General features: G+C 42.8%; 1 protein-coding gene, 1 non-coding gene and 1 pseudogene across 2 annotated transcripts; 2 read left to right on the forward strand and 1 right to left on the reverse strand.

Annotated features, from left to right (window-relative positions):
• The first annotated feature begins 46,966 nt into the window (after positions 1-46,966).
• LOC124622567 (myrosinase 1-like) lies at positions 46,967-99,356 on the forward strand. The gene is made up of 11 exons (XM_047148313.1): positions 46,967-47,163; positions 53,083-53,216; positions 63,437-63,571; positions 72,124-72,246; positions 72,326-72,509; positions 75,926-76,020; positions 80,333-80,480; positions 85,344-85,459; positions 90,431-90,565; positions 90,653-90,759; positions 99,103-99,356. Exons 1-11 carry the CDS (start codon positions 47,028-47,030, stop codon positions 99,239-99,241), a joined length of 1,452 nt encoding a protein of 483 aa, XP_047004269.1. The 5' UTR covers positions 46,967-47,027; the 3' UTR covers positions 99,242-99,356.
• On the forward strand, positions 55,347-55,420 carry Trnas-cga. The gene has a single exon. It is a non-coding gene; the product is annotated as a tRNA-Ser (tRNA).
• LOC124623438 lies at positions 88,755-88,871 on the reverse strand (annotated as a pseudogene).
• Positions 99,357-144,179: the final 44,823 nt, after the last annotated feature.

Consider the following 144,179-nt stretch of genomic DNA (forward strand, 5'->3'; position numbering starts at 1 on the left):
AACCATAGTGAATAGCGACACCACATCAAAACTAACTGATATGTCCTGCTGTTCGACTACGGCATTTACTTTAGAAATAAAATGCGCCGGGTTCTTGATACACGAATCCAATTGGCCCACATACTGTCGTAATAATGCTGTCAAGATCTTGGCAATCGAATAGATGGGCGAACCGGTAGCGCTCACTTCTTATAGGAATATGTTACTTTTTGCACCTTCGGCAATCCATGGAGTCTTGGTTCTAGCGCAACTGAACTGAGCAGACTTTTCTGAACACTCTGTCCGGTAGAAGACTTCCATATCAACCGCAAACAGTTCTAAAAACTTTATCAGTGGGTTCTTTACTTACTTCCCTATATGTTTGCAAATCTAATAAGTCGGTAATCTTATTATAATAGTCGGTCACATTCAAAACAACGGTTGCATTTCCCTTGTCAGAGGGGAGAATTATAATACTATTGTCCTCATTCAGGCGTTTTATAGCATTCCTCTCACCCTCAGTTACATTATGTTTTGCTTGCTTTGTGCGAGACAATATTGTTACAGTTTCTATACGGTTTTTTTAGCTGTAACCGTGTCCACGCTAGGAATGCCTGCTTCTACACTCGATATTATTTCTTCCGTGGGCATCCCGGTGGCTAATTTCCACCCGTGGTAGTCACAGATCACTCATCGGCAGACAACGATCCGTCTGTTTCCTCTGCACAGGTGGTGATCTCAGAGAAAACCGATTACTGTACAGTTAGCAATAAGGTAAGCACCCGGAAACTGTATGCACTCACTGCAAGGATGTGACATTTCAGACATGAAGTGTAGACAGCTGAACCATCAAGATGTCTGCTGGATAGACTACGTGTGATGTTGGCCTGTTGTCCGTCCTGCAGCTCTTGTGGAACTGTACTGTTCACTAGCATTCAGCGAATTTTGCTGTAACATAACGGTGTACTGCGTAATTTGTTGCACTCTTGCTGTAACATAAGGCACTTTGTTAATATTTCACGGTAACAGGCGAATTATTTTCGACAACTGTCATTGCGGAAACATTAACAAGCCTTTACATCAGTTCAAGAGTCTCGGAATGTGTTTTGGAGTAAATGGTGTATTCGTTGTATGGAGCCATGAAGTAATCATACATTACTTCATCCGCAGCGAGAGCCTTGTCTACAATGTTTTCAATGATGTTTCACGAATGTAGGTCCGCACCATGTCAGTGTACATAAATAATGGTACCACAGCATGTCTAGTGATCCCCCGAAAGTTTTGGGCGCTGAAGCTCGACAATCTCACCCGTTCAAATGGTTCAAATGGCTCTGAGCAGTATGGGACTGAACTTCTGAGCTCATCAGTCCCCTAGAACTTAGAACTACTTAAACCTAACTAACCTAAGGACATCACAAACATCCATGCCCGAGGCAGGATTCGAACCTGCGACCGTAGCGGTCGCGTGGTTCCAGACTGTAGCGCCTACAACCGCTCGGCCAACCCGAATCTCACCCGTCAGTGCGCTGACGTGGACCATGTAGACGATACATTCGCCTGGCTGGCAATGTGCTCTCGTGTCATCTCACATTACTCAGCTGCTACTACGGTCTCATGGCTACATCTAACATCCACTAGATAGTTTTGTAATATTCTGATGATGATGGGAAGGTTACTTCGTCTCGAAAGATGGTGCAAAAATACGGTATTCTCATCTTCACGTACAATTTTGCTGCTTTTTCCGTAGCAATATCTCTACCACTTTTGGTGATTGCAATTCACTTGCACACTTCGTATAAACTCGTTTAGCTCTCAAACATTGTTGATAAATGTCTAGTGCCTATAAATTGTCGTGTTTTAGGATATCTGTGGGGAGTTGCCTATGATCAAAGTAGATTACTACTTATTGGTGTCACCCATTCCACACGTCAATTTTTGTGGTGAATTTTATATACTTTTTTTCTTCCTGAGCCATTGGCCCACTGTCTTCCAAAGAACAAGTGTGCTTTAATTGTCGAATTTCCCTGTAGAAGTCTGTGTGGGCTATTAAACATTTTCTACTCAGGACAATTTCGTATTAAACACTATTCTACAATCCGGATTAAAGCTTAAGTGTGCTGCTTGCATTTTCAAACTTTCTCCTCATTTTAAGTTACGTCTGTGAGATGTGACTCAGAACTTTCACAAATAACATACTAATGGCGGAAATCTTGAGCACTATCCTGCACTTCGAATCACGTGATGTAGTTAGCAGCACATGTCCAGTGTCCTTCACTGATGTGATGAAGCAGTTGATGGAGAGGCAGCTGCCGGCAGCTGGCCCTTCCCTGTCTGGCCAATGGCTCTGTGCATCTGAGGTGGCTGGAGACCCTGCTGCAGACAACTCCACTTGTGAATACATCACTGGAGAGTATCTTGCACACATACCACTGAAGGGACTCTCCACACTTCTTTGCCTTAAATGAAGCTGTCTCCAGTCTATCGTAAATGTTTAAACGTTAAATATGAGTATATCACAAGTGGCTTAAAACTTAGGGAAAATTATCTTTCAGGTCCCAAACGTAGGGTGGTAACCTGTTATATCAGAAAGGTGTAGGATATTGTTTAAATATGATAGTTACATGTTTTTAAGTTACATCGAATTTCCTGACATTTCATAGTTTAGATTGGATTCTAAACTTCTAACACATTAAATCTGACAACCATGCAGTGTATGTCCGTATCCGACTAGTAAATCATCTTAAATTCTGCCATCATAGGTCTGGGTAATGTCTGGCAACAAAACAGCTTTTCCAGTATCCTCACGTCCACCACTGTGCATTTTGACGACATGTGGCTGGAAAAAACCCTATTGGTCAAGTAGTGGCTTAAATAGGCAATCTTGCATTAAATATTTAGTATAATGGACTCAGATCAACCATCTTGGATTTTTTAAAATTTACAGCCAGTTTATACATACAGGGCAACGTACTTGCCACAGTAGATACACCGGTTCCCGTCAGATCACCGAAGTTAAGCGCTGTCGGGCGTGGCCGCCATGATCTGTCGCCATTTTTCGGGGTGTACTCAATCTCGTGATGCCAACTGAAGAGTTACTCGACCGAATAGTAGTGGCTCCGGTCAAATAAAACCATCGTAACGAATTAGAGAGTGGTGTGCTGACCACACGCCCCTCCTATCCGCATCCTCACCTCAGGAAGACACGGCGGTCGGATGGTTCCGATGGGCCACTTGTGGCCTGAAGGCGGAGTGCTTATACATAAAGCAGTCCATTTATGTCAGACGATTAAAGAGGGTGGGCGGCCTACTCTGGCAACCATACATAATGGCGCCGTTGAAGGTGCCATAGGAAACCTGTCAACAATGCAGGCTGTCCCAGACATTTCGTATCCCCACTATTCTTTTAATTTCCCGCCATTCCATTCTTAGCGCAACTTGGGACACGTCTGCTGTGACCCCTGATGATGTGGCGGGTGCTGATCATTAAGAAGACTGTACCGTTGCCCTTACGACACAGTTGTCGTTAACTTGTAGTGAAGCTTGATTACCAACCTTGTCTCTGTGCCTGTGCTACTATTAATGTCCCCGAAAATTGTATACTTTTGATCATGCAGCATATAGTCACCAATAAACCAACACCAGTTGAAATGATTCATTGTTTTCCAATGATTGTTTGTAGCAGTTTTACAAAAAAAAGGTAAAACTGCTCCGAAGTTTCAACAATCACTTTTCTTCAGTAATATGTTTATTTACATGTTCAGATCCATATTGAGCAGAGTGTCAAGTGGATTAACTTAAAACTTCCGGGCTGACAGGTTGCGGTCGATGCATAAAACCACGGCCTATCAGCTCGGAAATTTTAATTGAAGATAATACCGGCCGTGAAAGCCTACATTTTATAATCAAGTGGATTTAGTTTGGCTGGGATCCAATAAACGAGCACAAAAAGCTTTTTGCCATAAATTACAGTTTTTTAACCGTTGCAACATAACAGCACGTCTTTTCAGAATAATGAGTATTTATTGGATACAGTTCCCCAGTTCTTAAGATCACTGATGGTTATTTAGCTGACGAAACGTTTGAGTGTTTCAGTGGCACACAAGCCGAAAATATGTGCGTACTCACATTTTATAAAACTGTACACAGGCAAGGGAAATTCATGAAACCAACAGTGAAGGAAGATTATGGCTTAACGCCTCGCCGACAAAATCGTTACAATCTGTCAAATGAACAAGGATATGTGAGGGAAAGGTTCTGCTTTTTAAGAAACATTTTACCGATTTCCATCTTGTTCAGTATGCATAGGTGACGTTGTTGTAGGTGACCGCCAATAAGTATGTATCACAATTGTCCCATCGTCAGTTAAAATACAGTGATGGACTCTAGTTCATTGTAATCCATCACTCTTCCCAAAGACAAAAGGTTACCCACTACAATGAAAACATCAATTAAATCCATATTCCCTACCGACACGGTTCTTCTGTCGATGTGAAAGCACTGCAGTGAACATAATCCTTTTCACAGACGTTCCCTTTTTCCAGTATCGCTCGTTGGAAGGAGGAATAACGTGGCAGATCAGAATCATTCGCCTCTTCCAGCTTGTTGTATCCCTTCGATCACTTTCCCTCCCACTCAAATGAGACTTTGGCAATCAGCAGACAGTTAAATATTCACCGTTTGGCATTACATTCTTTAACAGTGTAACTGGTCCAAAATCTCGTAAACGGAGAGCAAATGACTGCAACAATGTTGCTTCGTAAACAGAAATACTGTACTGTAAAAGGAATAAGGGCAGAATTTAACGTTATGTTGACACAAGAATAAAAAGAGGCTATCAGTCTCAAGCGATTTATGATAAGAAATGAACACCAAAATACATTAACTGGACGAGAGCCAGAAGTCTGCTTCTCCAGTGGCATAGAGATGTTATATGCGACCAGCCATGTTGCTAATCGAACCGTTTCAGAGAATTACTGCTGTCGATAATTTTTAGCCTCTCTCTTGAGCTGTGCATACCGTTGCTACAAGGGTTTTCCGTCCTTCTTTTGCTGATAACATGGGCCATTGATCGTAATCTGTGCCTACGAGAAACAGGTGTTTTTGAATAGTCTTTCAAGTATCTGATTTTCCCAGTGATTATCAGTGATAGTAAAGTTTGTTTGCTCATCGCCGAGTACTGTGAAGAGGTGCTCTACAGCCTATGTCTATATACATACACACACAAAAGTTGCAAAGGCTACGAGTCATTACTGACCTTCCGAAATGCTGCAAGTATCACTTTTAACCGAGCGAGGTGGCGCAGTGGTTAGACACTGGACTCGCATTCGGGAGGACGACGGTTCAATCCCGCGTCCGGCCATCCTGATTTAGATTTTCCGTGATTTCCCTAAATCGCTCCAGGCAAATGCCGGGATGGTTCCTTTCAAAGGGCACGGCCGACTTCCTTCCCCGTCCTTCCCTAATCCGATGAGACCGATGACCTCGCTGTCTGGTCTCCTTTCCCCCCCCCCCCCCAAAAAAAAGAAAGAAAAGAAGAAGTATCACTTTTGGCAGCACTATTCGCTGTTGCTACGGTACAGACAGCAGTCAACCACTTCGCGGAAGGTTTCCTTCTAGGGACCGCCACCGTGTCTTCCCGGTTCGAAGGGGCGTGGAATGAGGATGGTGTTCTAAATAAATTTCTCGAGGTTCATCTTTATTCGAGGACAGAAACTAGTCTGGAAGAAAAATTTGTAAATTCACTTCATTATAATTGTGCTCAGTTCCTATTCTCATTTCATCTACAAGGACTGCTCACGCTGAATGGATCTTATTTAACAGTGTCTCCGAACACACGCGTATTATCTGGACTGTCATCCAAATGTTGGGTTCAATACAAATTAACAACTGCTAAAATTAATGCAGATTTGATGAAAGCCGATAGCAGACTCCGTTCACTAGGAGCGTTCGCATCTTCTTAAGGGGGGCATTGATGAAAATCACACACTATTTCAAAAATGCACCAAATCCAAAGTTTTGGAGATATGGCAATGAAATTTTGTACCAAGCTTTACATGAAAGTAACACATTTACATATAAAATCCTTTGATTATATATATTCAACTAATTTTTGAATGAAATTTGAAGTTTTATTTTCAAAAAATAATCTATGTTCCAGTTTCTCAGAAAGTATTCAAAAGATTTCTACAAAAATTTCTCTGTTTCATCTCTTTATATGTTGTAAGCTTCTCTCATGAGGTTTTTGGAATAGGTCAAATAGTAGAATTTTCAAAATTTTTTAATTTTAATTACACAAGTACAATTCATGCAAAATTACAAGCACTTTGCCCCATATCTCAGCTTGCAATCAGAATTTATCGTCCCTACATTTCCATCATTAAATATAATAACTCCATCATAAGGTGCAATTTTGACAACTTTAGATGATGCAAATGTGTTTTTAGGGTATCGTTTCCATACGAGTGAATGTAGAGACTCATTTGGATTTGGGTTTTGCCATGAATACACTTTTTGGAGAAGTGCAAGGTCGACCAAAGATGATCTATAAAACCAAAGAGTATGTATCACGGCCTTCTAGATGCATCCCGCACGCGTTTTGTTGAAGGTAATACACAGAATCGTTGTTCACTGAACTGGTATTGAAGTGCTGCTTCAAAACATGGGCGTGGCAGGAAAGCCGCGTCAAACGTTTAGTTAATTTTCAGGCACCTCGGATGCAATTTCAGCATTGAAACTTTGGGAACTTATTGTCCATGAGCTGTACTAACAAATAAAAAATAAATCAAAAATTGACACTGTTCTAACTTTGTTCCTCCTATTTGGCACTCAATCCGTTTGTATTTCTTTCCCACTGACATTACTTTCGTTTTGGAGATGCTAATCTTCATACCATAGTCCTTACATTTCTGATCTAGCTGTGAAATATTACTTTGCAAACTTTCAGTCGATTCTGCCATCACAACTAAGTCATCTGCATATGCAAGACTGCTTATTTTGTGTTCACATATCTTAATCTCACCCAGCCAGTCTATTGTTTTCAACATATGATCCATAAATAATATGAACAACAGTGGAGACAGGTTGCAGCCTTGTCTTACACCTGAAACTACTCTGAACCATGAACTCAATTTACCGTCAACTCTAACTGCTGCCTGACTATCCATGTAAAGACCTTTAATTGCTTGCAAAAGTTTGCCTCCTATTCCATAATCTCGTAGAACAGACAATAACTTCCTCCTAGGAACCCGGTCATATGCCTTTTCTAGGTCTATAAAGCATAGATACAATTCCCTGTTCCACTCATAACACATCTCCATTATTTGCCATAAGCTAAAGATCTGGCCCTGACAACCTCTAAGGGGCCTAAACCCACACTGATTTTTATCCAATTGGTCCTCAACTAGTACTCGCACTTTCCGTTCAACAATACCTGAGAAGATTTTACCCACAACGCTGATTAAAGAGATACCTCTGTAGTTGTTACAAACTTTTCTGTTTCCATGTTTAAAGATTGGTGTGATTATTGCTTTTGTCCAGTCTGATGGAACCTGTCCCGACTCCCAGGCCGTTTCAATTATCCTGTGTAGCCATTTAAGACCTGACATTCCACTGTATTTGATGAGTTCCGACTTAATTTCATCCACCCCAGCTGCTTTATTGCACTGCAATCTATTGACCATTTTCTCCACTTCCTTAAATGTGATCCTATTTCCATCATCATTCCTATCCCATTCTACCTCGAAATCTGAAACATTGCTGATCGTATTTTCACCTACATTGAGCAACTCTTCAAAATATTCCCTCCATCCGCCCAAGTCATCAGCTGTTTAGGAAAGCTGATCCAGTTGCTGTAGAGACATTTGTAAACCTCATCAAGGAACAAGAGTGGCAAGATGTTTATAGCGCTCATACAGTAGACAATAAATATAATGCTTTTCTCAAGACTTTTCTCACGCTCTTTCAAAGTTGCTTTCCGTTAGAACGTTCAAAACAGGGTACTAGCACAAACAGGCAGCCTGGGTGGCTGACTAGAGGGATAAGAATATCTTGTAGAACAAAGTGGCAATTATATCAAAACGTTAGAAACCGTCAAAATCTAAATGCAGCAGCCCATTACAAACAGTATTGTAAGGTGCTTAAAAATGTTATTAGGAAGGCAAAAAGTATGTGGTATGCAGACAGAACAGCTAAGTCTCAGGATAAAATTAAAACCATATGGTCAGTCGTAAAGGAAGTTGCTGGTCTGCAGAGACAGGTCGAGGATATAGAATCAGTGCGTAGTGGGAATGTCCATGTTACTGATAAGTCGCATATATGTACAGTATTTAATAATCATTTTCTGATTATAGCAGGTGAACTAAATAGAAACCTTGTCCCAACAGGGAATCATACAGCGCTCTTAGAAAAAAGTGTCCCGAGACTGTTACCTGAAATGCTCCTCCATGATACTGACAAGAGGGAGATTGAGTTAATAATGAAATCACTAAAGACCAAGAACTCTCATGGATATGACGGGGTATCTAGCAGAATACTGAATTATTGTTCTATGTATGTTAGCCCAGTACTTAGCCATATCTGTAACTTTTCCTTTAGGAGTGGTCGGTTTCCTGACCGATTAAAGTACTCGGTAGTGAAGCCACTTTATAAAAAGGGAGGCAGGGACAATGTTGACAATTTTAGACCTATTTCTATGCCATCGGTGTTTGCTAAAGTTATCGAGAAGGTTGTATATACAAGGTTACTGGAGCATTTAAATTCACATAATTTACTGTCAAATGTACAGTTTGGTTTTAGAAATGGTTTAACAACTGAAAATGCTATATTCTCTTTTCTCTGTGAGGTTTTGGACGGATTAAATAAGACGTTGCGAACGCTAGGTGTTTTCTTTGATTTAACGAAGGCTTTTGACTGTGTTGACCACAAAATATTACTGCAGAAGTTGGACCATTATGGAGTAAGGGGAGTAGCTTAAAATTGGTTCGCCTCTTACTTTAAGAACAGAAAGTAGAAGGTAGTTCTCCGCAGTATTGAGAGTGGTAGTGATATTCAGTCCCAATGGGGCACTGTTAAGTGGGGCATTCCCCAAGGGTCGGTGCTGGGGCCACTGCTGTTTCTTATTTATATAAATGATATGCCTTCTAGTATTACAGGTGATTAAAAATATTTCTGTTTGCTGATGACACCAGCTTGATAGTGAAGGATCATGAGTGTAATATTCAAACAGTATCAAATAATGTAGTTCATGAAATAAGTTCGTGGCTTGTGGAAAAGAATTTGATGCTACATCACAGTAAGACTAGTTTTTACAGTTTCTAACTCACAATTCAACAAGAACCGATATTTTGATCAGACAAAATGGGCATATTATAAGCGAGACGGAACAGTTAAAGTTCCTAGGCGTTCGGATAGATAGTAAACTGTTGTGGAAAGCCCATGTCCAGGATCTTGTTCAGAAACTAAATGCTGCTTTATTTACCATTAGAACAGTATCTGAAATAAATGACAGTTCAACGCGAAAAGTAGTCTACTTCACATATTTTCATACGCTTATGTCGTATCGTATTATTTTTTGGGGTAATTCTTCTGATTCAAAAAGGGTATTTTTGGCTCAAAAACGGGCTGTTCGAGCTATATGTGGTGTAAGTTCGAGAACCTCTTGTCGACCCCTATTCAAAAATCTGGGAATTCTGACATTGCCCTCACAGTATATATTTTATTTAATGTAGTTTGTTGTTAGCAATATTAGCCTATTCCCAAGAGTTAGCAGCTTTCACTCAGTTAATACTAGGCAGAAATCCAATCTACATGTGGAATGCACTTCCTTGACTCTTGTGCAGAAAGGAGTGCAGTATTCTGCTGCATCCATTTTCAATAAGCTACCACAAGAACTCAAAAATCTTAGCAGCAGCCCAAACTCTTTTAAGTCCAAACTGAAGAGTTTCCTCATGGCTCACTCCTTCTATTCTGTCGAGGAGCTCCTGGAAGAGCTAAAAAATTAAGCAAATTCCAGTATTACATTGTTGATTTTCTTTATTTAAACATACGACTTGTCACCTGAATATGTTTTTTGTATTTCATTTTATCTGTTTCTGACATCGTGTTATAATTTCATGTATTGACTCGTTCCATGACCATGGAGACTTCTCCTTAATTTGGTTCCACGGAACAATAAATAAATAAATAAATAAAAATAAAGGCATCCACAGGATTCACCAGCAGTTTTCCTCACCTGTCCAAAATACTTGTCATTTCCTTCTTACCTCCCTTTCGAAGACTGCTAATTACACTCCAGAATGGTTTTCCAGCAGCTTGACCCATAGTCTCCAACCTGTTTCCAAAGTCTTCCCAGGATTTCTTCTTGGATTCTGCAATTATCTGTCTGGCTTTGTTTCTTTCTTCAACATAACTTTCTCTGTCTACCTGAGTTCTGGCATGTAGCCATTTTTGACACGCCTTCTTTTTCCTTTTACAGGCTGCCTTGACTGTGTCATTCCACCAAGCTGTTTGCTTCATCCTACTTTTACACACTACTGTTCCAAGACATTATTTAGCTACTTCTAGTACTGTGTACCTGTACCTTGTCCATTCCTTTTCCAATGACTGTAATTGACTACATTCAACTAACTGGTACCTTTCTGAGATCTCTGTTATGTACTTGTGCCTGATTTCCTTATCCTGAAGTTTCTCCACTCTTATCTTCCTACATATGGACCTGACCTCCTGCACTTTCCGCCTCACAATCCCAGTTTCACTGCAGATTAAATAATGATCAGTGTCATCAAAGAATCCCCTGAATACACGTGTGTCCCTCACAGCCTTCCTGAATTCCTGATCTGTTATTATATAGACAATGACAGATTTAGTTCCCCTGCCTTCCTAAGTATACCGGTGAATGTTCTAATGTTTAAATGAGTTTGTGATTACTAAGCCCATACTGGCACAGAAATCCAAGAGTTGTTTCCCGTTCCTGTTGGCCTCTATATCCTCTCCAAATTTACCCATAACCTTTTCATACCCTTCTGTTCGATTTCCAATCCTGGCATTAAAATCACCCATGAGCAGAACGCTGTCCTTGTCCTTTATTCTAACAACTACATCACTGAGTGCCTCATAAAAACCATCTTATTTTGATCTGTCCCTTCACAATGCGAATATACTGACACAATCCTAATTTTCTTGCTAGACACTGTCAAATCTATCCACATCAGTCGTTCGTTTACATACCTTACTCCAACTACACTGGGTTCCATATCTTTTCTGATGTAAAGCCCTACACCCCATTGTGCTATTCCTGCTTTGACTCCTGACAGGTAGACCTTGTATTTTCCCACTTCCTCTTCTTTCTCACCCCTTACCCGAATGTCACTAACAGCTAAAACGTCCAGCCCCATCTTACTTGCAGCCTCTGCCAGCTCTACCTGCTTCCCAGAGTAGCCCCCATTGATATTAATAGCTCCCCATCTCATTACAATTTGTTTGCCAAGTCGTATCTTAGGAGTCCCTGGTTTCAGTTAGAGGTGGGACTCCGTCACCTCCAAAGGTCCGAGGCATTTTGCTCTGATTGTTGCCAGCATCATATTTAACGTACCAGGGAAGCAGGTTGCTAGCCTTACTTGCCCCGAGTCCCATTGAGTTTTACCCCTAACGGTTGAGGGACTAACCGATGGATTTGGTAGTCTGTGCCGTATGAGCACAAAGGTGACCACGACTCAGAATATGTCCGAGATGCCCAGCCTTATTCCAAAGTAACTGGTATCTACTTACTTGGCCACTCATACGTTGCCCGTGGTTCATGAACTAGGACATGACTACAGGAACCTACACCATGAACCATCATGTAATATTATCTACTAACAGAAGATTTCAGCGAAGTAGGTTCATTCAGTAAACAAGTTTTTATTCAGAACACTTAAACCACTAACTGTAACACTTTGTGGTGTATTTCCCACTTTTCTCTCTAAATTATAAAGTATATATTAGGAATGTTCAGATTAAAACGTGATGTAAATTTTGACGTGATGTCAAAGCTTTTGTGAGGACATTGTAGCACTTTGTGGAGGTAAAAAGAGAAGAAAAATGGCTACAGTATATGAATGTAAAAATTTACAGCAATTTGGATTATTAAATTTCTGAGATAAGAGGCAATAAAAAGAGTTTACAGTAATTATGAGCACCTTTTCAGAAAGTTTAGCGCATTTACTTCTGACAAACACATTTGATTTTGGTACACCATTTTTTAAATGTGAGTTCCTGTGTATTCATTCCTGTTCTGACAACATTTTATCAGTACTGGAAGCTTTTAAATATACCTTACAAGATATAGCTTACTCTGGCACTTCTATGCATATTCAGCGCTCTTTCTTAAGATGGAAAGGCCTGTGACAGCAAGAGTACATTTCCTGTCATACAAGGTTTTCAAGCAGGTGCTAGTCTCTCTGGTATTTCTGTTGTTGGCCCAGTCTACTCGCAGTACACAACACTTTCATGGCCACTGACAGTGCGATCGTTCCTCGTCATGCCTTGAAGTCATGGAAGCTATCTTACAGTCTGTATTTTGATGATCAGTCGTCGCCTGCAGTCATCTGGACCTATAGTGACCTCTTCATAATCCCATGCACACCACCACTCATTTATGAAATCGAAGTGCAGTGCAAATCGTTCAGCTGCCAAGATGACTCGAATAGTTTTCAGTTTGGTACATTAGCAGAACAGGACTGTTTCTGAGACAAACATGCTGTGACAAGTGAGTCCTAGGGCCTGAAATTCAGCAAAGCAAATATAATGTAGTTATAAAAAATTGTTATGTAGTGTATTTTCAGTGCCTCATTTTGCGCAAGCTAAGCGTGGGGCACATAATAGAATGGGGACTGTACTTGTGTAGCTGGGAAATAATAATAGTAATAATTCCGTGTTTCTGAATAGCCTGGTGCAAGTCTTTCAATTGGACGCGATTTCTGATTTTTGCCTGTCGATAATCTACCCGTTATCAAACCGGGGGAAGGAGACCTACAGTTCAACGAGGAACCGGAACGACATGTTTTTGTCTTTTCCGCACATCGACGAGAATTGAAGGCGACTTTAAAACGGTTTCCATGCGCGATCTGTACTGCTAGCAGCACCAGACCCGAGACTGCAACTTCATAATGAGGTGCTGTCAGTGGGCTCTCTAACACAAGAGTTCCTGCTACGAGAAGAACTGGAAACCCACAACGTCGGTCGTGATGATACCAAATCCACTGCTAACAACGCTCCTGAGCTGACAGCGATCGTGTCAGGAGAGAATACAAAGAGTGGGGTGCTCTGACGTGCACTTGTTCCTCACTCGCCCCAAGAACACTGTATGTGCTCCAACCTGAGTCTGGAGAATACTACATTAGCACGCATTAGCTCATGGAGAGCTGCATCAAACCAGTCTCAGCACTGAAGATCACAACAACAACAACACGCACAGTTTCGGCTCACTTTCATAGGAGGGCGATGGAACGATATGGCCACATTTAAAATACTGATAGCTCCGCTTGTTCACAACAAGCCCTAATAGCGGTGAAAAGCTGTATCCCATGCGTCAGATTGTTCTTACTCCTCGCGCTCTCCACATTAAGCAAACAAGAGACCCGCTGCCTAAAATTCTGTCTTTCATTGTCATAACTTTGGATCGTTCTCCATCAATAGTAACTGCCCCTATTTACACCACTGGCCATTAAAACTGCTACATCACTAAGATGACGTGCTACAGACGCGAAATTTAACCGACAGGAAGAAGATACTATGATTAGCTTTTCAGAGCATTCACACAAGGTTGGCGACGGTGGCGACACCTACAACGTGCTGACATGACGAAAGTTTCCAACCGATTGCTCATACACAAACAGCAGTTGACCAGCGTTGCCTAGTGAAACGTTGTTGTGATGCCTCGTATAAGGAGGAGAAATGCGTACCATCACGTTGCCGACTTAGATAAAGGTCGAATTATAGTCTATCGCGATTGCGGTGTATCGTATCGCGACATTGCTGCTCGCTTTCTGTCGAAATCCAATGACTGTTAGCAGAATATGGAATCGGTGGGTTCAGAAGGGTTATACGGAACGCCATGCTCGATCCCAACGGCCTAGTATCACTAGCAGTCGAGATGACAGCCATCTTATCCGCATGGCTGTAACGGATCGTGCAGCCACGTCTCGATCAAAATGGTTCAAATGGCTCTGAGCACTATGGGACTTAACTTCTCAGGTCATCAGTCCCCTAGGACTTAGAACTACTTAAACCTAACTAACCTAAGGACATCACACACATCCATGCCCGAGGCAGCACTCGAACCTGCGACTGTAGCGGTCACGCGGCTCCAGACTGTAGCGCCTAGAACCGCTCGGTCACTCCGGCCGGCACGTCTCGATCCCTGAGTCAACAGACAACAACCATCTGCACGAACAGTTCGATGACGTTTGCAGCAACATGAACTATCAGTTCGGATATCATGGCTGCGGTTACCCTTGACGCTGCATCACAGACAGGAGCGCCTGCGATGGTGCACTCAACGACTAATCTGGGTGCATGAATGGCAAAACGTCATTTTTTCGGATGAATCCAGGTTCTGTTTACAGCATGATGATGGTCGCATCCGTGTTTGGCGACATCGGGTGAACGCACATTGGAAGCGTGTATTTGTCATCGCCATACTAACGTCCCACCAGGCGTGGTGGTATGGGGTGCGATTGGTTACACGTCTCGGTCACCTCTTGTTCGCATTAACGGCACTTTGAACAGTGTACGTTACATTTCAGATGTGTTACGAACCGTGGCTCTACCCTTCATTCGATCCCTGCGAAACCCTACATTTCAGCAGGATAATGCACCACCACATGTTGCAGATCCTGTACGGGCCTTTCTGGATACAGAAAATGTTCGACTGCTGCTTTGGCTAGCACATTCTCCAGATCTCTCACCAATTGAAAACGTCTGGTCAATGGTGGCCGAGCAACTGGCTCGTCACAATACGCCAGTCACTACTCTTGATGAACTGTGGTATCGTGTTGAAGCTGCATGGGCAGGTGTACCTATACACGCCATCCAAGCTCTGTTTGACTCTATGCCCAGGCGTATCAAGGCCGTTATTACGGCCAGAGGTGGTTGTTCTGGGTACTGATTTCTCAGGATCTATGCACCCAAATTGCGTGAAAATGTAATCACATGTCAGTTCTAGTATAATATATTTGTCCAATGAATGCCCGTTTATCATCTGTATTTCTTCTTGGTGTAGCAATTTTGATGGCCAGTAGTGTATATATGAGGCTGTTGCCTCCCACTTTCTGTACCTGTCACTGTTCGGTCCCCTTGATGTGGCTGATTTGTTTAGAAACTTCCACAAAATCCACTGGCCTCAGCCTGTTATTTTACATCTACTTTCCAGCTGTGTCGAGTTCATTTCCGGAAGGACAGTGTAGGTAGAGAACTTCGTCGTCCAACGGGTCTTCTGTCATTTCATGCAAAAATGCAACACTTCTTGCCATGACACACCGCTGTGTATGCACGCAAGGGCGAGAACATCTGGGCCCACATTCTGCACGAACACCCAGTGTGCGGCACGAATGGCGACAACGGCGACGTGGCCTGCGACTCGTACCACAAGTATCAGGAAGACGTGCAGATGCCGAAGGCGCTCAACGTGAGTACTCGCTGGCGTTACGCAGGTGTGGTACTCGGTGAATCTACCGTGTTATGACGTAACTCACATGTAGCACAGATTTTGCTGTCTCACATCAATGAAGTACACCGTTTCTCAGAAAAAGTGCAACATCAGAACAAGGCATGGAACAAACCTCAAATTTGCGTGAAGTGTACTACGGGTTGGGCACAATAAAACGCCAGGAACACTTATCATGCGCCTAAGGATAAGCAAAGCAGTTAACATTATTTGTCGCCAGGTGCGTTTTGATTAAGATGGATTATCTGCCTTATGGTGCATGAAGTATCTTCCCGGCCAGTTTCACTTTGCCCACCCTGTACATTTTTGGATATTCAAATGATTAGAATTTAAAAGCAACTACACAAAACAGGTAAAAGTAACACCATCTACATTCTGTATATAACTAAGAAATACACAGGACGTCTCTCATTTGAAAGTTACTTGCTTGTGAGGAAATTATGATGTTTGGTTTTGTAGGGGGGCTCAACTGCGCAATCATCAATGCCCATACAAAGTCCCAGTTTTAACACAGTCCAATTTTTACACAACCCAATCCAGCCACTGTCACGAATGATGATGATCATGATGATGAAATGACGAGGACAACGCAAACACCCAGACCCTGTCGAGAGAAAATGCCCAGTCCGCCAGGGAATCGAACCCGAGACCCCGTGATCCTGAGGTAGCAATGCTAGCCACTAGATCACGGGCTGCGGACTTCGTGAGTAAATGATCTCGTGCGTCGTTCAAGGACGGATGTCTACCGTTTCCTGACTGTGACACGAACATGGCTGTTTAGACTGTGGAGTGTGGTTTGTAGTCTGCAATATCCCTGCTTTCATCGACGGAATCCTTCGATTGCCAAGGGAATGGGGAATCTACGAGTTCAGGTGCACCGTCGCAACTGGAGTCCCAGAGGAGAGAGATACAGTTTACGAGGGCGCACTGGATCGTACAGCCATTTAGCATATCTTGATTCAGGAAATGGGACCGTTTCTAGCAGGACAAATATCCACGACGGCAGTGTGACGATGTCGGGAATACCGTAGAGTGATGGTACGGCGACCATATTGTGGCTTCCCATGACTCTAAAGCGAAGAGAAGTGCCCCAATAGCAGTGCGAGCAACGACAAGACTAGGTACATGACGAGCGTCAGTTCGTCTTTTCAAACAAATCCAAGCTATGTATATAAAATCACGATGGACGCATCCCTGTGTGGAGTCCCTGACTAGAATGAACGTTTCTAGACTGCATTCATAATCGTTTTATCAACCCAGCACCTAGTATGACGGTATGAGGTATTGGTACACAACACGATCACTTCTGGTTTGCATAGGTGCTATGGATAGTAGCCTTTACATGCCGACGTGTTAGGACATTACTTTTGGGCTGTTTTTGAGGACCATGTGACATATTTCAACTAGATAATACAGGACTGCATGTTCCTCAAACTATCATTACTTACCTCCTGTTGCAGCAACTACCCTCTAGACAGCTTTGAAAGCCATGATCAGGTTGGAATTCTACCTGCTAATCTAAATTCGCTGGAAACCACAGTGGCGAGCATAATTACCTCAGGCTGTGGTCTGATGTCGCATTGCTGTGACCTCTACGTACTAAAACAGGTGGGGATTGACCATAATAAATTTGGGAAAACCTACCACAAACCCTCGCAGCCCACACCTAGCAGTATGTTGCCTTCGACTGCTACCAACTCCAGGACATACTCTGTACCAGCTGATAGATCACCCAGCATCGTCTACATATACTCACTGTCTCTGCAACCTGCTGGTTTATGGGCTGCAGCTAGATGTGGTACTGTGGGGCTTGCACTAGTACCATCAAGCCGAGGTCACCTAACGAGTGACACCAGCTGGCCTCTGTGTGTCGTCATGGATCTTGGGTGTGGGTCCATTGCACAAAACATGTGATTTCCCACAGAAGGGTCCGGCTGTGCTGCGCCAGTGCCTGCGGTTTGGCAGGTGCCTGATGTCAGTCAAGACACAGCAAGGCTTCTTGCTACTGTTCTTCACTGAGGTAGCGCACAGGCATGCCGTCTTCATCTGCAGCATACCAGTCACGTGGTATCGTAGTTTTCTGAGGTTACCTTGGCCACCTGGGCTTCAACACATGAGTTCGTTACCATCAGCTGCCATTGTGCAAGAGTCACAGTGAATAATGACTTTAATTCCTAATGGAGTATTTCCGAGAAACGTAGTACGTACCTTACATCTTGCATGGTATCCAACATCCTCCAAAAAACAGCGTCCACAACACTGACACAACAACAGTGCTTCCAGAAATAGCCAGTTACTGCCAGCAACATGCGCGTCAGCATTCAGCATCATCGTCTCAGTGGACTGAATGAAAGCAAACTGATTTTCTTTGCACCAGTGATTGACAATGGAGAAGCAGTTACATGGGAGAGTTGTCTTGAAGGAGCAATTCGTGAAATTTTGCTCAGCGTTGATTTGAATGGGTGGATAATACTAGATGAATGTTTAATGGTATGTGCCTAGATAAGTGTGGAAATGCAATTTGCTGGAGCATAATGCCCTATGCACTCAACCTCCACCAGTGTCCTGTTTTAAATGTAAAGGCCTGGCCAGTTTGCTGCAGAATGCAGAGAGTGTGCATGATTAACACACACATGTAAGGATTAAGAAACATTAGTAGGAAAAATTATGATATGATATTAGTTTAAGTCTTTTTCGGTGTTTTTCTTTTTATTTTGTCCAGGCCACCACGCCTGGTGTGTCGCCAGTATGGCGATGACGAATACACGTACATTCAGGCTTTGCAGTGAGTAAACCTGGGGAACGACACGTTACACTACAGACGCGGTTCAGTCTTTACTTTTGCAGTGGCTCACATGAGGAAAGATAACGCGGACAGCATAAGCAGTTAGAGCAATTACGAGAAACCAGAGCCTTGTCCCAATTATCAGGATCCATCCCAGAAACTAATGAACCTACGTTAGTTTTTTGTGTAACCCAGGAGAGGCCGTGTTGACATTTGTGGACAACATTTTGACAGCTCTGAAGCTGAGTTGTTGATCAGAGGTACAGTTGTTACGTACGGCTAAATTACGTTACAAAGGAGATGCAAAAACGTACGTGATGTATCATGCACAATGAAGGAATGTTCATACATCTGACAGCCTGGAGAGAGTCTTATTGCAGCGTTATAGGAGAAAGAATAGCGGTGGATAATCGTATTATTGGGCGAATTTAAACAGTGTGTGAGAAAGATAGGGTGAGTCCATCCGCATCTGCATGGAGAGAAATAGGAAACTTAATGTCAATACATATTACTTGTGTTAAGAAAGGTATGGTCAAAATCTCCGAAAGACTTAACAGGAGTTACATGAAGGTCATTACTATCAGAAGAGTTGCCTGCAGTTACCCAATTCCGTGAAAGAAAGCCTTTCTTTTTTTCCGTCGACGTCAGATGTTAGTGATGTAGCTGATCGGGCCACATATAGAGGTATTGTTGTAAGATGGCCACCTATTGTTGAACGTTAGTCCCTCCAAAATTCCGAGGCAGAATTTTGCTTAACTGGTTTCGTAGGTGGAGGAAAACACCAGTTTCTTTGGATACAAGAGTGCACTTGTTTTTCGTAAGTTTAACGACAGTATTATGGAAACGATAGATTGCTATTCACCATATAGAGAAGAAGTTGACTCGCAGACAGGGGCGAGAAGCAAGTACTAAACACGTGAGCTCGCAATCAAAAGGTCTAACACAGAAACACACACATACACGAAAGCACAGCTCACACTCACATAACAACTGTATCTCGCCTCTGACGGCGTTTTAACCTGGAGAAAACTGTTGTGAGTGGTATGTTTCCACAAGGTTCATCCTTGGTGCAAGGGGGAGCAACTGAACTGTATTTAAAACCATTGAGAATTAATTTGCCTGATAAAGCACTGAAAGCTATGGGAAAACTGCTGTGGTTGTGTGTAGGAGCTCATCTGTTGGCAAACAGGTTAAGTGTGATTGATCCACTGAGAGAAAAATGGTGAATTAGGTAAACCATGAAGTTTTGTACAGAGGAATATTTTATATGTGCAGCAGGTGGAGGATGAACAGGTGGTGCCCTTCAGAATAGATAACTTGGGGTCTGAAGACATTAACTTGTCTACGGATTTGTTGTTCACCAGTTAGGAGATTCTGGAGAGAGATTTTCTTGATAAGATGAGCTCGGACCCTACATATAAACAAGCCACCAGTATATAATTATAGGAGAAGATAAAACATTCAGAATGAACGAAAAAATTATCTAAGGAGGAATTGTTGTTGGAGTTTGAAGACCAGTTTAATCTTTCTTGGGATTTCCTAGTACACCCTGTAGCACAACAGAGATTCCGAATTGGGAATGGGCCAATGTGTATCAGGGTAATGTCTGGACTTCATAATGTGCAGCTGGTGACTGAGTTCGTTAAACAACATTTATGGAACAGCATTATTGAGGAAAGTAGCAGTCTTTAGTGAACACCAACAAAAAAGGTATTGATCGAACCAAAGCTTATCGTTTTTGCTGTCACTACAGATATCTTACCAGTCATCTGATTACAGTACCAAACATAAGTGAAAGTTTGCACAATTTGGGGACAGTGCTGATACTTTTCGCGCATGAATCTAGTGAGTTGGAAGTAGCAGTGGAGGAATGACGTAAAACGGCATTTATACATCTTTGAGCACCACCAAAACCATCATATGCTGTTTGGTTTGGAAAATGCGTCAGTCACATTTCAACGGTCAGATGAAGTTTCGCAAGAGTTAAGACCAAGGCATTATACTGGATGGAATAGCGGTCTTTGCAAAGGATATAGAGGAGCATGTGCAATGACTAAAATCGATGTCCCGGAGGTTGGATGCAGCACACTTAACACTAAAGTAATCTTGCTTCACACTACAAGAGGTATAGTATTTGGGTCACATTTTTAGTTGCAATGGAGTCTGGACAGATCCTACATTAATGAAGACCATATGAGATTTTCGTACATTTCGTAGAGAGAAAATTTTACAGTCATGTTTGGGTTTAGCGATTTACTATACAAAGCTTATCCCAAAATTTGCAGAAATAGCATGACCTCTCACTTACTTATTCAAAAATGGTGTACGAAAAAATTCCATTGGAAATCAGAGTATGAAGACATGTTCAAAGAATTAAAAGAACTGTTGACAGCCAGTCAGGTGTAAATTATTACAAACTGTGGAAGAAATCGATAATGTTTTGTGATGCAAATAACTGCATGGTTGCTATTTATTAAGTCAAGAAGCAAACGTGGAATGGAAATCGATATCCTGTGCCACACGCTAGCTACATAGAATGGAAAAGAAGAATTCGGCCATGAAGAAGCCAACTGTTAAGCCCCATTTGTGGAGTACCGAATTTCTGATGATTTCTATATCGTAGAAAATTTATTATAGTAACGCATCATGTCACACAAAAGTGGCTACTGCGGTTGCAAGATCCATCAGGTAAAAGTACATAGAGCACTGAAGCATAGCGAATACGAGTTTTGAGGTAATCTATCGACCTGGAAAGAGCCACAGGAATGCAAAATAGTATCAGTAGGAAGGATTATTTATTATAAAGAATGGGTCACACCAGTACAGAACGTCTGGCGGAGAAAACAGCTGACGAAGACCGTAAACTATCTACAATGCAACGACAATTTCACAGTGTGTTAAGTGAGAAGACAAAACTTAAGCCACATGTTATGGTTCCAGCAATGATGGATGGGGAAGCGTTGAGTGAGGCACGTGATCAAGGCTTATCAAGGCATGGGAGTCGGAGAACCATGGAAATGGAGGTAGCCATACAGTACTGGTACTGTACTTGTTAACAGGATGTGGCAAAGTGTGCGAGGACCTGTGTGTACATTGAGCTGAGTTGAGCTACCAACTATTCCTCTTAAGAGGTTAATGGAGGCAAATAACAATTTTGAAATTATTGGCAGGGAAATGCTATGTGCTGACTATAGCGGAACATTTTTCATGCAATGTGCAACTGGTGGCTATTCCAAAACAGCAAGGTGACACTGAAGCTCATACCACGGTAAATAATTTCTTGTTCAAGTTTGGCGTTCCTGAAACGTTATTTTTTGACGAGGGCACTAATTTTATGGCAGAACTGATGAAACACTTTTGCCATTTATTGTGTATTCGTTATTTAAGTACCACACCCAGTTTGATGAATAGTGGTGTGAGCGTAGTACAGGTCTTGTTAGACCTGTTAAATACTTGTTTGTCCCTGGCGAGGCTGTTCTGCACTTTTCCCGTCCGTGTAGGGGATACATTCATAGAAGTAGCTGATTTACAGACCATGGACAGCTAACTTCTACCCTGTTACCACCGAATCATTTTCTGGGTGGTCTGCAATAAGCGTCGGAGGAGCTGTCAACTAGAGTGGAAATGATTATACCTCTGGAGGTAAATATCTAGTCAAGATACAACCAGATATGCCAGATATGAGTGTCCTGCAATCCCATAAAACGGAGTAATTTTGGAAAGCTTGTGAAGGTTAGGATGAAGAAATTTCGGTAAGAGCATCAGATGGGAAGAAACATTTAGTAATGTGAAGAGACAATGTGCAGCGGTTCCAAAGAGAGGAAATTACGTCGTGCCAATCCACAGCAGTCCAAACTGTCAAAGAGACAAATGAGTCACTTCTAGAAGAACAGTTGCATAACGATGCCCACGATATATACCTGCAACACGACCTTATTTTCAGAAGGATGGACGCGACTTGGTGTATTCTGTATATGGTACAGTTATAATAAAGTGTTTTGAACAAGAGCAATCAAAGGAAACAGAATGTGTAAATCTGTGATGCAACGGATTACTACCAAGTGGTACGCAAAGTGCTATCTCAGTAACTACTTCTCGGCTTCTGGCAACAACAACCAGGGTCATAGCTCCAAACCGAATATATCCACTACTTTACATGTTTGACAATCCTTTGGAAGTATTACTAGAAACCTTACCTTCCTTAATGCTACCTTAAATAATACCTTACTCAGCTCTCGGCATGGGCTCATAGCCATTCAAGCAGGGAGCATTATCACAGAACGAATGTTCCAACATCTTCAGCAATATCACAGTACATACCAACGCCAAGCCATAGGATCCGTGTCTTCAGGCACCATCGTAATCGTTGTCCTCACATAGAACCATCAGTCATTTTATACCAACTGCGTTGTGGGGGAGGGGGAGGGGGGAGGTACACTCCCCTAGCATTTATGTAGACTCGAGTGTACATGTGCCCATAGAATATTAGCTTTATTGGACTAAGAGGAAGGTTATTTGCTATGAAAGCGTCAATAAGTACTTGAAAAAATGTAGATAGTATACATTTTTCAAATAGATCCACAGGTTTAGCAACTAATTTGGTATTTGATGGATCAGATCTTCTAAAGGAGGGAGGAGTGTTGCGCGAACACGCCTGACATACTTCAAAACTCGTGGCCACATGGGTCAGCTACCTGCCTGAGTAATTTCGCTGCCATGGCTGGAAAATTGCTGAGGCGCCATGGTACAATTTCAGGCCACACGTGAGGTAACACTGCCTCGGTCCCTTTGTACCAGAAGAGGGATGTAGTCATAGTAGAACTGGACAAACTCACCTTATATACTCCAGCCCAGTCCTAGCAGTATGTTGTCGCCGACCGCTGTCGACATTGAGACATACTTCACACCAGCTGAAAAGTCACCCAGCCTCATCTACATCTAGCCACTCGCTCCTCTAGTTGCTGGTTTACATGCCGCTGCGTGATACCGTGCTACCAGCGCTTCAACTAATGCCTCCCGGGTGATTCCAGCTGGTCCATGGGCCTCTATAAGCAGTCATTAGTTCGAGACCAGCGCACCATGTGCCTGACTGTCCAAGTATCAACTGGTTGTTCCATACCTGAGCATGTGGCTTATCTGGCACCTGATGTGACTTCGCTCGTGATTCAGCAAGGTTTCTTACCACTGTTCTTCACTGAGTCCTCGCCCAGCACAAGCCGAGCATACTACTTGCTGAGATAGACACAGCCGCCTGGGGATCAATGCATGAATTCGAGTCACTACCAGTAGCCGTTACACAAGAGCTTCTGACCATAGCTCTGACACTATTACATTCCATACAGACGTTGTTCAATTTTGCCCTGGCCAGCACATTCCTAACATCTCTCACTCGCTGAAAACACCTGACCTTGGGTTACTGAGAAACTCTCGAACCACTATGATTGATGAAATGGAGCATAAGGTTGGGACATTATGGAATGACGTCATCCAAACTCTTTTCAGCTGGATGCCCAACCAGGCTAGAAGCAATGTTGCTGGCTGAATGTCAGCTTAGCGAACAAATTTTCACATCCTGTGGTCCTCCAGTTCACCTGCGTAATACCATTTCGCTTAATATTACTGCAGAATTTTGAAAAATTCTTTTCATTTTTGGAAAAAAATAGCTGTTTCGTGAAATTTCGACAAGTTTACTACTCGAATTCAAACTACGCCCATTCACTAAAAAGCTCTACACGACAGTTTCACATACATACAATGTTTATCTGTTAGTCTCATTACAGTATTTATTGTACTTTTCACTTATTATGGTTTGTTCTGAAAATAGTAAATCATTGTAGAAGAACTCTTCAAGAAGACTTACAATGAAGCTAACACACCGTTCCCGTACGCTTATAATTCAGTATTCAAGAAGAGAGATACTGGTTTCACAATGTTGCTTACATGATTCTCCTTGTTTTCGAACAACGGGCATGTACCGTTTCTCCATCTCTCGGGCGCATCCTGCCCTCTGGATATCTTGACGTCATCAACCAGCCAGGCATCGACTACTACAACAACCTCGTCGACGAGCTGTTCGCAAGCGGAATCCAGCCCATGGAAGAGGGACACACATGATGTGTAGGTCTGAGCGAATAAAACGTTATCGATGCGTGAGTACGAATTGATAAATGGAGCAGAATGTTTCTTTCTTCATGCAGAGGCATGAGTCACCTTGCACTGAAAATAAAAGACGGTTACTTCAGTTTCGTAAGCAACTAGTCTCAGCAACTCTTACATGAAGTGTCGAGGGAAGTCATGCAAACAAAGTAATAAATAAGTTAACTTATATTTGGTTTTTTTATTTGCTGGTCATTCGTGACACGTCGGGATATCTATAAGCACTAAAGTCATTCCACAAAACCTAGTCCTAAAAGTAATAAAATACCCTCACGCTGTAGAAACAGTTGGGCATTTTAGTAATAGTTCGACAGTAAAAAAATTTCGATGCCATTTTTTTCTTAATAAACTAGCACCGATCGAAGGATGTAATAATATGATTAATTACAAAGATGTACTTAGAGAGACGTTTGTTAGTGTTCACTGCAGATGATTTTAGTTCATAATCGCGCTAATAACAATGGCTTTTATTTACGTTATATAATGGTAATACAGAGATTTCTAAACCAGATTTTAAAATATAAAACAGTCTCAGCGGCACGTGACGATTCCGATCATAAATGTTGCAGATTTAATTTGGAAAACTACAAAGTTAAACTTGGACGAATTGAAAGATACGGTTTGTTTCTAGTTTCAAAGGGAGCACTGCGCAACGATCAGTTTAACTAGGGGAAATAAATATAATATAAAACTAATTGGTAGCTCTGAGCAATGATATTCTGCCTGAAGGTGAGAACCAAAAAGAGAAAAATGACCCAGTATAACGCACGAAGTGTTGAATTTCATTGGGAAAAGGTGAGATATAAAAATGCAATCTCTGAAGTCGACAGATGGGAGAGTGCAAGAAATATGATCGACAGTTGAAAAGGACAAATTGGGAATAGAAAGAGGAAAATGCAAGGCAGAAGCATGCATGACCATAGAGAAGATAGGTGCGCCTGAAGAAAAATCAAAGAAATCCTTGAAGGAAAGGTAAAGCTGCATCAGTATCAAGAGCTCGGATGGCACTCGAGTAGAAAGGGAAGAAGGGAAAACAGGAAGGTGGCATAAATATACACAAAGGCTACACAGAGGAAACGAGATGCAAGGCAATACTGTGGAAAAGGAAATGGCAGGAAATGATGATGATGTAGGTGATATGATATTGCGAGAAAAAAAGTGACCGAACACTGAAATACGTAAGTCGAAACAAGGCACTTTAAGGTAACGGCATTCGCTCAGAATTACTGAGGTCCTTGAGAAAACACACTTCAAGACTGTTTCATTTGTGATGCAAAATATATGAGACGGATGAGATCCCCTCGGACTTACAGACGTATGTAATAATAGCACTTCCAGAGAAAGCAGGTGGCGACGTGTTTGAGTATTACAGATTAATCGGTTCAGTAAAGTAAAGCAGCAAAATTTGACAATTATTTACTAAAGCATAAGAAACATTGTTGAAGCTGACGAAGGGGAAGGTCGGTTTGGGTTCGGGAGAAATATATGAACACGCAGCGTTAAATTTACTGTACAGTTCATCTTAGACGGTGGAATGAAGTAAAGCGAACCTACGATTATAGTCCTTGTAAATTTGGAGAAAATTGAACAATGTTGACTGGAATACACGATTTTAATTGATGTACGAGCGGTCTAAGGCGCTGCAGTCATGGATTGTGCGGCTGTTCCCGGCGGAGGTTCGAGTCCTCCCTCGGGCATGGGTGTGCGTGTTTGTCCTTAGGATAGTTTAGGTTAAGTAGTGTGTAAGCTTAGGGACTGATGACCTTAGCAGTTAAGTCCTATAATATTTTACACACATTTGAACAATTAATGTAGAGTCCTGGAATAATATACCGAGGATGGAACCTATAAGAACCGAATGACGTAAAAGAAAGACATTAGTTGAGAATAGTGTCAGACAGGATTTTACCATATCCGCGTTGTTCAGTGTGTACATTGAGCAAGCATTAAAGGAAGTCAAGCAGAAATTTGGGAATGGAATGAAACTACGGGAAGAGGAAGTGAATAATTTGGCTTGTGCCGATAACCTTGTAATTGTGTTAGAGACGGCGTAGTACTTGCAAGAGCAGTCGAACATGGTGAATAGTGATTTGGAAACATGTTATAAGAAGCCTCCGACAAAAGTGAAGAAGGGTAATGTGATGCAGTCGAATGGAATCAGGCGACGCTGTGGGAATTAAATTAGAAAATCTGATACAAAAATTAGTAGACAAGTATTGCTGTATTGGCCGCAAAACATATGACGATAGCCGAAGTAGAGAGGATATGAAACGCAGACCGGCATCAGTGAGAAAAGCCTTTCTGAAAAACATAGATACAAATATAAGTGATAGTAAGGTTTTTCTGATTGTATTAGTCTGAACTGTAACCTCGTACTGAAGTGGAAAGTTGTTAATACTTCCTACAACAGGAACAGAAGCATTTGAAACGAGGTGCCAGAGAAGGATGCTGAAGAATACATTTGTAGAGTTAATAATTAATGAAGAGGTACTAAGCTGGCTTTGGGAGATGAGTAACGTACGGCGTAACTTGATTGAAAGCTCAGTTGGTAGAACACATCCTGACACGTGAAGGAATAGTCATTTTGGTAATGGGAGAGTCGGACAAAGTGTCGAGAGGGAAAAATTATTGAGTCACACCAAGGCTTGACTACTGCAAGCAGGTTCAAATGGATGTAGATTGCGGTAGTTGAGTGAACAAACAGGTTTGCACAGCATAGACTAACGCTGGAAGCTGTACCAAAACACACTTCGAACTGAAGAACAAAACAACAAAGCAACGATAAAGCTATTTTTCTCCACAGATGAATGTGTACGTCAGAGAAGTTATGAGTGACATAAGAGAAATCTTCGGAGGTAGATTCAAATTGTGGGTGAATGGAGGCCAATGGTAGGATTCATCGATAACGTTGCCACCCGTAGCGAATCGGCGGATAAATCAGGACCTTTTGCAAGGAATGAACAGGCAACTGATCACAGATATTGATTGTGTGTAAGTCAAAGAAAGCCAAAAGTTTTAAGAAGCTACAGAATTGAGATAAGTAACTAAATTATCATCAGAACTAGAGACTATTTCACAGGCGATATGAAGGTGAAATACCTTGGAAACAAAGCTACGTATGATGGACGGAGAAAGAGGCGGGTTACCGTAGGCAAAGGCAGTACTCAGTCCTTAAGCAAGGCTACTGTAGAGAAGCACAGCCATTACTTGACAAAGAAATTTCTGAGAATGCCGGTCTGTGAGTGAAACATGGGTTGCGAAGAAACTGGAAAAGAATAGAATCAACGAGTGTTGAAATGTCACGTTGGAAAAGGCCGTTGATAATTAAGTGTGGTGATAATCAATGTGAATGATTGCTGTAGAATCGGCGACAAAGAAGAATACGTAGAACAGTAACTAGGAGGAGAGACAGGAGAAGTGTTACGACATTTGTTAGTAACTCCAGTGGCACTAGAAGGATTTATAAACCGAAAAATTGCAGGGTAAAGCAAAAGACAACACAACATATATTTGATGTTATGTGCTACTGATAGGAGGAGATTGGCACGAGAGAGGAATCCATCACGTGCCTCATCAGACCAGCCAGGAGCTTGGGTAAGCGTCAGATACAGACAAATGAAAAAGATCGCATGCATGCAGTATCTAGTAAATGAACAGTCACAAATGCAAGTAGATTTCCAATTCATAAGGTAAGCACATAGTGGGTTAGCAATAAAACACGTCGATAATAAATCTAGTCTGTAGCACAAGTTACTCTCAATAATCGTAAAACACATTGTAGAAAAGGCACTGAATTATACAGCGTGAAGTCGAGGACCACTGCAATCCAGCATTAAGGCCCATATCCGAGTCTCTGAACTGGCTATGCGACCACATCGTGTGGCATTGCCCTCATTACACAATGCTAACTTCGTATCTTTTTTGCTGGGAAATCGAAATTTCTGTCATGCCATGACACAATAGCAATAGTAGCATGATCAGCCAGCCTGTCTTGAGACACGATCATTCCGTTACATTCCATGGACTGTATAATTCCCGTTGTAAGACATTTGTATAGAATGCATGATTTTAGTTTTAACAGAGAATCGTCGAAACTATGACTGGGAAAACATAATCAAAATATGATACGGTATGAGACTGAGAATATGGGGACCCACCTCAAGCACTGCAGTACATCGGCAGATGGCCCAACCCAATCCTCGCAGACTATCTCGTGGAGTACGTTATGGTGTTGTTTGAGAACTTTGGTGTCAGTGAGTACAGATGCCTCCACTATTTCTCACATGGGTCTCTGCCTGTTGTGACACACCTCTGTCAGCCGTGGTCTTTCAAGTGAAGTGATGGATCACTTTCAACGAGCCAGCAGCCTCTTCTGGTGGTCGGGCGCCCTCGCAGAATGCGTCAGGCATCGGAGACTACCTGGCCTCCCACACCGTGATCAGGGCCTATGGACTCGTCTATTGCTTGTACGACGAACAGTACAGGACCACGCAAAATGGTATGCTTTTAAACATCGCTACACATTATCTGATACATTCAATTAGGTTAGATGAACATTTTGTTTCAATACATCCATACCGAGGGGATCCTTCAGCATGCAGAACATGTCAGAAAACAATATTACGCAATAAATATTTTCGAAGAACAACAGATATGTTAATTCACCTAAAAAACATCGCAAGTTAAACAGTCCTCATGGATGTGGAATAGGTCAAAAATCATCATTATCATGGTACGCTCCACTGTATAGTGAAAGTTTTACTCTATAAAGGGGAGCGTCTTTACCAAAAAAATCGGTAGACCCTCACTGAGGGAAATGGCGACCCCACATTCATCAGTGTCTTTAAAAATTCCAGTCTCCCACAGTCATGTTTGATACATGAGATGAAGATGAGATTTACACCAGCTTCCAACTCAGAATCCGTTCACAGACATGTGGACCGGTAAAGTGGTTTCTATGTAGAGGAAAATATGCGTGGTTACAGTGCAGTCGAATAGTAGTAGGAATCCTTGACAGGTTCAAGTGTGTGCCCGCAAGTAATGGGCTTGAAGAAATTTGAGGTTCTAATGCTGCATAACATCCACCTTAAGTTTATTCGAACATATTCCATCCCCAGTTGGTCATTTTCAACTGTCGATCACATTTCTTGGACACTCCCCTCTGTCGACTTCCGCGCTTGCAGTTTTATATCTCGGCTTTTCCCAATGAAATTCAGTGCTTCGTGCGCTATGTAGGGATTTCCACAGGGCCATTTTTCTCTTTTTCGCTCTCACCTGCCGGCAGAACATCATTGCTCAGAGCCACCAATTAGTTTTATATTGTATTTCTTTCCCCTGGTTAAACTGATCGTTGCACAATGCTCCCTTTGAAACTAGGAACAGACTGTATCTTTCAATTTGTCCAAGTTTTATTTTCTACTTTTACAAATTAAATCTGCAACATTTATGATCGGAATCGATACGTGCCCCTGAGACTGCTTTATATTTTAAAATTGGTTTAGAAATCTCTGTATCACTATTATATAACGTCAGTGAAACCCAGTGTTATTAGCGCGATTATAATCTAAAGTCATCTGCAATGAAAACTAACAAACGTGTCTTTAGGTATATCTTCCATGGCTTCTGACATCACAAGCCATCAAGTAGTTCGTATACGGCAATTTCAAATCGAAGGCAGTTCCTATATCACAATTTCAAATCGAAGACACTTCCTACAGATACAACTGAACATATTCCATCAACACTGTAAGTGAGGGTTGGTGGTGAAGGTCTCTGGGAGTCGAACTGCATTAACGTCTTTTAAAAAGGGAGTTGAAGATCCACACCTGAGTGCTTGCCACTGTCTCTGCCGTAAGAAGAGAAGCGTGTATTGGTAGTTTGAAGGCTTTATTGATTTGTATCTGAGGGCCTACAAAAGCACATTCAGTATACTCCTAATAGGTAATTTGAATCCAAATCTATATATTTATATTTAAACAGGCCACTGAGCGTCGATGAGAAGGTTAAATCTGCAATTTATATTTATAGTTTCTGATCTTTTCGCTTTAAAATAATAGTCTGGGATCTGGAAGCTGAGTGGGTAGAGGTCACATTGGACTAAAGGCAAACGTAGATAACATCTTAAGGATGCAAGATAGGAGGCAATAGCTGCTGGAGGCAGTCCGTGATTGGTAAATGCAGCCAACACTTTTACAAACAGGACTATACATGAAATCCATGCCGTGGATAGAAAAAAAAAATCTGTGTTCTTCCACCTTGGACCATATGTCGACGTGTTCTGCACAAGTCCAAGCTTTACTCCGAGCACCGGATAGTGGATTCGTCTACTGAGCTCGTAGAGCAAATTGCGTTTCTAGCCAGTGGGACACAAAATATGCCGTTGCCTTCCTCCGATCCTTGAACTGACAAACCCAATCAGTTGTGGGGAGACCTATATTTTATTGTGGAATCCAGCCACCACACAGCTGGGCATTTTTCAGTTTAACAAATACTGAGAGATGAGAAAGAAGTGAAAAGGTAAGGATAAAAAATCCTGGTATTAACCCGAGATCGAAGCCGACTCTTTCTGCATAGTTCATTTAAGTGATGATCTGTTTGAGGCAGCGTAGGAATCACGCTGAGTATGCCGGGAAGTGAACCACATCAAATTCGACAGAAGATTTGGCAGGTGCTGACTGACAGCTACAGTTTACTGTAAGTGCGGTAACTACAGCAGCTTATTGCTAACTTTTATCCTCTACCAGTCAAATTCTAACTATGGACTACCATATCATACATCTACACCTTACTTCGCAAGCCACCTTGGGATGTGTACGTTGTTTACTACTATCGCTGACCACTCTCCCCCTTCACCACCTTTCATCAAGTTGCGAATGTTTCATCGAAGGAACGATTATTGAAAAGACTTCGTCTGAGCTTGAATCTCTTTTATTTTACGTTCATGGTCTTTTCGCGACATACACGTGGGAGGATCGATATATTGGTTAACTCTTCTAGGAATAGCATACCTGAAAACATTCCGAAGTACCAAGCAAAGATATCCAGGAGTCTCGAATCAGAAGAACCTGTTGGCCGCCGTCTTGCTGAGCCTCTACCTATCCATCTGCAGGTGAATCTTTTATTTAGGTACTCGCTTACAGTGAGAGCAAAATGAGGGGTTGCTGCATCCTATTGGAACACAACCATGTTAGCAATGCTTTCTAGCTGAAACTGTGGTTCCAGGAGTTGTTACAGCGTATCAAGATAAATGAATCCCGCAACTGTCTCCTGTGCAAAAATGAAGGCTTTGTAAATTCAAACCACGCGTTCACTTTCTTTGTGACACTTTGCCGTTTACTGGTAATGTGAGGTGGCTCGTTACACATTAGCTTCAGTTATATTTGTTACCTGTTCCGGAGATGTGGAATGTGGCATAATTAGTAAACGAACTTTGAACCATGAGACGGTCATTGTGTGCAGTTTCTATCATATTACATCTCACAGCTTTGTGGGCTGCATAATCTTCACAATCTAATTTGTGAAGCACTTGAATGTTGTACGCATTTTTCTTTGGGTGTAAAACTTCCGAATTCCTTGAATATGACGTGTTTAACTAGTTGCTTAAACGGGGTTCGGTGCTTCAGTATATCGGAGTCTGAGTCATTGGGAAAGTTTTCATTTCTTTGGAATTTACTGACAAGTAACCGGATGTTTGCTCTTGTTTTTGTGTCTTTAAACCTCCAGCTAAGATAAACTGCACAATCAAAAATGTTACAGTCATGCACTAAAAACAGCCACACGTCGTTCAATCGTAAGTAGTCTCCTTGATTAGGCTGTAAAAAACAACAGAACTCTTCGTGTTATCGTCAGTTAAATTTCGTTATCATCATATCGCAGATGAATTTTTGTTCTCTGGAAACGAACAAGGAGAAAGAACGCAATAGCATTACAAGATCAGCAGTGAACGTCTTGAGTGCGTTGCACTACGTAAGAATTTCTGAGCAATACAATGAAATGATATGATTTTGGACCAACGCGTAAAAGCAATATTACGAAATGTGAAAAGAACAGTTAAATTTATTGAAAGGATCTTACGAAAATGTAGTTCATCTGTAAATGAATTCGTCAGTGAGAGCAGTCCTACAGTTTGGAACGAACGTTTGGACTCGTTATCAAGCAGGTAAGGACTACAGACATCGAGCGAACTCAGAGACGCGCTGTTAGAATCGTAACAAATCTGTACAGGTCATATGAAAACGTAACAGACATGCTCAGGGAACTTCAAGGTAACTTTGATGCAAAGTTGACTTACTTCTCATGAAGGCCTCTTGGGTAACTGTAGAGACCAGGTACTGTAGGAAGCCTGTATGAGCAGTGCTGACAATATGGTAAATCTCGCGTAGGGACGATGATAATAAGATAGAGAGCTTCAGTACTGCACAGAGGCGTGTAGGCAAACACGTTCCTCTTGCCCAATACACGAGTGGAATAGGAAAGAAAATCACTAATAGTGATTCAAAATAGGCTCCAACATGCGACGTGTAGCGGCTTGCGGAGCGTAGGCACAAGTATAAACATATATATAGAGAAACCAGTGTCGGGGCTATACTATCAAGATTCTCCTCACCTCTATCATTTCCTGCTTCTTTTTATCCCCTGTCGAGAGCCCGCATCTCGTGGTCGTGCGGTAGCGTTCTCGCTTCCCACGCCCGGGTTCCCGGGTTCGATTCTCGGCGGGGTCAGGGATTTTCTCTGCCTCGTGATGGCTGGGTGTTGTGTGCTGTCCTTAGGTTAGTTAGGTTTAAGTAGTTCTATGTTCTAGGGGACTGATGACCATAGATGTTAAGTCCCATAGTGCTCAGAGCCATATCCCCTGTCGAGACTCCATTTCCTCTCTTTGTCTCTTCAACTACCGATTCTCTGTTATTTATCACATTTTCTCTTACTGGTTAACAAGTTTGTGGCAACTGACATTTTAGAAACTGTATGAGGATTCATTTGAACAGTTCACATTTCTTCTTTCACTGTTACTTATATTTCAGCTGATTTTGTTCGTATTTTTGACGACGCGCCCTGGCTTTATTGTATTAAGACATGTTTTAAACAGAACTGAAAATGGTCACCACCCACTGAAATACATAGTCTAAGGACAAAAAAATTCTGACCATCTACTGGAATGAACGAAACAAATTCTTCACCTCCCGGATCTCTGTTTTTATCGGCGAATATGTCACAGCTTGTGCTTACTAATTTTATCTCTTTCCAGAGTAAAATTCGGGCTGTACGAGGTGGATTTCGACAGCCCGAACAGAACGAGGACGCCGAATGCCTCTGCAGGTGTCATATCGCAGATCTACGAGAACAGGGAGGTGCCTCAGGAGTACTTCCGCTACAGTCTTGTCTGAACTTGTTACTAGCACTTTACGTGACTGTCTGTAATGTGAGATAAATGACTCTGCCTAACTCTGTCAATCATTTAAATACTTACTTTGAATACTAATAAACTATTAGCATAATTCACAGACGTCTTTCATTCAGATCTTCACGTTCTTTTGTAACATTTGCATCACCCGTATTACAAGTTATAACAAAAGCAAGTGAGATGGTTACTCATGAAGGTATCTTGATACTTAAACAAGTGATTCTTCATATATAACTTAGAGGCTGTCTACTTTTTTATTCATTTACATCTACACATACATCTCCATCCACATCGACATACAGTATTTACTCTGCAATTCTCAATTACGTGCCTAGCAGAGGATTCATCGGGCCACCTTTAAGCTACATCTCTACCGTTCCATTGTCCAACAGTGCGCGGACAAAGCGTACACTGAAGTCTTTGCGTGCGAGCCCTGACTTCTCTTATTTTATTATCATGATCGTTTCTTCGTATGTAGGTGGGCGTCAACAAAATGTTTTCACAGTCTGAGGAGAAAGAGGTGATTCAATTTTCATGGGAAGATACTGCCGCAGCACAAAATACCTTTGTTCTAATGACTACCAATCCAATTTGTATATCATATCCGTGGCACCCTCTCCGATTTTGCTATCATACAAAACGATCTGCTCTTCTCTGAACTTCTTCAGTGTCTTCCGTCAACCCTACTAGATGCGGTTCGCATATTCCACAGCAGTACTCCAAAAAAGGGTAGACAAGCATAATACAAGCAGTCTCTTTACTAAACCTGTTACATTTTCTAAGTGCTGTTCTAATAAATAGCAGTCTTCGGTTTGCCTTCCACACAACATTATCTACGTAATCGTTCCAATTTCAGTTACTCGCTGCTGTAAACCTTAAGAATTTAGTTGAGTTTATAGGCTTTATATTTTTCTAGTTTATCATGTTATTGAAACCTCGCCGATTCATTTTAGTGTTCATGCAGACGACTCCACACTTTCATGATTTAAATTCAGTTTCCACTTTTTGCACCATACAGATATCTTCTATAAATCATTTTTCAATTGCTCTGACGACGTGACATGACGGAAAATGACAGCATCATCTGCAGACAATCTGAGACTGCTTAGATTGTCTTCTAAGTCGTTTATGCAGATCAGGAACAACAGAGGGCCTATAACACTTCCTTGGAGAGCGCCAGACATTACTTCTGCTTTATCCAATGGCTTTCCGTCAGTTATTAGCAGCTGTGATCATTCTGACAAGAAATCACGAATCCAATCACACAACTAATTGTGAGACGACTATCCATACACGTGCAATTTAATCATAAGACCGTTTTATTCGAGCTGATTCCTAATGTTCGAGCACAGTATATGTTGCGAAATCCTACTGCATATCGACGTTAGTGATAATTGTAATTCAGCGGATTTCTCCTGTTTCCTTTCTTGGGTACTGGTGTGAAACTTTATAGTCTCTGTTTTCGGTTCTTTCTACGAGCGAGCGACTGTATATGATTGCTAATTACGGTGCTATTGTATCAGTATATTCTGAAAGGAGCCTCTTCTCCGTCCGAACAGGCCTCGGAAGGCCCAACGTAACTGACCGACCGCCGTGTCATCCTCTGCCCACAGACATCACTGGCTGCGGATATGGAGAGACATGTGGTCAGCACACCGCACTCCCAGCCGTTGTCAGTTTTCGTGACCGGAGCCGATACTTCTCGATCTGGTAGCTCCTCAATTTGATTCACAAGGGTTGTGTGCACCCCGCTTTCCAACAGCGCTCGGCAGACCCAGACGGTGACCCATCCAAGTGCTAGCCGATCCCGACAGCGCTTAATTTCGGTGATCTGACGGGATCCGGTTTTACCATTGCGACAAGTATGTCCTTTAAGGTGCTTCGCTACACGGAGGTCATCTGCTCCTTATTTACTCATGTCGGCAGTTGTTGTTGATTCTAATTTTGGAATATTTACTTCGTCTTCCTTTGTCAAGGAATTTCGGAATACATCGTTCAGTAAACTCTGCTTTGGTTGCGCTGTCATCAATAACATCATGCTTGTTATCACACAGTGAAGGTAGTGATTGCATCTTACCACTGCCGTACATTACATATGACCAGAACCTTTTTGGATTTTCTACCATATTTCGGGGCAAGTTTTATTTTGGAAACTATTTAAAGCACCTCGAATTGAATTTCACGCTCAATTTCGAGCTTTCGCAAAACTTCGGCATTCTTCGGGATCTTGCACTCTTTTAAATTTGGCATGTTTATCCGTTGCTTCTGCAATAGTGTTTTGACCTCTGGGGTCACCACCCGTTATTAATTTATTTAATATGTATCTCTGAAATGCCGCCGATATTATTTCTTCGAATCCAAACGACATCTCGTCTGCTCTTACATAGTCATATTGGAAGGAGGGGAGACTGTGTATTAGAAAGGCATCAAGCTCCTTTTTATCTGCTTTTACTAAATACATGTATTTTACGATTATTTTTTATGGGTTTGGATATTACGATATTCAGTCTCGCTAGAACAACCTTTTGATTACTTATCCCTGAACCTGTCGTTCAATGGTTCAAATGGCTCTGAGCACTATGGGACTTAACTGCTGTGGTCATCAGTCCCCTAGAACTACGTAAACCTAACCTAAGGACATCACACACATACATGCCCGAAGCAGGATTCGAACCTGTGACCGTGTACCTATAGTGATGCTGCATTGTCTGGTGATGATTATTTGTTGCTAAGAGATCAAGCATGTTTTTGGAACCATTTACACTTCGAGTGGGTCCCCGTTGTTGTTCAAAATACTACTTTTCGAATGTCCACTTCGTTGGACTTAAGATGCGGCTCATTTTATTAGACATAGAACAAATTTATATTCTTCTGAAGCCGAAATTCAGAGGCAGTGGTCCTCCCACGTGTAATTATCTGCCCAACAGACATTAAATTTCGAAGATCTCCAGGCTGTTTTAGTTTATACGTAGAAAGGAAACGGGCGAGTAGAGGACAATGAAACAAGCAAATAATCATTATAAAAACAGACCCGCAAAGGAAATCATTTCCTAGATACGACATATTACAATATAGTGGAGGTATGTCATTTCTGGGACAAAACATCCACTCTGATATTAGCAAACAGTTAAATGACCCTAATGTAAATGAACCTATCATCTGGGCTCTTCGTTTTGTTTTTAGGCTGTAATTAATAGCTCGTAAATGTCAGTAATTACCATTATTTATGATTCAAAGATCTCGGTCTTCACTCCCCCACTCGTATAGTGAATTCCTATTGGTTCCTCATCAACAGTCCTCCCACCACCACCACTCTTCTCATACGCAGTTGAATCAGCTGATCATTAGCAGCAGCAGAAGCAGCAAATTCAGTTGGTATACGCAATTCCGCTTTTCTGATTTTCGCAGTTTTCATTAGGGTACCACACCCATTATTATATTTGGCATGCACGTCAACGTATGAAATTGTTTTTGGTTTTGAGGCTCCTTGCTACGGTTCTCCTAATTTCCTCCCAGTCTTTAAGAAGACATCATTTCCAAAGTGTGATATTTTAACATATACTCAAATGGATGTCTGCAATTTATTATTTAACAACAAATTTACTCCTGTTATCTAACTTCTCCAAGCACAGCACCTACCTCTATTGCTGTTTACAATGTCAGGGTACTTCATAAAAATTTTGTTGATTTTATCACAGTATTACAAACACATATGATACTTGTAACGTCAGTCAGTTTCCACAGTGCAATATTTAAACAGATTACATGAATATTCCGCATTAAAAAATTTCTGCAATGCACTATTTAACAACAAATACGCTCTTGCTACGCACAAAGTCCATGTTTCACTGTAAGGAGTGGCCCCCGCATTATTAATGTGTTATAAAACAATGACATCACTAACATATTACCGACGAGGAGCCTAAAACTATTACATTGTACTGAACTTCTAAATAAGTGAGGAAGATTACATCAGAAAGCTATATACATCGCTAAATTACACTAATATCCCACGCTTGTGGCGCTATACTGGGATAGGATGTGGGAGACAATCACACCTTTACGCAAAAAAACAGACAGAAATGTTTCTCATCCCAGTACTGCCCTTAACTGCTCTTTATCCATAGGACTTGGTGCAGCAGTCCCTGTGGTCACGATGCCTATCACTCCGCATCTACAGAGGTGACACAACCTCAGCTGATGCCCACCAGCAACAGTCAAGTCTAAAATAAAAAGATTAAAAACTTTCCCTCCACTGGACAGATGTGTGTGCGCTGCTGGAACAATGATCATCTATGCTCTATGAACGCCTCCCAAACTCATTCTCCCACCAACCAACCCAGCCATGGGCTTCTTCATGAGCGCTGGCGATCTACAGCGGGGAGGAGATAACACTGTCATTCATCCTCGTTCCGACCACTAGTGTCATTACAAAATACACACCAGAAAATTGGCTTCCATTTCACAGATTTCCAATCTGGTCCAAAAGTCCAGACACTAGTAGTGGACATTAATATGAGTTGTGCTTACCCCTCGAATTTCATGCCACATTTATACCGAAAACCGTGACAGACATGTTTGAAAAGTGCACAGGGATTTGCGATAGGGTCTAAGTGCCCTATTTTTCGAGGTATTGTAATACCCTCTAGGAATCAAGAGTACGATTTCGACATAGGTTAGCGTGTTTTGTCAACTAAATGCATGGAAACGGAGAGAAAATAAAGTCATCAGAGCAGCGTTTACATCCGGTGAGAGGGTGAGGGAACAGTGTATTTTATTCCCACAACACTTTGATACAGCAAAATCCATAAAAGAAAAGAGTTTGCCTTACTCCACGCTTGTGCAGCCGTCTTCTTGACTATACCTGCATGGTACAGTATCATCACCAAATAGGACTGACAGATGACATCAAACAAAATATTCAAAGAACAGTCAATTATTTTTGTATTATCGCAGAATGGATAAGATATTTCCAGGGATGACGATCTTTCCACACCAGTAACAACAATTTGCTTAGTTAGTGTGATTCGCTTTACTGAATAGAGCATATGAGCTTCGGACCAGATTCGCAAATGGCTTTAGTAACCTCCTAGTACATGCAACTCCAACATGCGTACGAAATTGACACATGCATTAGTAAAGCTGTCTCATCAAGAGAATTCATGTTGTGGATACTATGTATATGGCTTATAACATACAATTTGAAATGTGTACCTCAGTGACTGTAGTTCGAACGAAGCATTTCTTAACGATGAGAAAATAGCAAAAGCCGGATTAATAGTTCCCACTGAGCAATGGCCAAGTAAATTTTGCTTTACATCAGCATCGTAATCGAATAGTAAATGGATTTCTCCATCTATTTACACGCAATGAGTTACATTTATTTAGAGTCAGAGGTAACTCCCAGTCCCTACACTATTTTATGGCAGTTAATGTTTCTGATGGTGGTGTACAAGAAAATCACTGTCAAGTGCATGGCGGAGAGTACAGGACCACAGTCTTATTGCTTTCCTTCGCTGTCCCACTGTAACATATAAAATGAGAAAAAACACTATATATCTTTGTGTGTACCCTAACATTGTTTATCATTGTTTTACAATTATTTATTATCATCGCTTCGTCAGATATACGATGTTGGTGTTCTCAAATTTGTTCCTACAGCAAAAGCAGAATATCATAGTCCTACTTCAGTGTTGTTCACAGATGAGACCATGTTTACAAGATAGTGCATATAGAACAGTACATCTACAGAACAATGAAACCCCATACGAACCCAATATATACATTACAATTTTCTTGTGATTACGCAGTGTAAATGGGTGCAGTGGTAGCTATTTTTCCAAACAAAGCAGTTCTTTGCAAACATGGAAGCAAATTGTAGTTTAGAATCTCTAAGTGGCCTGTGTATGGTGTGACACAGGTCTATTATCGACATGTGAAATCTGCATTCATGGTCTTAGCTTTTTTAAACTTACCCAGCTGTGCAGGCTATTCTACTCTTTTAAACAAAAAAATTTCATGCTTCTATGCTGGCCAATGCAATCATAGCCCTCATATTAACAGAGGACTTCCAAGTATGGTTGATGTAGGAAAAAAACTGACTATATTTTAACGGTATTGCTTTATTTTCCACAACGTACAAAAATATTTCTTACAATAGCGCTTCTTTCGTCAAAAACGATATTACTGCAGCGGAAATAGGTCTACAACGCACATCACACAAGCAAAGATGAGGGCCACATTTAACGCAAGTAGCAATATGTCTGTATAGAAGAAATAGCACTCCCATTTCTTTCCAAAAGCAGATTTTGCACAGTAACACTGTGTTCCGATGCTGCTTTCAGGATAACACTTTGTCATCTTTCAGAAGATTTGATGGAAATTTAATGTTAGATGTATACTGTGTGGGATAACTGCATCTTTGTTCTGACAAATAGCATCCACAAAGAAAGGCTTTTGAAATCACACAACGCATTCAGTCAATAGTGTTCATTTGAAGGGCTTATTTCAATAGACGTACAAATCCATTTTTGTTCATTCTGAGATACAGAGTACTAAAGTTAAATGAGCGCTGAAAAATCTGCAGTTGAGATACCAGAAATATTCAAGTATATGGCTTGTTGCTATATATGAACCTTTCTTTCTATTTGTCGGGATCATTAATTTCAGCAGCACTATAGGCATAAAGCTGGAGGTAATGGAGATGTACCACTATTGAAATAAAATAAATTGAACACTGTACTTGGGCTACATGTGTATACTTTGACGTCTATAGTTTCAATAAAGTATTTGTTAATGGTGAACATAAAAATGAAAGCTGGATTAATATTTCCTCCAGAGCAATGGCCAAAAAATATCTACTCCTACATCTATATCATAATGAAACTGTTATGGATGTGTCCGACTATTTATTTATAGGTGGTACGTTACATTTATTTGCATTCGCAACCAAGTGCCAGTCCCTGCACTATTTTACGACAGTTAATGTTTCTGGTGATGGTATAATTGTACTATAGAGGAATTCCAGACCTATGTAGATGAAGTAGCTACATTTATTTAAATTCAGGTCAGCTACTCCAGCAATTCACTGTTATTTTCTTATAGACAATGCACTATCTTACATCTACATATAAAGAAATACCCTGCAAGCCTTTGTACAGTGCATGGCGTAGGGTACAATGTGGTAGTATTAAGCTTTTCTTTACTTACATACTGAACAAGAAAAGAAAGAAAGAAAGGATTATACACTCCTGGAAACTGAAATAAGAACACCGTGAATTCATTGTCCCAGGAAGGGGAAACTTTATTGACAAATTCCTGGGGTCAGATACATCACATGATCACACTGACAGAACCACAGGCACATAGACACAGGCAACAGAGCATGCACAATGTCGGCACTAGTACAGTGTATATCCACCTTTCGCAGCAATGCAGGCTGCTATTCTCCCATGGAGACGATCGTAGAGATGCTGGATGTAGTCCTGTGGAACGGCTTGCCATGCCATTTCCACCTGGCCCCTCAGTTGGACCAGCGTTCGTGCTGGACGTGCAGACCGCGTGAGACGACGCTTCATCCAGTCCCAAACATGCTCAATGGGGGACAGATCCGGAGATCTTGCTGGCCAGGGTAGTAGACTTACACCTTCTAGAGCACGTTGGGTGGCACGGGATACACGCGGACGTGCATTGTCCTGTCGGAACAGCAAGTTCCCTTGCCGGTCTAGGAATGATAGAACGATGGGTTCGATGACGGTTTGGATGTACCGTGCACTATTCAGTGTCCCCTCGACGATCACCAGTGGTGTACGGCCAGTGTAGGAGATCGCTCCCCACACTATGATGCCGGGTGTTGGCCCTGTGTGCCTCGGTCGTATGCAGTCCTGATTGTGGCGCTCACCTGCACGGCGCCAAACACGCATACGACCATCATTGGCACCAAGGCAGAAGCGACTCTCATCGCTGAAGACGACACGTCTCCATTCGTCCCTCCATTCACGCCTGTCGCGACACCACTGGAGGCGAGCTGCACGATGTTGGGGCGTGAGCGGAAGACGGCCTAACGGTGTGCGGGACCGTAGCCCAGCTTCATGGAGACGGTTGCGAATGGTCCTCGCCGATACCCCAGGAGCAACAGTGTCCCTAATTTGCTGGGAAGTGGCGGTGCGGTCCCCTACGGCACTGCGTAGGATCCTACGGTCTTGGCGTGCATCCGTGCGTCGCTGCGGTCCGGTCCCAGGTCGACGGGCACGTGCACCTTCCGCCGACCACTGGCGACAACATCGATGTACTGTGGAGACCTCACGCCCCACGTGTTGAGCAATTCGGCGGTACGTCCACCCGGCCTCCCGCATGCCCACTATACGCCATCGCTCAAAGTCCGTCAACTGCACATACGGTTCACGTCCACGCTGTCGCGGTATGCTACCAGTGTTAAAGACTGCGATGGAGCTCCGTATGCCACGGCAAACTGGCTGACACTGACGGCGGCGGTGCACAAATGCTGCGCAGCTAGCGCCATTCGACGGCCAACACCGCGGTTCCTGGTGTGTCCGCTGTGCCGTGCGTGTGATCATTGCTTGTACAGCCCTCTCGCAGTGTCCGGAGCAAGTATGGTGGGTCTGACACACCGGTGTCAATGTGTTCTTTTTTCCATTTCCAGGAGTGTATCTCTCTGGGTGCACCCTAATCTCATTATTGTTTTTTTTCTATCATAGTTATGTCAGATATATGATGGTAGAAAACAGCACAATAAAGTGATCTGTGATGATTCGTATGTCAAGCCTCGTACTGTTTTTGTACGATTCCTCTGATAGAGTGGAAACACATCTGCATTTATTCCTGGAATGAGCATTGCTGTGCACTTCAGTGCATGATGTGTGAGACATTGCATCAGATCATCATAAATATAGAACACATGATGTATGGCTGACATCCTCTTAATGCTGGCCGTTAGCTATTACGCACTGTCCTGACAAACTGAGAAAAGCTTAATTCTTTCATACCAGTAACAGAGATCAGACAGTATGGTTCCATTGTGGTGGACCATTGAAGGGTTGAGAATAAATGAATGGCTTATTTCAACAGCGGTACAAGTGCACTTTTCAAAAAAATGGAGTTATCCTCATGTAAGTACTCACACAAGTCGTTTTTTTAATTTATTTGCATTGCGGGACAGCTGCAGCTTTGTCCTGCCGCCAACAGAAAGCACCTCAGTGCTGACGCATTAGAGAAAGAAGCGGGACTTTATTTCAGTAGTGGTACGAGCCTGTGTGCTTTTGCATTGCAGCGTGTAGCTATTTCTTGCGAAGACGATGGATTCAGGAGCATTATCAAGCGACTGTGATACAATTGATGATCCAGATGTTCAAACGATTGGAGGTGAGAAGAATTTACTTACTTTTCTCTCAGAATTATAGACATTTTGTTCCAAAAAAAGGAAAATGCGAGAATGGAGGTCATGTTGACAATAACAATGGAAAATGAGGGTCTCCATCTTAATGTATTTCAGATATACATATGTTTTAAATCATCTGGTGCTTTGTAAATCATGACTTGTGTTACTTTCTATGTAGATAACAGTACCGATGACGATGAAACTTCCAATGAAAGTGCAAAAATGACGAAACAGGAGACGCTGGTACTGATGCGTGTGGGAACGGTGCAGCCGCAAATATGCAGACGAAAAGGAAGCTTACTCGAAGCAAGAAGGGTGCAAGGAAAACGGACACATATGAAAAGCATATTCGAAAGAAAGAAGGAACACTGGGGAGTTATACCTCACAGCAACTGACAAAATAATTCCTCCAAAAACATTTCGCAATGTGGACTGCAGGTGTGCATGTTTCAATAAAATTTCACAGGATGAGGAAGACATTATTTGACAATTTCTGGGCTATGAGTGATATTAATCGCCAAAATAGTTATCTCAATGGTTTATGCAAGTATCATTCAGTTCAAACGGTTCAAATGGCTCTGAGCACTATGGGACTTAACTTCTGAGGTCATCAGTCCCCTAGAACTTAGAACTACTTAAACCTAACTAACCTAAGGACATCACACACATCCATGCCCGAGGCAGGATTCGAACCTGCGATCGTAGCGGTCGCGCGATTCCAGACTGTAGCGCCTAGATCCGCTCGGCCACTCCGTCCGGCATCATTCAGTTAACCGCCGACAGCCAAGAGATGGTTCTGATTCTCACGAAAGATGTATTTATAAATATCCATTACATGTGAACAGAAACTGTGCACTAGTACGCAAGAAATTTTTCTTGAACACTTTTGCCACTTCTAATGGACGACTCTCTATGCTTTTAACAAAAAGAAAGGAAAAAGGTACGCCTCACCTTGATGGAAGAGGGAAACGTCAGAACAAATTCTCTGTACCGGAAGGTCTGTTCAATGATGTAAAGGAACACATGAAAAGCTTTCCAGTTTCCGAGAGCCATTCTGCAAGGAAGGATAATTCCCACAAAAGGATTTTAAATCCTGAGCTGTGTGTGGCCAAAATGTACGATTTGAACAAAGATAAATGCAAATCTGAGAAAGAAATTGTGGGGGAGCTCATCTATCGAAAAATCTTTAAGAAAGACTTCAACCTGTCATTTCGACTACCAAGTAAACACGCTTGCTCTTTTTGTGACAAACTGAGCTTTGAAATGGACGTTGCTACCAATGCAGAAGAAAAGAGATAGCTTCAAACTGAAAAGTAGCTTCACCTTTGGAGGGCTGAAGCTGCAAGAACAGCAATGGCTACGGACACAGCATGCAGCGAAGAGGCAGTTTCCCAGATGGTAAACATTGATACAGTACTACCAAAGAAACATGTTCGTGTATAATTTTAGTTACCATTATTTAACTGACGGCAAAATCCACATGAATTTTTGGGATGAAAAATCTGGATCAAGGGATTCATAGGAAATTGGTACCTGTTTATTGAAACATATTGAAAAGTGTGTCACTTCTCAAAAACAAGTAGTTGCGTACAGTGGCACTTGTGGTGGGCAAAACAGGAATACAAACATTGCCCTAACACTAATGAAAGTGACGCATATGGAGGAGAAATGCGTACCATCACGTTTCCGACTTTGATAAAGGTCGGATTGTAGCTTATCGCGATTGCGGTTTATCGTATCTCAACATTGTTGCTCGCGTTGGTCGAGATACAATGACTGTTGGCAGAATATGGAATCGGTGGGTTCAGGAGGGTAATACGGAACGGCGTGCTGGATCCCAACGGCCTCGTATCACTAGCAGTCGAAATGACAGGCATCTTATCCGCATGGCTGTAACGGATCGTGCAGCCACGTCTCGATCCCTGAGTCAACAGATGGGGACGTTTGCAAGACAACAACCATCTGCACGAACAGTTCGACGACGTTTGCAGCAGCAAGGACTATCAGCTCAGAGACCATGGCTGCGGTTACACTTGACGCTGCATCACAGGCAGGAGCGCCTGCGATGGTGCACGAATGGCAAAACGTCATTTTTTCGGATGAATCCAGGTTCTGTATACACCATCATGATAGTCGCATCCGTGTTTGGCGACATCGCGGTGAACGCACATTGGAAGCGTGTATTCCTCATCGCCATACTGGGGTATCACCCGGCGTGATGGTATGGGGCGCCATTGGTTACACGTCTCGGTCACAACTTGTTTGCATTGGCGGCACTGTGAACAGTGGACGTTGCATTTCAAATGTGTTACTACCCGTGGCTCTATCCTTCATTCGATCCCTGCGAAACCCTACATTTCAGCAGGATAATGCACGACCGCATGTTGCAGGTCCTGTACGGGCCTTTCTGGATACAGAAAATGTTCGACTGCTGCCCTGGCCAGCACATTCTCCAGATCTCTCACCAACTGAAAAAGTCTGGTCAATGGTGGCCGAACAACTGGCTCGTCACAATACGCCAGTCACTACTCTTGATGAACTGTGGTATCGTGTTGAAGCTGCATGGGCAGCTGTACCTGTACACGCCATCCAAGCTCTGTTTGACTCTATGCCCAGGCGTATCAAGGCCGTTATTACGGCCAGAGGTGGTTGTTCTGGGTACTGATTTCTCAGGATCTATGCACCCAAATTGCGTGAAAACGTAATCACATGTCAGCTCTAGTATAAAATATTTGTCCAATCAATACCCGTTTATCATCTGCATTTCTTCTTGGTGTAGCAATTTTAATGGCCAGTAGTGTATGCTATAAAACAAGTTTGAATGAGACATGTTTGACACTTATAAGTTCGATTTTCTGGGTTTGACCATATGGTTGGCTACACGATTGCTGTAATATGTTCAGATATCTTACGATGAAATATGCACTGATTTCCCGGACTTAATATTGTACTGTGCTTCATTTTATGTAACCTATTGCATGTGTGAAAATAACATGTTTGCAGAAACATTCTGAAAAAGTTTAGTAGCTGTATCTCTCCACGCTTCGGCCTTCTTGAAAATGTTTTTAGAAGCTTCATCGTTTATATCGGAAAAGAAGTTGTACTTCCTCGTCTGTTCGATAAGTTCTTCTGTTTGCATGATTTCTCCTGCGTGTGGACGGCACGCTCATCTGTACGACAGACCTGCGTCCCGCCGCCTCAGGCTCAGTCGTCAGGCAGAAAACGCGCCTGCAGGCGAATCTGTGTATTGTCTGACAGAGTGGCTCTCGCCGCGACCACCGGCCAGCCTCCGCGGCAGAAAGATCGCTCTCTTGTGTGACCGACACGACGCAACAACACGCGTTTCAAGGCCGCGGGCAGCTAGCCGCTACTCAAGGTCGCACACCGCGTGGGCAGACCCCGTTCCGAGTGGTCAGACCTTGGACCAATGATCGTATCTCTATAACTACAAGAATTAGATATTTTAGAACAGTCTTTCAATTATCTGATAATCAGTGATAGCCAGGGTTATTTGCTCAGCGCTGAGTACTGTACACAAGTACTTCGAATCCCATATATATAAACACACACACAAGTTCCAGAAACTGCATGACATTGTTGACTTTCCATAATGCAGCAGCTACCACTGTTGGTAGCACTCTTCGCTGCTGCTGCGGCACAGACAGCAGTCAACCAGTTCCCGGAAGGTTTCCTGCTAGGGAGCGCCACCGCGGCTTACCAGATCGAAGGCGCTTGGAATGAGGATGGTGAGTGCGAATTAACATCTACAGTACCATATTCTGTATCATTATGTGTTCTAAATAAATTTCTCGAGATGTGTCATCATTTGAGGATTGAAACTGGCCTGGATAAGACATTTGTAAATACACTTCACCATGCATATGCTCAGTTCCTATTCTCATTTCATCTATAAGGACTGTACATGCTGAAGGAATCTTACTTAACAGTGTCTCCGAACACACATGTTCCCTTCTTTTAAAATTGTCTAAATTGCTGTCCAAATATGGGGTTCAATAGGAATGTACAGGTGCTGAAATCAATGCAGATTTGAAAATTACTGGCAGATTAAACTGTGTGCTGGACCGAGACTCGAACTCGAGACCTTTGCCTTTCGCGGCCACGTGCTCTACCAACTGCGCTACCCAAGCACGATCAGTTTGGCGCTAGGTGACGATCAGTTTGGCTTTAGGAAAAGTAAAGGGACGAGAGAGGCGATTCTGACGTTACGGCTAATAATGGAAGCAAGGCTACAGAAAAATCAAGACACTTTCATAGGATTTGTCGACCTGGAAAACGCGTTCGACAATATAAAATGGTGCAAGCTGTTCGAGATTCTGAAAAAAGTAGGGTTAAGCTATAGGGAGAGATGGGTCATATACAGTATGTACAACAACCAACAGGGAATAATAAGAGTGGACGATCAAGAACGAAGTGCTCGTATTAAGAAGGGTGTAAGACAAGGCTGTAGCCTTTCGCCCCTACTCTTCAATCTGTACATCGAGGAAGCAATGATGGAAATAAAAGAAAGGTTCAGGAGTGGAATTAAAATACAAGGTGAAAGGATATCAGTGATACGATTCGCTGATGACATTGCTATCCTGAGTGAAAGTGAAGAAGAATTAAATGATCTGCTGAACGGAATGAACAGTCTAATGAGTACACAGTATGGTTTGAGAGTAGATCGGAGAAAGACGAAGGTAATGAGAAGTAGTAAAAATGAGAACAGCGAGAAACTTAACATCACAATTGATGGTCACGAAGTCAATGAAGTTAAGGAATTCTGCTACCTAGGCAGTAAAATAACCAATGACGGACGGAGCAAGGAGGACATCAAAAGCAGACTCGCTATGGCAAAAAAGGCGTTTCTGGCCAAGAGAAGTCTACTAATATCAAATACGGGCCTCAATTTGAGGAAGAAATTTCTGAGGATGTACGTCTGGAGTACAGCATTGTATGGTAGTGAAACATGGACTGTGGGAAAACCGGAACAGAAGGGAATCGAAGCATTTGAGATGTGGTGCTATAGACGAATGTTGAAAATTACGTGGACTGATAAGGTAAGGAATGAGGAGGTTCTATGCAGAATCGGAGAGGAGAGGAATATGTGGAAAACACTGATAAGGGGAAGGGACAGGATGATAGGACATCTGCTAACACATGAGGGAATGACTTCCATGGTACTAGAGGGAGCTGTAGAGGGCAAAAACTGTAGAGGAAGACATAGATTGGAATACGTCAAGCAAATAATTGAGGACGTAGGCTGCAAGTGCTACTCTGAGATGAAGAGGTTAGCACAGGAACTGAATTCGTGGCGGGCCGCATCAAACCAGTCAGTAGACTGATACAAAAAAAAAAAGAAAAAACCCAAGAACGACTCACGATCCGTCCTCACAGCTTCAATTCTGCCAGTACCTCGTCTCCTACCTTCCAAACTTCACAGAAGCTCTTCTGCGAACCTTGCAGAAATAGCACTCCTGGAAGAAACGATATTTCGGAGACATGGCTTAGCGACAGCCTATGGGATGTTTCCAGAGGAGCTGTGAGGGCGGGTCGTGAGTCGTGCTTGGGTAGCTCAGTTGGTAGAGCACTTGCCCACGAAAGGGAAAGGTCCTAAGTTCGAGTCTCGGTCCGGCACACCGTTTTAATCTGTCAGGAAGTTTCATATCAGCGCACACTCCGCTGCAGAGTGAAAATCTCATTCTGGTTAATGCAGATTTGATGAAAATCGATAACAGACGTCGTTCACTGGTACGACTCGTACCTTCTTAAACTTCCCGTGCGATATAGCAGAAAAGATATTTCGCAACGGCAGTATTTCATTTCGAATTGCGTTGCCTAGTACTTGGCTACTAATGTATTGAAAGTACTTTAAAAATCATGTAATACTATCCAGCAACAAAAGATTTCGCAGAAGCGTGTTCATTGACAAAAAAAGTTTTTATTCAGAATACTTAAACCACTGACTGCAACACTCTGCGATATATTTGCCGCTTTTCTCTTTGCTCCTCACGTCGTCGAGAGGTGAAGGCTGCTTTAAAACCCTTTCCATGCACGGTCTTTACTGCTGGAGCACCGGCCCGAGCCCTGCGGAGTGGCCGTGCGGTTTGAGGCGCCATGTCACGGATTGAGCGGTCCCTCCCGCCGGAGGTTCGAGTCCTCCCTCGGGCGTGGGTGTATGTGTTGTTCTTAGCATAAGGTAGTTTAAATAGTGTGTAAGTCTAGGGACCGATGACCTCAGCGGTTTGGCTCGTTAGCAATTCACACACATTTGAACATTTGCAATAGGCCGGAGACCGAAACTTGTTAATGAGGTACTGTCAGTGAGCTCTTTCACACAAGAGTTCCTGCAATGAGAAGAGCTGAGGATTCATGTACACGTCGGCCGTGATGATACGAAATCCACTGCCAACGCCCCTGGGCTAAGAGCATTCATGTAACGAGCGAATACAAACAGTGGCGTGCTCTGACGTGTACTTGTTCCTTACACACCCCAAGTACACTGTAAGTGCTACGGCCCGAACCTATGAAAGTCAGCTTCGACTCACCTTCATAGGAGGGCGATTAAACGACGTGGTCACGTTCAAAATACTGATAGCTCCTTTTGAAAACATTATGGGAGTGACAGTGATCGATGTATTACAAATATTTACTATCAAACAGTCTTGATCACAATTTATTTATTATGGTGACCGGTTTCAACCTCTACTGTCGTCATCTTCAGACCGAAATGTCGTATACAAAACTTTAATTAGAGGGCTACATACATTAAAGAAAATAAAGAAAGTTATAAAGCTATAAATCGATGAATTACCAATGGGTAAGAACCTCCTTCTGCTGGAGAATCACTACTGGAGAAACCAGTGCACGTGTTACTATATATAATGGAGGCTCCGCCCACTTCTGATGGAATGATGTCATTACTAACCAATGGGCTTCTTTCCACTGAAATTGTTGTAAGCTGTCTCATCTTTGGAACGGCGTCCAACTTCACCATGGCAACCAGTGGTTCCAAATGGTTCACTAACAGGCCTTGAGAGGGCAACCCATGTGCAGTCAAAACGAAGTTCGTTGATCCTACATGTTTAAATATTTTTAACGCTTCTTAATTGACAATAGCTGTTATATAAGCTTAATGTGTGTTTATTTTTAATTCTTGACAATGTTCTTTTAACTAAGAAATTTTATATTGTTATTCGACTTATAACCCATTGGTTAGTAATGACATCATTCTATCAGAAGTGGGCGGAGCTTCCATTATATATAGTAAGACGTGCACTGCTTTCTCCCATCTCTGCCAGCACCGCCTCCTTCCCGTTACCCAGTGTGGCTTTCGGCCGTCCTTCTCTACTGATGACCTTCTCCTTCACCTCACTCATCTCCTCTCCGAACAACTTAATTCCCGTCGTTCCGCTGTCTTCCTCTCCCTTGACCTTGAACGCGCCTATGACCGTGTGTGGCATTCCGGTCTCCTCTTCAAGCTCCCAAACTTCGCCCTTCCTATTAACTACGTCCATCTGATTGGGTCCTTTCTTTCCCAACGTCCTTCCTACGTCACCATCCACAACATGGATTCCTTCACCTTCTTCCCCTCCACCGGTGTGCCCGAAGGTTCCGTCTTTTCCCCTCTTCTGTACCTTTTGTATACGGTGGACATGCCGCTGCCTTCACCCCCCATCCACCTTCTCCAGTACGCCGATGACACCGCCTTCCTTGCCCTCGCCCCCACCCTGCAGCGCTCTCAACACCTTCTCCAGTCCCATCTTGACCGATTCACCACTTGGTGCAACCAGTGGTTGCTTAAGGTCAATCCTTCCAAAACACAGGCGATCATAGTAGGCAAAACCACCCCTTCCTTCCGCCTCTTCGATTTCTATGTCACCGTCTACGGCCGTCCTATCACCCTCACCTCCCTTAAGTACCTTGGCGTCACCCTTGACCGCCACCTCTCCTGGACCCCCCACCTCCGAACAATCCAAGCCAAGGCACGCTCCTGCCTCCATCTCCTCAAGCTCCTTTCTGGCCGTAAATGGGGTCTGGACCCCTCCACTATCCTGCATACCCGTAAATCCTTTGCTACGCCCACCCTGCCTGGATCTCCGCTCCCCGTACCTTTTACAAATCCCTTCAGATCCTAGAATGCCATGGTCTTCGCCTCGCCTACAGCATCTCCCCTCCCCCACGTGGATCCTGTACGACCTTATTCCGTTCACCCACCTCCTCCTTTTCCTCGAAGGGATACGGATCCGCTACGCCTGCCATAAACTTGATCCTCCTCACCCGCTTGTCTCTCCCGTCCTCTCCCGCCCCCATCTGCTGCCGCGCCTGTATTTCCACATCCCACCCGCTCTCCATCTTTCCACTCTCCATACCCTCTCCCAAGGTGGCTTCTGCCAGCTCCCTCTCCCTGATGATGCCCTTCTCCCCTCCATCTACCCCTCCTACCAACTTTGATACTCCCTCCTTCTTCCTGTGTTTGTTCCTATGGGCACCCTCTCTCCCTTCTCTCCCCCTTCCCTCCCTCCTCCCTCTCTCCCCCCTCCTCCCCCAGGCTTCCCCTACCCCATACCTTCATTCCTCCCCCCATCTCCTCTGCCCTTGGCATCTTTGCTCTGCCCTCTCCATCCCCCACCACCTTCTTCCCCTCTTGGGAGGTCCCCGGACTCGCACACATAAAGTTGACATTTGTACGCCGGAGATCATCGCCATCGTTAAAGTGTGTGTGCCGTCGTATTTGTGCCTCAGTGCTATTCTCCGCCCACGCTCCATCGTTCACGTGTCGTCTCCGTCATCAGTGTCCGTGTGCAGTGCCAACAGTTTCCTTAGGTGTCTTCACGTGTGAACGGCTACGTGTTTTGTGTATATTGTTTTTTGCCCTGCACTTTGTTCTGTATATTCTGTGTCTCCATTGTATTTTCTCTGTAAAACTTGTGGATGAAGAGCAGCGTAGTGTGCTGCTGCCAGCCCACCTTATTGCAAGGTGTCAAATAACAATAAAGGAAAGGAAAATAGTTTCTCCAGTAGTGATTCTCCAGCAGAAGGAGGTTCTTACTCATTGGTAATTCATCGTTTTATAGCTTTATAAATTTATATATTTTCTTTAATGTATGTAGCCCTCTAATTAAAGCTTTGTATACGACATGTAGGTCTGAAGATGACCACAATAGTGGTTGAAACCGGTCACCATAATAAATAAATTGTGATAAAGACTGTTTTTGATAGTAAATACTGACAGCTTCGGTTGTTCACAACAAGCCATAATCGCAGTAAAAGGTGGTATTCCACACGTCAGATTTTGCTGACACCTCGCAATCTCCACCTTAAGCACGCAAGAGATCCTCTGCCTGAACGTTTGCTTTTCATTGACATTAACTTTTGATCGTTCTCCACCACGGATACGAGCCACTATTTGTACCTCAGGCTTTTGCCTCCCACTTTCTCTATCTGTCACTGCGCTACCCCTTTCATTTGTCTGACTTGATTAAAAACATTCGTAAATTCCACTAATCTCAATCAGTTATTTTACATGTACTTTTCAGATGTGTCGAGTCCATTTCCAAAAGGCTAGTGGTATTGCAGGTATTAAACTTCCTCGCCCAACGGGTTTTCTGTCATTTCATGCAAAACTACACTGCACTACTTGCAATAACATACCGCCCTGTACGCAGGCAAGGGCGAGAACATCTGGGACTACATGCTGCACGAACACCCAGAGTACGGCACGAATGGTGCCAACGGCGACGTGGCCTGCGACTCGTACCACAAGTACCAGGAGGACGTGCAGATGCTCAAGGCGCTCAATGTAAGTACTCGCTGCCGCTGCACAGGTGTGGTACTCGGTGAATCTACCGTGTTATGTTGTGACTCAGTCGTAGTCTCCACTCTCACGTTAATGAAGTACGCCGGCCGCTGGTGGCCGAGCGGTTCTGGCGCTACAGTCTGGAACCGCGCGACCGCTACAGTCGCAGGTTCGAATCCTGCCTCGGGCATGGATGTGAGTGTTGTCCTTAGGTTAGTTAGGTTTAAGTAGTTCTAAGTTCTAGGGGACTAATGACCTCAGCAGTTGAGTCCCATAGTGCTCAGAGCCATTTGAACCATTAACGAAGTACAACGCTGCTTAGAAGAACTGCAACATCAGGGCGAGGCACGCAACAAAAGTCAAACTCGAATGAAATGTAATAAAGAATGGGCACTATAAAGCTCCAGGAAAACGCTTCGTGCACCTTACGATAAGCAAAACTGTTTACATTATTTACCACCAGGTGCGTTTTGATAAGATGGATTATCTGTCTTCAGGTGCTTGAAGTACTTTCCTGGTCGGTTTCACTTTGCCCACCCTGTACATTTCCAGTTAAATTAATGATTACAGTTTAACAACAACAGCACAAAACACGTGAAAGTAACACCATCTTTTTTTCTTTCTTTCACTTACGCCATAGTCCCACAGCGGTCGCAGGGTCGGCGTGGTTACAAAGGATTTGGCAGTGTTAGTGTTAGGGATGGCCGGATGCCCTTCATGCTGCCACCCCGTACCGGCCCAGGACGGAATCAGTGTAACCCAACTGTCTGCGTCCAGTGTAAATCGTAAAATAGTGCGGATGCGTTTCAAATGTCTGCGACGCCTGTAACTGAGGTGGAACATGGGGACCAGCCCGGTATTCACCTAGCGGGATGTGGAAAACCGCCTAAAAACCACATCCAGACTGGCTGGCACACCGGCCCTCGCCGTTAATCCGCCGGGCGAATTCGATCCAGGGCCGGCGTGTCGCTACCCTGGCGGGTTGAAAGTAACACCATCTACATACTCTATATAATGAAGAAATACAATGTATATTCCTCACTTAAACGTTGTTTGCTTGTGAGTAAATAGCGTTGTGCCACGTCAATGGACGAATGTCTACCAATTCCTGGCGGTATTCGATTGTGACACGAACATGGCTGTTGAGATTGTGCACTGTGGTTTGTCGTCTGCAATATTCCTACTCTTGTGGACAGTATCCTACGAACGTCATGCTAATGTGGAATCTAGGGGTTCAGATGCACTGTACTTTATACTGTGGAGAATCTCAGCTACCTCTTACAACTGCTGCCCCAGAGTAGAGAAGCACAGCTTGCGAGGGCGTGTTAGATCACAGGATCGTACAGCCATTTAGTGTACCCATATTCAGGAAACGGGACTGTTTCCAGCAGGACAAGTATCCACGAGGGCAGTGTGAGAACCTCAGGAATGCCGTGGAGTTTCGCTGCAGCCACCATGTTGTGGCTTCCCATGACTCTACAGCAATGAGAAGTGGGCCGACAGTGGTGCGAGCAACGAAGAGAGGGGGCACATGCCGAGCGTCAGCTTGTCTTCTCTGACAAATCCAAGCTTTTGTGTATGCAACCATAACTGACGTATCTCTGTGTGGAGTCTCTGATGAGAATGAAGGTTTCCAGACAATATTCATAATTATCTTATCAACCCAGCGCAAGATGGTATGAGGTTCAAAATGGTTCAAATGGCTCTGAGCACTATGGGACTTAACTTCTGTGGTCATCAGTCCCCTAGAACTTAGAACTACTTAGACCTAACTAACCTAAGGACATCACACACATGGATGCCTGAGGCAGGATTCGAACCTGCGACTGTCGCCGTCGCGCGGTTCCAGACTGTAGCGCCTAGAACCGTTCGGCTACACCGGCCGGCTGGTATGAGGTATTGATAGACAACATGATCACTTCTGGTTCGTATATGGTACTAGGGATAATAGCTTTTACATTCCGACGCGATAAGGCCGGTAGTATTGGGATAGAATGAGATTTTCACTCTGCAGCGGAGTGTGCCCTGATATGAAACTTCCTGGCAGATTAAAACTGTGTGCCCGACCGAGACTCGAACTCGGAACCTTTGCCTTGCAGAACTAACACTCCTGAAAGAAAGGGCGTGAGTCGTGCTTCGGTAGCTCAGATGGTAGAGCATTTGCCCGCGAAAGGCAAAGGTCCCGAGTTCGAGTCTCGGTCGGGGCACAGTTTTAATCTGCCAGGAAGTTTCAGTATTGGGATACTTATGAGGACTATATGTCATATTTGAACTAGATAATACAAGACTCCTTGTCCCTCAAACTATTGTGACTTAACTACTGCCGCACCAACTACCCTCCAGACAGCTTTTCAAGCCATGATCAGATTGGCCAGCTAGCTGATAATCTAATTTCGCTTCGGTGCTGGAATAGTGCTGAGGCAAGACGTTAGGCACAGTGGCGAGCGTAATTACCTCAGACTCTGGTCTGATGTTCCAGTGCTGTGATCAATACGTACTACAACAAGAAGGGATTAGCCTTAACAAATTTGTGAAAAACCTACCATAAACTCTCACAACCCGAGACCTAACAGTAAGCTGTCTTCGACTACTACCAACTGCAGGACATACTCCGCACCAGCTGACAGATCACCCAGCATCGTCGACATCTACCAACTATCTCTGCTAGCTGCTGGTCTATGGGCTGCTGCTAGATGTGGTATTGTGGGGCTTGAATCAGCATCATACAGCCGAGGCCATCTCCCGGGTGTCACGAGCTGGGCCGTGCATGTCTCGATGGATCTTGGGTTTTGCTCCAACGCACCACACACATGATTCCCCAGAGAAGTGGTTGGTTGCTCTACACCTGTTCCTGCGGTTTACCAGGTGTGTCAGTAAAGACTCAGCAAGGCTTCTTGCCACTGTTCTTCACTGAGGTAGCGCACAGACATGCCGTCCTCATCTGCTGCGAGGTACGAACGTAGCATTGTGATTTTCTGAGGTTACCATGACTATCTGGGCCTCAGTGCATGAATTCGAGTTGCTACCAGCAGCCATTGTACTAGAGTCACAGTGCAATTGCTAATGGAGTATTACCGAGAAACTGGTAGTGTGCACCTGACATCTTATATAGCATCCTCAGTCGATCATCCTGACAAATAGCAGCGTCCACAACACTGACACTACTACAGTGTTGCCAGAAATAGACAATTACTGCCAGCAATGTGTGCGTCAGCAATTAGCATCATCATCTCAGTAGAGTGAATGAGGGTAAACTTTCTTTGCTCAACTGATTGACAATGGAGAAGCAATTACATAGGAGACCTGTGTTGAAGGAACGATTCGCGAAAATGGATTCAGCATTGATTGCACTGGGTAGATAACAATAGATGAACATATGACAGAATATGCCTAGTGAGGTGTGGAAGTGCAACTTGCTGTAGCATAATGTCCCATGAACTCAATCTTCAGCAGTGTTTTGAATGTAAAGGCCCTGGGCTATTTGCTGGAGGATACAGAGAGCTGCATGATTAGCATTCACATGTAAGGATTAAAAAACATTAGTAGGAAAAATTGTAATGTAATGTTAGTATTAAGTTTTACTGTATTTTTCCTTTTGTTTTGTCCTTTTGTCGTACACTCAGGGTTTGCAATGAGTAAACCTGGGGAACAACAGGTTATCACTACAGAGGTGGTTCAGTCTTTCCTTGATCAGTGGCTCAGATGAGGAAAGATAACGTGGACAGCATAAGTAGTTAGAGCAATTACAAGAAACCAGAGACGTGTCCAAAGTATCAATATCCACCCCAGAAACTAGTGCAGCAACCTCACATTTTAAGTAAAACAGGAGAGGCTGTGTTCACATTTGTAGACGATATTTTGACAGCTCTGAAGCTGAGTATAAGTAGAGAGTGCTCATACATCTGACAGTCTGGCGAGAGTCTTATTGCAGCGTTATAGTAGAAAGAATAGATGTGGATAATCGTATTATTGGGTGAATTTAAACAGTGTGTCAGAAAGCACCATCCACTGCTGCATGGAGAGAAACGGGAAACTTAATGTCAATACATGTGACTTGTATTAAGAAAGGTATGGTAAGAGTCTCCGAAAGACTTAACTGGAGTCACAGGAATGTCATTAGTATCAGATGAACTGGATTCGCTTAACCAATTCCGTGAAAGAAAGCGTTTCTTTTTACAACTGACATCAAATGCTACCGATGTGGCTGATCATGCCAGATACAGAAATATTGTTGAAAGATGGCAACCTATCTTCAGTCAGTCTCTCTAGAATTCTGAGTAGAGCTAGTTAATTTAGCATAACAGAAACAAGTGCAGAGGCGGAATTTTGCTTAACTCGCTTAGCAGATGGAGGAAAACACAAGCTTTTACTGGACACTGGAGTGCACTAATCTTTCGTAAGTTTAGCGACAACATTATGGAAATGATAGTGTGCTATTGACCGTACAGAGGAGAAACTGACTCGCAGACAGGGACGACAATAAAAGTACTACACACATGGGGTTGCGGCTAAAAGGCATTCTTCTAACGTAGAAAACACAGCTCACACTCACATAACCACTGTCTCTGGCCACTGACGGCGTTTTAACCCGGAGAAAACTGTTGTCTATGCTAGATTTCCACAAGGTTCATCCTTGGTGCAACTGAACTGTGTTCAAGACCACTGAGAATTAATTCGCCTTATAAAATACTGAAAGCTATGGGAAAAGTGCTGTGGATGAGTGTAGGAGCTCATCTGTTTGCAAACAGGTTATGTGTGATTAATCCACTGGGAGAAAAATGATGAATTAGGTAAATCACGCAGTTTTGTTCAGAGGAATATTTTACATGTACAGGAGGTGGAGGATGAGCAGGTGGTGCCAATCAGAATAGATAACTTGGGGACTGAAGACATTCACTTGTCTACAGATCTGTTGGTCTCCTGTTAAGAGATTCTGTAGAGAGATATTCTTGATAAGAAGAGCTCGGACACTACATATAAACAAGCCACCAGTATGTAATTATAGGAGAAGATAAAACATTCGGAAAGCACGGAAAAATTATCCAAGGAGGAATTGTTAATGGAGTTTGAAGACTAGTTTAATCTTTCTTGGGCTTTCCTAGCACCACCTGTAGCACAACACAGTGTCCGAATTAGGAATGGGCCAATGTGTATCAGAGCCATGGCTGTACCTCATAACGTGCAGCTGGTGACGGAGTTCTTTAAACAACATTTATGGAACAGCATTATTGAGGTATTGATCGAACTGAGGCTTATCACTTTTGCTGTGACTACAAATATCTGGTCATCTGATTACAGACACATATCCCGTACAAAACGTAACTGAAAGTTTGAACAGTTTGGGGGCAGTACTGATATTTTTCCCGCATGAATGTGGGGAGTTGGAAGTAGCATTGGAGGAATGACAGAAAACGGCAGTTACACATCTTTGAGCACGACCAATACCACAATATGCTGCTTGGTTTGGAAAATGCGCGAGTAACATTTCATCGATTGGTAGATGAAGTTTCGAAAGAGTTAAGACCAAGCGTATTGGATCTTTGCAGACGATGTAGAGGAGGAAGTGGAATGACTAAAATCGTTCCCAGAATGAGATTTTCACTCTGCAGCGGAGTGTGCGCTGATATGAAACTTCCTGGCAGATTAAAACTGTGTGACGGGCCGAGATTCGACCTCGGTCCCGAGTTCGCGTCTCGGTCCGGCACACAGTTTTAATCTGCCAGGAAGTTTCACTAAAATCGTTGTTCCACAGACTGTATGCAACACACTTAACACTAAATTAGTCTCGCTTCACACTACAAGAGATGTGGTATTTGAGCCATATTATTAGTTGTGATGGAGTCTGTACAAATCCTACATTAATGAAGACTATATAAGATTTCCCTGTGCTTTGAACAGGGAAAAATTTACTCTCATATTTGGGTTTAGGGAGTTACTATAAAAAGCTTACCGCGAAATTTGCAGTAATAGCATGACCTCTCACTTACTTATTGAAAACAGGTATACGATGAGATTCCAGTGGAAATCGGAGTATGAAGACATGTTAAAAGGATTAAAAGAACTGTTGGCCACCAGTGTATTTGTTTGCGACGCAAATAATTACATGTTTGGATAAGTATTAAGTCAAGAAGTAAATGGACAAGGGCAACTGATATCGTATGAATCACACTAATTACATAAAATGCAGAAGAAAAATTCGGGTACAAATAAGCCAACTGTTATGCCCCATTTATGCTATTACGTATTTCTGATGATACCTATACGGCAGAAAATTTATTCTAGTGACGAATCATGTCACATAAATATGACTATTGCGGTTGAAAGATCCATCAGGTAAAAGCACATAGAGCACTGAAGTGTAGTGAATAGGAATTTGGAGGTAATCGATCGACCTGGAAAGAACCAAAGGAATGCAGATGACTTCAGTAGGGAGGTTTATTTATTACAAAGACTGGGTCACACCAGTATAGAACGTCAGGCGGAGCAACCAACTGAAGAAGACTGTAAACTGTCTACAATGCAATGACAATTTCACAGTGTGTTAAATCAGAAGACAAAATTTAAGCCACATGCTATGGTTCCAGCAATTATGCATGGCGAAGTGTTGAGTCAGGCACGTGATCACGGGTTATCAAGGCATGGGGGTCGGAGAACCATGGAAATGGAGGTAGCCAAACAGTACTGGTACTGTACTTGTTAACAGGATGCGGCAAAGTGTCTGAGGACCTGTGTACAGTGTGCACATTGAGCTGAGTTGAGCTATCAAGTATTCCACTTCAGAGATTAATGGAGGCTAATACGCCTTTTGAAATTATTGGCAGGGAAATGCTATGTACTGACTATAGCAGAACATTTTTCATCCAATATGCAACTGGTATCTATTCCAAATCAGCAAGGTGACACTGAAATGAAATGAAATGTCGTGTGGCTAGGGCCTCTCGTCGGGTAGACCGTTCGCCTGGTGCAGATCTTTCGATTTGACGCCACTTCGGCGACCTGCGCGTCGATGGGGATGAAATGATGATGATTAGGACAACACAACACCCAAGCCCTGAGCGGAGAAAATCTCCGACCCAGCCGGGAATCGAACCCGGGCCCTTTGGATTGACAGTCTGTCACGCTGACCACTCAGCTACCGGGGGCGGACAAGGTGACACTGAAGCTCACAGCACGGTAAATAATTCCTTGTTCAAGTGTGGTTCTAGAAACGTTAATTTGGACGAGAGCACTAGTTTTATGGTAGAACTGATGAAATATCTTTGCCATTTATTGTGTATTCGTTATTTAAGTACCACACCCAGTTTGATAAATAGTGGTGTGAACATAATATAGGTCTGGTTAGACCTGTTAAATACTTGTTTGGCCCTGGCAAGGCTGTTGTGCAGTTTTGCCGACTGTGTAGGTGATACTTCCATAGAATTAGCTGATTTACAGACCATGGACAGCTAACTTCTAGCCTGTTACCAACGACTCAGTTTCTGGGTGGTCTACAACAAGCGTGGAAGGAACTGTCAAGTAGAGTGGAAATGATTGTACTTCTGGAAATAAATATCTTGTCAAGATACCACTAGATATGCCAGATATGAGTCTCATGCAATTCCATAAAATGGAGTAATTGTGGAAAGTTTGTGAAACTCGTGAGGAAGAAATTTTGGTAAGAGCACCAGATGGGAAGAAACATTCAGTAATATCAAGAGACAAAGTGCAGCGATGCCAGAGAGAGGAAATTAGAGCGTGCCCATCCACAGTAGTCCCAACTGTCACAGAGACAAATGAGTCGCTTCTAAGAGGACAGGTGCAGAACGAAGCCGACGATATATGCCTGCAACACGACATTATTTTCTGAAGGCGGGACATGACTTGGTATACTCTGTATATGGTACAGTTATTGCTATAATAAATTGCTATGAACAAGAGCAGTCAAAGGAAACACAAGGTGTAGATCTGTGAGGCAACGGATTACTACCAAAAGTTACGCAGTGTGGTATCTCAGTAACTACTTTCTGGCTTCTGGCAAGAATAACGGGGGCTACAGCTACAAACCAAACATTTCCACTGCTGCAGCTGCTTGATAATCCTATGGAAGTATTACCCATTAAGAACCCGACCTTCCTGAATGCACCTTCAATCACACTTTACCCTGCTCTTGGCATGGGCTCATACCCATACAGTCTTCGAGTATTAGCACAGAACAAATGTTCCAACATCTTCAGCAATATCACAATACATACCACGACCAAATCATAGTGACAGAAACCTCTTCTTCGGGTACCATAGTAATCCTTGTCCTCGCTTGTACAGTGTTTGTCTATCTACAGCTTGGAATCACCACTCTTTCGAACTACCAGTCCGTTGTAGACCAACTAGTGGGTCACACCTAGTGTTCAACTAGAATTCAGTGTACATCTATCCATAGAAATATTAGCTGTATTGGACTAAAATGAAAGACTTTTGCTATGTAGCGTCATTAAATACATGAAAAAATTGTAAATAGTACAGTGTTGTTTCTAATAGGTCCACAAATTAGCAGCGAACTGGGATTTGATAGACCGGATCTTCTTGTGGTGACACCACTCTGACAGACTTCACAAGTCGTGGCAGATGGGTCAGCTAGCTGTCTGAGTAATTGCGCTGCCACGGCCTGAAAATCGCTGAGGCGGCATGTTACAAAATTTCAGTCTGTTGCAGAGGCGAATTCAATTACGTCAGGCCACACCTGCCGTGGCACTGCCTCGGTGGTCCCTATGTACCATACATACTCCAGCCCAGTCCTGGCAGTATGATGTCGCCGACCACTACGGACACCCAGACGTACTTCGCACCAGCTGAAAAGTCACCCAGCCTCATCTACATCTACCTGCTGGCTCCCCCACTTTCTGGTCTACATGCCGCTGCGTGATCTGATGCTTCCAGTGCTTCAACTAGTGCCACACAGATGGAGCTGCCTCCTAGATGATTCAAGCTCGCCTCTGGGCATCTATAAGTTGTTAATTTGTGGCAACGCACCATGTGCCTGGCTGTCAGGGTATCAACTGGTTGTTCTACACTTGCTCCTGCGGCTTGTCTGGCACCTCACCTGACTTCGCTCTTGACTCAGCAGGGTTTATTGCCACTGTCTTTCGCTGAGGCAGGGTGCAGCCGCCTTGGACTCCTCGCCTAGGACAAGCATGCTACTTTCTGCCTTGCTGAGGTAAACACAGCCACCTGGGGATCAATTCATGACTTCGACTCATCACCAGCGGCCATCATACAAGAGCCTAAGACCATAGGTCCGAAACTGTTACATTCCACACAGAGGTTGTTCAGCTGATGCCCTGGCCAGAACATTCCTAAGATCTCTGACCCACCAAAAACATCTGATCATGGGTCGCTGAAAACTAGCAGGCTAGCACTCGCGAACCACTATGATTGATGAAAGTGAACAGAAGGTTGGGACAGAATGGAATGACGTCATCGTACTTCATTTCAACTGGATGCTCCAACAGGCTAGAAGCAATGTTACTGTCTGAAGCGTCAGCTTAGCGAACAAATTTTCGCGTCCTGTTGTCCTCCAAATCACCTGCGCAATTAATGTTATTCCTGCTATACTGTATATAAACAAAAGAAAAATTTAGTTTTTTGCTGTTCTTGCGGGTGTTTCAATGTTAAGGGTCAGCAGCAAACTTATTAGTTACCTTGATTTTACTGTAGAATTTTAAAAATTACTTTCTTTTCCTCTTTGGAATAAAATAGTTCAGTCTGGTGAAATTTCAATAAGTTCACTAGTTGAATTCAGGCTACTCCCATTCATTAGAAACCTATATAAGACATTTTAACATACATATGATGTGTATCTGTTGCTCCCATCACTGTTAACTGTACTCTTCACTCAAATGGTTCAAATGGGTCTGAGCACTATGGGACTTAACATCTGAGGTCATCAGTACCCTAGAACTTAGAACTACTTAAGCCTAACTAACACTAGGACAATCACATACATCCATGCCCGAGGCAGGATTCAAACCTGTGACCGTAGCGGTCGCGCGGTTCCAGACTGAAGCGCCTCGAACCGCTCGGCCTCACCGTCGAGCACTCTTCACTCATTATGGTTTTTTCTGAACGTAAGAAATCTTTGTAGAAGAACGCTTCAAGAAGACGTACAATGCAGTTAATACACCGTATTAATTAGGTATTGAAGAACAGAGATGCTGGTGGCTTACATGATTCTCCTTGTTTTCGAACAGGTGGACGTGTACCGCTTCTCCATCTCCTGGGCGCGCGTCCTGCCCACTGGAGACGTTGACGTCATCAACCAGCCAGGCATCGACTACTACAACAACCTCATCAACGAGCTGCTCGCGAACGGAATCCAGCCCATGGTAAGAGGCACACATGATGTGTACGTCTGAGCGAATAAAACGTTATCGATGTGTAATCACGAATTGATAAATGGAGCAGGATGTTTTGTTCTTCATGTATAAACGTGCGTCAACTTGCACTGAAAGTAAAAGAAGCAAAAAACAGTCAATACTGTCACTGCGCGATAGCGATGGAAATATTACCGATGATGGTTCCACTAAAGCGGAGTTACTAAACAAAGTTTTCCGTAATTCCTTCACGAAAGAGGATGAAGTAAATATTCCAGAATTTGAAACCAGAACAGCTGTTAGCATGAGTGACATAAAAGTAGATATCTTAGGTGTTGCGAAACAACTCAAATCATTTAAGAAAGGCAAGTATTCCGGTTCAGATGGTATACCAGTCTGGTTCCTTTCGAAGTATCCATACACAATAGCGCCTTTCTTAGCAATCATATACAACTTGACGAAAGGCCTGTTCCTAAAGACACGAAAGTAGCACAGGTCACACCAATATTCAGGAAAGGAAATAGGAATAACCTATTGAATTACAGACCCATATCACTGATCTCAATTTGCAGTAGGATTTTGGAGCATATACTGTACTCGAACATATGAATCACCTTGAAGAAAATGACTTATTTATACATAACCAACACGGGTTCAAAAAATATGGTTTTTGTGCTACACAGCTAGATCTTTATTCCCATGAAGTAATGAATGCTGTCGACAAGGGGTCTCAGATCGATTCCATATTCCTAGATTTCCAGAAGGCTTCTGATACCGTTCCTCACGAGCGACTATTAATCAAATTGCGTGCATATGAGTATCGTCTCAGTTGTGTGACCGGATTCGTGATTTCCTCTCACAGAGGTCACAGTTCGTAGTGACAGACAGTAAATCATCGAGTAGAAAAGAAGTGATATCTGGCGTTTCGCATGGTAGTGTTCAAATGGTTCAAATGGCTCTGAGCACTATGGGACTTAACTACTGTGGTCATCAGTCCCCTAGAACTTAGAACTACTTAAACCTAACTAACCTAAGGACATCACACACATCCATGCCCGAGGCAGGATTCGAACCTTCGACCATAGCAGTCGCGCGGTCCCGGACTGCGCGCCTAGAACCGCTAGACCACCGCGGCCGGCGCAAGGTAGTGTCATAGGCCCTCTGCTGTTCCTGATTTACATAAATGATCTAGGTGATAATCTGAGCAGACCCCTTAGACTGTTTGCAGATGACGCTGTAATTTACTGCTAGTAAAATCATCAGACCATCAATTCCAATTACAAAGTGATCTAGAGAGAATTTCTGTATGGTGTGGAAAGTGGCAATTGGCACTAAGGAAAGAAAAGTGCGATGTCATCCACATGGGTACTAAAATAAATACGATAAATTTTGGGTATACGATAAATCGCACAAATCTAAGGGCTGTCAATTCGACTTACTACCTAGGAATTACACTTACGAACAACTTAAATTGGAAAGACCACATAGGTAATATTGTGGGGAAGGCGAAACAAAGACTGCGTTTTGTTGACAGAACACTTAGAAGATGCGACAAATCCACTAAAGAGACAGCCTACATTACACTTGTCCGTCCTCTGCTGGAATACTGCTGTGCGGTATGGGATCCTTACCAGGTGGGATTGACGGAGGACATCGAAAAAGTGCAAAGAAGGGCAGCTCGTTTCGTGTTATTGCGCAATAGGGGTGATAGTGTCACTGATGTGATACGCGAGTTGGGGTGGCAGTCACTGAAACAAAGGCGGTTTTCTTTGCAGCGAGATCTATTTACGAAATTTCAATCACAAACTTTCTCTTCCGAATGCGAAAATATTTTGTTGACACCCACCTACGTAGGGAGAAATGATCATCGTAATAAAATAAGAGAAATCAGAGCTCGAACGGAAAGATTTAGCTGTTTCTTTTTTCCACGCGCCATTCGAGAGTGGAATGGTAGAGAAGTAGTATGAATATGGTTCGATGAACCATCTGCCAGGAACTTAAGTGTGAATTGCAGAGTAATCATGTATATGTAGATGTAGATGTAGAAGCTTAGTTCACTTTCTTGAGCAACTAGACTCAGCAAATTCTTACATGTAGTGTCATGGGAAGTCTTGGAAACAAAGTCATTCATGAGATGTGGGGTTATCTATACTTAATGATGTCATTTCGCAATATCTTGTCCTAAGAGTAATACAAGACCTTCATCTTTTAGAAAGACTTAGGTATTTTAACAATAGTTCGACAGTACAAACATTCCAATGTCATCTGTTGTTAATAAACTAGCATTGTTCACTGAGTGTGAGGACATGAATAATTACATCGCTATACCTAAAGAGACGTTCGCTAGTGTTCATTGCAGATGTATTTAGTTCATAATCGCCCTAATAATACTGTGAATCCGCCTGGAAGAATTTTGCATATAGCACAAAGATGAAACAATTTGTTTAAGAATCGTGAAAGAAAGTCCTATACATGGAAGGGAACTGGAGGTACTATTGTGTTTTTCTTACGTTATATAATGGTAATACAGATATTTCGAATCCATATTTTAAATTATAAAAGAATGTCGATTCCGATCATAAATGATGCAGATTTAATTTGAAACAGTAGGAAATTAAGACTTTGGTGAATTGAAGATACAGTTTGTTTCTAGTTTCAAAGGGAGCAGTGTGCAACGATCAACTGAAACAGGAGAAAGAAATAAAATGTAAAGTGAATTGTAGCTCTGAGCAATGATATTCCAACGGCAGGTGAGGACCAAAAAGATGTAAATGACCTTGTAGAAATCGCTTCATAACGCACGAAGTATTGAGTTTAATTGGTGAAATGGAAGATTTAAAATACAGGCTCTGATATCGACAGAGACGAGTATGCGAAAAATATGATCGACAGTTGAACATGGCAAAATAGGAATGGGTGGAGGAAAATGCAAGGTTGCAGAAGTATGCATGACCATGGGAAAGATAGGTACCATCTAAAGGAAAATCAATGAAAGCCTTGAAGGAAAGGAAAAGCTGCATGAGTATCAAGAGCTCGCATGGCAGTCCAGTAGTAAGGAAAGAAGGGAAAACAGAAATATTTCAGAAATGTACACAAAGACTATGAAAGGGAAACGAGATGCAAAGCAGTATTGTGGAAAGGGTGGGCAGCAAATAACTATGATGTAGGTGATGTAATACAGATAGAAAAATGTGCCAGAACACTGAAATACGTAAGGCATCCTAAGTTAACCGCATCCGTTCAGAATTATTAGGGTCCCAGAGAAAATACATTTCAAGACTGTTTCACTTGGCATGCAAAATATGTGAGACAGATGAGATTCTCTCGGACTTCTAGACGAATGTAATGACAGCACTTCCGAAGACAACAGCTGACGTCAGGTTTTAGTATTACAGATTAATCCGTCAGATAAAGTATAGCAGCAATATTTCACAAGAATTATTTACTGAAGCATAGAAAACATTGTTGAAGCTGACCATGGGGAATGTCGGATTGCGTTCAGGAGAAATGTATGAACACGTAGCGTAATATTGACGCAACGAGTCATCTTAGACGGTGGAATGCAGAAAACCAAACCTACGATTATAGTATTTGTAAATTTGGAGAAAAATGGACAGTGTTGACTGGAATACACGATTTTAAATAATGTAGAACCCAGGAATAAGTTCCTGTATAATAGTTATAAGAGCCGAATGACGTGAAAGAAAGACAGTAGCTGAGAATGGAATCATAAAGGATTCAATCCTATCCGCGGTATTATTCAGTGTACATTGAGCAAACATTAAAAGAAGCCAAGGAGAAATTTGGGAACGGAATTAAAGTACTGGAAGAGGAAATGAATACTTTGAGGTATGCCGATAACGCTGTAATTGCTTCTGAGACGGCACAGGTCTTGCAATGGCGGTCAACCATTACGAATAGTGTCTTGAAGTTGTAAGAAGACTATCGACAAAAGTGAAAGAAGGGTAATGGGGTGCAGTCGAATGTAATCAGGTGACGCTATGGGAATTAAATTAGAAAATCAAATGCTAAAAGTTACAGACAAGCATTTCTAAAAAACATACATTTCTTAGCATCGAATACAAATTTAAGTTTTACTAGTTTTTTCATACTCTATTAGTCTGAACCCTTCCTACAAGGAGAATAGAAACATTCGAAACGATGTGCCAGAGAAGGATGCTGAAGCTTACATGTGTAGACTGAATAACTAATGGAGAGGTACTAAATTGTTTTTGGGAGAAGGGTAACGTACGGCGCAACTTGACTGAAAACTCAGTTGATAGAAATCCTCAGACGTGGAGGAATAGTCGTTTGGGTAATGGGAGGAGGAGGGGTTGGGGAGGAAGAGTCGAGAGGTAAAAATTATGAAGGCACACCAAGCGTTGACCACAGCAAGCAGGTGCAAATGGATGAAGGTTGCGGTAGTTAAGTGAACAAACAGGCTTGCACAGCATAGACTAACACTGCAAGTTGCATCAAAACAGAACTGGAGACCAGAACAACAAAGCAACGATGAAGCTATTCTTCTTCACAGATGAATGTGTACTTCGAAGAAGTAATGAGTGACATAAGAGAAATCTTCAGAGGTGTGACTGAAATAGTGGGCGAATGGAGAGCAATGGTAAGAATCATTGACAAAGTTGCCGCCGGTAGCTAATCAGCGGATAAATCAGGACCTTTTGCAAGGAATGAACAGGCTACTGATCACAGATATTGATTGAGAGTAAGCCAAAGAAAGCCAAAAGTTTTAAGAAGCAACAGAAATGAGTTTAGTAACTAAATTAACATCAGAACTAGAGACTGTTTAGCAGGCGAAATGAAGGTATTCATATAACTTGAAAGAAAGCAATGCAAGATGGACAGAGCAAGAAGCGGGTTACCACAGGCAATGGCAGTATTCATTCCATAAAGAAGGCTACTATAGTAAAGTACAGCCGTTAATTGACAAAGAAAATTGAGAGAATGCAAGTCTGGCCGTGAAACATGGGTTGTGAGGAAATTGCAAAAGAATAGAATCAAAGAGTGCTGAAATGTGATGTTGGAAAAGGACGCTGAAAGTTAAATATAGCGATAAGCAATGAGGATGATTTCCGTACAATCGGCGAGAAAGAGGAATACGTAGAACAGTAACTAGAAGGAGGTGCAGGAGGGGTGTTAAGACATTAGTTAATAACTCCAGTGGCACTAGAAGGATTTATAAACCGAAAAATTGCAGGGTAAAGCAAAAGACAACACAACATATATTTGATGTTATGTGCTACTGATAGGAGGAGATTGGCACGAGAGAGGAATCCATCATGTGCCGCATCAGACCAGTCAGCAGCTTGGGTAAAGGTTGGATACGGACAAATTAACAAGCTCGCTTGGATGCAGTATCCAGTTGTAAGACGAGTATATTTCTATTGTCTATTGTCGAACCACAATTTATGAAAGATTTTTATGTTTTATTAATAAGATTAAGTAGGAATAATTAATAATTGTCATGTTGAAAATAATTGTGGTAGCAGGGAATGTCTGCACCAAAGTGTTGTTGGCAAGAGATACCGCAAATTGATATAATTGTAAAAAGGGAGGGAGAGGCCGCGTATGGATACATTTTAAGAAAAGAGCGGGAAAGACTGCGCATAGATACATTTTGTAATGGTAGCAGGGATTGTCTGCACCAGAACGCATTGTTGGCAAGAGAGACCGCACTTTAGCGTTCGTAGGAAGTCAGTAGTAAGCGAGATGTGAAGCGAGTTGGTAGCAGGTCTGAAGCGAGAGGTTGAGAGGAGCAGTGTGCCTGCCAGCCACCAGCTATGATTTACAAGAGATTATAAACGGATGTACAGAGACATCAGCTAACTACACTCCTGGAAATTGAAATAAGAACACCGTGAATTCATTGTCCCAGGAAGGGGAAACTTTATTGACACATTCCTGGGGTCAGATACATCATATGATCACACTGACAGAACCACAGGCACATAGACACAGGCAACAGAGCATGCACAATGTCGGCACTAGTACAGTGTATATCCACCTTTCGCAGCAATGCAGGCTGCTATTCTCCCATGGAGACGATCGTAGAGATGCTGGATGCTGTGGAACGGCTTGCCATGCCATTTCCACCTGGCGCCTCAGTTGGACCAGCGTTCGTGCTGGACGTGCAGACCGCGTGAGACGACGCTTCATCCAGTCCCAAACATGCTCAATGGGGGACAGATCCGGAGATCTTGCTGGCCAGGGTAGTTGACTTACACCTTCTAGAGCACGTTGGGTGGCACGGGATACATGCGGACGTGCATTGTCCTGTTGGAACAGCAAGTTCCCTTGCCGGTCTAGGAATGATAGAACGATGGGTTCGATGACGGTTTGGATGTACCGTGCACTATTCAGTGTCCCCTCGACGATCACCAGTGGTGTACGGCCAGTGTAGGAGATCGCTCCCCACACCATGATGCCGGGTGTTGGCCCTGTGTGCCTCGGTCGTATGCAGTCCTGATTGTGGTGCTCACCTGCACGGCGCCAAACACGCATACGACCATCATTGGCACCAAGGCAGAAGCGACTCTCATCGCTGAAGACGACACGTCTCCATTCGTCCCTCCATTCACGCCTGTCCCGACACCACTGGAGGCGGGCTGCACGATGTTGGGGCGTGAGCGGAAGACGGCCTAACGGTGTGCGGGACCATAGCCCAGCTTCATGGAGACGGTTGCGAATGGTCCTCGCCGATACCCCAGGAGCAACAGTGTCCCTAATTTGCTGGGAAGTGGCGGTGCGGTCCCCTACGGCACTGCGTAGGATCCTACGGTCTTGGCGTGCATCCGTGCGTCGCTGCGGTCCGGTCCCAGGTCGACGGGCACGTGCACCTTCCGCCGACCACTGGCGACAACATCGATGTACTGTGGAGACCTCACGCCCCACGTGTTGAGCAATTCGGCGGTACGTCCACCCGGCCTCCCGCATGCCCACTATACGCCCTCGCTCAAAGTCCGTCAACTGCACATACGGTTCACGTCCACGCTGTCGCGGCATGCTACCAGTGTTAAAGACTGCGATGGAGCTCCGTATGCCTCGGCAAACTGGCTGACACTGACGGCGGCGGTGCACAAATGCTGCGCAGCTAGCGCTATTCGACGGCCAACACCGCGGTTCCTGGTGTGTCCGCTGTGCCGTGCGTGTGATCATTGCTTGTACAGCCCTCTTGCAGTGTCCGGAGCAAGTATGGTGGGTCTGACACACCGGTGTCAATGTGTTCTTTTTTCCATTTCCAGGAGTGTATTATCAGAAGAGGAACTAATATTATTGAAGTATTGAATTATTTGCGAAACTCAAGACTACTGAAGGTGTGTTTGCGCAATACTAGTTGTAAGATTATTGTAAAAAGTAAGTCCCATTTGAATGTTTGTAAAATCATTTCATTACCAGCAGTAAATATTTGAAGAAACGTTTTCAGAATATAATTTATTTTTGCCAGCAATGTTGCCTTACTGATTAGAATCCATCCCAGAAACCATCAGCGTAAAACTTTACAAAAATTTTATTGTTGTCAAGAAAAAGTGTAACTATGAATTACGTAACTTCAGTCAAATTAATTAAAGAATAACGTCAGCTTTGGTAATAAATACAGCCACTTATTATGACAGCCCACCAGCAGTAATTAGAGTATAGTAAACCAGAGTAAGTATATTCATGTCGCAGTTCGATGTAGCAGTCAGATGGCGATCCAGTAGCAGTTAAAAAGGTAAGGAACAGTTTTGGGTTATTGCAGATAACGACTGAGGGCCACGACGACGACACATTCTATGTTTCGTCGAAATAATCAGAAAATCACTTTTAATAAGCAGCAATTAAATTTGTATGCGAAGATTGAGAAAGACAATAAATTTCAAATGGAAGATTTCATTTATTATTATTAAGCAAGAGATAGAAATCCTAAGGAAAGGTTTCATAGATTATTGCAGAAGGGAAGGTTGCGTAACAAAAGAGATATATGGGAGACAGTTATTGCGTAACAAAAGAGATATAGAGGAGTCGGGAAGGTTTCGCAGTTAACGAACTGTGACATATGTCAGTAGATTTCCAATGCACGAGCTAATCACATAGTGGTTTAAAGCAGCAAATAAACACGTCCATAATAAATCTATTCTGTAGCACAAGTTACTCTCAGGAATCATAAAACACGTTGTAGAAAAGATACTGAAGTATACAGCGTGAAGCTAACACCACAGCAATCCAGCATTAAGGCCCATATCCGAGTCTCTGAACTGGCTATGTGACCACATCGTGTGGTAGTGCCCTCATTACACAATGATAACCTCGTATCTTTTTTTGCTGGGAAATCGAAATTTCTGTCATGCCATAACTCTATAGTAATTATAGTATGATTATCCAGCCAGTCTTCAGACATGATCATTCTGTTACATTCCGTACACTATATATGTTCCCGCTGTAGCGCAGAATGCATGATTGTAGTTTTAACAGAGAATCACCAAATTTATGCTAGAGAAACATAATCGAAATATGATATGGTATGAGACTGAAAATATAATCTTAATGATGAAGCATATGTTGTACAGGTGACGATGTACCACTGGGACCTACCGCAAGCATTGCAGTACATCGGAGGTTGGCCCAACCCAATCCTCGCTGACTATTTCGTGGAGTACGCTAGGGTCTTGTTTGAGAACTTTGGCGACAGAGTGAGTACCCATGCCTCCACTATTTCTCACAGGGGTCTCTGCCTGTTGTGACACACCTCTGACAACCGTGGTTCTTCAGGTCAAGTGGTGGATCACGTTCAACGAGCCAGCAGCCTTCACCCCTGGCTACGCCTCTTCTGGTGGTCGGGCGCCCTCGCAGAATGCGTCTGGCATTGGCGACTACCTGGCCTCCCACACCGTGATCAGGGCCCACGGACTCGTGTATCGCCTCTACGACGAACAGTACAGGGCAGCGCAAAACGGTATGCTTTTAAACATTTAATTAGTTTGTTGAGCCGGCCGCGGTGGCCGTGCGGTTCTAGGCGCTACAGTCCGGAAACGCGGGACTGCTACGGTCGCAGGTTCGAATCCAGCCTCGGGCATGGATGTGTGTGATGTCCTTAGGTTAGTTAGGTTTAAGTAGTTCTAAGTTCTAGGGGACTGATGACCTAAGATGTTAAGTCCCACAGTGCTCAGAGCCACAGCCAATTAGGTTGTTGTTGTTGTGGTCTTCAGTCCTGAGACTTGTTTGATGCAGCTCTCCATGCTACTCTATCCTGAGCAAACTTCTTCATCTCCCAGTGCTTACTGCAACCTACACCCTTCTGAATCTATTTAGTGTATTCATCTCTTGGTCTCCCTCTACGATTTTTACCCTCCACGCTGCCCTCCAATGCTAAATTTGTGATCCGCTGACGCCTCAGAACATGTCCTACCAACCGGTCCCTTCCTATTGTCAAGTTGTGCCTCAAACTCCTCTTCTCCCCAATTCTGTTCAATACCTCCTCATTAGTTATGTGATCTACCCATCTAATCTTCACCATTCTTCTGTAGCACCACGTTTCGAAAGCTTCTATTCTCTTCTTGTCTAAACTAGTTATCGTCCACGTTTCACTTCCATACATGGCTACACTCCATACAAATACTTTCAGAAACGACTTCCTAACACTTAATACTCGATGTTAAGAAATTTCTCTTCTTCAGAAACGCTTTCCTTGCCATTGCCAGTCTACATTTTATATCCTCCCTACTTCAACCATCATCAGTTATTTTGCTCCCCAAATAGTAAAACTCCTTCACTACTTTAAGTGTGTCATTTCCTAATCTAATTCCCTCAGCATCACCCGACTTAATTCGACTACATTCCATTATCCTTGTTTTGCTTTTGTTGATGTTCGTCTTATACCCTCCTTTCAAGACACTGTACATTCCGTTCAACTGCTCTTCCAAGTCCTTTGCTGTTTCTGACAGAATTACAGTGTCATCGGCGAACCTCAAAGTTTTCATTTCTTCTCCATGGATCTTAATACCTACTCCGAACTTTTCTTTTGTTTCCTTCACTGCTTGCTCAATATACAGATTGAATAGTATCGGGGAGAGGCTACAACCCTGTCTCACTCCCTCCCCAACTACTGCTTCCCTTTCATGTCCCTCGACTCTTATAACTGCCATCTGGTTTCTGTACAAATTGTAAATAGCCTTTCGCTCTCTGTATTTTACCCCTGCCACCTTCAGAATTTGAAAGAGAGTATTCCAGTCAACATTGTCAAAAGCTTTCTCTAAGTCTACAAATGCTAGAAACGTAGGTGTGCCTTTCCTTAACCTTTCCTCTAAGATAAGTCGTAGGGTCAGTATTGCCTCACGTGTTCCAACATTTCTACGGAATCCAAAGTGATCTTCCCCGAGATCCCCTTCTACCAGTTTTTCCATTAGTCTGTAAAGAATTCGCGTTAGTATTTTGCAGCTGTGACTTATTAAACTGATAGTTCGGTAATTTTCACATCTGTCAACACCTACTTTCTTTGGGATTAGAATTATTATATTCTTCTTGAAGTCTGAGGGAATTTCGCCTGTCTCATACATCTTGCTCACCAGATGGTAGAGTTTTGTCAGGACTGGCTCTCCCAAGGCTGTCAGTAGTTCTAATGGAATGTTGTCTACTCCCGGGGCCTTGTTTCGACTTAGGTCTTTCAGTGCTCTGTCAAACTCTTCACGTAGTATCATATGTCCCATTTCATCTTCATCTACATCCTCTTCCATTTCCATGATATTGTCCTCTAGAACATCGCCCCTGTATAGACCCTCTATATACTCCTTCCACCTTTCTGCTTTCCCTTCTTTGCTTAGAACAGGATTTCCATCTGAGCTCTTGACATTCATGTAAGTGGTTCTCTTTTCTCCAAAGGTCTCTTTAATTTTCCTGTAGGTAGTATCTATCTTACCCCTAGTGAGATAAGCCCCTTCATCCTTACATTTGTCCTCTAGCCATCCCTGCTTAGCAGTTTTGCTCTTCCTGTCGATCTCATTTTTGAGACGTTTGTATTCCTTAATTAGGTTAGATGTACATTTTGTTTCAATACATCCATATCGAGGGGATTCTTCAGCATGCAGAACATGTGAGAAAACAACATTACGGAATAAATATTTTCGAAGAACAGCATACATGTTATTGCACCTAACATATATCTCAAATGGTGCAGTCCTCATGGATGTGGTAATAGGTCAAATATCATAAATATGATTACTATTAAAAACAGTCTTGATCACTATAGTAGTGATTCTTCAGCAGAAAGAGGTTCCTACTCAATGGTCTGAAGATGACCACAGCAGTGGTCGAAACTGGTCACCTTAATAAATAAATTGTGATCAAGACTGATTTTAATAGCAAATATTTCTAACACATTGATCACTGTCACTCCCATAATGTATTCAAAAGTAATAAATATGTTTCATTTCAAAGGTAATGTCAAATTTTCTACAAACCTTGTAAATGTACAATACACTGAGCTGCACATTATAATTCTTAGGCCATTGTAGCCATGTATCATCAATTACAAAAATCATTTTACAACACATATTTAAAGTGACGGCATTACTGCACTGATTTTGAAGAGAATTCAGATTGGAGATACATAGCACTCGTATTATTTGATATAATTATTAACATACACACATCAGTCAGTTCTGCTAAGAAATTCATCAGTGAATAAATCTGGATTTATGTCACTGATACTGATGAGGTATTTTCCAGGTTGTCGTCTGTTAACGTTGTATGTGTGTTGTATTTATTTGTTTTCATAAGATAAAAAAGTTGTTCAAACTTTTATGTGCTTCCAAAAGACAAACTTTTCTTCTTGCAAACGATTTCAGTTGCGGATGTTTCTCTTCGGTCAAATAAGTTTTATAAAATGCAAGGTGGGAGTTCAAGTTCGAAAGCTGTTGGAGGCAATCCGTGATCAGTAAACGCAGCCTCCAATTTTACAGGTAGGATTATCCATGAAATCTGTGCCTTGGACAAAGAATTTATCTGTTCTCTCAGCTTGTGCCATATGTCGACTTGTTCTCCACCAGTCTGAGCTTTACCCCGAGCACCTAGTAGTGGATTCTTCTGTCGAGCTCGTAAAGAGCAACTTGTGTTTGTAACCAGTGTGATACAAAGGTATGGTGCTGCCTTCCTGCGAACGTCGAACTTATTTGTCCAGTCAGATGTTGACAGACATGCAGTTTAATGTGTACTCCATCCGCTGCACAGCTAGGCATTTTTCATGTTAACAAATATTGCGAGAGGAGAAAGGAGTGAAAACGGCAGGATAAAAAATTCTGGTGCTAACCTGAGCCCGAAACCGAGTATTTCTGCGTAGTATATTTCAATGATGATTCAAATGGCAATCTGTTTCAGGCAGCGTAGGAATCACGCTGAGTATGCAGGGAAACGAACCGGCAACAAATTCGACAGAAGACTTGGAAGCCGCAGACCGACAGCAACAGTTTGAAGTAAGTGCGGTATCTGCTACAGCTGTGTTGCTAACTTTTAACCTGAACCAGTCAAGTTCTAACTATCGACTACCATACCATACATCTACATGTATGCTCCTCAGGACACCTTGTTGCAGTGTGTGACAGTGTATCCTTTGTTTACTACTGTCGCTTCCCCCCGCCCCCATACACACACCTTTTCACGTTCCAGTCGCGAATGTTTCACGGATAGAATGATTGTTGGTAAGACTTCGTCTGAGATTAAATCTCTCTTATTTTACGTTGATGATCATTTCGTGACATACACGTCCAAGGAAATTTGTTAACTCTTCTAGAAATAGCATACTTGAATACACTCTGAAGTATCAAGGGAACAAGTCCAAGAGTCTCGTATCAGAACAACGTGTTGGCCACAGCCTTGCTGAGCCTCTGCCTATCCGCCTGCAAGTGAACCTCCGATTTAGGTATTCGCTTACTCTGAGAGCCAAATTAGAAGTTAGAATTGGAAGGAAAATCAGCATTGGCCGTTTTTTGTTGTTTTATTGTCAGCAGAATCGATTTTCAGTCACTTAGTGACCATCCTCAGTGCTGTAATATACAATTAAAATTGGTAAGCACTGGTATCAAGCTATAACCACAATTTTAGAGAGATCATATAAGTTTATGTGATCGCTCTAAGCTAAATTTTACCTGTAACTGTCCCTTCTGCAATAATGAAGGGTCCATGAACTGCAACCTTTGTGAATTCAAGCGATACATGCACCTTCCTTGTGTCTCTTTGCCACTCAGTGGTAACGTGAGGTGGCTCGTTTCTCATAGCGGCAGCTATATTTGTTACCTTTTTCGGAGGTGTGGAATGTGGCTTCTGTAGTAAACAAACTGTGATCCATGAAAAGTTAATTGTGTGCAGCTTCCGTCAAATAGCTTCGCGAGGTCCACAATCCTCATAATCGGATTTGTGAATCACCTGAATGTTTTCTTTAGCGTAAAATGTGAAACTTCCAAAACCGTTGAATGTGATACCTTTTATTGGTTGCTTAAACGACGTTTTCATGTATTAGGACTTATTTCGATTGCTTTTCTGATGAACTGCGTAGTCTGCTCGGGTGCAAGAAGTCTCCCAGAGTGTGGTTCATTGGGAACCTTTCTATTTCTTTGTAATTTGTTGACAGATAACTGGATGTCTGCTTATGAAATTTTCGAGGGAACTCCAGATTCACCTCTAAAGTCTCCTTGATTTTCCTGGAAAAAAACAACAGCCCATGTTATCACATAAAATGATTATAAACATGTATTATGTAAATGTATCCGTTATTCCTTACAATCAGAAATGGATCGGGACATTAAAGCCACCATTTAAATTGTGATTTCGTAAGCTTTCCCATCTTACTGGCGTCTCCGACTCAATATTTCGATTGCCCATTTGGCCGTCGTCTTCAGGTGAGACGCTGCTGTTACTGAGTCTCGTCCACCTGTTCTGGAGCCAGCGCCCCACATACACGCCAGGAGGAAGTGCTCAGCGCATGCATCATGGGAATTTGTGGATGGCAGCACTAGACGCGCAAGGACGTTGTCGTTAGAGAATCCTCAAAATCTGAGTGGCTTTTTTTTTTCTGGCTGCAGGCTTCGCTGCTGAAAGGGCAGCTGTTCGATCGATCAGAGAAAATAATGATATAGTAGTTTTGCCACAGCCCTCATTGGGGGGGGGGGGGGGGGGGGGTGCTAGTAAATAGATTCCTTACTCAGTGATCATGGCTGCCCTTTCAAATGACAACATGATAGATCTTTTCAGTCTCAAAAAAGAACTTCATGTCTAGAGATGTTGTTATAAGATCTTGGCCTGGTCCTGTTCTTCTGCCAAGATTGCATGATTTGCCCCAAATTCACAAGGAAAGAGTGCCATTACTGATAGTAATTTGGGCCTATCCAACTACAACATGGCGAAATGTCTATGGGTGTTCTTCGTCCCTTCGTCAGCAAACACGTACATCACATCTCCAACTCAACTTAATGTATTTGGCATTTAAATGCACTATACCCGGGTCTCTCGGATCTGCATCGTTGTCCCATTGGTTACATGTGCTCCACTTGAAGAATAGTTTAATCAGTAAAATGCTGAATATGGAAATGTTGGAATTTTGTTATTATGCGGTTACATCAACTTACTTTTTATTTTATTATAAACTTTATAAACAAACTAACCGGTTAGCTATGTGTAGTCCCTTATGCCCCTCCACTGCTAATTAATTTATGGGGGGCAGCATCCTGAAAACCGAGATATTTCTAGAGAAATGACGACGACTTCTTTCAGTTTGGCCACATAGACCCGATGTCCTTCATTGTTCCTTCGAACACTTTATTTCCCTTCACCTTGGATGTGGAAACTGATGGGAAGCTCCCATCTCTGCAAACAGAATGATGGCACTCTGAGACGTAGTATTTATTGCAAACCTGTACATACTGACCGCTACCTGAATGAGTATAGGTATCACACACCATTCCAACGCAAAGGTATTCTTAGGTCGCTCCTCCAAACAGCATATACCACATCTCAGACGAAAAGCTTTACACAGGAAATTGAACTCCTAAATTCCGTATTTAAGCGGAAGAGCTTCTCTGAGAGGCAGATCCATCATGCCTTCATGTTCATATCTTCACTGTAGCCAGGTGAGACGACGTCAGCTGCTTTCATACTATATACTGGGAGCTTACCAGCTAAAAGAGGGTGAATTTCAAGAAATCTAAAAACAAGACTGTCTTTCGCCCATCTGCCATGATTAATGCCTTTTTGGGTTCTGACACGGATGATCTGGTGTTAAAGAAGTCCTGTTTTTGTAAGATTCCATGCCACTGTGGTTAGACGTACGTTTGTCAAACTATTCCTACTGTTGAGTACAAGTGTCATTACCACTAACACCACTCAATGTTGCAACAATACAAAAAAATCCACATGTTGGAGCATTGGTTACCCAAGGTTCAAAATGGTTCAAATGGCTCTGAGCACTATGCGACTTAACTTCTGAGGTCATCAGTCGACTAGAACTTAGAACTAATTAAACCTAACTAAGGACATCACACATCCATGCCCGAGGCAGGATTCGAACCTGCGACCGTAGCGGTCGCCCGGTTCCAGACTGTAGCGCCTAGAACCGCACGGCCATTCCGGCCGGCGTTACCCAAGGGAAGGGCAAAGAAACTTAATGTGACACAGATGATTACTGCCGCTTCTCTTAGCTCAGACTGTGTTCTGCAACAATCTATTGAAATTAGTATGACTAGTGATTATATTAATTGGGTCAAGGGCTGTATACTCACAGCAAGTCGTGGGATCTAGTGCTGACATACATTAAAACACAACGCTCTTCATTGGCAGAAGGATCTAAAGATGACTTGTGTTTCCCTTCACGATTAGCAACACTGCAATAGGCGAATTGGCGTAAGAGAATCGCTGGCAGCTGCTGCAATTGGGTGCGCTAAAGTCAACCAGTAACGTAAGGCAACTTTTCAAAGGTTCAAATGCTCTGAGCACTATGGGAGTTAACTGCTGAGGTCATCAGTTGCCTAGAACTTAGAACTACTTAAACCTAACTAACCTAAGGACATCACACACATCCATGCCCGAGGCAGGATTCGAACCTGCGACCGTAGCTTCAGAGCGGTTCCGGACTGAAGCGCCTAGAACCGCTCGGCCACACCGGCCGGCGCAAGGCAATTTTGTAAACGTCTCTATGGAGCTCCTCAGTGTCATCGTAGTTCTACAGACGACTATTGTTTTCGTCTTCAGCCATTAGCATCACGCAGCTGAAAGTCAGCAATAGCGCTGCCAACTGTCAGGTATACGCTTAATTTGACTGGACTACTTTATGTTTTGCAGTGGGGGCAGCACTAACAGCATTTGGCAGATGTGCAGATTACTCTCTGCTGGTCTATGTAGGGACACCGGCTGCACAGCAGATTTCAGCAGCATCTCACCTGAAGATGACAGCATGGTGAAGCATAGAAATATTGTCTCAGCTTGACTTGAAGATCTGGCTACGTACCCAAGAAGAATATTACAGCATAATGTATTAACATGTTTCCAGTTGAAAATCCTGGCATCCTCATTCGGTTAAGAAAACCACACTAACTGCCAATAGTTGATATCCACCGAATTCTTCAGGGCCTCCAACATGTTACGCATAAACTATCATGCCACATAAAATTCTTTGCCGATGTCATAGCATTTCGTTTTTTCATATGCAAATCCTTTTCTGTGGTTGAAATAATACATGATAACATCTGGCATATTTACAAAATATGAAAATTATATATATTCCTGGGTGTTGATCAGGCTGGAATCTACGCACACCCCATCTACACTGAAGACGGCGACTACCCTGCCGTAGTGCGTCAGAGGGTAGATGCAAACAGTGCAGCAGAGGGGCGACCCCGATCACGGTTGCCAACTTTCACTCAAGAGGAGATCGCATACATCAGGGGTAAGTATTTGCCGTTGTACAGCTACATTTTCCATCGATGGTCAACACAGAACTTCTAACGCTGTGATTTCTTCAACAGAGCATCAGATATAATAACGTAACTCCTCAGATTCATCTTCTTTAGTTTCGAAATGAAGAACCGAATTTTTCATATAGTACAAGCATTTATAACGCTTAACATTTGGCACGTTTGGATCTTTATTGCACGTAATGCCACATCCCGTATATCGGAGGTCCGTAACCTCCAACCCTCTTTTTGCCATTTAGAATCAGGTGGTAGCAGTTGGATGAAATTGTCATTGCCAGTAGTTGTTTGACAAGGACAAAAAGTGAGACGTAGCAGACCTAAGTATCAGTCACTCTTGTTAGCTTCCAAGACTAAGTCCGTAGCGCGCCGTCGAGCGTAATGTGGAAGATGCCCTGAATAATTTGTGGTTAGTGAACTTTGCTTTGTGTAGAGGGTTGCAAGAGTATATCATGATGTCAATATGAGTTTCTGAGACCAGCTGAACAGCAGTATGAAGTCTCAAATGATAACGAACAGATGAAATCATTACCTTTTTTGTCAGAAACCAGTTATTGTTGGACAAATACTATTCTTTTGCTAAAAAATATACATAGTAGTTATTGTGAAAGTCACAGTACCAACAAAAAAGTCTGTGAATTAGTAAGTGGTCATTTTTCAGGATTTGTAAATCAAGTGTGAAAGTGAAATATGTAATGGCGTTTCGTAATAAAATTCGTGACGCAGTAAATAATCTACAAGAAAATGGAAACTGTACGTAGCCTTGATGCATTTTCAAAGTCGCAACAGTCCTGAGAATTTTGGAATGGGCAAGAAACAAGTTAGATATACTTGATGTCTATAAGGCTCTGGACTGACTGTCAGGAAAAATATGTCTAAAGAATATGCACCAGCAAATACAAACTTTGTTTTATTTATGCTATATGGTACGTGAATGAATTCGTTATTACTAGTAGCACTGTTCATAGAATCATGTAGCCTTCATAGTCGTCAATGATTAGTTCTCAATTTGTACCGCTGTTGTTATGCGTGCGGAAATGATAACATTGCTAATACTACATGCCTTGTTTCAAAATGGTATTAAGAGAAAATGCTCCCTCCTCTACCGTCAATTTCTCGCTGATTGTCCTGAGAACCAAAGGCACAGTCGACATGTCATGTAATACGATGAAACCTTATCTCTGTTGTAAACTTCACAAATCTGTAATGTCCGATAAGCGATGACATCACGTGAATTGAAATTATCTAGCCCTTTTACTTTATCGACTTTTGGTCCACGTACAACAGCAACGGTGACTTAGCCGTTACCGTGTTCCTTCGTATCCTTGTTAGCGAGAGTGAAGTTGAAAACTCCACCGCAAAACATCGATGGCGCATGCAAGATGACTTGGGCGCCTACGTAATCCTTGGTAGTAATAGAAATGTTGTCTCGCTGATTGTTGTAGCAAGGAAGCGTGGCACGCAGGCGTAATAAGGAGCGGGTCGTTGCATTCCATAAGAAGGATGGCGACCAGTGTGCAGAACTATGCACTATTTCAGTGGTGTCACTTCCATGTCCAAGGGCTGGAGACGGAACAACTCCCGTGTAGAAATCAATGTTGCTTCTGCAGGCACAAATGGTATAGAACTCAACTTCCTCTGGCCATGCGTGAGACGAAGGAGGCAGCAGACAGTGCGTCTCTTCAGTATCTCCGCAGAAGCGATATGTAGTGTCCTGAAGACATTCGTCCTATGCCCTCCCGTGATGTAAGCAGGCCACTAAGCTTCAGCGCTGCAGTCTGTTGCATGCTACCGTATTTGATGTCCTGTGTAAGTCTAGGCAGGGAAGGGTCCCTCACGACTGAGCTGCTTCACCACGTCATGCCAGTCTCCTAAACTTGAATATGATTTCGTAGAGCTCACAGTGTGTAGTTTCCTCCCAGAAGCCCATCTTTTAAGGATTATTTCCGATTTCATACCTGGTGGAATTTTGGATGGTACACAATATCTCGACGAAAATTCAAAATAGTTCATAGTTACAATGTTTCTTGGCTGTTGCACTTTGCTTCATCCTCTGATTAATCAGCGAGAGTACTGCACCAAGTGGCGAATGGGACAACATTTGAAAACAATAAGTTCAGTTACGACTTCGTCTACTGCAGAGTCGACGAAAAGCGATCCTTGACTGTTATCGTGGGTGATGTGGCTACTTCGCACTCCCACCCAAATCTATCACGTAACGCTATTTTGTGTGCGGTTCTATGGATACCCCTCAGTTTCATTGCAACTCTGGAATGATGAGCCAAAACATTATTACCGCCTGCTTAATAGCCTTTTTTGTCCATATTTGGAACGAAGTACAACACTGACTCTGCATATCAAGGATCCGACAGTTTGTGTGAGATTTGTGGAGGTATGTGGTGTTGTGACTTGGCGAGACAGCCAAGCCACTATGAGGTAGCCAAAAGGCACGCGTTTAAGCTCACGCAGGCTGGCGTGAGGTCTGGAACAGTTAAAGGAGTTGAGCCTAGTAAAAAACGTACGTAGCTTCTGGAATACTTAACTTTTATCCATACTTGGTGAACATCGGTCTGACGGTACATGCATCACAAGATAAATAGCAAATGATAATGGCGCCTTGCTAGGTCGTAGCAAATGACGTAGCTGAAGGCTATGCTAACTATCGTCTCGGCAAATGAGAGCGTAATTTGTCAGTGAACCATCGCTAGCAAAGTCGGCTGTACAACTGGGGCGGGTGCTAGGAAGTCTCTCTAGACCTGCCGTGTGGCGGCGCTCGGTCTGCAATCACTGACGGTGGCGACACGCGGGTCCGACGTATACTACCGGACCGAGGCCGATTTAAAGGCTACCACCTAGCAAGTGTGGTGTCTGGCGGTGACACCACATGTGGCGCTAGATGTCTGTGCAAAGGTCATGTAATCCGCATAACGGGCAGCTGATTAGTGTACGTGTTCGCCGGATAGCACCCCAAATGGGTTCCATAGGAATTACATAAGGCGAATTTGGCCGCCGAGACATCAACATGAGTCCACTATAACGCTCTTGAAAACACTGCTGCATGGTTCTGGCTCAGAGACACAGTCAGTCATACTGCTGACAGATGACATCGCCGTCGGGGAAGACATCAAGCACAAAGGGACGCAGGTGGTTTGCAGCTGTCAGCGTGTCTTCGATTACTACCGCAGGTGCCATGCAAGTACAGGCGATGTCTCCCATAGCATCATATTGCGCCCATCAGCCCGTGACAGTGGCGCTCCGCACATTTCGAGCCGCCGATCACCTCGATGACGGCGTTTGTGGAGACGACCAGCGACCTAGTGGAGCAAAAACCTGATCCTCCCAAAGAGACGACGGCTGAATCCCGATGGTGCCGAGCCCTCTGCAGTCGTAACTGACGATGTCGTTCTGTCAACGTGTGAACACGTAGGGTTGTCAGTTGCAAAACTGCGTATTCAACGATGAATAGTGTGCTCCAAAACACTTGTGCATGCAGCGGCATTGCGCTTTCTCGGCAGAGATCCCGGAGATCGCCATATATCCTACTTCACTGAGCAGACAAGCCTCCGAATCCCACCTTCTGTGAAGTGTCGTGGTCGTCCAACCATTTAGCGCCTGGTGGTAGTGTCACTACCCTTCTACCTCTTTTTGTAGATGCTCGCGACAGTAGCACGTGAACATTCGACCAGCTTCGCTGTTTTCGAGATAGTCATTCACAGGCTCTGCGTAATAATAATCTGCCCTTCGTCGAAGTGGCTTATCTCAATGGATTTCCCAATTTGTGACCCATTTCTTCCCCAGTGTGATCCCCCGACCGTGTCTACTCAGATTACACATATTTATTACCCCGTCAAGTGCCCTCACCGCCAGCAGGCGGGGTACAATGCGGCAGTGTGCAGCGATCATAATGTTTTGCTTACCAGTGTACAGGCGGCTATTGTGTTTCGCCTGCAACGTTTGCGCTTCATAGTTCAAACCTGGCAACAGTGCTGCAAGCTGTCACGGATCTTCCTTCTCCGACACTACTACAGTGCTATGTTAGATATGTTTTGCAGCATTCTAGGGATTTTGAGAAGCAGGTTAGCGCAGCTTATTTACGTAGAAACAAGTCACTGCAAATTTGTCTGCCGCTGGTTAATTGAAATATAATTTAAGGTGATTGAGGATCAACTGTAATTACCATATCAATCACCTCTGAATGCAGCGAACATAATAAGCAAAAAATGGTGTCAAAGTAAATTCTGAATTTGTGTGTGGGTGTGGTTGTTACATATATTTTTGATCAACGTTTAGTATTATTCATGTTATTTTGAAGCTAGCGTGCTTCAACGTCTTTATGTGAGCTGAGAATGTAGTACTGAAGCTACCTATTACTATAAGAGCACTAAGCGTTAATAAACTAGATTTTAATTGTATTAAATTTCAGCCTCCAGTTGCATAAGTAAAGAGACGACTCGGCGCCCGCGGCCCACCTGTCTGGCCCGTTGGTGTGACCTACCGGCAAAACAGTAGTAGAAGTGACGCAGTCTCATTGTACGGTACTACTAACATTTTAGGTTTGACAAGGCCAATATCTGGCATGTTTTAATTTAATGTTACATTGTGACATTTCTGAAGAAGGCTACATTATTATAGCCGAAACCTAGGTACAGTTTCTTTGCTTATGCAACTGGAGGCTGAAATGTAATATAATTACGTTTTACAGTTTCTGGCTCTGCTGCACCATGCTAAAAATATTCAAACTAGATTTTACCTTTAACTGAATGTTAATATGTGAACCCCTCAAGGAAATGATCTCTTCCGAACTGTTTATATATAGCACAAATAAAAATCTGTTGCAGGTTCAGCCGACTTCTTCGGACTCAATACTTACGTCACTAGTTTTATAACGTCAGGTGAAACTGGAATATCTCCATCCAAGAGCAGAGACTCGGGCGTCATCACGGTCGGTGGTGGGGTAAGTAAGCTGTACAAGTCCGTCACATCATCTTCCGACAGATGTGATACTTTCAATAATTGTAACTGAGGTTAGATCAAGTAATATGAATCCCTTATTGGATTTTTGCATATATATAAATTACCATATATTTATAAAATGAAAGAACTGCTTAGATCACTCGTTATTTGTTCACACCAGCTGCAAGTTATACGTTTCGGTAGACTACCATCGTCAGACTCTTGCTGGAAAAAAATAACAATCAGCACGGATAATTTATGTTAAAACGTCCTGGCATGAAACTATACACATTCGTTTCATCCTCTAATGCGAGGAACTTCTGAGATGAAACACTGGCAGCTACGAAGAAAGCTCATTGGGGCCCAGAAATTTTGTAATACGGTCTTTATGCGCTGTATACAGGGTGGTTAGAAAATCTCTGAAACGCTTGCAGGGATTTTGCAGGGCAGGTTGCACTGAGACATAAAAGCGAAGAAAAAAGTCCGGTATGTTGCGTCGTTTCCGAGTTATTTATCATTGAAATCAGCCAGCCGGGGTGTAGCGCGCTCGCCTTCGAGCGGTGTTGCCCACAGAGTGCTTTGCTTGGTCAGCTGGAAATTTAATTTTCGTCCGCGACTACCTGATTGTCTAAATTAAATTCTAAATAACTCGGAAAGGGTGCAATGTATCGAATTTTTTTCTTAACACTTATGCCTCAATACAACCTGTCCTGCAACATCCCTACATGCATTTCAGACGTTTTCTGACCATCCTGCATAGCGCTCCTCAACTACTCGGATGATCTGTTGACAGATGTGTCCTTTCCAGTTAATAACCATACTTACCTGCTCTGCTGCAAGTAATCGGTCATTGTAGTCCTTCTCGTTGCGCAAAGTGCGCATCCAAAATTATTTGCTATAGCTCAGTCACCGTTTCTGTTAAACTTATTATAGTGTGCATAAATTTCTGTTGATTTAATACAAGCACGTACGACAATTAGTCGCTTTAGCTAAAATGCTATTCTCGTGAAATTTGCAAAACTTGTTCCAATACGGTCGCCCTATCACACCGTTCAAAGCGACGGCTCCTCTAGAGTCCAGCTGAACGAGTGTTTCGGTGCATACCACTCTAAACAGCGGTAAAACCCTTGGTTTCATCTATAACAAAATCGTCGAACGCAGAAGTGTTACAAAAAAAATCGACATCGTTGTGAGGAGCTGCTGTGTTTTAAGATGAGAGGGAACGGGGAAGTCTGCTGTTCGGAGACTTCTTTTGGTTGGGATAAACATGAATAAATGCAGGCCAGTGTGTGTGAAAAAACTGTGCAGCAATACTCGTGGTGGCACTGCTGTTCTCGGAAAACAGTATTAAAGAACTATTGCGTTTTAGTGTTTCGTATCAAACTGCCCCTCGGGTTATACGGTTAGGGAAGTCGGGCTTAACTTCCGCATCCGACGGAGGGATCGCTGTACACTTACCACTTTCCCTCACTTCATCAGATGCTGTGACAGGTTTCAAAATGAATCCATGACGTTGGTACAACGTCTGCTGATCAGCATCAAACAGTGCCTCTTGTCGCTGGGAATATACCGCTGCTGACAATTTCTTCCACATTGACGATCGAAGTGGCTGCCTCCAAGTCCATTTTCTCCTACTGATGTCTGAAATGTTGACCAATACAGGGTGCTAGAATTTTATTTTGAAATGGTGGTCGTGGGCAGAGGCTACTTAAGGTAATCTTCATTAGTCTGAACTCGAAGTTCAGATAACGTTAAGTGCTAAAGGAGCTACAAAAATGAGCAAATAATCACTTCAGCATAATTAAAAATTACTCATAGTTCCAGATTCGTTGAAGCTGTTTCAAATTCGGTAGTCCAGTTAGTTCGACTTCCAATATAATGATGAAGTCCTAGCATTATATAAGCACTAAAAGGAAAGTTCAGTGTTCCAGATTCTCGTGGAATATACCCAAGTCGCCAGTGTACTGTGCAAGGAAAATTTAAAGTCCTACGCTGACGTCCACTGAAAATTTCACACGTCATGCACACTCGATGCCACCTACAACAGCGTTCAGAATCGATCACACAGAGACCATCCTACCCGCCGACAGAGCTTGGTAGTACGCCAGCCAGAGGCACACATGGAGGAATACACCCAAGCCATGATCAACAGAGTACAAAATTTACCCGACAGGAAGAACTTGATAAATTACCATATAAAGCACAATAAAATGGTTCCAGACCAGATATAGTAAAGCAGCTATACAAAAGAAAAACTACCTCTACGCAACCACTAATTCACAAAGACATAAAATTATGCAGAGAAACATAACAAATATTATACCGACATACATACCTGTAACTAGTATACACAAACCCATGTATATACGAAATCGAATGTCAGGATTGCAACAAATTTTACATGGACAGAGAGCACAACTTCAGTATATCAAGAGCATACGAAAATTTGCGAAGACATAGCGTCTACACTCTTCACCCACTTAAAGAACGCTAACATCAATATAATCTAAAATATCTACAAACTAAAGTTAATGAGATACAGAGCTTCCTGGTATATCAAAATGCGCAGTTTTTGAATCCTTTAACTGCATGACTGTGTGTTACTTCTCCAGCTAGTATTACAGGAGATTCACCTTGACAATTGAATCGCACTTTGTGACTAATGCAAACAAAAAGACAATTTCCTAATTCTAGTTAAATGCCGGCATCTAAATGTAGTAACTTAGAAATTATTTTTCGTACTCGTAATACTGCTGTGTGTGTCCGTCTGTGTGATAGTATACTGTAATTAGTAAAGTCTTTCGTTCTGCCAGGTAATACGTATGTGGACAATAACGGACCTTATGTATTCTGGTAGCTAATACTGTGTGCTATGCTATGATACTTCACAAGGTCTTGTGTGGCAGTGTGTTAATTTTCATATAATTATTGCATTTATTTCAGTCGCTTTCTTCATAACTAGGTTCTAAGAGATCAAATACTGGCTAAATGAAGAAATGTATGCCAAGGGGCAGAATCTTCATGTAATACTTGTATTTGCTGTTGGCCAATTTCAGTCTCATCGTCATTATCAAGCATTTGCATCTAAGTCAACATTAGCACTCCGTCTTCAGGCCACGAGTGGCCACCGGGATCATCCGACCGCCGTGTCATCCTCCGAGGGGGATGCCGATAGGAGGGGCGTGGTCAGCACACCACTCTCCCGGTCGTTATGATGGTATTCTTGACCGAAGCCGCTTCTATTCGGTCGAGTAGCTCCTCAATTGGCATCAAGGGGCTGAGAGCACCCCGAAAAATGGCAAGAGCGCATGGCAGCTCGATGGTCACCCATCCAAGTGCCAGCCACGCCCAACAGCGCTTAACTTCGGTGATCTCACGGGAACCGGTGTATCCACTGCGGCAAGGCCGTTGCCGCATCTAAGTCAACATACAGCTTCTTTTGTAAAACACACATGAAGGCAGAAAATAAAACATGGTGAAGAATGTCGACGTATGTTACAGCCAACGTTGTCGGACCTATTTATTATGGGGACATGATCAATGTCAATGAGTATGAATTAACACTGATTATGACTGCGTTATAAAGGGTCTCGACTGCGATGGCTGGAGCTCATAAATAGCTTGACATACTGGCTTCTGACGGCATTCTTGCTGTCAAAGTCCACGGACTGTCCTCGACAAAATTCTTTTTTTCAACAGTTACTGTTCCAGCTGTGTTATATCAAGTGTGTAATGGGTTACAAAGGACAAGCGAAGTACAGTGAAGCGTCTTAACTGAAGTTTCTTACTGCAGAAGGACTAAACCTAGGTTGAAAATTGGACGTACGAGAAGACAGTCACGTTGGAAAAAGTTGAAGAAATCCACGAATCACTTTACAGTAGTCTATAATGAGAGACCACAACAGAGAATTAAAAGCTATATATAAGTAAGATACCGAGGCAATTTAAAAAATGATGTGTTTTCAAACAGTCGCTTTCTAATAACATGGTGATGCTGGTTGTAGTCTTGTTTGTTGTTGTATTTTGCTTAATTCTGTTGCTACACATTTCATAGAGAATGGACGGTGGCAGTGAACAGATGAAAAGCAGAGGTGGAAAGAAAGGAGACCACACTTCTACAGCATTTATTAAATTATTTCAGTTGGTTGGTAACCGTAACCTACTTGGTGTGCATCGCTTGCTAAATATTTCATAACCTCACAGGACAAAAAATTAGTCACGGCTAACGAAATCATTACAAGCATCATTTAATACTTTGTAGTTCCGCCCCAGGACTTGATAACTGCCTGGGTTCGGATAGGTCCACAATGTTTTGCAGGTGTGCTGCATCCAGGTTACGGCACTCGCTTAGAATTTGATCGCGTAATTCCTCCAAACTGCGGGAATGCTGATGTCCGCGTTTTAGCTGGTGTTTCAATATGTCCCACTTATTTTCCGTGGTGTCCAAGCCAGATTATTTTTCCGCACAACCGAGATGTAATAGGGTGGGGGAGTGTTCACAATATAAAGCACATGTTGTTACAGCCTGACGAACTTTGGTGTTGATGTCTTTATGCACCGATGTGAGCACTGGGATGTCGTGTTTCGTGGCTCCGTGTGTAGACACGATGAACGGTCCTCTGCGAAGCAGCAACAAATCCGACAGCTTCACACAACGTACGTGCATGGGCACGGCCAAGCAGACAAGCCCCTTTTGCCACTCTATCAGGTCCTTACATTTATGCATGTTTACATACAGCGCCCCCCCCCCCCCCCCCCCCCCCGTCGCTACTGCCTTGTACTCGTGTAGAGGCAGTGCGCGTGCGGTTTTAGCGCGTGACCCGACCGCTGCGCCACGTGTGAAGGCTTAACGCATAATCTGTGTGTGCGCACCGGAACGACTAATTTTTTGTCCAGGGAGCTTACCATTTCAGAGTCCCTTCTCTCATGTTCATGTTTACGTTAAATGAGGCTTCATTTTTTATGGTTCCAGCAATATCCATGGGGATTCCGTAACCTGCTGAACTGGATCGTTAACGAATACCCAGGTTATCCAATCTTTGTGACAGAAAACGGCCTGGGAAATAATGGTGGTCTCAATGACACCGACAGAATCAATTACTTTACGGTAAGTTCCTTAATTTCTGTCACAGTTAACATTAGCAGTTTACCTCCGTAAAATGAACCTTTTAAACATGTTGGATGTACATTACAGTCTTACTTGACGGCTCTTCTACAAGCTGTTCACATAGACGGCGTTCCAGTAATCGGCTACACTGCATGGAGTCTTATGGACAACCTGGAATGGAACGAGGGATTCACGTGAGTGCTTATGCATTCTTTTTTTCCCTTTGCATTTGCTCATAATGGAAATTGGGAGAAAGCAGTAGCGTTTTTGCCATCTTAAGAATCTCTTCTTCGGCAATAGGCAATGACTGAGTTACCATAGGCACTGCCGAAACTGTTGTCCTAGGTCTTCTGCAGAACTTTCTCTCTGGTCAGCGGTACATACTTCTGAGTGTGAATGATAATAACCAAAAACGATCATGTGATTGACACTTTCTCCACAGTATATAATTCTTCTGGTCACATGGTTCGTGAACAACAGGAGTACTACCATAATACCTATAACTTCGACAGTAAATATCAGTCAGGATCCTAAAAAATTACAATAAATTTTTGCATTTATCAAACTGACAGACAACTTCAAACAAGCCACGAAAAACATTAAATATTCTTCTTCACACTGTGATTTAGCAAAATGTTTGATATTGCTGAGTTCCACATATTATTTATGGAAACATAGTAGTTACAGTTCTTACACAGTTCACTTATAAACTCTACAAATGCCTGAGAGAGAACGTCGAGTCTTTTGTTGTTTCAGAAAAATACTCATAAACATGATTGCTCTAAGGGCTGGCCCAGGGCACGTTCATGAGTTCTCTCTTTTGTTTTTGTCTATTAGATTAGATTAGATTAGTTTTTCGTTCCATAGATCCGTGCTGAGGAGATCCTCGTGGATGTGGAACATGTCATTTTTTTAAGCTGAAATAACAATACTAATAGTATCAATATACACAATACATCATTTGTTTCTATTAAAAAATTCGTCAATGGAGTAGAAGGAGTTGGCCACTAGTAAGTCTTTCAGGCTCCTTTTAAACTGATCTTTATTTGTAACAAAATTTTTTTATGTTCGCTGGAAAATTATTGAAGATGAGTGTTCCTGAGTAGTGGACCCCTTTTTTAACTAAAGTAGGTGCTTTTAAGTCCTTGTGCTGATCATTTTTGTTCCTGGTAATGTATGTGTGGTGTCACCGCCAGACACCACACTTGCTAGGTGGTAGCCTTTAAATCGGCCGCGGTCCAGTAGTATACGTCGGACCCGCGTGTCGCCACTATCAGTGATTGCAGACCGAGCGCCGCCACACGGCAGGTCTAGAGAGACTTCCCAGCACTCGCCCCAGTTGTACAGCCGACTTTGCTATCGATGGTTCACTGACAAATTACGCTCTCATTTGCCGAGACGATAGTTAGCATAGCCTTCAGCTACGTCATTTGCTACGACCTAGCAAGGCGCCATTATCATTTGCTATTTATCTTGTGATGCATGTACCGTCAGACCGATGTTCACCAATTATGGATTAAAGTTAAGTATTCCCGCAGCTACGTACGTTCTTTGCTACTATAACTTCCCTTGCTCCTATACTGAGAGGCAGTAGTTAGTATACCCAGTTCTTTGAAGAGGTTTCTACAGGACGTCCGTGAATTTACTCCACAAATAATACGTATTACACGCTTTTGGACTCTGAAAACTTTTGTTTGACTTGAAGAGTTACCCCAAAATATTATACCATATGACATTATGGAATGAAAGTAGGCAAAGTATCGAAGCTTTTTCATTTTTATGTCGCCTATGTCTGCTAACACTCGAACTGCAAATACAGATTTGTTAAGGCGTTTGTGCAGTTCTGTGGTGTGCTCCTCCCAAGTGAATTTATTATCGAGTTGTAATCCCAGGAATTTAAGACTGTCACCCTCTTCTATCTGCTCTTCTATCAATCTCATGTGTTATCTTACGTGTTTGATTTCTTGTAAAAATGATTTGTACATTGAACTGTATCTGAATTCCTGCCGTAAGAAGATCGCTTATTCTCCACCGTTAATGAATTATCTGCGATAAACATCAAGAGAGTCAAACCCCGGATTTCAAAGTACCCCTAAAACTCATGGGAGATGCTTACACATAAACGAATGTTGAACATTGAATGTTTTCACTAAGCTGTTCCATCCATACTCCTTGATAATAAGAAATAATAATATTAAAGAGGGCTTTGAATAGTCAAGAATGGACTGCCACAACATGCAAGATGTTCCTCTATTGCCCACATACAATTAAACAATTTTATAAAACATTTCCGTATTCAGTAACACTAAACCAGTCTAATTATTAGTCCTGCTACGTTTCTGTACCTCTGATGTACAGAATGATTATAATAACACTTCCAAAACTCTGTAGAAATAACGCCACTGGTCAGAATAACGTCAAAATGCAACTGAATATTATCGGAGAAGGGGAAAAAGTATGACACAAGAAAAAAATAGTGTGGAAATTGATCAATAGATGGCGCTTTCTGTGTCACAATACGTAAATTAAAGCACCTGTCATGCGCACGACCCATTGAAGTTGGTATAAACAGGCTGGGTTCATGGCTGTTCCTCCTTTCGTGTCTACGACGTTCGCCATGACTGTCTCAATGCAGTATCGCGATCTGCTTGTAAAGCTGTATTACAAGAATGATGACTGTGCACAGGTGGCCCTGCAGAAGTTCCGGACACCGAAGGGTTTGAAAAAAGCCGTTGGTACAATGACTGCCGTGGGTCTGGAGAAAATGATTGGGAAATTCGAAATGACGGGTTCTTTTGGTGTGCTACATGGTAGAGAGAGGAAGCGAACAGATTCGACGTCAGTGGAAGCAGTGGCCACAGCAGTGCAGAAGGGGACGAGTGGCGGCGTGCAAACGTGTAGTGCACGGAGAATTGCCCGAACATTGGACATACCCATGAGCACGGTGTGTAAAATCCTACGAAACATCCTTCTTTGCTATCCATTCAAAATTACCTTTGTGCACGAGTTGCTTTCTGTTGACCTGCCAGCAAGAGAGACATTTGCTTTAGAATTTCTTGCTCGCATGGAAGTGGATAATGACTGACCGTGGAAGTTTTTGTGGCAGACGAAACCCACTTCAATCTGACAGGATATGTCAATACACAGAATTGTCGAGTATGGGCAACGGAAAATCTACACGCAAATCAACCAGTGCCACTTCATCCTGAAAAAGTCACTGTGTGGTGCGGATTTCGGGCATCATTTATCATAGGGCCATATTTTTTCGAAGAGACGGTTGCATCTGTTTCTGTTACCTATACCGTCACTGGTAAGGGCTAGGAGTGTCTTTTGCGCAACCACGTCATTCCAGCTCTCCAGCAGCGTGTATGGGATCATTTTTATACACCGGCCGGTGTGGCCGAGCGGTTCTAGGCGCTTCAGTCTGGAACCGAGCGACCGCTACGGTCGCAGGTTCGAATCCTGCCTCGGGCATGGATGTATGTGATGTCCTTAGTTAGGTTTAACTATTTCTAATTTCTAGGGGATTGATGACCTCAGATGTTAAGTCCCATAGTGCTCAGAGCCATTTGAACCATTTTTATGCAAGATGGCGCACCTTCACACATTGCAGATCCAGTTAAGCAGCTGCTGAAGCGCCGTTTCGGAAATTCTAGAATTATCAGCCGCCATTTCCCTACAGCCTGGCCGTCCCGGTCATCTGAACTTAATCCGTTTGAATTCTGGCTGTGGAGCTATCTGAAAGATGTTATGTTCAGTGTTCCGACTGCAAACATAGCTGCATTGAAGGCACGCATGACGCAACACATTCTGAACATGACCCGGGATACACTTCGATCAGTTGTGGAACATGCTGTTTCTCGATTTCGACTTGTTGCAGAGAACGGTGGACAGCATGTTGAACACGTTTTGCGCCAGTTTGCGGAAATTATTAATCGGATTGGATTTTGGCTGGTGATTTTTATGCGGGTTTTGTCCTCAGGACAATTAAAAACCGATTTTTCCCATCCGATGTATCACATGACCGTGCAGTTGTGGATGGGCTTACGTAACTAACAGTAGCACATCTGTACCCCGATGCACACTGGGTAGCACATGTTGTTTAACGTCAAACATACACCTTAGCATCGTTGTATGATTCATTTGTCATTTGTAGTCGACCACTATTAAATTATGATGCTTACAGCGCCATTTATTGGTACATTTTGTAAATATTTATTTTTCTTCAGCCATACGTTTTCCCCTTTCTCCAATAATATTCCGATGCAACTTGGCGTCATTCTGACCGGTGGTATTATTTTTCCAGCGGTTTGAAAGTTTAACTTTAATTATAATCACCCTGTGCTATAAATAGTTACACTACAAAGTCGAGTTAGTAATAAATGCTTGCATAAAATATCTCAGTAACTTTCTCTTGTAAGATCATCAATTTCTTTCGCATGTTCGGTTAGGGCAGAACTGAGTAGTTATTTCCCACACCCGCTGATTTCTTCAAATGCATCTTAATCCATGGTTCTCAATACGTATACCCTCTTATGACATATATATCGTCATTCAATAATTAGAACCCAAGACCTGGCATATACAGCACCTCATCTACACCTGTGCATACACGATATAATCAACAGCACCTCGACGCCTACTACTGGGCATTAATGTGGAGTGTGTCCACCCTGAGTCTTTATTTCGGTTTGAACTTGTAAGCTACCGCTTCTGTTTTGTTCTTTTCTGCTGAGGGGTAAGCCTGCGAGCCGAACGTATAAGTGAAAAGTTTTGCACAACGGATTTTATAACGCTAGTTTGTCGCCCTGACACTTATACGCTCTCCAGAAGGGTAAGCTTATCCTTTGCTCTATATGTGACGTTAACTAGTCGTATGCAAATCTGGTTAGTTTCTGACCATATCCTCAGTATATGCTAGAATGTTCAGACGTGCTGACCTACAAACACTGCCGCCACCAGGTGGCTACAAACATGAAATACACGAATAAGGAGATAATAAAATGACAAAGGAAAGTTCTAGTATGAAATGATACACTCAACAGTGTTAAATTCTTTACTCTTCTGCAATTTACTCTATAGAAGATTACACAGTACGAGCAACATTATAGTTCTGCCTATTCACATTTGGCAATCGCTCTGTCTGGCACTGCCCTGTGATATATTCGCGGTCGTTAATTCAAGCGCGGAATACTGACATCAGCTAGGGCAATTGCAATTATATTTAGAACTACACTCGCTTCTAGCAACGTGAAGCCTCAGCGTAGAACGAAAAAGAAGACACGTGATCAGCCATTTACTTTTCTTCCCTAACCGCCGTTGCAAATGTACGATCACTATTGTGTTCTGACGCCTATCGCTGCAAAGGTTCTCGCCTCAGCGAGGTAACATTAATTCTGCCTGACCAAAAGCTGCCGTAGGCACCTCCACGGCTGCCGTGGAACACCTGACGATCCTCAGGCTCTCGCTACAAGTACTCTGTCCTAGCAACGAGGTCGCACACCTCGCCAGGACCAACCTCTCTCCTCGACGCCCCAGGAACAAGTGCTTCTCAGTCGCTATGCTTTTTCGTAGCTCCTGTTCTTTTTTCTTCCCCCTTTTAATGTGGGTGGCCAATCATGTTGCTGGAAGGCGTTCGTTTCCGAGCGGCGACCAATCTCATTTTAGCAACCGACCGAAGCTTCTAGAAGCGTTCAGACTGTTCCAGAAGCTTCCACTCCAGCCGTTGGGAAACCCACCTACACGCCGCCACGCGTTTTGTGAGCGAGCCCCCGTGTCTTCTCCTTGTCCTCGGCCATGTGGCTCCCGCTAAGCCGCGGTCCACCCATCTGGGGCTTCCAGGAGCTTACGGGGCTGTTGTCTTCAGCTCTCAGGCCTGCCTGCCTACCTAGCTTGTGTCTTTCCCGTTCTCCTGCCAGCCTCCCGTCTCCGTCCGCTTTACTATCGCCCAACGTGCAGACATTCTGCTACAAATTAAGATCCCTAGCCGATGTCAGTATCGTTTATGGTTTCCTGTCTCGATGTTTATACCATTAAAGGTTCTTCTTTCCGGAGTGGTAGTTGTAATGTGGCTCAAAATGATGCCACCTTACAAACTCAGCGCAGGGACACATTCAACGAGATGTCTGATGTGTGTGGAGGGATGGCAGAGCATTCTCCTCTAGAGCCAAAACCAGAAAATGTATTCGTGTTGGATGCAAAGTCTGGAAGGAAGTCGACGTTCTAACGTATCCCAAAGGTGCTGAATTCGGTTCAAGTCGGGACTCTAAGCGGACCAGTATGTTTTAGGGATGTTACTGACATTAACTCAGTGACTTACAGATGCTGCTTTATGACAGGGTTGGTTATAGTGCTGATACAGCCATCGTCTCGGAATTTTTTCTACGGCATTTATCGTTTATTTAAGCGCAATAAGGGGACCACGCCTTGACCACGAAAGGCTCCCCCATACTGTAACACTACGTCCGCTCCCATTACCTGTTGGCACTATGTAAGATGGCGGGTATCGCTTTCCACGAATTCACCAAAAAAATCCTCCAACCGAGGGACACAGTTTACAGCGTGATTCTTCACTCCGAATCACTTGATTCGAGTCACGCACTGACCGGTCGCGTTACTCTGTATACCACTTCAGGCGTCTCATAACACTGACTACAGAGACACGTGGCATATGAGCAGTTGTTCAACCATTATAATCAACTTTCTTCAACTTTCTAAGCTCATTGTGCTAGTTGGACAGCTGGCAGCACATCTGTACTCACGAATGATTCTTCCAAGCTGATTTCATTCGATTTCTTTACAGCCACCCTGCGGAGTGGTTGTTCCTTCCACATTCCACTTCACTGTCGTATCACCAATAATCCAACTTCAGAAGGCTTGAAACGTCTCCAATGGATCTGTTACTCTGGTGACACCCAGTGACTAGTTTATATTCTGGGTCACTGAGGTGGTCTGACGGACCAGTTCGGCTGTAACTATTTCTCTACCAACAATGCAACACTTTCCGGCTCCTTATATGAGGGCGGCTCCCCCTCTTATGGCATCTAGCGGTCAATGTCATATTTCATAGGGTTGTCTGGATACTTGTGATAAGCTACTGTAACTATAAATCCTTTTGCATACTTATCTATTTCACGAACAGGCGCGTGGAAGGGACTACATAATAACTTGCGTCTGATACAAACACGCTTTGTTTTAGACGCAACCAGAGCTCTCTGCGTTATCATCAGTCTAATTTTGTTATCGCCATACCACAGATGAATTGTTGTTACCTGGAAACGAACAAGGACAAAGAACGTAATAGCAGCCGATTTTGGACGAATGCGTAAAAGCAGTATTACGAAATGCGAATAGAACACTTAAGTTTGCTGGAAGGATCTTATCAAAATCCAGTTCATCTATAAATGAATTCGTTAGTGAGAGCAGTTCTACATTTTGGAACCAGCGTTTTGAACTCGTTATCAAGCACGTAGGACGACAGACATCGAGCGACCTCAGAGACGCGCCTTTAGGATCGTAACAAGTCTGTACAGTTCATTTGAAAACGTGACAGAGATGCTCAGGGAACTTAAATGGTGACTTTGGAGAAAAGTCGACTTACTTCTGACGAAAACTTGTTGGGTAACTGTAAAGACCAGGTACTGCAAGAAGCCTGTGCGAGTATTATGCTGGCCGGCCGATGTGGCCGGGCGGTTCTAGGCGCTTCAGTCTGGAACCGCGTGACCGCTACGGTACCAGGTTCGAATCCTGCCTCGGGCATGGATGTGTGTGATGTTCTTAGGTTAGTTAGGTTTAAGTAGTTGTGAGTTCTAGGGGACTGATGACCACAGACGTTAAGTCCCATAGTTCTCAGAGCCATTTGAACCATTTAGTATTATGCTGCCAGTATGGTATATTTCACGTAGTAATGAGGAGAATTCGGTAAAGAGAGATAAAGAGGGGCGTAGGCAGACATGCTCCTCTCGCCCAATACACGAATGGAGTAGGAAAGAAAACCACTAATACTGATTCAAAGTACCCTCCACTCTGCAATGTGCCGCTGCTTGCGGAGTGTAGGCCTATGTATAATCATAGGTATAGAGAAACCAATATCGGGGTTACACTATCAAGATTCCCCTTACACCTACCATTTTCTGTTTCTTTTGTCCCCTGCCAAGGTTGCATTTCCATTCGTTGTTTCTTCAACTGCTGTTTCTCTGTTATTTCTCACTCTTCCTCCTTCTGGTTAACAAATTTGTGATAAGTGACATTTTGCAACATCAGGATTCATTTGTATGGATTACATTTTCCTTTCATTTTTTCGTTTATTTCAGCTGATTTTGCTCGTATTTCTGACGACGACACACTGGCTTTGTCGTCTTACGACATGTTTTAAACAGAACCGAAAATGGTCCTTGCTGACCGAAATCCATAGTGTAAGGAGAAAAAATGTCTGATCATAAACTGGAATGGACGAAACTAATTGTAGATGTCATGGGTCTCTGTTTTTATTTGTGACTATGTCGCAGTTTGTGCTTACTAACTTTATCTCTTTCCAGAGTGAAATACGGCCTGTATCAGGTGGATTTCGACAGCCCGAACAGAACGAGGACGCCGAAGGCTTCTGCAGGTGTCATATCGCAGATCTACGAGAACAGGGAGGTGCCTCAGGAGTACTTCCGCTACAGCCTTGTCTGAACTTTTTGCTACCACTTTACGTGACTGTCTGTAATGGTGAAATAAATGACTCTGGCTAACTCTGTTAATCATTTAAATACGTTCTTTGAATACTAATAAACATTAGCATATATCACAGACGATTTTTATTCAGATTTTCATGTTCCTTTGTAACGTTTGCATCATCCGTATTACAAATTATGACAAAAACATGTGATCTGATAACTCGTGAAGGTAGCTTGATACTTAAACAAGTGACCCTTCATACATAATTGAGAGGCTGTCAAGTTTTTATTCATCTACATCTACAACTACATCTTGCCGCGATCTCATGAAATTATTTTGTGACAGTGTATACCGTGAACATTACCAATGAGGTCGAACAACGTTGGGAGCCAAAAATGTTGTGAACTCGAGAAATTATTTTGTGACATCAGATACCATGAAAATTACTAATGAGGTGGCCTCATGCTGGTAGCCAAAAATGTACTGAACTCGAGAAATTAAATGAACTCAAGGGTACAAAATTAAGGGATTCATGCATGAATGTAAAAGATTGCTTATGTGATCAAAACGTGAAAGAAATGTACCAGATGATCAAAAAGTCAGTATAAATTTGTAAACTGAATAAATCATGGAATAATGTAGATAGAGAGGTACAAATTGACACACATGCTTGGAATGGCATGCGTTTTATTAGAACCAAAAAAATACAAAAGTTCAAAAAATGTCCGACAGATGGCGCTTCATCTGATCTGAATACCAATAATTAGCATAACAAAGTCAGACAAAGCAAAGATGATGTTCTTTACAGGAAATGCTCAATATGTCCACCATCATTCCTCAACAATAGCTGTAGTCGAGCAATAATGTTGTGAACAGCACTGTAAAGCATGTCCGGAGTTATGGTGAGGCATTGGCGAGGGATGTTGTCTTTCAGCATCCCTAGAGATGTCGGTCGATCACGATACACTTGCGACTTCAGGTAACCCCAGAGCCAATAATCGCACGGACTGAGGTCTGGGGACCTGGGAGGCCAAGCATGACGAAAGTGGCGGCTGACCACACGATCATCGCCAAACGACGCGCGCAGAGATCTTTCACGCGTCTAGCAATATGGGGTGGAGCGCCATCCTGCATAAACATCGTACGTTCCAGCAGGTGTTTATCAGCCAGACTGGGGATGATGCGATTCTGTAACATATCGGCGTACCTCTCACCCGTCACGGTAGCAGATACAAAACCAGAATCACGCATTTCCTCGAAGAAAAAAGGCCCGATAACGGTAGATGTGGTAAATCCAACCCATACCGTGACTTTCTCGTCATGCAATGGAGTTTCCACGACAGTTGTAGGATTTTTGTTAGCCCAAATTCTGCAGTTGTGGGCGTTGACAGACCCTCGGAGCGTGAAATGAGCTTCGTCGGTCCACAACACGTTACTCAACCAATCGTCAACTTCCGCCATCTTTTGAAATGCCCACACCACAAATACCCTCCGCTTCACTAAATCGCCATGTAACAGTTCATGACGCCGATGGATTTTGTACGGATAGCATCGGAGGGTACGCCTAAGTGCCAACCACACAGTACCGTATGGAATGCCGGTGCGACGTGCGTCTGCACGAGCGCTAACTTCCCCGTGGATAGACGAACCCGCTACAGTCACCATTTCTTCCTGAACTGTCTCAGCAGCATTACGCCTTGTGCTCGGTCGGCCACTACGGGGTGTACTGTCTAAACAGCCCGTGGCTTCTAACTTCGAAATCATTTCTCGCCACAGCTGCATTTGTCAACGGACCTTTACCCGTTCGAATCCCCTTCCTATGGCGATAGGATCGTAACGCTGAAGTAGCGCATTCCCCATTCTGATAATACAGCTTCACTAAAAGCGCCTTTTCAGGTAACGTCAACATGCTGCGACTGCTGGCGCATCTGATTCTCTCTCTTTTTTTTTTTTTTTTTTTTTTTTCTTTATTGCATTTCAATTCCCCATCGGGGCGGGCTGGCAGTAGCATATGCGCTGCTCTTCAGCCGAAAGACATAGAACAAAAACAAGAAAAGACATTTAAAAACAGTAAAGGAGAGAATAAGGTGAACATAGATATAAAAAGGGGGAACATCATGGAAGGCAATAGACAAAAAAACGGGGTGACTGTAAAATGGAGATAAAAAAGTGTGTAAAAGTAGCACACACAAAAAGCCACACACTGCGACGATTAAAAGAACACAAGGCACAGTATGACTGAAGCATAAAGGTATCGACGGATGGCATAGCACATAACGTAACACTGACGGCGAACTTCAAGGCAGTACACAATTAAAAGCACACCTCTTGACGCACAGGAGAAACAGCACTAAACACAACACTGATGTGGCACACTGATGAAGATCAGTACAGAGGATCTGCTAGGCGCTAGGAGCTGATGGAGACCTGAAGAAGGGAGGGAGGGGAAGAGATGGGGGAGATGAGCGGGGGGTGCACTGAAAAGGGCCAGGTAGGGAGGGATGGGGGAAGGAAAGAGGCAAGTATGGCGTGCAGGGTTTCAGGGGAGGGGGGGATGGAGGAAAATCCGCTCTGGAAGGAGGAGGGAAGAGGAAAAAGGGGGCCCTGGGGGGGGGGGGGGGGACAAGGCCAGGTTATAGTTGGAAGGAAGGGTAGATGTCACAGCGAAGTTCGTCATCCAGGAGGGGGAGGCGTTGGAAATTGCCGTGATGAAGGAGATGGAGGGTGTGGAGGTGGAGAGAGGGAGGGATACAGCGATAGAGGCGTGGCAATGGGCGGGGGGTGGAGAGGGTGGAGGAAACCAGAGGGTGGGGGGGATCAAGCCTGCGGACAATGTAAAGGATGCGGAAATGTTGAAGGAACAGGAGGAGGTGGGGGAAGGGGATCAGTTTATACAGGAGCCATGTGGGGGAAGGAAGGCGGATACGGAAGGCAAGGCGGAGCACATGGCGTTCAAGGATTTGGAGGGCCTTGTAAAAGCAGGTGGGGGCGGAGATCCAGGCAACGCTGGCATAACAGAGGATAGGACGGATGAGGGATTTGTAGGTGTGGAGGATGGTAGAAGGATGCAATCCCCATGTCCAGCCAGATAGGAGTTTCAGAAGGCGGAGGCGGGAATGGGCTTTCTGCTGGATGGTCTGGAGATGAGGGGTCCAGGTGAGGTGTCGGTCGAGGGTGTGGCCAAGGTATTTCAGGGTGGGGGTGTGCTGGATAGGACGACCATAAAGGGTGAGGTAGAAATCATGGAGGTGAAAGGAGCAAGCCTATGATGAGACGGAGGAACCACTGGTTATACCAAGTGGTGAACTGGTTAAGGTGGGTTTGGAGGGTACGTTGAGACCATTGAAGGGTAGGATAGAGAGCCAGGAAGGCGGTGTCAGCAGCATACTGGAGAAGGTGGACTGGTGGGGGTGGCTTGGGCATATCAGCTGTATACAAGAGATAAAGGAGAGGGGAGAGGACAGAACCCTGCGGGATGCCAGCTGTGGGGTAAAAGATACGGGAGTTGGTGTTGGGGAGGGTGACATAGGAAGGACGGTGCGAGAGGAAGGAAGCGACCAGACGGACAAAATTGATAGGCAGGGCGTAGGTTTGGAGTTTAAAGAGGAGACCGGGATGCCATACACGGTCATAGGCATTTTGGAGGTCAAGGGAAACAAAAATGACAGAGCGACGGGAGTTGAGCTGGAGGGACAGTAGGTGAACAGGGTTGAGGAGTTGGTCTTCAGTAGAGAAGGAGGGTCGGAAGCCACACTGGGTAAGGGGGAGGAGGTGGTGTTGAGCAAGGTGCTGATGGATACGGTGGGAGAGGATGGATTCAAAGACCTTACTGAAGACGGAGGTGAGGCAGATGGGACGATAGGAAGAGGCGGTAGAAGGGGGTTTGTTGGGTTTGAGGAATAAGAGGACGCGGGAGGTCTGCCACAGGTCAGGTTAGAAGCCAGTAGAGAGGACGACATTATAAAGATGGGCGAGGACAGTCAGGAAGGAATAGGGGCTTTTGCGGAGGTGACGGTAGGTGACACAGTCGTGACCAGGGGCCGTGTTGCGTTTGGACTGGAGGATAACTTTAATGTCTTGTGCTGTGATGAGAGTGTTTACGTCTCAAGGGGGGCAACTGCCCCAAGTAGTGGAGACTAGGAGCAAGTGGAGCGACCAAGGTATTGGCACGTTCCATGACGGTGGGGAAAAGAGAATAATCAAAGTGGGGATGATCGGGGATGGAGAAGACCTCGGAAAGGTGGGAAGCGAAGTGGTTGGCCTTACTGAGGTTGTCAGGAAGAGGGCGATCGTTATGGAGAAGGGGGTAGTGGGGAGCGGAAAGGGAACCAGTAAGACGATGGAAGGCAGACCAGTACTTGGAGGAGTTGATAGGGAGGGTGGCGTTGAGACGTGTGCAGGTCTGGCGCCAGTCTCGGTGTTTCGTTGCTGTAATAAGGTTCCGTATGTGTCGCTGTATTTGCCGGTGGCGTTGGAGTGTATCCCTGTCACGAGTGCGCAGGAAGGAGCGATAGAGGCGGCGGGATTCACGGAGGAGGAGGACAGCCCGCGAAGGGAGAGTGGGACGGTGTGGGTGGATGGGTTTTGTAGGAACATGGGCCTCCACGGCGTCAGTAATTACCTTCTGAAGGAAGGACGAGGCGTGGGTGATGTCGTCAGGATGGCGATAGGTAAGAGGGTGGCTTTCGACCTGGGTGGAGATGGAGTCCCGGTAGGCATCCCAGTTGGCACGGCGATAGTCATGGACGACCTTGGGAGGGGGTGCAGGGTGCGGAGCCGGAGGGGGGCGGTGAGCAGACGTTATGGTGAGAAGGACAGGGAGGTGATCGCTACCTGTGGGGTCAAGGACGGCGACAGCGATACGCCCAAGGAGGTTGGCGGAGGCAATGACAACATCAGGGGTGGTGTCACTTTCGGGTCGGGTGTGCTGGGGAAGGGGAACAAGGTCACCTTGGATTGTGGAGAGGAACTGATGCCACCGCCGAAGGGCAGCAGGAGTGCAGCTATGGATGTTGAGGTCGGCGGCAATCACATAGGTGGAGACAGTGTGGTCAATGTGTGAGATGAAGTCATAAGGAAGAGGAGCAGTGGAGCGGACATAGATGGTAGCACAGGTAACGGTGAGGGAGGGGAAGAAGACACTAAGGATAAGGTGTTCAGTGGGGTCATTGAGGAGAGGCTGTGGCCGGACGGGGATATGTTTAAGGTGGCCAATCGCGACTCCACCCTGCGCACGGGGACCAGGAGCATCAGTGCGGTGGAGGATATAGGGGATTCTCTCTCTCATTACAGCTCCTTTTATACACGATTGTCATGCGCAGTCGCTGACGTTTTGCTGTCCAGCGCCATCTGTCGGACGTTTGGGAACTTTGTTTTTTTTTTTTTTTTTTTGTTCTAATAAAACCCCATGTCATTCGAAGCATGTGTGTCAATTTTTACCTCTCTATCTAAATTATTCCGTGGTTTATTAAGTTTCCAAATTTATGCTGACTTTTTGATCACCCGGTATTTTCGTGCTGTTTACACAAACCAAAACAAAATTATAAATCTCAGGGCCGATTTCATTGGGCGTAGACACGACTCAGTTATTAAGGGGAAGGAGGACGGAACGAATCGTCTCACCATTCTTCGTTATCGTTCGTCGTGTACCGCTGTCGGCGGCAGGCGCTGCGTCGGTACGGCGCGTCGCCTCAGAGCTGTGCTGCGCGATGCGACTGCCCTCATCAGCAATCGCGGCGTTGAGCTGGGTCCCAGGTACGATCTCCGCGTTGTCCACCCGTTGTCTGCTGCGTGGCTGAAGCTGTGCTTCCACGGTGTCGGAAGGCGGATGTTGGTGATGGTGGTAGAACGCCCATGTCCTCCCGCTTCTGCGTGTCTCCACAACTCCACTTTCTCGCTTCTCATTCATCTCTCAGCTCAACTCCCCTTCGAAATATTCTTCCTTTGCGCGTAGTCATTGGCGAACGAAATTTTCATTGCAGCCCAATGAGAGATCACCGTTTCATCGCCACGCCTCTCCGTGCGGGGTGGAAATTTTCTGTCTGGGCTGGCGTGTGCCTCGTGAATTGGCATCTTTCTCACGATTTCAAAGTCTTCAGATGGTTTCCAGAATTCCGAGGCTGTTGGGAGAGCGGCTACACAGCACTTCTTTATAACTGCTCTCTCTGCATGAGCCCTGTACAGAGTCACGTTTGGGCACCATCTCAAAATCTGCTGGCGTCCGTGAGTTATGAGGAATGTCCTCACTGTAGAGAATAACATCTTCGGAAGAACGCTGACTTCTTTAACACGCCTCCTTGCGCCAATTCCCTGCGCTTTGTGTACGCTCCGCGGTGTGCCCGTGGGGTGCTGGAAATCTCGACACATTCCAGCTTTCTAAGGCAGGTAAATAGACTGCCACACAGGCGGAAGAAACTCAGATGCTTTCGCTTGTACATTCTTGGCGTTCCGTCCTAATGGCTGCAGGTTTCCATCAGTCCTCGCCAAGGCACATTTCTCGTTGTCAGACAGGCCCTTCGCGTCTTGTCCCTCCTCGAGCCAGGCGGGGGCGTCTGCCCCGGTTTCTCGCTGGTTCCCGGCAGAATGACTGCACCCGGGGGCTCGCCAAAGGCTGTCCGGTTCGTCCGCTCGCGGCGCGTTGGCGGCAGTGGCCGCTGTCAGACATATTACACAGCTCCTTGTCAGGACAATTAAACTTTTTATACAGATGGTTGAAAGTCATGGCTATGTGGCCCATCTGTGTTCACTTGGCCCGTCGCGCACTCACTCCAAAGAAAACAAAAATCTTCACTCCCTAACAGTTACATTTACACTTCGTTCACTGATGTGGGATACTGTGGGGATATTCCGTTTTCAGTCGTGCCCTAGGATGTCAAACACAGTCGACCATTTACATATATGGTTGCCCTTAGTAAAGAGGTACAAGACATGTACATATAAATAAATTTCAGTACAAATAAACTGTTCATGAAGAACACCATTACATTAAACTTGACGATAACGTCACATATGTACACAAGACAAGACATGCACAAATAAATGAAGATCAAAACAAATAAACAATACATCAGTGACACAAATAACATTGAACGTGATGTTAACGTCACAGACGTGCGCAAGACGAATGAAAAATAAACATCTATTCAGTACGAGTATAAATCAAAATAAAATGCTCACGATAATACCAGTTTCATCATAGATGGGAATCTATACATCTATATAATACATAGAGTTAAGACATGTGAAACAAAAATTCCCTTAACATTGCAATAATGTTTATAAAAACTTGTTGTTGTTGTTGTGGTCTTCAGTCCTGAGACTGGTTTGATGCAGCTCTCCATGCCAATCTATCCTGTGCAAGCTCCTTCATCTCCCAGTACCTACTGCAACCTACATCCTTCTGAATCTGCTTAGTATATTCATCTCTTGGTCTCCCTCTACGATTTTTACCCTCCACGTTACCGTCCAATGCTAAATGTGTGATCCCTTGATGCCTCAGGACATGTCCTACCAACCGATCCCTTCTTCTAGTCAAGTTATGCCACAAACTTCCCTTCTGCCCAATCCTATTCAATACCTCCTCATTAGTTACGTGATCTACCCACGTAATCTTCAACATTCTTCTGTAGCACCACATTTCGAAAGCTTCTATTCTCTTCTTCTCTAAACCATTTATCGTTCACGTTCCACTTCCATACATGGCCACACTCGATACAAATACTTTCAGAAACGACTTCCTGTCATTTAAATCTATACTCGATATTATCAAATTTCTCTTCTTCAGAAACGCTTTCCTTGCCATTGCCAGTCTGAATTTATATCCTCTCTACTTCGGCCATCATCAATTATTTTGCTCCTCAAATAGTAAAACTCCTTCACTACTTTGTGTCATTTCCTAATCTAATTCCCTCAGCATCACCCGACTTAATTTGACTACATTCCATTATCCTTGTTTTGCTTTTGTTGATGTTCGTCTCATACCCTCCTTTCAACACACTGTACATTCCGTTCAACTGCTCTTCCACGTCCTTTGCTGTTTCTGACAGAATTACAATGTCATCGGCGAACCTCAAAGTTTTTATTTGTTCTCCATGGATCTTAATACCTACTCCGGACTTTTCTTTTGTTTCCTTCACTGCTTGCTCAATATACAGATTGAATAGTATCGGGGAGAGGCTACAACCCTGTCTCACTCCCTTCCCAACTACTGCTTCCCTTTCATGTCCCTCGACTCTTATAACTGCCATCTGGTTTCAGTACAAATTGTAAATAGCCTTTCGCTACCTGTATTTTACCGCTGCCACCTTCAGAATTAATATATGAGGAACACAACATTGAATCGAATCAATGTGATGATAATGTCACATATGTACATTAGACGAGACCTGCAGAAATATATGAAGATTAAAACAAGTTAACAACACGAGTAATAGAAATACCATTGAACACAATGAACATGATGATAGCGTCACAGACGTATGCAACATCTATGCAGAATAAACATGTATTCAGTACGAGTATAAATCAAAATAAACTTCTCACAATAATACTGTTCAATGACATCACAGATGGGAATATTATACATCTATATGACACATAGAGTTAAGACATGTGAAACAAAAATGCACTTAACACAGCAATAATGTTTATAAAAGACTTATTTGTCAGAAATGTCAACATGGAAAATGCATAAGACAGAATTAAGGTAAGTGACATAAGAGTTGACCTCAAGTGGCATTGTTCATCGAAGAGCTGTATAAAATCGATAAAGAATAGATATCAGTTCAAATATCTGGCGTCACAAAACAATAAATTTTCCAATGACACACTTTATTGAACTGATAAGGATATGATAGATAGAATGGGAGGGATAGCACCTTCACGTTTTCGTCAACCTTGCACATGTTTTGTTACCTTAGAAGATGTACAAAAATGAGAGTTGTACCTTTTTTTCTTCCACAGAACCCACAATCAATATATGTAAAGTACTTATCAGTGATCTTTGGGAAGCCTCCTTCTCATTTATTAGGTTGCATAGTGTCAGCTGTGGGAGCCGCGTGGACGGACTCAAATGTCAGAAAAAAATTGTTTGTGTTGCTAACTTTGTTTATATATATATATATATATATATATATATTCTACGGTGTCAGCTCTGCAGCGGTGTCGACGCCTACTACAATGTGAATAATCTAAAAACAGATCTTTTGTATACTTTACTTTGTACATTCGTGATATTTCACTCAACCCTTGAATTCTAACATGCGAAATAATTCTAACATGCTTTAATCAATGTTTCATGCACTACTTTGCAAAGGTAAAATGTCTTCTCTGCCAACTGCAAGGTACTTTGTGATGCCTCTGTATGCTGCAAAAGAAATCGCAGCAAATATTAGTGCGTGTCTGATTTTCACCTTTCACACTAAATTCATTACCCTGAAGACCACGCATGGTAACACAATAAAACATGGATCCATCGCACTGCATTAAATTTAAATACATACAACGAATAAACAAACAAAAATTGAATGACATGGAAATGGCAATGCGCTTGTGTGAGCTGCGTGATAATCCCGCGACATGGGGAGTTTCATTGTGTCAAAGCGAGCGGCTCCCCTCAGCCATGTGCTGTGCGTCGTGATGCCGCACAGAACCCAGGCCCACACACACAGCCAGCCGTCATGTCATCTCCCCATATTCACACCAAGTGGCTCACAGTAGAGGCACACTCAAAAACGACTATCTAAGCACAGAAACTATGTATAAATTGTAACAACAGGAAGTCTGTTCACAAGATACAGCGTGCTGTCAACAGACATCTACAATTTTCTGCATCACTACTGCCGTACAATGGGGGAATGGGGGAAAGAAATACAGTAGAAGAAGAATGGGTAGCTATGAGGGACGAAATAGTGATGGCAGCAGAGGATCAAGTAGGTAAAAAGACGAGGGCTACTAGAAAACCCAGGGTTACAGAAGAGATACTGAATTTAATTGATGGAAGAAGAAAATACAAAAATGCAGTAAATGAAGCAGGCAAAAAGGAATACAAACGTCTCAAAAATGAGATCGACAGGAAGTGCAAAATGGCTAAGCAGGGATGGCTAGAGGACAAATGTAAGGATGTAGAGGCTTATCTCACTAGGGGTAAGATAGATACTGCCTAGAGGGAAATTAAAGAGACCTTTGGAGAAGAGAACCACTTGTATGAGTATCAAGAGCTCAGATGGAAACCCAGTTCTAAGCAAAGAAGGGAAAGCAGAAACGTGGAAGGAGTATATAGAGGATCTATACAGGGGCGTTGGTCTTGAGGACAGTATTATGGAAATGGAAGGGGATGTAGATGAAGATGAAATGGTAGATATGATACTGCGTGAAGAGTTTGACAGAGCACTGAAAGACCTGAGTCGAGACAAGGCCCCGGGAGTAGACAACATTCCATTAGAACTATTGACGACCTTGCGAGAGCAAGTCCTGACAAAACTCTACCATCTGGTGAGCAAGATGTATGAGACAGACGAAATTCCCTCAGACTTCAAGAAGAATATAATAATTCCAATCCCAAAGAAAGCAGGCATTGACAGATGTGAAAATTACCGAACTATCAGTTTAATAAGTCACAGCTCCAAAATACGAACGCGAATTCTTTACAGACGAATAGAAAAACTAGTAGAAGGCGACCTCGGGGAAGATCATTTTGGATTCCGTAGAAATGTTGGAACACGTGAGGCAATACCGAACCTACGACTTATCTTAGAAGAAAGATTAAGCAAACGCAAACCTACGGTTCTAGCATTTGCAGTCTTAGAAAAAGCGTTTGACAATGTTGACTGGAATACTCTCTTTCAAATTCTGAAGGTGGCACGGGTAAAATACAGGGAGCGAAAGGCTGTTTACAATTTGTACAGAAACCAGATGGCAGTTATAAGAGTCGAGGCATATGAAAGGGAAGCAGTGGTTGGAAAGGGAGTGAGACAGGGTTGTAGCCTCTCCCCGATGTTATTCAATCTGTATATTGAGCCAGCAGTAAAGGAAACAAAAGAAAAATTCAGAGTTGGAATTAAAATCCATGGAAAAGAAATAAAAACTTTGAGGTTCGCCGATGACATTGTAATTCTGTCAGAGACAGCACAGGACTTGGAAGAGCAGTTGAACGGAATGGACAGTGTCTTGAAAGGAGGGTGTAAGATGAACATCAACAAAAGCAAAACGAGGATAATGGAATGTAGTCGAAATAAGTTGGGTGATGCTGAGGGAGCTAGATTAGGAAATGAGACACTTAAAGTAGTAAAGGAGTTTTGCTATTTGGGAAGCAAAATAACTGATGATGGTCGAAGTAGAGAAGATATAACATGTAGAATGGCAATGGCAAGGAAAGCGTTTCTGAAGAAGAGAAATTTGTTAATATCGAGTATAGATTTAAGTGTCAGGAAGTCGTTTCTGAAAGTATTTGTATCGAGTGTGGCCATGTATGGAAGTGAAACATGGACGATCAATAGTTTAGACAAGAAGAGAATAGAAACTTTCGAAATGTGGTGCTACAGAAGTATGCTGAAGATTAGATGGGTAGATCACATAACTAATGAGGAGGTATTGAATAGAATTGGGGAGAAGAGGAGTTTGTGGCACAACTTGACTAGAAGAAGGGATCAGTTGGTAGGGCATATTTTGAGGCATCAAAGGATCACCAATTTAGTATTGGAGGGCAGCGTGGGGGGGTAAAAATCGTAGAGGGAGACCAAGAGATGAATACACTATGCAGATTCAGAAGGATGTAGGCTGCAGTAGGTACTGGGAGATGAAGAAGCTAGCACAGGATAGAGTAGCATGGAGAGCTGCATCAAACCAGTCTCAGGACTGAAGACCACAACGACAACAAACTGCCGTGCAATACTCTAGTGAGTCACGTGCGCCTTGAGGCTGCAGACGCTGAAAATACCAACCTCGCTTTCAAACATCGTAAGTAACATAAGAAATCGTTGTTGTCTGCAGTCTCCCCTGCTCCCGAGCCAGACGTTTTTCTCGTCAGTTTCTAGGCGTGGAAACACCTGCGATCCCCCGAAAATCGTCTGACTTTTGCACATATTGCGCCCTGGAGGGCTCTGAGCACTGTGGGACTTAACTTCTGAGGTCATCAGTCCCCTAGAACTTAGAACTACTTAAACCTAACCTAAGGACATCACACACATCCATGCCCGAGGCAGGATTCGAACCTGCGACCGTAGCAGTCGCGCGGTTCCGGACTGAAGCGCCTAGAACCGCTCGGCCATCTCGGCCGGCCGATTAGTACTTCTGTGTCACACAACACAGTGCTTTTCTACCACGCTGCAGTCACTTTCGCATTTTATACTCCACATGAGCTTCTCTGTTGCTGTAGATGCTTCACCTTCAACGTTTCTCACTGTCTCCTCTTGTCGCGGCGTTTGACTGTGGTCTCTCTCTGCGTATCATTATGTTCCTTTTGGAACGTGACTCCCATAACCACATGGGCGGCTTGCGGTGTCACGGGAGCTGTAGTGGGACGTGAAACTGAAGCGTCACCCATCCACCAGTGTCAGCCCAGTTTGCAGGTGAATATAAGTTTAATTTAGTGTTTTGTTTATGTATTTTGTAATATTTGTAATGGTTGTGAATTATCTAAAGTTTTGTATTTATTTTTATGTTTCATGTACGGAGAGGGCGGCGCAACGAACGGAGACAGCATCTTCACTGCCGGGACCAGAGAGAAAATCGCTGGCCACTTTGCGTCGCGGGTCGACAGCCAAAGAGCAACAGAAGATCCTGAAACCGAGTTGTTGCGTCGTGCTTCTAAAAACTGAAAAAATAAGAATTTGTAATGTTTCTACAACAATGACGTCATAGAAAGTTTAATCATGTTGTAAATGTTCAGTCCTATCTTGTCAAGGCTCAGGTTCACGTCTATATGTAGTATATAGGAAATTAATGAACTAGTGTATACTACAAAAGCTTAAATACGTGTTCCGAGAATTTATTTATCAAGAATTATATTAAGGAAGAAGCATTAATGATTTATTTGACAAGATTATTAATTTTTGACAACGTTCATCCCGAGTTTGAGTCTTGAAAGTTTATTCAATGTGGTTCTAATATTTATTAAAGCAGATAACTTGCATTAATATAGTTTCTGAGAAGAAACAAACGATATCTAAATTGAAAAAAGTTTGCGCAAACCAATTGGACTGAGTGACGCAATTCTGCGCATACGACTCAGATGATGATGTTTTAATTACAGTTTCGTTCAAGAACCATTCAGCGACCACTTTAAAAAGAGTTTAAATAATTTTGAAGTGTTATGTAACTGACGTTGGTGACGAAGTCTTCACATGGTCATATGTCAAAAGAAAATCGTTTATACAAAACTTACGTCGTTACACTACACCGTGGCGACATTATAAACAGGATTTGTGTGCAACTAAGACACACAGGTAAGAAACAAAACATCAAGAGCTCTTCGGAAGTCAACGCGAGTTTTCGTGGAGCCTTCACCAGCCAGCGGCGACTTCGCGGGTGCGGACATCTGACAGAGCGCAGCCAAGCAGTACGATCACGCAGTTATTCCACGAGAAGGCGCATCTGTTGGGCAGCAGCTGAACGCTGCAAACCCCGACAACCTTTTTCTCCCTAAACTAACAGGCCCAGTACGTCAGCTGGGGGGCGTTCCTCCGGCTGGTATTAGAGGTGTTGCTGAGGGCTTCGCCTGTCTACGGTGCGGCCGGGCGTGGTTGCAGCCAGTGACGTCTCCGGTGTTCGACTCAGCGTCCTGCCGGTTGCTGAAGCGGGGTCGCAGCATCTCAGCGGCTGCATCGACGCGGCTGTTACTTCTGCAGCCCATAGCAGCACACTGATCACCGAGAACTACAAACTACAATATTAGTGTCCGGTGAGTCTGTTTTAAGTTGGAAGTGGAGTGTTGTACATAGGGAGTGTGCTTTTAATAGGACTGTTGATTACAAGTCTGCGTGTGTAACTAGTTAATATCTTGCAATAATGTCGGGAAGTGAAATGTCAGACGAAGAGCATTCTGTGTCCGATAGGAGCATGAGGTCCCTTTTTAGGGCGATCGCTAAATTAAAACAATCTAACGAAGAATCTACTGCGAGATGAAAAGAGGAACTAAAACAGGAATTAAAACAGTCTAACGAAGAATCTACTGCTAGATTAAAATAGGAATTAAAACAATCTAACGAAGAATCTACGGCTAGATTAAAAGAGGAACTTAAAGGGGAGCTAACAAAATCTGCAGACAGGTTACAGGATCATCTTAATGAAACCAGTCGAGAATTAAGTGATAAAATAGAGGCTTCTAAAGTTGAAATGCAGGAAAAACTAGTAGGACTTAGTAATAAGATTGCTGATAATTGTAAAAGGTCAGAAGAACATATCCAGAAATCGCGTGAGGAAAAATCTCGCATGCGAAATGATATTACTGACTTAACCAAGAGACTAGATAATGTCAATGTCTTAGTTGTAAATGAAATAGAGAAAAATAACGATAAGTTACGAGATGAATTTTCTATGCAAACAGAAACTGTCCGTAGAGAATTATTAGAATCTATTAAAGATGTTTCTACCAAACCTGTAGAGATTTCTTCAATAGATAATGTAGAATTAGAGACATTAACTCATCGAGTAGAAAGAGATCATACTGAAATAGAAAACATTAAATTTTTAATTACCGAAATATGCAGTAACCATGAGACTTCCAAAGATAATAACATTGACGAAGGTACAGAGCGTTCACATCGTGAACACAGTGAAGAATCGATATTAGCTAACCGCGTATCCAATACAGAAATGCGAATACAGGAAATTACTAAACGGTTATCGGAATTAGATAATAATGAAAACATTTCAGGTAGTAGATGTAATAACGTAATCAGAGACAACAGTCGCATCGTGTTTGCTAGCTCGGACGACAACAATACAAATAAAGAAATCACGGCAAGCAAATCCGACGCAACTCCGTCTCTGCAATCTAAACAAAATCCAACTATGTCTCTCGCAGAATGTTGGGATGATATAACGACAAATTCAAATGTAGCAAGTCGATTTCCTATATTCAAACCAGGAGGCGAACTTCACCCTATAATCTTTATAAATGCTTTTGAAACTTCATTATCTCCTAAATTGAGTAATGAAAAACGGATTCAATTTGTAATAGGACATTTAGAAGCAGAAGCTGCGGAATGGGCAGTACTGCATAGAACTGAATTTAGGGACTGGGATGACTTTGTTAAGCAGTTTAAACAAAATTATTGGTCAAGAGGAAAACAACAACACTTAACTTTATAGTTGTTAGACTCTCCTCCTTATTCTAAACGGTGGGGAGGTTACAGGAATTATTTCGAATGGCCTTTAAACCGTGCTAAATTAATTGAAGAACCAATTATTGAAAGTAATCTAATACGAGTCCTAATTAGTAGGTTACCGTATTATGTAAAGGAGAGAAAAATGTTATTCTACGAATTGTCTATCCGATTGAGAAAAGGAAGACCTTGTATTAGTACGATGTCATCCTAAAAGTTCGAAGATCAATAAGGAATGTAGAAAATTCTTCTTTATCTTTGAAGGTCCGTATGTTGTTCATAAGATTGTACATTCCAAAGCGTTACTTCTTATGGAACCTTCATCAGGTATAATTAAAGGATTATACAGTGTCGATCAAATTAAACCCTTCATTCCTAAATAAGTTAATATTTAGTATATCTTACATACGGATGAGCGTTCATAGTTTATTCATGTGAAGTTTTTCTTGATAGTTACGTGTTACTTTAAAGAAATGACAGGAAGTTTAAATAAGTGTTCTACAATAATCTACCGGTACTTCGAAAAAGGAAAGATAACTAAAAGGAGATTTATATGGAAGAAAGTTTTGTTATTAGGTCAGAAGGAATTTTGTATATTTTATATTTACTGGGATAGTAGGAACCAAAGGGGATGGTTAATAATTTTAGGGACCATGGGCGTCCAGAGCTATATGGCACACGAGAACATAGCAGAGTGCCTTTAATAGTGTGGTGTCACCGCCCGACACCACACTTGCTAGGTAGTAGCCTTTAAATCGGCCGCGGTCCGTTAGTATACGTCGGACCCGCGTGTCGCCACTATCAGTGATTGCAGACCGAGCGCCGCCACACGGCAGGTCGAGAGAGACTTCTTAGCACTCGCCCCAGTTGTACAACCGACTTTGCTAGCGATGGTTCACTGACAAAATACGTTCTCATTTGCCGAGACGATAGTTAGCATAGCCTTCAGCTACGTCATTTGCTACGACCTAGCAAGGCGCCATTACCAGTTACTATTGATATTATGAATAATGTACCGTCAAGAGCGATGTTCACCATTTATGGATTAAATTATTCCACCAGCTACGTCCGTTTTTTTCTAAATTCTAATTTCCTTGTCCTGTTCCAGACCTTACGCCAGCCTGCGTGAGCTAAAACGCGTGCCTTTCGGCTTCCTCTTGTAAACCGGTGTTGGCTCTCCTGCCAACCCACAACAAATAGAGATTTGTAATAGTGTTAATATAGAACACACCAAACGGGGCTCTCTCGCTTGTTTCTCCTAAATAATGGCAATTACCCAACAAAGTGTCCGAAGGTAAAGGAAGCCGTGCCGAGATTCTAAAGAAAGTTTTGCTTGATTTCTTCTTGACCTCAGGCATAAATAAAGCATTAGGGAAAAGAACGACGTAAAGTAAATAGTACTATTAGTTATTGTGAGAAACTTATTAGTAATATACATTTTGGAAAGAATAACTCTAGTAAATGAATAAAACTGAAACTAACCTATCACAATTTGAACGCTCTGTCCTAATGTAACAACGTTAAAGCAACTACTAATAAAGCAACTATTAAATGAAAAGAAGTAATCTCCATATATTCGGTTATGAATTACCATAATAGCACAATTAAAAGTAAATGACAAATAGTCACAACAATATCGTCATAAAAGGTTTGAATTTATCTAAGAGCAAGGACTTTAGATTACGGAAAATGTGAGAAAAACGTATAATATTAACAGTTAAATATTGTATATAGAAGAAGTTTTATTTTCGGTTAAAACCTGACAAACTGAGCTTGTGGGTTGGGTATGTAGTGGGACGTGAAACTGAAGCGTCACCCATCCACCAGTGTCAGCCCAGTTTGTAGGTGAATATAAGTTTAATTTAGTGTTTCGTTTATGTATTTTGTAATATTTGTAATGGTTGTGAATTATCTAAAGTTTTGTATTTATTTTTATGTTTCATGTACGGAGAGGGCGGCGCAACGAACGGAGACAGCATCTTCACTGCCGGGACCAGAGAGAAAATCGCTGGCCACTTTGCGTCGCGGGTCGACAGCCAAAGAGCAACAGAAGATCCTGAAACCGAGTTGTTGCGTCGTGCTTCTAAAAACTGAAAAAATAAGAATTTGTAATGTTTCTACAACAATGACGTCATAGAAAGTTTAATCATGTTGTAAATGTTCAGTCCTATCTTGTCAAGGCTCAGGTTCACGTCTATATGTAGTATATAGGAAGATAATAAACTAGTGTATACTACAAAAGTTTAAATACGTGTTCCGAGAATTTAGTTATCAAGAATTATATTAAGGAAGAAGCATTACTGATTTATTTGACAAGATTATTAATTTTTGACAACGTTCATCGCGAGTTTGAGTCTTGAAAGTTTATTCAATGCGGTTATAATATTTATTAAAGCAGATAACTTGCATTAATATAATTTCTGAGAAGAAACAAACGACATCTAAATTGAAAAAAGTTTGCGCAAACCAATTGGACTGAGTGACGTAATTCTGCGTATACGACTCAGATGATGATGTTTTAATTACAGTTTCGTTCAAGAACCATTCAGCGACCACTTTAAAAAGAGTTTAAATAATTTTGAAGTGTTGTGTAACTGACGTTGGTGACGAAGTCTGCACATGGTCGTATGTCAAAAGAAAATCGTTTATACAAAACTTACGTCGTTACACTACAGAGCGTACTCATGGACCATGACGTCTATCTCGCTCTCGCCTATTCCCCTCTTATCTCCTTCGTCCGTTATTGCACCAATTCTGTCCGTCATTGCGCTGCACAAACCCTTGCGGTGCCCCATTTTCTGTCCTAATAGCGTGTCCATTTGCTGTCCTTCGCTTCTCCTGCTCTTCGACTTCGTCCAAGGACCTTAAAATATCGAGGAACTGTTCTATCAATAGTGCCCCGACGAGTGCACGTTGCACATGAGTAGGAAAATGTGAGTGCATCGCGCTGCACCTTTCCTCATCTGACATTTTGTCATCCAAGTATCCCGCCAGAACGACAAAGTGCACAGCGTAGGTTGCCATGGATTGGCGTGACTGTGGCGCATACTGTCCCCAATATAAACTCATCTTTGCACACGCCCGTGCGGCCAGGTTCCAGTACATAGCCAGAAACTTAGTGCGGAAACCCTTGTAACTACTGTTCTCGCAAATTTTAACGTCAAACCAGGCAGCCTCCTCCTGATCGAGCGTCTGGCGTTCAACGAGTAAAGCATTACACTCCGCCACTCCTTCCACACGCAGATACGCGTGTAAATCCTTTAGGTACGCTTTCAGGTGAGTGCTGCGCGATCGGCCGAAATTGGGCAGAGGTATGTCCGCCCCATGCATCGGTAGTGTGGCCTGCAAATTCGTTGGTGTTGCCTGCGTTACAAGGACATTACCCTGTCGCATTGCATACACTTCTTGTTCGAGGACAGACACTCGACCGGGCGTTGTGACCGAGCGGTTCTAGGCGCTTCAGTCTGGAACCGCGCAACCGCTACTGTCGCAGGTTCGAATCCTGCCTCGGGCATGGATGTGTGTGATGTCCATAGGTTAGTTAGGTGTAAGTAGCTGTAAGTTCTAGGGGACTGATGACGTCAGATATTAATTCCCATAGTACTCAAAGTCATTTGGACCATTTTTGAACAGACACTCGCGTTTGTGTTTCCTTAGATGATTTATTTTTCTCATCTATGCGCACAAAGATATGAGTCACCTTCGCATTTTTCCGCATTTTTAAGCTGCCAACTTTCGTTTCACACTCTTTTCTCACCTCCTTTAGGTTGTTAGTGACCTCCGTCCGTATCTTGTCGGTTTCAGTCTCCATTTCATGCTAACTTCAGCGATCTGTCAATCAAGCTTCTGATTGCAAAGTTTTAGCTCAGTTTCAAGTCTTTCAAACCGTGTTTTATTGTCCTCCCTTATGGCTGTTAACTGTGATGTGTGGTTTTCTAACATCGCGAAAGCTCGATCTAGTGTACTCTGTGTTAGCGTATCCCCCATAAACGTGCCTTTTGTTTCCTCGCACATCCCCGAAATTTCCCCATCTGGTTTGACTGTTTCCATATTTATCGGTCTCCCAGACCTCAGTTGCATAGAGAAACTAAACTAAAAACTAAAAGCACTCCACAGAACGAACAGAGACTACAACGCTGATGACAACGCTGGTAACAGCGAACAGATGGAAATCTTAGAACAGAATATTCACAACAACTACACATTCTAAAACTAAAACAAAAAATACGAGGAGGCTGTGGGAACCAAAACTGACTACACTAGCTACCGCTATATCTACTGTATATGCTCATTTGCAACGCACTTAGCACACACAAAAACACCATTCGTGAGCCCGACATCTCGCACAATGAGGTTAACTTCAAATGGTTCAAATGGCTCTGAGCACTATGGGACTCAACTGCTGAGGTCATTAGTCCCCTAGAACTTAGAACTAGTTAAACCTAACTAACCTAAGGACATCACAAACATCCATGCCCGTGGCAGGATTCGAACCTGCGACCATAGCGGTCTTGAGGTTAACTTATGCTAATAATGAAATGGGGATTCTTCCTGAGTCATGTCTCGAAACTTAGTTCTCACACTAACAACAATATGAGAATGGAGTCACCTCGAAGCTCCACGTTGGACGCCATAAATGTCGTGAACTCGTAAAATTATTTTGTGACATCATATAATCTGAACATTACCAGTAAGTTCGCCCCACGTTGGGTGCCAAAAATGTACTGGAGAAATTAACAGAACACAAAGGGTACAAAATTAAGGGTTTCGTGTATGAATGTAAAAGATTGCTTACGTGATCAAAACATGAAAGAAATCTTTTATTTTCGTGCTGTTTACACAAGCCAAAACAAAATTATAAATCTCAGGGCCGATTTCATTGGGCGTAGACACGACTCAGTTATTAAGGGGAAGGAGGAGGGAACGAATCGCCTCACCATTCTTCGTTACCGTTCGTCGTGTACAGGCCGGTTCCCACTAGGGCTGCCGCGCGTCAAAACGGGGCGTCAGCGGCGTGGTTGCCATGGAAATGGCGTCAGCGGCAAGGCGCGGCGGGCTCTGCGTCGCGGTTTGACCATGTCGAACCGCTTCCGCTGCCGCGTGCCGCGCTCCAGGTGCGCGCCGCCAATCACAGAACGCCCTGAGCGTGACGTCAGGTACGGACTCCCGGGCCACACGAACTTTCGCCGAACCGCTGGCGCGGACGCGGCGGCAGCTATGAAATACTTATCATCCGATTCCAAGGAAACTATTCGGTAGAAAAATTTGATTCTGGGGCATGTTACAGCCTGATATCTTCTCTCGATAAAGGACCGAATTTCTTTTCGTTATTCGTCGTGGTTACTTGCTGTATCGCATTTACGTAAACCTTTACACGAAATTTTAATGAGTGTGCAGAGGTAAAAACACATTGCGTGGACTTTGCGTACAGTCCATTTTAGGTAATACATTATTGCGTATGAAATTTAGTCAACATATCGAAATTGTTTTTAAAGCTGAGAGCAGATCGATAGCTATCACCGTTCTCGAGATATTGTCTGATATGTCGGCGGACGGGCTATGCCGTGACCGCGCACGGGTTGCTCGGCGACGCGACCGGTACTTCGTCCTGCTCGTCGTAAACCATGTGGTTGTATCAACTGCAAATTTCGTAAACGGTTCAAGAAATCGAAATGGTTTTTTTTTTTTTTTTTTTTTTTTTTGCAAACGATAACTTGTGAAAAGTCATGTATTTCGTCGCATGATAAATATCCTAAATCTGTTTATCTACCAAGATATGAAAGTAACTACAGTTTTTCGGAAGGGATAGATGAATTTTTTTAAACGGCATTAATAGCATGTCGAATGAGAAGTTAAACCGAAACTAATTTGCTGGTATGTCATAAGATGTAATTTACTAAATATGTAGAGCTATTGATTATTTCCTTTCTTTTTTCTTTATCCAGTGTACTTTACTGATTCAAGACGCGTTTCGCCTTTTACTTTAAGGCATCTTCGGTGGAATCTAGAATGATTCAGTTTTGTTTTGATATGTGATACTTCCAGATTATAAAACAGTTCACATCTTTTTTTACGTGAATGACTGATTACTTTCAGTGAATCGAATTTTTGGCGGACATATACGTTTCCCCTCACCTGGTCACATGCTGGAGGTTGAACTAAAACTTAGATTATGGAACATAAGCACATTTTCATGTTCGCTCTTTTTTCTTCTGTCACTAGCAGTAGACGTTTTACTGAAAACTCTGATTTGACGTCGTAACTACAGTGTGTTCACCTCATGTCCCTTCCTGTCTGGTTTGTTTATGTACATGTTGCCAAACTGCAGAATTATATGCTGAAAACTAATGTTTGTTTATTTTCGTTCTCCTTATATCTGTATGTGTGTGTGGCTAGCCGGTGATAGTTATAGAAAGTTGAAAGTGAATCCAGTAGTTGTCAGACAGTGGTTGAAAGATTTGGTGTTCAGCTGATTTCAGTTTTGGTTTAAATGTTTTGTGGAGGAGTGCATGGAAGAGTAAATTCACTGCTTACATTAACAGATAAAATAGTAGAATAGTATTTCAACAGATGATTATTATCAGAATAGTATCAACCAACCCCTTTGTCCTCACTCTTTGACGCCCCATAATACGTCCTGTCAACTAACCCCTATTGTTGTCAAAGTTGTGCCATAATTTCCTCTTCCTCCTCTATTTAATTCCGTACCTCTTCTTTAGTCACACGATCCTCGTATCTAATGTTCAGCATTCTTATGAATCACCACGTTTTGAAAGCGTCTATTGTCTTTTTGACAGAACTGTTCATCATCCACGTTTCACTTACGTACAAGGCTGCACTCCACACAAATACCTTTGTAAAATAGTATCCAACCATTAGAATTTATATTCGGCATGAACAAATTTTCTTTTTCAGAACGCTTTTCTTGCTATTGACAGTCTTCAGTCAGGTTTGCGTCTGCATCAGGAAATGCCTTACAATTTAAAATCTGGTTTCGAAAACTGTTCGAAATATATATTATTCTTTCGTGATTCTTAAGCAAGGTGCTGGCGATGATTACATTATGCTCTGTGGGAAATTCTATCAGGTGGCTTCCACTTTCATCCCTTCCCCCTAGCCTTTGTGTTCTTACTGTTTCGTGTACCTGCTACCGTATCACATTTTAAATTTTTGTCTCGCTTAACTATCTGAATAATTTCTTTTGTCGTACATTGTTTCAATGTGTTAGGAGATAGTGAACAATCGTGAACGGTAGTCATGAAATCTGTTCATGGTGAAATGAGAAAACATGAATAATGAAATATGTGAAAGAGTACATTGTACAGAATATGAAAAATTGGTATGTCTTCACCCAACTTCGTCTTTCCTTCATGTAGGTGTAAGATATAGTTAATCAAACGCACCGCGCGTTTCGGTGGGTCCCACCCCGTACCTCAGTGGCTGTCCGTCATTGGCTACCGCTAGCGTTTGCCGCTTCCATGTGGGAACGCCAATTCCGCGAGCCTTTACCGACGCAGCGCCTGCCGCCGACAGCGGTAAGGCCGGTTCCCACTAGAGCGCGGCAGCGCGGCGTGCGGCAACGGCTGCGGCAAGCGTTTTCCGCTTTGACGCCGCGGCTAGCGGAATTGGTGTTCCCATCTGGAAGCGGCAGACGCTAGCGGTAGCCAATGACGGACAGCCACTGAGGTACAGGGTGGGACCCACCGAAACGACCGGTGTGTTTGAATAACTATATCTTATACCTACATGAAGGAAAGACGAAGTTGGGTGAAGACATACAAATTTTTCATTTTCTGTACAATGTACTCTTTTACATATTTCATTATTCATGTTTTCTCATTTCAACATAAACAGATTTCATGACTACCGTTCATGATTGTTCACTATCTCCTTACACATTGAAACAATGTACGATAAAAGAGATTATTCAGATAGTTAAGCGAGACAAAAATTTAAAGTGTGATAAGGTAGCAGGTACAGGAAAACACTAAACACACAAAGGCTTGGGGGAAGGGATGAAAGTGGAAGCCACCTGATAGAATTTAGCACAGAGCACAGTGTAATCATCGCCAGCACCTTGCTTAAGAATCATGAAAGAATAATACATACTCGGAACAAAGTTTTCGAAACCGGATTTTAAATTATAAGATATTTCCTTGTGCAGACGCAAACCTACAATAATTTATTGGTTACGAGCTGCGGTTTACAACTAAAGAGACAGTAAACGGTAGCAAATTAAGGAAATGGAACTTGAATAAGTCAAGACCCACAGTTTTTCGATAATCTTAAAGTTACCGTAATGCAACAACTGACTGAAACAGAGAAAGGAATCCGCTAGAATACGAATGGATATCTTTGAGAGAAAAAGTGGTGAATGCAGCAGAGTATGTGAACGGGAAGAAGGTACAGTAGAAATCGTTAGATAAGACGTGATATATTAAATTTGACACGAGGGAAATATATAAAAATGCAGCAAATAAAGTAGGCCATGGGAAATAGAAATGTCTAAACATGACGTTCACAGAAAGTCCAAAATTGCAACGCGATTTTGCACTTGGAAAACAGGGGAATGAAAATGAGAAAGAACAAAGAAAACTTTGCTCAAAGGAGAAGCAACTGCCAAGGACTCATCTGGCAAGCCAGAACTAAGCAAATAAGAGAAGGCTAGAAAGTGGAAGGAATATGTAGAGAGGAGAGGGGGAGGGGTTGTACAAACTAACATAAGCACAATGTTAGATTCCCTTGAAATGTCTGAACACGCAAGGCAATACTGATCCTACTACTTAGTTAAGTAGACACACTGAAGAACTGCGAAACTGTGTTTATAGCATTTGCATGTTTAGAGAAAGATTTTGACAATCTTAATTAAACATTCTTTGAAGCTCTAAAACATAGGGCCACAAGATTATCTACAACTTGTACAGAAACCAAACTGCATTTCTAAGACTTTAATGACTTGCAAGGGAAGCAGTAATTGAGAAGGCAGAAGTAGAGAGGATATAAAATGAAGACTGTGAATAGCAACAAAAACGTTCTGAAAAAGAAACTTTGTTCACATCGAATATAAATTCTAATGATTGGGTACAATTTTACAAAGGTATTTGTGTGGAGTGCAGCCTTGTATGTAAGTGAAACGTGGGCTATGAACAGTTCTGTCAAGAAGACAATGGACGCTTTCAAAACGTGGTGATCAATAAGAATGCTGAAGATTAAATATGAGGATCGTGTAACTAAAGAAGAGGAACGGAATTAGAGCAGGAAGAGGAAGAGGAAATTACGGCACAACTTTGACTGCAAGAGGGGTAAGTTGACAGGACATATTATGAGGCGTCAAAGAGTGAGGACAAAGGGGTGGGGTGATAGTATTCTGATAACAATCATCTGTTGAAATGCTATTCTGCTATTTTATCGATTAATGTAAGCAGTGAATTTACTATTCCATGCACTTCTCCACGAAACATTTAAACCAGAACTGAAATCAGCTGAACACCAAATCTTTCAACCACTGTCTGACAACTACTGCATTCTCTTTCAACTTTCTATAACTATCACTGGCTAGCCACATACACATAAAGATATAAGGAGGACAGAAATAAACAAACATTAGTTTTCAGCATATAATTCTTTAGATTGGCAACATGCACATAAACAAACCAAACAGGAAGGGACATGAGGTGAACACACTGTAGTTATGACTTCAAATCAGTGTTTTCGGTAAAATGTCTACAGCTAGTGACAGAAGAAAAAAAGAGCGAACATGAAAATGTGCTTATGTTCCATAATCTAAGTTTTAGTTCAACCTCCAGCATGTGACCAGGTGAGGGGAAACGCAGATGTCCGCCAAAAACTCGATTCACTGTAAGTAATCAGTCATTCACGTAAAAAAAAAGATGTGAACTGTTTTATAATCTGCAAGTATCGCCGGCCGAAGTGGCGCTGCAGTCTGGAACCGCGAGTCCGCTACGGTCGCAGGTTCGAATCCTGCCTCGGGCATGGATCTGTGTGATGTCCTTAGGTTACTTAGGTTTAACTAGTTCTAAGTTCTAGGGGACTAATGACCTCAGCAGTTGAGTCCCATAGTGCTCAGAGCCATTTGAACCATTTTGCAAGTATCACATATCAAAACAAAACTGAATCATTCTAGATTCCACCGAAGACGCCTTAAAGTAAAAGGCGAAACGCGTCTTGAACCAATAAAGTACACTGGATAAAGAAAAAAAGTTTGTTACTTCCAAAGGAAATAATCAATAGCTTTAGATAATTAGCAAATTACATCTTATGACATACCAGCAAATTAGTCTCGGTTTAACTTCTCGTTACACATGCTATTAAATGCTGTTTAAAAAAATTCATCTATCCCTTTCGAAAAAACTGTAGTTTCTTTCATATATTGGTAGTTAAACAGATTTTGGATATTTATCATGCGACGAAATACATGAGTTTTTACAAGTTATCGTTTGCAAAAAAAAACGTTTCGATTTCTTGAACCGTTTACGAAATTTGCAGTTGATACAACCACATGGTTTACGACGAGCAGGACGAAGTACCGGTCGCGTCGCCGAGCAACCCGCGCGCGGTCACGGCATAGCCCGTCCGCCGACATTACAGACAATATCTCGAGAACGGTGATAGCTATCGTTCTGCTCTCAGCTTTAGAAACAATTTCGATATGTTGACTAAATTTCATACGCAATAATGTATTACCTAAAATTAACTGTACGCAAGCTCCACGCAATGCGTTATTACCTCTGCACACTCATTCAAATTTCGTGTAAAGGTTTACGTAAATGCGATACAGCAAGTAACCACGACGAATAACGAGAAGAAATTCGGTCCTTTATCGAGAGAAGATATCAGGCTGTAACATGACCAAGAATCAAATTTTTCTACCGAATAGTTTCCTTGGAAATGGATGATAAGTATTTCATAGCTGCCGCCGCGTCCGCGGCAGCGGCTCGGCGAAAGTTCGTGTGGGACGGGGATCCGTAGCTGACGTCACGCTCAGCGCGTTCTGTGATTGGCGGCGCGCACCTGGAGCGTGGCACGCGGCAGCGGAAGCGGTTCGACATGGTCAAACCGCGACGCAGAGCCCGCCGCGCCATGCCGCTGACGCCATTTCCATGGCAACCACGCCGCTGACGCGCGGTTTTGACGCGCGGCAGCCCTAGTGGGCCGGTTCCCACTAGAGCGCGGCAGCGCGGCATGCAGCAACGGCAGCGGCAAGCATTTTCCGCGTTGACGCGGCGGCTCGCGGAATTGGCGTTCCCACATGGAAGCGGCAAACGCTAGCGGTAGCCAATGACGGACAGCCACTGAAGTACGGGCTGGGACCCACCGAAACGCGCGGTGCGTTTGATTAACTATATCTTACACTTACATGAAGGAAAGACGAAGTTGGGTGAAGACATACCAATTTTTCATTTTCTGTACAATGTACTCTTTCACACATTTCATTATTCATGTTTTCTCATTTCAACATAAACAGATGTCATGACTACCGTTCATGATTGTTCACTATCCCCTAACATATTGAAACAATGTACGATAAAAGAGGTTATTCAGATAGTTAAGCAGGACAAAAATTTAAAATGTGATACGGTAGCAGGTACACGAAAACAGTAAGAACACAAAGGCTAGGTGGAAGGGATGAAAGTGGAAGCCACCTGATAGAATTTTCCACAGAGCATAATGTAATCATCGCCAGCACCTTGCTTAAGAATCACGAAAGAATAATATAAATTTGGAACAGAGTTTTCGAAACCAGATTTTAAATTGTAACGTATTTCCTGGTGCAGACGCAAACCTGACTGAAGACTGTCAATAGCAAAAAAAGCGTTCTGAAAAAGAAAATTTGTTCACATCGAATATAAATTCTAATGGTTGGATACTATTTTACAAAGGTATTTGTGTGGAGTGCAGCCTTGTATGTAAGTGAAATGTGGACGATAAACAGTTCTGTCAAGAAGACAATGGACGCTTTCAAAACGTGGTGATCAATAAGAATGCTGATGATTAGATTCGAGGATCGTGTGCCTAAAGAAGAAGTACAGAATTAAATAGAGGAAGAAGAGGAAATTATGGCACAACCTTGACAACAATAGGGTTTAGTTGACAGGACGTATTATGGGGCGTCTAAGAGTGAGGACAAAGGGATTGGGTGATAGTATTCTGATAATAATCATCTGTTGAAATGCTATTATACTATTTTATCTATTACTGTAAGCAGTGAATTTACTCTTCCATGCACTCCTCCACAAAACATTTAAACCAAAACTGAAATCAGCTGAACACCAAATCTTTCAACCACTGTCTGACAACTAATGGATTTACTTTCAACTTTCTATAATTATCACTGGCTAGCCACACATACATACAGATATAAAGAGAACAAAAATAAACAAACATTAGTTTTCAGCATATAATTCTGCAGATTGGCAACATGTACATAAACAAACCAGACAGGAAGGGACATGAGGTGAACACACTGTAGTTACGACTTCAAATCAGAGTTTTCGGTAAAACGTCTACAGCTAGTGACAGAAGAAAAAAGAGCGAACATGAAAATGTGCTTATGTTCCATAATCTAAGTTTTAGTTCAACCTCCAGCATGTGACCAGGTGAGGGGAAACGCAGATGTCCGCCAAAAACTCGATTCACTGTAAGCAATCAGTCATTCACGTAAAAAAAGATGTGAACTGTTTTATAATCTGGAAGTATCATATATCAAAACAAAACTGAATCATTCTAGATTCCACCGAAGATGCCTTAAAGTAAAAGGCGAAACGCGCGTTGAATCAGTAAAGTTCACTGGATAAAGAAAAAAAAGTTTTTTACTTACCAAAGGAAATAATCAATAGCTATAGATATTTAGTAAATTACATTTTATGACATATCAGCAAATTAGTTTCGGTTTAACTTCTCATTCCACATGCTATTAAATGCTGTTTAAAACAATTCATCTATCCCTTCTGAAAAACTGTAGTTACTTTCATATCTCGGTAGATAAACAGATTTAGGATATTGATCATGCGACGAAATACATGACTTTTCACAAGTTATCGTTTGCAAAAAAAAACACGTTTCGATTTCTTGAACCGTTTACGAAATTTGCGGTTGATACAACCACACGGTTTACGACGAGCAGGACGAAGTACCGGTCGCGCCGCGAGCAACCCACGCGCGGTCACGGCACAGCCCGTCCGCCGACATATCATTCAATATCTCGAGAACGGTGATAGCTATCGATCTGATCTCACCTTTAAAAACAATTTCGATATGTTGACTAAATTTCATACGCAATAGTGTATTACCTAAAATGAACTGTACGCAAAGTCCACGCAATGCGTATTTACCTCTGCACACTCATTCAAATTTCGTGTAAAGGTTTGCACAAATGCGATACAGCAAGTAACCACGACGAATAACGAAAAGAAATTCGGTCCTTTATCGAGAGAAGATATCAGGCTGTAACATGCCCCAGAATCAAATTTTTCTACCGAATAGTTTCCTTGGAATCGGATGATAAGTATTTCATAGCTGCCGCCGCGTCCGCGCCAGCGGTTCGGCGAAAGTTCGTGTGGCCCGGGGTTCCATACCTGACGTCACGCTCAGCGCGTTCTGTGATTGGCGGCGCGCACCTGGAGCGCGTCACGCGGCAGCGCCGCGGAAGCGGTTCGACATGGTCAAACCGCGACGCAGAGCCCGCCGCGCCTTGCCGCTGACGCCATTTCCATGGCAACCACGCCGCTGACGTGCGGTTTTGACACGCGGCAGCCCTAGTGGGAACCGGCCTTAAGGCGCGTCGCCTCAGAGCTGTGCTGCGCGATGCGACTGCCCTCATCAGCAATCGCGGCGTTGAGCTGGGTCCCAGGTACGATCTCCGCGTTGTCCGCCCTTTGTCGGTTACGTGGGCGAAGCTTTGCTATCACCGTGTCGGAAGGCGGATGTTGGTGATGGTGAATGAACACCCATGTCCTCGCTCTTCTGCGGTGTCTCCACTACTCCCCTTTCTCGTTTCTCATCCATCTCTCATCTCAGCTCAACTCCTCTTCGAAATTTTCTTCCTTTCGGCGTTGTCATTGGCGAACGAAATTTTCGTTGCAGCCCAATGAGAGATCACCATTTCATCGCCACGCCTCTCCGTGCGGGGTGGAAATTTTCTGTCTGGGCTGGCGTGTGCCTCGTGAATTGGCATCTTTCTCACGATTTCAAAGTATTCAGATGGTTTCGTGAATTCCGAGGCTGTTGGGAGAGTGGCTACACAGCACTTCTTTATAACCGCTCTCTCTGTGTGAGCCCTGAACAGAGTCATGTTTGGGCACCATCTCAAAATCTGCTGGCGTCCGTGAGTTATGAGGAATGTCCTCACTGTAGAGAAACTCTCCGCAAGACTCGGCAAGACTCAGTACAACCAGAAGCACCTCCAAAGATGTCCAACGTAGCTTTGGACGAAACGTCGGGGACAGAAGAGTTCCATGAGCCACGGCCATGCAACCCGGTAGAATTCTCGGCAGCTGAAACATCCGGTCGTGAAAGCCTTCTTTGTATAAAATGACTGCCACCCAGCCAGAAGAAACTCTGATGCTTTCGCGTGTACACTCTCGGCGTTCCGTCCTAATGGCTGCAGATCCCCATCAGTCCTCGTCACGGCACACTTCTCGTTGTTAGACAGGCCCTTCGCATCGTGTCCCTCATTGAGCGAGGCGGGGGCGTCTGCCCCGGTTTCTCGCTGTGTCCTTACAGAATGACTGCGACCAAGGGCTCGCCCCAGGGTGTCCGGCTCGGCCGCTCGCGGCGAGTTGCCGAAACTGGCCGCAGTCGCACGTATTGCAATTTACTTCCAGAGTGATGTAATTACTCTGCAATTGTCATTTAAATGCTTGGCAGAGAAGTCATCGAACCACGTTTAAGCTACATCTCTACTCTTCCACTCTCGAATAGTGCGCGGAAAAAGCGAACATTTAAATGTTTGCGAGCGAGCTCTGACTTCACATATTGTATTATGATGAACATATCTCCCTAAGTAACTGGGCGTCATCAAAATGTTTTTATAATCTGAGGAGAAAGTTGGTCAATGAAGTTTAATGAAATGATAGTGTCGCAGGACAAAACACCTTCGTTTTAGTGACTGCCAATCCAATTTGTGTATCATAACCGTGCCACCCTCCCCTATTTCTCTATCATACAAAACGATCTGCTCTTCTCTGAACTTTTTCAGTGTCTTCCGTCAACGCTACTTGATGCGGTTTGCACAATGCGCATCAGTACTCCAGAAAAGGGCAGACAAGAGTAGTGTAAGCAGTCTCTTCATTAAACCTGTTACATTTTCTAAGTGCTCTGCTAATAAATACCAGCCTTTGGTTTGCTTTCCACACAGTAATATCTATGTGATCGATTCAATTTATGTTATTCGCAGTTGTAATCCTTTAGAATTTAGTTGAGTTTACAGCCTTTGAGTTGTGTAATTTATCGTGAAACTGAAATCTGGTGGATTCTTTTTAGTGCTCATGCAGATGACATCACACGTTTCATGATTCAGAGTCAATAGGCACTTTTTGCAGATATCTCGTCTAAATCATTTTCCAATTCGTTTTGACCTCCTGGTAACGTGACATGACAGTAAATGACAGCATCATCTGTGATGTGTCGACAGAAGTGCCGACACAGTGTGATTTGAGGGGACCGCAATGCACGCTATAAACACACGAAGGATGGCGTTAGGTCTGAAACAGGATACGTAATGAATGCTATAAAGAAAAGTACGTAGCTTTTGGAATACTTAACTTTAATCCATCCTTGTTGTATACATCGTTCTTGATGAGACATGCTTTATACGATAAGTATCAATTGCTATGTAAGGCTAATGGCGCCTTGCTAGGTCGTAGCCATGGACTTAGCTGAAGGCTATTCTAACTATCTGCTCGGCTAATGAGCGATGCTTCGTCAGTGTAGTCGCTAGCAATGTCGTCCGTACAACTGGGGCGAGTGCTATCCCGTATCTCGAGACCTGCCTTGTGGTGGCGCTCGGTCTGCGATCACACAGTGGCGACACGCGGGTCCGACATGTACTAATGGACCGCGGCCGATTTAAAACTACCACCTAGCAAGTGTGGTGTCTGTCGGTGACACCACAATCTGCAAACAATATAAGACTGTTCATATTGTCTCCTAAATGGTTTATGTACATCAGGAACAACTGAGGGCCTATAACACTTCTTCGATGAACGCCAGATATTACATGTATTTTTCTCAATGACTTTCATTCGGTTGTTTCCAAGTGTGATCTTTCTGACAGAAAATCACCAATCCAGTCACACAACTGTTTGTGAGATGACTATCTACAGGCATGCAGTTTAATTAGAACTTCATGAGAATAAAGAGCTAGTTGTGTTTCACACGGTCGATGTTTACTGAATCTGTTTTGCCTCTTTGTCAATAAATCGTTTTATTCGAGGTGGTTCATAATGCTCGAGCACAGTATGTGTTCCAAAACCCTACTGCAAATCGACGTTAGTGATACGGGTCTGTAGTTCAGCGTATTAATCCTGTTTCCTTTCTCGGGTATTGGTGTGACGTGTGCATCTTTCCAGTCTTTGGGTACGGATCTTTCTACAAGCGAGCGATTGTATGTGATTGCTAAGTACGGAGCTATTGTATCAGTATATTCTGACAGGAACCTGAGTAGTATATAATCTGAACCGGAAGCCTTGCCACTGTTGTTTTAAGCTGCTTCGCTAACCGATGATAGCTACTTCTAATTTACTCGTGTCGGCAGTTGTTCTTGGTTCGAAGTCTGGAATATTTAGTTCGTCTCTTTTTGTGAATATAATTCGGAAGACTGCGTTCAGTAACTGTGGTTTATTTGTGCTGTCATCATCACTGTTATCGCGCGGTGAAGGTATTGATTGCGTCTTGCCACTGTTGTACTCTACATAATACCAGGACGTCTTTGGGTTTCCTGCCATATTTGAAGACAGAGTTTCTTTTTGGAAACTATTAAAAGCATCTCGCATTGAAGTTCATAAAACTTCGCTAATCTTGAGGATCTTGCGCTTTTTTCAAATTTGAGATGCTTTCTTCGTTGCTCCCGCAACAGTGTTCTGGCCTGTTTTGAGTAGCATGGGGGATCAGTACCATCTCTCATTAATTTATTTGGTATGTATTGCCGTCGATACTATTTCTTCAAATCCACATCTGGCCCTATCTTACACAATCAGATTGGATGGAGGAGACATCTCCTAGAAAGGCGTCAATCTCCTTTTTATCTGCTTTTTTTTTCTAAATGCATGTATTTTCCGATTATTTTTGGTGGGTTTGGATATTACGATATTCAGTCTAGCTACAACAACCTTGTAGTCACTAATCCCTGTCTCCATGATGCTGGAGCATATTTAATCAGGGTTATTTGTTGCTAAGAGGTCAAGTACGTCTTTGCAATCATTTACACTTGGAGTGGGCTCCTGAGCTAGTTGTTCAAAATAATACTTCTCGCATGTTTAAGGTTATGCTAGACCACTTCTGGGCACATTAGGTGCGGCTTATTTAATCAGGCATCGAGCAAATTTGTACTCTGCTGTGGTCGAAATTCAGAGGCAGTGGCCCACCCACCGGTAATTAGCTGCCAAACAGACATTAAATTTCGAGGATCTCCAGGCTGTTTTAGTTTATACGTAGAAATGAAATGGGTGAGTAGAGGACAATGAAACAATCAAATAACCATGATAAACATAGACTCGGAAAGTAAATCGGTTCTCTGATAAGACATATGACAGAGTACAGTGAAGGTATGTGAGTTCTGGGGCCCAAGATCCACTCTGTTCTAATGTTAACCAACCGGCCACTTCCCAAAGCTTAATTTGATGACCCTAAGGTAAATGAACCTCTCATTTGAACTCTTCGTTTTGTCTTCCATGACATAATTAATGGCTGATAAATGCCATTAATTTCCATCATTTATGCTCCAAAAATCGCAGTCTTCACTCCCCCACTCGTATAGTGAATTCCTATTGGTTCCCCACCAATAGTCCGCCCACCAACACCACTCTTATCGTATCCAGCAACAAGAGATGGGACTCAGCTGATCAATCTCAGCAGCAGAAGCAGCAAATTCACTTGGTACTCGCAAATTCGATTTCTTGTTTTTTTTCAGTTTTCAATAGAATACCAGACCCGAATTTGGGACTCTTTGATACAGTTCTCCTAATTTTCTTGCACTGTTCAAGAAGACAACGTTTCCTCAGTATGATGTTTTAACAGATTGTGAAAAGAATGCCTGGAGTTTATTACTTAACAACATACACACTCCTGTTCTGCGCCTCCTCCAAGCACACCACCTACCCCAATTGCTACTTACAATATCAGGGTACTTAATTAAAATTTAGGCGATTTTATACCAGTATGACAAAGATGTATGGTACTTTTAATGTCAGTCAATTATCACAGTGAAATAGTTAAAAAAAATTACATGAATATCCCACATTAAACAATTTATGTAATACACTTTTTACAATAAATACGCTCTTACTAAGCACCAAGTCCATGTTTCACTGTAGGGAGTTGATCCCCGCATTATTAGTGTGTTGTAAAACAATGATATCACTACCAGATCGCCGTGGAGGAGCCTAACACTATTACATTATACTGGACTTCTAAATAACTGGTGAAGATTACAACAGGCAGGTATGTACATCGAAAAATTACACTAATATCCCACACTTGTGGCGCTATACTGAGATAGGATGTGGGAGGCAATTACACCTTTACGTAAAAACCACATAGAAATGTTACTCATCCCAGTACTGCCCTTGGCTGGGGCTGCTCTTTGTCCATAGGACTTAGTGCAGCAGTCCTTGTGCTCACGACGCCTGTCACTTCGCATCTACAGGGGTGACATAGTCGCGGCTGATGACCACCAGCAACAGTCAAATCTAAAATAAAAGAATAAAAACCTCCCCTCCGCTGGACAGACGAGTGTGTGGCAGCTGGAACAATGACCTTCTGCGCTTTGTTAGCTCCTCCCCTCTCACCCTCTCGCCTACCCATCCAGCCACAACAGGCTTGTTAATGAACGCAGGTAAGCTGATTTAACATGCGATGTGCATACCTCTAGAATCGCATTCTATATTTATAAACAAAAACCGTGACAGACAAGTTCGACAAGTTCACATGGGATCTGCGATGTGAGGAATCAAGAGTAATACTTCGACATTGGTTAACCTGTTTCTTCAGCTAAATACATGAAAACGCAGAAAAATTATGTCATTACAACAACGTTTACATAATGAGAGGGTGAGGGAACACTTTACTCTGTTCCCACAATTCTTCCTTATAAAAAGAGAGTTCGCCAGCCACCACGCTTGTTCAGCCGTCTTCTCGACTATATTTGTGTGGTACAGGATCATCACCAGATAGGGCTGACAGATGACATCAAACAAAATATTAAAATAGAGGTCAGTCATTCTTCCATCATCGCAAAATGGATGAGAGAGTTCCAGGGATGACGATCTTTCAACAAGTAGAGGTGGTCATCATTAAGTGAACGATTTGCTTCGTTACACTTGTTCTCTTTACCGAATAAAAAATACGAGCTTCGGGTCAGATTTCAGAATGGATTTAGCAATTTACTAGTAAATGGAACATGCTTTAATAACACGATCTGATCAAGAGAATTCTGACCCATATTAGTGGATATCAGGTTATATGGGTTATAACATACGATTTGAAATGTGTATCTCGAAATGAGGCATTTGTTAATGATGACGAAACAGGAAAAGCTGGATTAATAGTTTCCACTGGACAATGACCAAATAAGCTTTGCTCCTACATCAGGTTCATAATCGAACAGTAATGGATCTCTTCGTCTATTTACGTGCAGTAAGTTACATTTATCAGAGTTAACTGCAAAGCCCTTCAATGTTTTATGGCAGATAATGTTTCTGGTGGTGGCGTACCGTTTTATTTGAAGTAGTTACATTTATTTACGTTCAGGTCAAGTACATGAACATTCACCCACCTGTAACATGTCTTCCTGTACTTCACAACCATTGTCTGTAAGACAGACATATCATCCTCACATCTACATGAAACCAGATATCCCGTAAACCACTGTGAAGTGCATGGCGGAGAGTACAAGACAGTAGCATTACCGCTTACCTTTCCTATCCCAGTATAACATATTAACCGAGAAAAAACTACACTATATATCTTTGTATCCATCCTAGCCCCGTTAATGAATTTTTATTATCGTTTATTATCATCAGTTCAGGTATACGATAATAGTGTTTTCAAATCTGTTCCTCCACATCTACACCTACGTGATTACTCTGCTATTCACAATAAAGTGCCTGACACAGGGTTCAATGAACCACCTTCAAGCTGTCTCTCTACCGTTCCACTCTCGAACGGCGCGCGGGAAAAACGAGCACTTAAATTTTTCTGTCCGACCCCTGATTTCTCTTTTTTTATCGTGATGATCATTCCTTCCTGTGAAGGTGGGTACCAACAGAATGTTTTCGCAATCGGAAGAGAAAATTTGTGAAAGAAATTTCATCAGAATATCCCTTCGCAACGAAAAAAATCCTTTGTTTTAATGACTGCCACTCCACGTATCATGTCTGTGACACTATCTCCCCTATTTCACCATAACAAAAAACGAGCTGCCCTTCTTTGTACTTTTTCGATGTCATCCGTCAGTCCCACCTGATGCGGATCCGACACCACACAGCATTACTCCAGAATAGGGCGGACAAGCGTGGTGTAAGCAGTCTGTTTAGTAGACCTGTTGCACCTTCTAAGTGTTCTGCAAATGAATCGCAGTCTTTGGTTTGCTCTACCCACAACATTATCTACGTGATCGCTCCAATTTAGGTTATTTGTAATTGTAATCCCTAAGTATTTAGTTGAATTTACAGCCTTCAAATTTGTGTGACTTCGCTTAATCGAAATTTAGCGGATTTCTTTTACTACTCATGAGAATAACTTCACACTTTCCTTTGGCCAGGGTCAATTGCCACTTTTCGCACCATACAGATATCTTACCTAAATCATTTTTCAGCTCATTTTGGTCATCTGATGACTTTAGGAAACGGTAAATGACAGCATCATCTGCAAACAATCTAAGATGGCTACTCAGATTGTCTCCTATGTCGTTAATATAGATAAGTAACAATGGATGGCCTATAACACTTCCTTGGGGAACGCCGGATATTACTTCTGTTTTACTCGATGAGTTTCCGTCTATTGCTACGAACTATGACCTTTCCGACAGGAAATCACGAATCCAGTCGCACAACTGAGGCGATATTCCATAGGCACGCAGTTTGGTTAGAAGACCCTTGTGAGGAACGGTGTCGAAAGCCTTCTGGAAATCTAAAAGTATGGAATCAATTTGACATCCCTTGTAGATATAAAGAGCTACTTGTGTTTCACAAGAACGATATTTTCTGAATCCGTGCTGACTATGCGTCAATTAATCGTTTTCTTCGAGGTACTTCCTAACGTTCGAAAACAGTATATGTTCCAAAACCCTACTGAAAAAAGACGTTAGTGATATGGCCCTGTAATTCAGCCGATTACTCCTACTTCCTTTTTTGGGTACTGGTGTGACTTGAGAAATTTTGCAGTCTTTAGGTACGGATCTTTCTGTGAGCGGTTGTATATAACTGCTAAATATGGAGCAAAATGCAGACTACCACAGTTCTTCTACTTTCATGTTGTTTACAAATGATGCCCTGTCTACAAGATAGGGCATACTGGAATAACATCTATAGCATAACGGAAACCTACGCACACCCTGTCAATATAGAGAAATTTTGTTTTGAATACACGGTGCAGATGAGTGCAGTGGTAGTTATTTTCCGAAGCATAAAAATTCTTTGCAAAGACGGAAGCAAATTGTAGTTGAGAACTCCTGGGTAGTCTGTTGATGGTATTTTTTTGGTATACACACAGGTCTAACATCGACGTATGGTACTTGCATTCATGGTCTTACCCAGGTGTATTGCCAATTCTACATGTCTAAAAAAAATGATGATTCTTTAATGCTGGCCAGGGCAACCACAGTCGTCAGTTTAACAGCAGGCCCAAGAGAGGTTAATGCAGGAAACAAAGGACTGTATTTTAATGATATCGCTTTGTTTACCGGAATGTACAAAAAATATTGCCTACAAAACCTCTCCTACTGCAGATGAAACAGGTTCTAAAGCGCAGCACACAACCAAAGGTGAGGGACGCATTTAATGCAAGCAGTAAAATGTCTGCACAGAAGGAATAGCACTCCCATCTCTTCCCAAAAGCAGAGTTTATACAGACGAGCATTCTATAATACTCTCACAGTCACATGGCATTCCAATGCTGCTTTCAGGGTAACAATTTTGTCAACTTTCAAAAGTTTTTATGACGATTTAATATGAGATGCATACTGTGCGGGATATATTGCATCTGTGTTCTGACAGATAATGTTCACAGAATTTTTGCACTTCGCAAGAATTACAAAGAAAAACTTGGGAAACCACCCAGCACTTTCAACTTACGGATCAAAAATGGCTCTGAGTACTATGGGACTTAACATCTGCGGTCATCAGTCCCCTAGAACTTAGAACTACTTAAATCTAACTAACCTAAGGACATCACACACATCCATGCCCTAGGCAGGATTCGAACCTGCGACCGTAGCACAACTTACGGATCGTTCATTTCTTCCCAACCCTTCAATACACCACAGCGGAGCCACGTGGTTTGATTTCTTCTACTGGTATAAAAGAATAGAGGTTCTCTCAGTTCGTCAGAACGGTGTATAATAACTAAAGACCAGCCATAAGAGGATCATAAGTTCTATATTTAGGCTTAGCTAACGCAATGTCTCACACGTCATGCGTTAAACTGCACAGCAGTGCTGATTCAGGGGATGAGTACAGATGTATTTCCATTCTGTTATAATAATCGTACAAAAAAACAGTTTGAGGCACGACATACGACCTATCACAGAAAACTTTATTGCACTGTTTTATACCATCGTATAACTGGCACAACTATCATAATAAAAAACAAATATGAGATTAGGGTGCATACATGGCATATAATCCTATTTTCTCTCTGTCAGTATGTTAGGGTGAAATAGGAAAGAGAAGCGATCAAAAGTAGTAATACTGCCTCATTTTACCCTAAGCCATACACTGTACAGCGGCTTGCAGGGTATTTTTTTACGTGTAGATGTGGGATAATGCACTGGTCTGTATGAAAATAGCAGTGAACTGCAAAAAGCAATTGGTGGATCGGTGACTGCTGGAGTAACTGACCTGGATTTAAATAAATATAACTACTGCACCTAAATAGGTCCGGAACATCTCTACCGTTCAATTATACCATCACCGGAAAGATCAACTGCCGTAAAATAGAGCAGAGGCTGGCAGTTGGTTTTGAATGTAAATAAATGTGACGTACCGTATATATATAGTCGGAGAGGTCCATTACTATTTCATCATTGATGTAGGATCAGAGCTTATTTGGGTCATTGCTCTGGAGGAACTATTAAACCAGCTTTTCCTACATTCTCACCATTAACAAATGGTTTATTAAAACTACAGACTTGGAGATATACACATATGACCGAAATGTAATATTTCTTTATACTCTGTAAGGCGAGTCAGTGCATTCAAACAAATCGCTGAAAGATGTGCAGCCCTACGTGCGGAAGGTTGTTATCCCTGACACTCTCTCAACCATTTTGCAAAAGTCCAAAAATGATTCATGCTTCTGACTTTTTTTCAATGTCATCCATCTGTGCTATCATGTAATGAACCAGAACTGCACAGAAATTCTTGAGAGGAGGTATGAACAAGTGTGGTGTTAGACTACCTCTTTTTTGAATGGATTTGCTGTATCTTTGAAACGTAAGAGTAAAACACGGTCTTCGACTCACTCATTCACGTGATGTAAATGCTGCTACAGTCACATTATTTCGTCTGACTTTCTGATTTTTTAGAAGAAGCAACACGTTAAGCAATGTCTAAGTGTTAATGTTGATTCCTAGAGAGCATTGAGCTGCAACACTTAAAAAAAACAAGCACTTACAACACAACGCAAATCTCGCAGACGCCTCACACTTGTCTATCTAGACGTATCAAGGGTCCCATGTCACTCCAATTGCACACGCCCCACACCATTACAGAGCCTCCACCAGCTTGAACAGCCCCTGCTGACATGCAGAGTCCATGGATTAATGAGGTTGTCTCCATACACGTACACGTCCATCCACTCGATACAATTAGAAACGAGACTCGTCTGACCATGCGACATGTTTCCAGTCATCAGCAGCCCAATGTCGGTGTTGACGGACCGGGCGAGGTGTAAAGTTTTGTATCGTGCAGTCATCAAGGGTACACTAGCAGTCCTTCGTCTCTGAAAGGCCATATCGATGATGTTTCGTTGGATGCTTCACTCACCAACACTTGTTGACGGCCCAACATTGAAATCTGCAGCAATTTGCGGAAGGGTTGCACTTCTGTCTCGTTGAACAATTCTCCTCAGTGGTCATTGGTCCCGTTCTTGCTATATATCTTTCCGGCTGTTGCGATGTCAGATATTTGATGTTTAAGCGGATTCCTGATATTCACGGTACACTCGTGAAACGGTCATACCGGAAAATCCCCACTTCATCGCTACCCCAGTGATGCTGTGTCCCATCGCTCATGCACCAACTATAACAACACGTTCAAACTCACTTAAATCTTTATAACTTGCCATTGTAGCAGCACTAATCGATCTGTCAACTGCGCCAGACACTTCCTGTCTTATATAGGCGTTGCCAACTGCAGCGACGTATACTGCTTGTTTATATATATCTGTATTTGAATACGAATACCTATCCTAGTTTCTTTGACGCTTCAGTATAGAATCTTAGGGGAATTAAAGGAAATAGCACCAAAACTGTAAATACTACCATACATCGAAGTTCCTGCAGAAAATTCCATTTGGCACTATGGTCTGCTGGAAGAAAGCGAAATTGTGGACAAAAAAGTAAGTTTATCTTATTTCATCAGAATATTAGAGGATTGAGAAGTAAGGTAGATGAGCTCCTTGTCTATTTGGAAAATTTAGAGCGCTCTGAAAAGATAGACGTCCTATGCATGTCTGAGCACCACGTACTCATAGGGTTAGATATGTTGTATACAAAAGATTACACCACTGGAGCTTACTCATACCGAAGCAACATTGGAAAAAGAGTAGTTATTACATACATTAAGACAGAACACAAGTTCAAAGACAATGACAAAAGTAGATTTGTAGTGATCAGCACATAAAAGTGTGTGCTTGTGGATTAATGCTGCATTAATTGTAACTACATTGTATACTGTGTATATATCGCCACTGCAAAATATTAACGCGAATGCTTTACAGACGAATGGAAAAGCTGGTAGAAGCCGACCTCGGGGAAGATCAATTTGTAATCCGTAGAAATGTTAGAACACTGAGGCAATACTGACCCTACGACTTAGATTAAGGATTGGGTTGTTTTTTGAGGAGAGGAAACCAGACAACGAGGTCACGGGTCTCCTCGTATTAGTGAAGGACGGGGAAGGAAGTCGGCCGTGCCCTTTCAAAGGAACCACCCCGGCATTTGCCTGGAGCGATTTAGGAAAATCAAGGAAAACCTAAATCAGGATGGCCGGACGCGTGTTTGAACCGTCGTCCTCCGGAATGCGACTCCAGATAGGTTAAGAAAAGGCAAACCTTCGTTACTAGCATTTGTAGACTTAGATAAAGCTTTTGACAATGTTGACTGGAACACTCCGTTTCAAATTCTAAAGATGGCAGGGTCAAATACTGGGAGCGAAAGGCTATTTACAATTTGTACAGAAACGAGATGGCAGTCGAGAGGCATGAAAGGGAAGGTTGGGAATGGAGTAGCCTATTGCCACTGTTATTCAATCTGTGTATTGAGCAAGATGTAAAGGAAACAAAAGAAAAATCTGTAATAGGAATTAAAATCCATGCTGAAAAAATAAAAACTTTGAAGTTCGCCGATGACATTGCAATTCTGTCAGAGCCAGCAAAGGACCTGCAAGAGCAGTTGAACTGATGGACAGCGTCTTGAAAGTAGGATATAAGATGAACTTCAACAAAAGCAAAACGAGGATAATGGAATGTAGTCAAATTAAGTCGGGTGATGCTGAGCGAATTAGATTAGGAAATGAGACACTTAAAGTAGTAGATGAGTTTTACTATTTGGGGGGCAAAATAACTAATGATGGTCGAAGTAGAGAGGATATAAAATGTAGACTGGCAATGGCAAGGAAAACCTTTCTGAAGAAGAGAAACTTGTTAATATCGAGTATAGATTCAAGTGTCAGGAAGCCTTCTCTGAAAGTATTTGTATGGAGTGTAGCCATGTATGGAAGTGAAACATGGACGATAAATAGTTTAGACAATAAGAGAATAGAAACTTTCGAAATGTGGTGCTACAGAAGAATGCTGAAGATTAGATGGCTAGATCACGTATCTAATGAGGAAGTACTGAATAGAATTGGGGAGAAGATGAGTTTGTGGCACGACGACTAGAAGAATGGATCGGTTGGTAGGACATGTTCTGAGGCATCGAGAGATCGTCAATTTAGTATTTGGGGGGAGCGTGGAGGGTAAAAATCGTAGAGGAAGATCTAGGGATGAATACACTAAGCAGATTCGGAAGGATGTGGGTTGCAGTAGGTACTGGGAAATGAAGGGGCTTGCACAGGATAAAATAGTGTGGAGAGCTGCATCAAAACAGTCTCAGGACTAAAGACCACAACAACAACAAATGTTCTCTCTGATCGTGATGCACAGTTAGTTAGGGCAAATAACATAGCGCCTTACAGTATCGCTACTCCTCAATTTACACCAGTTAGAATAATTAATGACTTTAGAATAATTAATGACTACAGGACAAATGTGTTTAAGAATAGTTCACAAAATATGACATGGGATATAATTTACAATGAACCAAATGGTAACTAGAAAGTTAATATATTTCATGATGAATTCTTATCATTATTTGAAAATAGCTTTCAGCATAAGCCAGTCAGAAAGGACACTAAAAGCCAGGGATTAAAGTATCTTGTGAAAAGAGATGGGAAATTTATCTTTTGGCGAGAACAAGTAGGGATTCTGCGCTAGTTACACACTACAAAAAATACTCAAAATTACTTAGGAAGGTTATTAAAAAAATCAAAGAACAGGCACATAATGTCAGAAATCAGTACTGCTCACAAAAGACTTAAGCCAATATGGAATGTAGTGAAGCGAGAGACAGGATAACCAGCCACAGAACAACAAAACAGCACTACTGAACTGAATGGAAGGGCTATAAATAAGGAGTCACAGGTAGAAAATGCATTTAATAATCATTTCTTAAATATAGTAGAAAGCATAGGGGTGAACAATTCAAGACCAAAATCACATCAGTATGTTAAAAACGTAACTTTCACAAAGTTCAATCATCAATTCCTCCTGAAAATAAGAAAATTATACATTCTCTCAAAAATAATAGCTCATCTGGTTTTCGTGGTGTTTTCAATAGAGTACCAAATATTTGTTCCCATGTAATAAGCCCAGTCTTACCTGAAGTATCTAATGCTTCACCAACTAAAGCCATTTTTTCTTCTTCTTCTACGTGATCAGGCCCAGTGGACCACATGCTGCTACAAGTTTCCTCCTCCATAGTATTCTGTCCATTGCTGCTATCCGCCATCCGTCCACATCTACTGATGCTTGGTTTGAATCTTCATGGAGGCCATCCCTCCAACGCTTCTTGGGTCTCCCTGGCGGTCTCTTTCCTGTAGGTGTGAAATCCAGGAGCTTCCGAGGCCACCTGTGATCCTCCATCCGGGCCACATGGCCGCCCCACTGCATTCGTTTGGCTTCGACAGTTTCTGCTATGTTGGGCTGCTCGTATAGTTCTTCAAGCTCTTTGTTGTGTTCGATCCTCCATTCCTCTGTGTCTGCATCCAGAACCGGACCGAAGATCTTCCGAAGCAGTTTTCTCTCAAAAACGAGGAGCTTATGAAAGTCCTGTTTCCAGATAATCCACGCCTCAAGCCATACGGAACTACGGGCTGGATCAGGGTTTTGTAAAGTCGAATCCAAAACTGTCTGAGGAGATGTCTGGACCGAATCAGTTGTGCTAGGTCATGGTACGGTTTCCTGCTTTTTTTCTGGCATTAATCTCTGCCTCATATGTGAAAACTGCCCCTAGGTATTTAAATTCATGCACTCTCTTGAAGGACTGGCTTCCCACCTGCAGTGATTGTAGATGACCAGCAGTCTGACTTTGACCACGTGTCATTACGAGGTACTCTGTCTTGGCTTAGTTTATGTTTAGCCCAAATTTTCTGGAAGCCTCCTTTAGTGCTCTGGTCATTTGCTCCAACTCCTCTTCAGACTTAGAGAGTAAACAGATGTCGTCTTTCCTTCGATTTCAATCCCCTCGTTCTCTTGGAAGATCTCATGTACGATCTTCTCGAGGGACAAAGTTAAGAGGATAGGGGACAAACCATCTTCTTGACTGAGTCCTGTCACAATTTCAAATTCCTCAGTTGCGGAATTTCCCATCTTCACCCTTGCACGTGTTTCGCTCAGACAGATCTTTATCAGATTGATGAGTTGCCATGCCAAACTCCCTTAAACAGCTCAGCAGACTCTTGCGATGTACACAATCATAGGCCTTCTTAAAACCGACAAATAAAATACGCACATCGTTACCATATTCACCCAATTTCTGCCAGAGATTGAAGATGTGATCTACTGTTGACTGCCCTGGCCGGAAACCTCCAAGGTTCTCTCCAATCACCGATTGTGTCACTGGCTGAATTCTATTCAAAATGGTTCAAATAGCTCTGAGCACTATGGGACTTAACTTCTGAGGTCACCAGTCCCCTAGAACTTAGAACTACTTAAACCTAACTAACCTAAGGACATCACTCACATCCATGCCCGAGGCAGGATTGTAGCGCATAGAACCGCTCCGCCACTCCGGCCGGCCTGAATTCTGTGTATGAGGCAATTGAACAGAATCTTATAGCAGACGTTAAGCAGGGCGATTCCTCGATAGTTACACTTGTCAATTTGGCGCCCTTCTTATGTATTGGACAAATCAGAGCTGTTTTCTATTTGCTGGTAGTTCTTCTTTGGTCCATACTGCCTGTATCAGTCAGTGTATTCTTTCTGCAAGTTTCTCTCCTCCTTCCAGGATTCATTTCAGCCTATATTACATATTCACTTGGACTCTTATTCTACTTAAGGTGTCTGATTCTGGTTTTTATCTCATTTTTGGTGGGTGGGGGATAATCTGCATTGGCTGTAATTGGGTACTGGAAATCAAACTGCAGTTCGGGTTCATTACAGCTAAGCAGCTGTCGAAAGTTCTCTTTCCATCTTTCAGCTATACCGCTATAGTTCGTCAGGATCTTATCATGGGATTCTTTGACAAGTTTCTGTTTAGCCTGGTGACCGTTGCGGAGGTACTTCACCTTCAGAAACATTTCCCTATTTTTTTGTCCTCAGAAGCTTGTTTCAGCTTCAATGATGATTTCCGTTATATATTCCTCTTTGCTCTTCTCAGAGTTACTTGTGCAGTCTTTCGGCCCTCCTCAAATTCT

Source organism: Schistocerca americana, chromosome 7, assembly GCF_021461395.2.
Source record: "Schistocerca americana isolate TAMUIC-IGC-003095 chromosome 7, iqSchAmer2.1, whole genome shotgun sequence".
In the NCBI taxonomy this organism is placed as follows: Eukaryota; Metazoa; Arthropoda; class Insecta; order Orthoptera; family Acrididae; genus Schistocerca; species Schistocerca americana.

Bases quoted from the DNA above. Each gene is read 5' to 3' on its own strand.
- LOC124622567 (XM_047148313.1), top strand. From the start codon at position 47,028: ATGCAGCAGCTACCACTGTTGGTAGCACTCTTCGCTGCTGCTGCGGCA. The intron at 47,164-53,082 runs GTGAGTGCGAAT...CCCTGTACGCAG, and splicing joins AGGCGCTTGGAATGAGGATG to GCAAGGGCGAGAACATCTGG. The intron at 72,247-72,325 runs GTGAGTACCCAT...GTGGTTCTTCAG, and splicing joins TTGAGAACTTTGGCGACAGA to GTCAAGTGGTGGATCACGTT.